The sequence below is a fragment of the Tachyglossus aculeatus genome, chromosome 11 (assembly GCF_015852505.1).
Source record: "Tachyglossus aculeatus isolate mTacAcu1 chromosome 11, mTacAcu1.pri, whole genome shotgun sequence".
Lineage (NCBI taxonomy): Eukaryota > Metazoa > Chordata > Mammalia > Monotremata > Tachyglossidae > Tachyglossus > Tachyglossus aculeatus.
The window spans coordinates 16,835,770-16,978,179 of NC_052076.1; the positions used below are offsets into that span (position 1 = coordinate 16,835,770).

Here is a 142,410-nt window from a genome sequence, read left to right on the forward strand (position 1 = left end):
AAAACTTGTAGACAGGTGTCAAAATAGATAGTATAAATAGAATTATAGCTGTGTGCACACAATAAATATAGTAAATATGTACAAGTAAAATAAGTAGAGTAATAAATCTGTACAAATATATACAAGGGCTGTGGGGAGGGGAAGGAGGTAGGGCAGAGAGGGGAGATGCATCAAAACAGAAACTCCTTACGAACAACTTGTCCCCTCCAACATCACCTCGCAACCCTCCTACTGCAACCTAGCTAGCACACTTTGCTCCTAGCACACTTCGCAAACCTTTTCACTGTACCTCCATCTCATCTATCTCACCACCGACCTCTTGTCCATGTCCTGCCTCTGGCCTGGAACACCCATCCTCTTCACATGTGAGAGAGAATCACTCTCACCCACTGCAAAGTCTTATAAAAGGGACATCTCCAAGAGGCCTTCCCAGACTAAGCCCTCTTTTCCTTTCCTTCCACTCCTTTTTGCACCACACTGATTTGCTCTCTTTACCCAACCCCACAGCACTTATGTACATGTTCATAATTTGATTTATTTATGTTAATATCCGTCTCTCCCTATAGACTGTAAGCTCCTAATGTCCAGGGAACGTGTCTGCTACATTGTTTTACCGTACATGGTAAAATGCACACGGTAAGCATTAAATAAATAAGATCGACTGAATGACTGAAGGACCCCCTGCCCACATCCTGCCTCTGGCCTAAAACTCCCTCCCCTTGGCATCCAAAGGATGATCATCATCATCATCAATCGTATTTATTGAGTGCTTACTATGTGCAGAGCACTGTACTAAGCGCTTGGGAAGTACAAATTTGCAACATATAGAGACAGTCCCTACCCAACAGTAGGCTCACAGGTGGGGCTCACTCTCCCCACCTTCAAACCCATATTAAAACACATCTCCAAGGGACCTTCCCAAACTACACCCTCATTTCCTCTGCTCCAACTCCCTTCTGTATGACTCTTTCACTTGGATTTGCCCCACAGCACTTATGTACATATCCAGATTGTATTTATTTATATTAATGCCTCTCTCCACCCTCTTCATAGAGTCCCCTCTTGTACTACACCTTCCCTCCTTCCTTCTGCTCTGCTCCAGCTAAAGTTTTCAATTAGCAGTTAATCTCACAATCTCAGGCTCATTGTTTGGGCCATTCCAATCAGTCCACCTCTTTAGAAGAGTGTGGAAGAGAACAATACATACAATGGATGTTTGCTCAATTCTGTTACCTAAATTAACTCTTCAGCAGCCAAATAGTGATCCTCTCAGCAGAGTGTCTCTGAGAACTGTAGTGGAGTGAGAGGCATATACAACAGCAGCCAAATGTGGACTGAAATCCTCTGTCCAGTTGATGCAGTCACTGTGGAAGTGACACTTTGAATGTGTCTACCAACTCTGTTATATTGTACTCTCCCAAACACTTGGTACATTGCTCTGCACAAAGTAAGCACTCAATAAACGTGTTTAATGGATTGATTGATTTAGACCCTCTGGGATGCCTGCCTCCTGTCTCACCACACTCCAGTCCTTACTTCACTACGCTGCCCCCATCATTTTTCTAAAAACAATGTGGCCTAGGGGATAGAGCACAAGCCTGGGAGTCAGAAGGGCCTGGGTTCTAATTCTGGCCCTACCACTTGCCTGCTGTGTGACCTTGAACAAGTCACTTCACTTCTCTGCATCTTAGTCCTCTCACCTTTAAAATGTGAGCCTCATGTCGAACATGAACTTTGTCCAACCTGATTACTTTTATCTGCCTCAGCATTTAGTACAATGGCACACACTAAGTACTTAAAATACACTTAAAAAAAAAAAAAAACGAAACTCCTTAGAATTGACTTTCAAGCCCCCATTCAGTTAAATCCCTCTTATCTTTCCTCACAGATTTCCTGCTAGAAGCCAGAGCACACACTTCACTCCTCCAGTGCCAAGTTACTCACTGTATCTCTATTTCATCTATCTCATCAGTGACCCCTTACTCCCATCCTCTCTCTCCCTTCTTCATACCTGACAGGCCATACCTAATTAAAATCCCATCTCCTTCAAAAGGCCCTCCCCGACTGAGCCCTCATTCCCCTACTCCTTCTCCCTTTTGTGTCAGCTATGCACTTATTTATTATACCTGTAATTTATTTATTTATATTAATATCTGTCTCCCCCCATCTCGACTGTAAGCCCATTAGGGGCAGGGAATGTGACTGTTTATTGTAATATTGTACTCTCCCAAGTGCTTAGTACAGTGCTCTAAACACAGTAAGCACTCAATAAATAAATTGATCGACTGACTGACTTTGGGCACTTGATATTTATCACACCTTACCCTGAAAGCACAAAGTACATGTCTGTAATTTATTTTAACGTCGGTCTACCCCTCTAGGCTGTAAGTTCATTAAGGGCAGGAAACATATCTACCAACTCTGTGGCACTGTCCTCTCCCATGTACATAGTACATGCTCTGTATGCAGTAAGCACTCAGTAAATAGCAATGATTGATTGATTGCAAATCATAATGGTTAATGAACTATCAAGAGAGAATTCAGAATTAAGCTACTCCAGAAGCCAATGATTCAAGTTCTACCCTTCCAGCCCCTACTTTAACCTGGCTCTGGGCAAACCAGAAAACGATGGACCAAAGTCAATGACAGTGAGAACTCAGGATCAGGTTTATTAGAAAACAAAGTAGCAACAAGATACAAGACGTCCCATCCAGAGGAGGAACGTGCTGGAATGGAATGAGCCTAGAGAGTCATCCGTAAGGAAGATATTTAGCAGTTTGTGTTTATAAAGTGCACTTCTGGCCGATGCTCTCCCTGACTCGGGATCAGTGAAGGTTCAAGGATGATGAGGTTCTACCCAGGTTGGTCTGAGGTGACCTTGGGTTTGGAGGCCATCAGAGTGGGGAGAAAAGATGATCTGTGGGGGTCCCGAAAAGGTTGGATGAGCTCAGTGAGGGGGTGACGAGACATGTTGAGGAGAACACATTTGGTGAGGAGCTCAAAAATGGAGATGAAGTTCAGCAGCAAGTCATGCGACAGGCAGCCGGCTGGCAGCAGGGGGGCCTGCAGCAGGGGGACTGGACGGAAATGGGCTGGCAGCAAGTGGAGGCCCAGCAGCAAGGCCGGCAGACGACGGCGGTGCAGCTGGAGGGGCAGCAAGAGAGGGGTTGGCAGCAGCCGGGCTGGAGGCAGCAGGGCTCGGGACGGCAGCAGGGCTGGAAGCAAGGGCGGCTGAATCGGGGCACGCAGCTGACCGGCCGGCACACGGTGGTCTGGCACGAGACCGGCGGCAGGCAGGAGCGGCCACAGCAGCCGGACCCGAAGCTCTGGGGCAGGCAGCAGCCTCCCCCGCAGCTCAGGTTGGAGCAGACGGAGCCACAGCAGGAGCTGACCATGATGGCGGTGAGTTCTGGTTTGGTTTGGGATGGAAGGAGGAGTGAGGTCTTCAGGTTTCTATGTCTCCTTCTCTTCCCTGTGTCCTTTATATAGCCCAGAATGTGAAATCATTTCCTCATTCTTGTTTGTATCTGTGGAAATTAGAAGAATGTCTTGGTCAGTCCTTTGGTTAACTCGAAAGGGCGCTCAACCTCGTAAAAAATTATTTTGTTTCCCTGCTAAGATGGAATACAACCTTTTTACTACTAAAATTGTAACTTGATGCTCCATCTTCAAAGATTCTGGGTATCCCAGACTAAATGATCTCTATTGTTTCAGTGGACTTCTGCCATGACACATCATGAAATCCTTCCTGGGAGCTACGTTACTAACTAATCATAAGGTGACCCCTTCTGTGATTAAGGCTGGTTGAAAGCTTCTTTTCCCTTGCAAAGTGCTCAAGAGGAAAAAAAGGGTGAGGAATATCTCCTGGTCATGCCAACCAGCCTAATAAATTACTGCACAATTTATCCACCCTGCATCACCCTCTGGCTATGAGGAAGGAAGGCTTTGTAGGCCTTTGGTCTTTATATCCCTATTGTCCCATTCTGCTGGAATGTATTAAGTCCCAACCCAAAGGGCTTGGATTTGTTTCTCTTCAGAAAGTAGAAGCACCTTTCCTTGGATGTGAATATCTCCTTTAAAAATGTGTTAAGTGCTTACTAAGTGCCAGGCACTGTTCTAAGCCTGGGATAGATACCAGATAAAACAGGTTGGACACAGTCCATGTCCCACATGGGTCTCACAGTTTTAATCCCCATTTTACAGATGAGATAACTGAGACACCGAAAAGTTAAGTATCTCGGTCTAAGGTCACACAGCAGACAAGTGGCAGAGTCAGGATTAGAACCCAGGTCCTCTGAATCCCAGGCCTATGTTCTTTCTATTAGGCCACACTGCTTCTCCTTGGCTGGAAGGGATGGTTCTTGGGATTTGGGGGAGTTTACATGTGAGATCTTTGGAGTTCCAATAGGAAATGGTCTAGAAATAAAAATCTAGTCCTCCAGAAGAAAGTGCCAAAGTTTCTGGTTGGAGAAACCTGAGTACTTCAGTAGATCCTCCAATCAAAGAATTAGGAAAAATGAGAAAGAACATGGTTAGAACAGTAATGACACAGTGTTAGGACTGAAACATCCAAAGTACAAATCCAGGAGTCAGCCATTCATCAATTATTTCTTAGTCCTTTGTAAAATCCTAAATTTATCTGAACAGAACATGAAATTAGAATTTTCATAATGCTTAAAAAATGCAGAGTAATCAACCTTGTATTTTGAGAGGAAGTCGTGATAAGTTGGCAAAAATGTCCTTCAGATATATTGGCTAAAATAACAATTGTGGTATTTGTTAGGACTTATTATGTGCCAATACTGTACTAAGCATTGGGGTGGATACCAGGTAACCAGGTCAGAAATAGTCTCTGTCATACATGGGAATCACAGTCTTAAATTAGAGGGAGCACAGGTCTGCCATTTCCATTTCCATTTTACAAATGAGAAAACTGAGGCACAGATAAGTAAGTGACTATCTCAAGATATTTGGCAGGCAAGTGGCAGAGCAGTGATTTTTTGAATAATAATAATGGCATTTATTAAGCACTTACTATGTGCAAAGAACTGTTCTAAGTGCTGGGGAGGTTACAAGGTGATCAGGTTGTCCTGTGGGGGTGATCACGGTCTTAATCCCCATTTTACAGATTAGGTAATTGAGGCCCAGAGAAGTTAAAGGACTTGCCCAAAGTCACACAGCTGACAGTTGGCGGAGCCTGGATTTGAACCCATGACCTCTGACTCCAAAACCCATGTTCTTTCCACTGACCCACGCTGCTTCTCTAATGGTAGTTGTTAAGCTCTTACTATGTGCCAGGCACTGTATTAAGCACTGGGGTAGATACAAGATGATCAGGTTGGACACAGTCCCTGTCCCATGTGGGGCTCACAGCCTTAATCCTCATTTTATAGATGAGGTAACTGAAGCACAGAGAGGTTAATTGTCTTGTCCAACGTCACACAGCAGACAAGGGGCAGAGCTGGAATTAGAGTCCATGATTCTAAGGCCTATGCTCTTTCCTCGAGGCCATGCTGCTTTTCAAACGGTCCAGTTGCTTATATGTGAGAGTTGGAATGTGCTAGGAATATACTCATTGTTGAATTTTGGTGGCTTTGTGTAGTGGACTCTACTTGAGCCACTCTCAGCAGGACCGGGGTCCTCTAAGAAGAGCATCATGGAAGATGTCTGTGCAGAAAGTAAACAGTGAGGAAGGGAAGCAAAGTCCTGTTTATGTCAATTCACTCTCTCTTCACCCTGAGCTCAAAGTGTATCTGGGAGGAAGCAAAAGCAGCTCTTCCAAGGTTACTAAAATGCTTGCTGAAATGCTAAAGTGAATTTTATGCACGTTTCTGATGTAATAATGATCACCGTGGCTCAGTGGAAAGAGCACTGGCTTGGGAGTCAGAGGTCGTGGGTTCTAATCCTGACCACCACTTGTCAGGTGTGTGACTTTGGGCAAGTCACTTAACTTCTCTGTGCCTCAGTTACCTCATCTGTAAAATGGGGATTAAGACTGTGAGCCCCACATGGGACAACCTGATCACCTTGTATCCCCCCAGCACTTAGAACAGTGCTTCAACGTAGTAAGTGCTTAACAAATACCATTATTATTATTATCATTATTTCATTCATGCATTCAATCATATTTATTGAGCGCTTACTGTGTGCAGAGCACTGTACTAAGTGCTTGGGAAGTACAAGTTGGCAACATATAGAGATGGTCTCTACCCAACAGCAGGCTCACAGTCTAGAAGGGAGAATTCTTAAGAGCTTATTAGGTGTTAAGCACTATTCTAAGCTCTGGGGAAGATACAAGATAATCAGGTTGGACAAAGTCCCTGTCCCACGTGGGGCTCACAGTCTTTCATTCATTCAATCGTATTTATTGAGCGCTTACTGTGTGCAGAGCACTGTAATAAGAGCTTGGAAAGTACAAGTTGGCAACATACAGAGACGGTCCCTACCCAGCAACAGGCTCACAGTCTAGAAGACGGGCTCACATTCTAGGAGGGGCTCACAGTCTAGAAGTCTTAATCCCCATTTTACAGAAGCGATACTGAGGCTCAGAGAAGTCAAGTGACTTGCCCAAAGTCACACAGCAGACAGGTGGTGGAGCTGGGATTAGAACCCAGGTCCTGCTGACTCCCAGTCCACTAGACCAAGCTGTTTCTCACTTCACTTCATCGTCATATCCAGGCTGGAAGGAGCCCCTGCCCTGTGCAAATCCCTATTCTAAGCACTGAGCTGAATACCTTAGAGAAGGGAAAACCTAGGACCTGTCTGAGTGAAGGGGTACAAGCAAACCTTAATAATGCAAATTTACTAATTAGAGTTCATGAGCATAAAGAAATATTATATGAATCTATCAAATAGGGGAAAAAAACTGCATGAGTGCATCTATAGTTGTGCTAGAAGTTGTCACCAAGATAGAAGGTAATAGAGGCAGGTTTCTTATAAGAAAAGGGTCTTTAGTATGTCTTTGAAAGAGAAGGAAAGACAGTAAGCTCGTTGTGGGCAGGGAATGTGGCTACCAACTCTGTTTTATTGTACTCCCCCAAGGGCTTAATGGTGTTTTTTCTCCATTATGCAAAGGTTTTCAAGAGCATCAAGGAGTAACTGGATAAACAGGATAAGAATGAAAAGGTGATAGCCTAAAGGACCATGGAGTTGGCATCAACCCATCACCCAACTTGACTGAATACGTACTGTGTGCAGAATACTGTACTCAGCACTTGGGAGAGCACAATAGAATTATATTCTTGTATTTATAGGGCCAATTTAGAGCTTTGTCCTGGAAATGTTCCTGAAAGAAGGAATTCCATGCCTTAGTGTGAGAAGTTCTTAGCTGGGAATTTGGAGTACATCTTGCGAGCTGCCTCTATCTAAAAACTCATCACCTTCCGTTCTTTTAATCCTTTTCAAAAATTTCTGTGAGATTCCAGGGCAGATTCCTTCCCGTCAAGTGGATCCATGATTGGATTGAGAAAGAATGAACACATTAATTCATTCATTCCTTCAATCAAATTTATTGAGTGCTTACTGTGTGCAGAGCACTGCATTAAGCACTTGGGAGAGTATTAATATAACAATAAATAAACACATTCCCTGCCCACAACAAGCTAACACATGAGATGGAATGAATGAGAAATTCATTTGTTTTGCCAGAAATCCATTTATTATAAAGCAGGCAGTGTATAATTGCATAGCCCATATAAGCTGGGCAATTACTGCAAGAGAAATACAGTCAAAGAGTTTGAGAATCACAAAATCTTTAGAATCAGTTAATCCGGATGAAGCAGAAATCTCCATTCCTTCAGCATCCTAGAGCAGGGACGTTTCCAAGACACTGCTGTCAGACAAGCCTTAGAGAAGAGAGCCATTGTGAAAAATGAGTGAGTTGAGAGAAGACGAGGCATATGCAGAGATGGATGTTCGTCAAGACACCAGTCCTGCCTATTGGCAGGGACTGCTCTGCCATGAAGCCATGCATCACGAATCATTCCATAATGAGAAAAAGAGGATTTAGCCAGTGGCTAATGTTGCGGAGGGTCAGGACATATTGAAAATGCTTCAGCAGCAGGTCATGCGGCAGGCAGCCGGCTGGCAGCAGGGGGGCCTGCAGCAGGGGGACTGGACGGAAATGGGCTGGCAGCAAGTGGAGGCCCAGCAGCAAGGCCGGCAGACGACGGCGGTGCAGCTGGAGGGGCAGCAAGAGAGGGGTTGGCAGCAGCCGGGCTGGAGGCAGCAGGGCTCGGGACGGCAGCAGGGCTGGAAGCAAGGGCGGCTGAATCGGGGCACGCAGCTGACCGGCCGGCACACGGTGGTCTGGCACGAGACCGGCGGCAGGCAGGAGCGGCCACAGCAGCCGGACCCGCAGCTCTGGGGCAGGCAGCAGCCTCCCCCACAGCTCAGGTTGGAGCAGACGGAGCCACAGCAAGAGCTGACCATGATGGAGACGAGTTCGGGTTTGGGTTGAGTTAGAAGGAGAAGTGAAGTCTTCAGGGTTCAATGTCTCCCTCCTCTCCGTGGTCCTTTATATACCCTGGCGAAGGATGGTAGTCTCTCCATTATTCATCCCCACAGGCATAACCACATTGAACCTGCCTGCTCTCAAGTTGCTTGAGAAGCAACTCATTAAATAATTATTTTGTTTCTTTCCTGAATTGTCACATCCAGTCTTTTTTACTTCTGAAACACAAACTTGAATGACCTCAGTGATGATGAAGTATCATCGGAATCCAAGCATTTCTCTTTATTGTTCAAGAGTAAATTGGTCATCTCACAGTAAATCCACATGTCTAGTTTTCCTCTGGGGCTTTTATGTGACTAACAGCAGGGCCAGAATTGACATGAAATGGGGTTTCCCCATTTTTGAATGGTATTTTACCTGAAAGGAGGATTTCCAAGCAATGTTTTCAATAATAATAATTATAACATTGGTTAAGTGCTTTCTATTTGCCAAGCTCTGCGCTAAATGCTGAGGTCGATTTTAAGATCATCAGATTCCATATGGGTCTGTCATTCATTCATTCATTCAATCGTATTTATTGAGCACTTACTGTGTGCAGAGCACTGTACTAAGTGCTTGGGAAGTACAACTTGGCAACATATAGAGACGGTCCCTACCCAACAGTGAGCTCACAGTCTAAATAGGAGGCATTGACTCTTCATTTGGCAGATTCATTCTATCGTTCAGTCGTATTTATTAAGTGCTTACTATGTGCAAAGCTCTAAGGGCTTGGAAAGTACAATTCAGCAAAAATGAGAGAACTGAGGTGCAGAGAAGTTAAGGTCACATGGCAGGCAAGTGGCAGAATCTGGATTACACGTCCTCTCTTGGAAAGCAGAGAGAGGGGACGGACCTGACCGAAGTCCAGTCAGCTCAGGGCTGCTACTGGACCATGAGGAGTGTGTGCTTCTGAAGGCTCAGCTTTGCCCATCACTGGCACCCAGGGGTGCCAAGTTTCTGCAGTTGGCATACATCCCAAACAATATACTATATTAAGCACTTGGAAAGTACACTGTAACAGCAGTGTCATTCCCTGCCCTCAACAAGCAGCATGGCCTACTGGCAAGAACACAGACTTGGGAGTCAGAGGACATGGGTTCTAATTCCAACTCTGTCACTTGTCTTCTGTGTGACCTTGGACAAGTCACTTCACTTCTCTGGGCCTCAGTTATCTCATCTGTAAAATGGGGAGTTAGACTGAGAGCCCCATGTGGGACAACCTGATCACCTTGTAAGTATCCCAGCAACTTAGAACAGGGCTTGGTGTATAGTAAGCATTTAACAAATGCCATTATTATTATTATTATTATTATTATTATTATTATTATTAATATGGATTTGCCTTCAAATCAGAAGTTTTGGTGTCATCTGAGCCCACTCCTGGGAGTAATCTGGATTTTGTGATTTTTTTAAGGATCTGGTCTCCCCTCCCTCTTCCATGAACCTCTACCAAGTTTAGTTTATTTTGCATAATTTTTGTAGGAAAAACAAGCAAGTACATAATATTTTCCTCTTCTGTTCATTCACTTGATTTCAAATTCTGATAAGATCATGTCCTTATCCACTTATTGTTGGACTCCACCTGATCCTCTCCCATGAATCTCTACCAAGTTCAATTTACTTTGGGTAAATTGTAAGACAAATAAGCAAGTGAATAATATTTTTCTCTTTGGGTCATTCACTTGATTGCAAATTCTGAAAAGATCATGTCCTTATCAATCAATCAATCACATTTATCGAGCACTTACTTTGTGCAGAGCGCTGTACTAAGCATTTGAGGGAGTACACTACAACAGTGTTGGTAGACACGTTTAGCTGTTGGAATCACCCTGACTCAGGACCACAGAAATTTCAGGGTGAATGTTTTCTGACACAAGAGAGCTAAAGAATTAACAACTACTGGGAGGAAAAGCTGGACTCCCTGTCTGAGGTAACTGAAGACTCTTATTGAGTTCGCAGAACTTTGGAAGGTGGAGAGCAAAGAGTACTGCCTTCTCCTTCCTCCCCCGGCCATGGTAGTTAGGGCATCACACCCCCATGAAGCTGGCCCTGTCTGGGGGAGACAAGCAGAACCCCTACAGTTTTTGGAAAGTCTTTCTGCCATACCTAAACCGCTCCACCCCTTCGAACCAAAAGGAATCTAAAAAGCAGCCGATAGACAAGCTCCACTCCTTGACCCCTGAGTAAGACCACAGTTCCCCAGCCTGGATCTGGACTCTGTTTTAATAATAACAATGATAATGGTACTTGTTAAGTGCTTACTATGTGCCAACCATTGTTCTACGTGCTGGGGTAGATACAAGGGAATCAGGTTGTCCCACATGGGGCTCACAATCTTAGTCACCATTTTACAGATGAGGTAACTGAGGCATGGAGAAGTTAAGTGGCTTCCCCAAAGTCACACAGCAGAAAAATGGCAGAGCCAGGATTAGAACCCACATCCTTTGACTCCCAAGCCTGTGCTCTTTCCACTAAGCCACACTGCTTCTCTGTTCTCCCTTTCCTTTAGACTATGAGCCCCAAATGGGACAGGGATTGTATTTGACTTGATTATCTTGTATTTACCCCAGTGCTTAGTACAATGCTTGGAACATAGTAGTGCTTAACTGATATTGTTATTATTATTATTACTATCATTATTATTGTTATTTGACTCAGCTTGGCAAAAGCTCTGAGAATAACGTGTAAGTGCACACTCATGGGTTTTATGTTAAGATTTTGAATTGTCTTTGCCATTAATCACCATCATCATCATCATCATAATTTACTAAGATCAATCAGATGCCCTCAGGGTGCAAGACTTGTCTTGTATTGGATGTTTTACTCTAAAGAGAGCCACAGAAAGATAACCATTTTTAGAAAGAATCAAATAGGAAATATCCACTGATTCAGCTAGTTTGTGGGATGGGCTGCCCCAAACTAACTCCTGACTTAATGACCCGAATCGTAACAAGTAAGAGGGAGCACTGAGAGTGGAATTTTATGTCTACTCCTTGTGTAGAACCCTAAATGGTAAGAGTAGACCCTACTACAGGCTAAATCAATTTAAATATCTTCATGAGTAGTGTGACAGGCTGCCTGCTAGGGAACTGCTGAACCTGGAGAGAGGATTAAAGCCCCCTAAAATGAGACTATTTGGGCACAAAATGATGCTTGTGTACATGCATGTTGTGTAAGAACAGGTGAGTTATATGGCAAAAATGATCCTTAGTTTAAGTTTTCACAAGATCACAGCCCTTGCATTATAGGAGAACTGAATGTAATCTTGACTCCTAGAGAAAATTCTGTCAGATCATTCAATGAATTGTGAGATAGTTTAGAGTAAATGTCCTTTCAAGGTTCCCATCCAAGAATTTTGAAGGACTTCATAGAGTTGCAGTCTCTTCATTATAAATCCTATATATAAAATCTCTGTGGAGATCATCCTGGGAGTTAGAGATTGGTAAACAATAATAATAATAATAATAATTGTGGTATTTGTTAAGTGCTTACTGCGTGCCAAGCCCTGTACTAAGTGCTGGGGCAGATACGGCATATTAGGTTGGACACAGTCCCTGTCCCATGTGGGGCTCACAGTTTCAATCCCCATTTTACAGATGAAGTAACTAAGGCCTAGAGAAGTGAGGTTACTTGCCCAAAGTCACACAGAAGACAAATCTCACTTATAAACCTGGCAAATTAGTTCATCAGTGAGCACTTATGAAAACACAACCCCAAAGAGAAAGAAAACATGGTTTCTAATGAGAGGGAATCATGTCTCCCTAATCTGCTGGAGTCTCATAAAGGGGTACAATCATTCAACTAATCAGTAGTATCTATTGAGTTCTTACCGTGTGTGGAGAACTGTACCAAGTGCTTAATAAAGTACAATAGAGCTAGTGGATATAATCCCCATCCTCAAGGAGCTTACAAGTTAATGGGGGAGATGCAAATACTGAAATTATTATTATTATTATTTACAAAATGTAAATTATGCTAGACTGCAAGCTACTGGAGGGCATGGATTATGTCTACCAACTGCATTGTACTCTCCCAAGTGCTTATTACAGTTCTCTACCCAAAGTAAGTGTTCAAAAAATGCCATTGATTGATTTCAGATAGGAAGGAGAATGTATGAGTTGCTGCTTAAGTAAAAGCATGTGGAGAAAGGTAAACTATCAGACCTGAGAGATTTTCAGTGTTAAAAGTCTTCTGCCAAGTTTCCACACCAAATGCTTAAAAGAAGAACAGTCATCATAGAATTGAAGGGAATATTCTGATCAGGATGGACAACTGATTCAAAAATAAAAAACAAGGATAGAAATATCAGCCATATTCCAGGATCAATCATTCCAGGTGGTATTTATTGAGCGCTTACTGTGTGCAGAATACTATGCTAAGTGTTTGGGAGAGTATAGAGAAGTAACGTGGCCAAGTTAGAAAGACATGGACCCCGGAGTCAAAAAGACCAGGATCTTGTCTCGGCCACTTTCCAATCATGTGTTCTTCAAGAAGTCCTTTTCTCTGTGCCTAAAATGGGGATGAAATACCTGCTCTCCATCTTACCTGGACTGGGAGTTTCATCAGGGATCCTGTCCAATCTGGTCATCTTGTATTTATCTCCTGTACTTATTACAGTGCTTGATGACATAGTAAGCACTTAACAAATGCCACAGTTAAGGATCTGGGTTAGGGCCCATTTTCTTTGACATCTTCATGAGTGATCCAGGAAAAGCAGTGCGCACTTAAATAGTGCAATGAAAGCTCACTAAAGCTCTTCTATGGGCTGAAAGATCATGAAAATGGGATAAATTCCAGGAAAACCTCAATGCTGAGTGAGTGGATTGAAAACTGCTATAATGTAGTAAGATTAGGAGCAAGGTAATGTCCCCTGGGAGAACTATCCTAAATGCTAATACATGATGATGAGCTCCTGACTCAGAAAAAAGACCCCAGAATTATCATTGACTGTTCCTTCAGATCACTGGTCCAAGGAGCAACCGCAGCCAGAGGCCAGTCGAATGATGAGCGTCATCAAGAAATATCATCAAACATCATCAATTACCCCACTAGAACCCTGAGAAATCCTAGCTAGAATACCGGGTACATTTTTAGTCTCTGCATTTTAAGAAGGAGACAGTAGAGCTGGAGAAGGGAAACACCAGTCATCGAGATTATCAGAGAATGGAGATGCTTCTTTATGAGAAGAGACTGAAGAGTTAGGACCCTTTAGTGTCAAAAGATAATAGGGAGGTTGGGATAAAAGCACGTTACCCCTGTTTTCATATGGTAGGTGAGGTAAGGGTTGTAAATTGTTGTATGTGGTAGGAGAGACATTGATTTCTAACCCTCCCAAGATGGTTGCCTCTTGGAACATTCAAGATAGCCTCCCTATGCAGCTTTTATCAAGGTGGCCATGGTAATAATAATAATAATGATAATAATAATAATAATAATAATGGTAATGGAATTTATTAAGCACTTACTATGTGTAAAGCACAGTTCTAAGCGCTATTATGCACAGTCCCTGACACCCTTCTTCCCCCGCTACATGTGCGGCAGTTAACTCTAGTTTTTCCAGGAATGATCCACTTCTCACATCCTCCTATCCACTACTCCCTAACGTAGTTGACTCTACTTAAAGAGTTTAACCTTTCAATTATGTTTTTTAAGTGTCTGGAAATCAAGGGGGTGGAGGGGGTTATAAACAGGCTGATTGGGTGAGGTAAGGGAAGCTGTATTCAAATAGCAATGCTCACCCTGTGGCCTAAGAAGCGGTGGGAAATGGGGTGATATCTACGGGGCACTTGGAGCAATTTTCTGTGTTAACCCTTGCCAAAAACCACCCTCCATATCTGAAACCACCAGGAAGGGATGGAGGCCTGAGCCCAGGGCGATATGTCTACCTCTCTCTACCCAAGGCTGACCTGAAAAATGGCCCAAGAGGCAGGTTTAGTTCTCTCCACCCTGGGGAAGGTGATTTGGGGTCCCAAGAACCAGGGAGGGATCTCAGGGTTGGACAAATATGAGCTCTCTGCTCTCTCCCTCGGCACAGAGGCAGCAGAGCAGATGAGCAGCTGAGGAGTGGGGATGGAATGTTAGTGGGTCAAGGTCCAACCGATGGGAGAGGCCAGCTTGGGAGGGGCAGGTAGCTGGTAGTGCCTTGGCAGGAAAACAGGCTCCAGCCATCCCGCGCAGCACTTGCCACGGGCGAAGGAAGTGTCATGGGCAGGGGCAGCCTCCAGAGTCATTACGTTTTCATGGAAAGTGGAAGTGGCTCCATCAGAGTGAGAAAATATCTCAGGGAAAAGACACCAGATTCCCCTGTGTCCCTCCGACCATCAGCCCCGGGCACTCAGGGTCTGCTGGGCACAGCATCAGGCTCCTACTCAGCTACAAATGGTGGGGGTACCTGTGGGGATTGGACCTGAGCTGCCAGTGGCAGATTTCTCCCAGGACCTGAGGTTCCACAGCTCTTCCAGCCTGGCACCCAAAGCTGGGGATGCCCTCCACATCCCCACTCTGGGAAACTGAAGCCCCTGTGACTCTCAGATGAGCAATGTCCGAGGAGATCTGAGTCCAGAGGAGGCCCTACCCTCCCCCATACCTCCCGGGGATCTTGGCAAGGGCATCCTGGGTGTCAATGGCTGCCATTGGCAAACCCGTGTCTGAGCTAGTTGCCAGGGTTGGAGGTCAGCAAGGAGTCCAGGATACTGAAGCTAAGAGAAGGTGGTGCCAGCTGGGGGTGGTAGGCCCTGGCCCATCCCACAGGTCCTTGTAGTGGTAAGGAATTGAGCTTCTACATTGGGGAGCTGAGCCCAGAGGCTGCTGCACATCTTTCCGGATCCCCACTTTGGGTCCTGGCTGGGAGGTGTAGAGAAGGGAAGGACGGGGTCAAGAAAGAGCAGAGCTAGGTGGAGCAGGCAAATAAGACTCTGAACTCAGGAGGAAAAGGGACCTGAAACTGACAGGAGAATATGACAACCATGGAGCCAGTAGGGGAAAGTGTCAGGGCTTCTCTGGAGAAAAGCTCTAGGTCCAGTGGTACAGGCAGGATTTCATGTGACGTGTTCCCCCATATTGATGACATCACACTGAATGGGGCAGAGAGGGGGTAATCCTCCCACTCCCCACTTCCCTGAAGTGGTTAAATGCCTGAAGCCGGCCCCAGGGAGGTGATTCATGTCCATAAAATCAAAAAGAGTATGGCAAGGTCAAACAATGAATTGTTGATCACCTATCCTACACCACCAGAATAAGGGAAACCGCATTGAGACTTGAGGATAGTAGATTCAAAACAAACCCAATTGCTCATAATATGGAATCTGTTACCTCAGAAAGTCAGATGATCCAAAATTATAATTTAAGAAGCTTGGGTAAATGAATGGACAATAGGCCCCCAATGGGTTACTAAGGAGGAGAAGTTAAGAAAGTTAAATGGTGCATCATTGCCACTGGGATAGATGTCTAAGTGAACAACTATCACACTGGTCTTCTCAGAAGCCTTTGGTGACACTATTGTAGACAGAATATTGGCCTGGGTGGACCATCAGCTGAACTACAGAAACAGGAGACAAGGAGCAGATACAAGGTGAATGATTTTTCATTCTGAAGCATCACCTCTTAGGGGAAGGGATTTCTTAAATCCAGGTAGAGTAACTGAAAGAATTTGAAACCCCACCCTCCACTCCGGTTTATCAAATGCTAAAGCACAAAGTGAGAACACATTGAAAAGAATGAGTCAAGACCTAAAGTTTGTCTGCTGGGGCTGAGAAAGGACTTTATTAGAAAAAAGAGATGCAGCGAGGTTTCAGAGACCCTTCATGAAGAGACTAGAACCTCAGCATTACCTCATTGTCGAAAGACTAGCCAAGTGATCATTGAAGGCCCATTCATAATCAGTAAATGCGTTGTTCAATGCACTGTTGCAGCAAGTTGGTCTTTATTCACGGTGCTGGCAGAGAAATCCCTCATAGGCGGGTGGATCAGGAACATGACACGGGAAAGACAGCGTTAGCTCTTGATGAGTAAATCCACCTTTTCTTTCCAATTTAGATGGAGAGTAGCCCCATGGTTCCTCAAAAAGACTGCAGGTTGCCGACGGCACCTAAGTTTGTTTAGAAGCAGGTCATGCGGCAGGCAGCCGGCTGGCAGCAGGGGGGCCTGCAGCAGGGGGACTGGACGGAAATGGGCTGGCAGCAAGTGGAGGCCCAGCAGCAAGGCCGGCAGACGACGGCGGTGCAGCTGGAGGGGCAGCAGGAGAGGGGTTGGCAGCAGCCGGGCTGGAGACAGCAGGGCTCAGGACGGCAGCAGGGCTGGAAGCAAGGGCGGCTGAATCGGGGCACACAGCTGACCGGCCGGCACACGGTGGTCTGACACGAGACCGGCGGCAGGCAGGAGCGGCCACAGCAGCCGGACCCGCAGCTCTGGGGCAGGCAGCAGCCTCCCCCACAGCTCAGGTTGGAGCAGACGGAGCCACAGCAAGAGCTGACCATGATGGAGATGAGTTCGGGTTTGGGTTGAGTTAGAAGGAGGAGTGAAGTCTTCAGGGTTCAATGTCTCCCTCCTCTCTGTGGGTCCTTTATATACCCTGGCCAAGGATGGTTGGCCCCTAAATTGTTGTTTATGATGCCTGGAGACAGAAGTCCCATTAGCCTGTGGTAAGGTTGCTGAGAAGCATTCCCAGCCTCATAAGAAAACTATTTGTTTCCTTCCTGAATTAGAACTGCCCCATTTGACCTCAAAGTCAGAATTCTATGCTTTAACTTCAAAGAGGTCAATAATCACCATGGAAAACTAATTTTCATTACTCATTCTTCATTTTTGCTCTTACGGAATGACAGTCTCACTATCCCTCAGCCTCATATTCCTCTTGCTAATGTCCTCTAGTGACTAATCTTACTAATCTCGTTTCACTCAAGTTGAACTTCCAATGAATGGTCTCCTGAGTAATGCTACCATGAAGCAAAATGATGATGGTGTGCTCTTGAATCGCAGGCAAGCCACTACCCTTATCATCACTAAATCTTCATCATTCATCATCACCATCATCAATGGTATTTCTTGAGTGCTTACTATGTGCAGAGCACTGTACTAAGCACTTGGAAGCAGCGTGGCTCAGTGGAAAAAGCACGGGCTTTGGAGTCAGAGGTCATGGGTTCAAATCCCGTCTCCGCCAGTTGTCAGCTGTGTGACTTTGGGCTAGTCACTTAACTTCTCTGGGCCTCAGTGACCTCATCTGTAAAATGGGGAATAAGACTGTGAGCCCCCCGGTGGGACAACATGATTACTTTGTAACCTCCCCAGCACTTAGAACAGTGCTTTGCACATAGTAAGTGCTTAATAAATGCCATCATTATAATTACTATTGGAAGAGTATAACAGAGTTGGCAGATACATTCCCTGTCTACAATGAGCTTACAGTCTAGATGGAGGGACAGATTTTAATAGAAATAAATAATGTATAGTATATAATTTAAAGATATGTACATAAATGCTGTGGGGTTGATGGTGGGAGAAATATCAAATGTTCAAAAGTTACAGATCCATCTTCCTGCCCTATTGTGATTGAGAATGTGGTTTGGGATATTTCATTCATTCTGTCATATTTATTGAGTACAGTTTCTTTGCCACTTGCCTGCTGGGTGACTTTGGGTAAGTCACTTAACTTCTCTGTGGCTCCATTTCCTAATTTGTAAAATGGACACTGTATTTTCCCAATTTGTAAAATGGACACTATATCCTACTCCCTGCTACTTAGATGTGAGCTCCATTCAGGACAGGGATTGCATCCAACGTGATTATCTTGTATCTATCCCAGCATTGAGTACAATGTTTGGCACATAGTAAGGCACTTCATAAAATGCCATCATTATTTTACAGAACACAATACTATACTGGATGCTTGAAAGAGAGTTATAAAAGTAAAAGACTTGAGTTTTATTTTTGCCTTTTATTCTTATTATCCTCTCAATGCTCCTGCTCCAAAATGTAATTCCTCACTTCATTGCAGGAAATGTAGTTATTTTCCTATCAATAAAATGAAGATTAAGGACCACTGTAAGAAAAGATGTGTTGTCCAGAATGTTTGAGGATAGCACTGTGGCCTCGTGCAAAGATAATGGGCTTGGGATCAGAGGACCTGGGTTCTCATCCTGGCTCTGCCATTTGTCTGCTGTGTGTGTGACTCTGGACAAGTCACTTAACTTCTCAGTGCCTCAGTTTATTCATCTGTAAAATGAGGATTGAATACCTGTCCTCCCCCTTATACTGTGAGGCCCATGAGGGACAGGGACTGTATCTGATCTGGTTATCAATCCCATTTGTGTGTGTGACTCTGGACAAGTCACTTAACTTGTCAGTGCCTCAGTTTATTCATCTGTAAAATGAGGATTGAATACCTGTCCTCCCCCTTATACTGTGAGGCCCATGAGGGACAGCGACTGTATCTGATCTGGTTATCAATCAATCCCATTTGTGTGTGTGACTCTGGACAAATCACTTAACTTCTCAGTGCCTCAGTTTATTCATCTGTAAAATGAGGGTTGAATACCTGTCCTCCCCCTTATACTGTGAGGCCCATGAGGGACAGGGACCGTATCTGATCTGGTTATCAATCAATCCCATTTGTGTGTGTGACTCTGGACAAATCACTTAACTTCTCAGTGCCTCAGTTTATTCATCTGTAAAATGAGGGTTGAATACCTGTCCTCCCCCTTATACTGTGAGGCCCATGAGGGACAGGGACTGTATCTGATCTGATTATCAATCAATCCCATTTAATGAGTGCTTACCATGTGCAGAGCACTGTACCAAACACTTGGGAGAGTTCAGTAAAACAGATTTGGTAGGAATATTCCCAGTCCACTACAATCTTAAACTCTAAAGGATCTTCTATCTAACCCAACCCTTGGTACAATGCCTGACCCATGGTAAGCTCTTAACCAATACCACAATTATGAATTTTTTAAATAGTACTTATTAAATGCTTACACTGTGCCAGGCACTGAATTAGTAGGCTGGTGCAGCTACCAGTTTGAATTCATTTGTATTTATTGAGTGCTTACTGTGTGCAGAGCACTGTACTAAGCACTTGAATAAAGTCCTTGTCCTATATAAGGCTCACACTGTATCTCAAACATATCTGTCTAACTGCAGATCTCTCCCCCAAATCCTGCCACTGGCCTGGACGGCCCTCCCTTTACATATCTGACAGATTATTACTCTCCCTACCTTCAAAGGCTTACTGAAGGCACATCTCTTCCAAGAGGCCTTCCCTGACTAAGCCCCATTTCCTCTTTTACCACTCCCTTCTGTGTCACCCTGACTTGCTCCACCCTTCTCCCCTAGCACTACAGTACTTATTCATTCAATCATATTTATTGAGCACTTACTGTGTGCAGAGCACTGTACTAAGAGCTTGGGAAGTACATATGTACACATTTGTGATTTATTCATTTACATCAATGTCTTTCTCCCCCTCTAGACTGTTAGCTCACTGTGGACATGGAATATATTTGTTATATTGCTGCAAGATAGTCTCTCAAGTGCTTAGTAAAGTGCCCTGCACACAGGAAGCACTCAATAAATACGACTGATAGATTGATTGATTGATTGAGGATTTAATCCTTATTTTACAGATGAGGAACAGAAAAGTTAAGTCACTTGCCCAAGGTCACACAGCAAGCAGGTGGCAGAGCTACAATTAGAACCCAAGTCCTATGACTGCTGTGCGTGTGCTCTTTCCACTAGGCCATACTGCTTCCTTTAATGAGAGATGAGTTCTTCAAAAACCACTCCAGTTTGCTAGTTTTGAGGGCTCCTACTATTGGATTTTGCTGGACCACATTAAGTGCTCAAGTCTTTCAGCAATCCCCTAGGGATAATGATCTTGCCTACGTGAAGAGGTTTGTTTGTAAGTTTTTGAGAAAATTCCTACTGCAGTTGGGAGAGAACTGTTTGATGATGCCAAGCCCTCCAAAACCACCTTTCTAGGGCTTTGGAGAAACTTCTACATGAAAGTCCCCTTAGAAACACTGACAATCTGAGGCACAGATGGGAGCTGAAGTTGTTGGTTAATCAAATTAGCAGAAATTTTGTCCAGAGAAACAGGAAAGATGTGGACATGCTTAGGAAAGCTCCAGAATTGCAAACTCCTTTTTTTAATGGCATCTGTTAAGAATTTACAATGTTCCAGGCACTGTACTAAGCTCTGGAATAGATACAGAATAATCAGGTTGGACACAGTCTATGTCCCACATGAGGATCGCAGACTTAATCCCCATTTTACGGATGAGGTAACTGAAAGTCAGAGAAGTGACTTGGCCAAGGTCACACAACAGACAAGCAAGAAGCAGTGTGGTCAAGAGGAAAAAGCGTAGGTCTGGGATTCAAAGGACTTGGGTTCTAATCCCAGCTCTTCCACTCATCTGCTGTGTGACCTGGAGCAAATCACTTAACTTCTCTGTTCCTCCATTTTCTGTTCCACCAATTCAACCCCACTCCTTCCTACTTAGACTCTGATTCCCATGTGAACAGGGACTATGTCCAATCTGGTTAGCTTGTTTCTACCCCAATGTTTAGTGCAGTGTTTGGCAAACAGTAAGTGCTTAAAATACAATTATTATAATTGAATAATAATAACAACTATAATAATAATAAGTGGTGGAGCTGGGATTAGAACCCAGGTCCTCTGACTCTTCCTCCATGAAAGATTGGGAGGTTGAGATAAGCCCCTGTAGGTGACATTGCTGATACGCCCAAAAGGGTCAGATTATGCTATTTTACTATGTATATGTTTTTTGGTACAACAAATGCCAATCTTTACTTATGCCCTTTTTGGAAAGGTCTGTTGGTCAAATACCATCAATTTCAGCCTATTCTGCACTAATGTATATGCATGTTATCTTCTGTTTTCCCTATGTTCATCTGCTACATGTAGAGCAACTGCTATTTATAGAGTGCTGTACTAAGTGCTTGGGAGAGTACAGTTGAATTATCGGATATGATCCCTGCCCTCAGTTGAGTGGGAGAGACTGCTGATATGGGACTTTGATTATATAAAGTGGAGAAATTAGAGGTTAATTTGTGCAGGCCTCCATAAAATAGGGAAGCATTTTGGCCTATTTTCCCATTTAGGATGCAAAGTCATTCACACTTAAAGCAGTATGTTCTCTTGGAAATTTAACATTGCTATGCCGCAAATAGCACTATCAGATGAATGAAAGTGGAATATTGAGTAAGTGAGTTCTAAATGAAATTTAGTTTAATCTTAGTATGTGAATGCATTCTCAAAAGTCAAAACATTGGCCAAAACACTATGCATGCATTTAAATAATAGTGATAAAAACACAATACATTTAGTCATATATTAATATATAATATAAATATTTAGTACGTAGATAAATATAGTTCCAAGTAGCATGAAAACAGATAACAACAATGAGTGATTTGATGATTTTGGAGCCTGTATTCCTTCAATAGTATGAAGTGGTGAAAGTTAAGAGTCACAATAAAACCAGACTGTAAACTTTCTGTGGGAAGGGAACACGTCTATCAGCTTTGCTGTTCTGCAGTCTTCGAAGCAATTATTACAGTGTTCTGCTCACAGTAGGCATTCAATAAATATGACTGATTGACAAAAGGTAAGGATGCAGGATTAATGGTATGCTAGGGTGAGATAATTCAAAATTTAGAGAGAAAAAGATGAGGGTGAGACATAGATAGTTTGACCATTGATCTGTTCACCTTTTAGTGTTTGATAATTCATATGGGTGATTCAGTGAAGGGTGAATTAGCAAAAGTGTGCTAACTGCAGGTAGTCTTTTTCCTCTACATTTTTGATAATTTGTGTCCCATGAATAAATTTTCTTCAAACTCCCAGGACGCTCTATCCCTTCGTGCTCCTTCTTTTGTATTGACTACCAGGATTAGGAAGGCAGAAATGAATGGGATAGATGAAACCATTTTGGATTTCTACTGCATTCCAATAGATTATATGGAATAAAGTCTAAGAAATAATGATTCACAACGTCATGATTTTCTATCCCAGGAAGGGATGCTTTATTAGAGATCAATCAATCACCAAAGCATAAGAAAAGAAGGGTGAGGAGTGGGATGAGAAGAAAGCTAATTGGGTTAAGAGGATTCAAAAAGCAGGAGCCTAAACTGTGGACCAAAAAAGGCATTTCCCAATCCGGATGGATCACCATGGAATACTTCCTTTTTCCTCCTGGGATCGACAAGTTGTCACCGCACTGGTGAGGGGATGAGGAGACTAAGATGTCTTTGGGGTTTTTGGCTGGAGACTTCAGTGCTAGTTAGAAGCCAGCATTGGCTGAGGAAGGTGGCCTTTGAGTTGGAGGCCGGGCCTTGTTCCATGGCAGGGAGGATTGTGGGTTGCGGGTTGTTGTCAGGCAACTCCACTCATTGCAATCAGAAAGCACAGTCCTTCTCCTGGTGGCTTCAAGTGATCCAAAAATACTGGGTGTCTGGGTGAACAGTCAGGGGATGCAAGAGCCAGGGTCAGGACAGGTGGTTCAGCAGCAAGATGATGCACCGCAAGTAGGGCGGCAGCAAGTGGTTCTACAGCAAGTGGTTTGGCAGCAAGCCGGGCGGCAGCAAGGCTGGCAGCAGGTGGGCACACAGCAGGTTGGGCGGCAGCAAGTCGTCCGGCAGCAAGTGGTTTGGCAGCATGTTGGGCGGCAGCAGGGCTGGCAGCAACTAGTCACACAGCAGGGTCGGGGGCAGCAGGGCCTGGGACAGCAGGGCCTGCAGCAGCTGGACACGCAGCATGGTCGGGGGCAGCAGGGCCTGCAGCAGGTAGACACGCAGCAAGGTTGGGGGCAGCAGGGCCTGTGGCAGCTGGACACACAGCCGACTGGGCGGCAGCAAGTGGGCTGGCAGCAGACCGACTGGCAGCAAGTGGGTCTGCAGCAGGTCGGGCGGCAACAGCTGGACACACCGCATGTTGGGCGGCAGCAGGTGGTTCTGCAGCAAGTGGTTTGGCAGCACGTCGGGGGGCAGCAAGGGCTGCTACAGCAGCTGGGCTCACAGAAGGTCTCTTGGCAGCAGTCTCTTCCACAGCTCAGGTCAGAGCAGACGGATCCACAACAGGAGTTGACCATGGTGTCGGTTGGTTCAGGGTCTGGTGTTGTCTCAGAGGAGGAGGAGGAGGAGGAGATTCCCAAGTTTGAATGGCTCCTGGTGTCCAGAGCCCCTTATATACCCTGAAGGGGTGGTGTGTCGGGGTACAGCGACCGATGATCCAGCATGTGGATCCCTTCCTCACTGTCACTGGAGCCAATCAGAAACAATGAGTAAATTAGCAATTAAAGATTACCTATGGAAAGGAGAATCTTCTTCGCCGTGAACCTCAGTGGCAGCCAATCGTCCTCTTGCTTCTCAAATCATAATTCTGAACTTCCCCCTGTCCTGAGGACCATCTCCTCACTTCACCAATTTTTCTACTGCCATCAACCATGCCTCTGTCAGGTGACTGTGGGATCCAACAGATCAGTGGGAGTCTCTCCTGCGCCTGAGTCACATGGGATGAAGGTCATCATGACGGGGAAGTGTGCAAGATCAAACACCTTCCCAGAGGAAGGAATGATGACTGAGGGAGAGCAGGAAGGTGACACTGCATGGTGGTCAGTAGGGAGTCACTGGGAAATCATGAGGAAGGATACGGCTGAGTGTCAGGATTCTGACAGAGAGAATTTGCCAGCTGGTATCCATTCCAACTGCCTCTGGCCTGGTTACTAGATCACACTATCACATTAATACAATCACTCATCCTAGCCTACTTAGATAACTGCATCAGCCTCCTTGTAGACCTCCCAGCCTCCTGTCTCTCCCCACTCCAGTCCATACTTCACTCCACTGCCCAGATCACCTCTCTACAAAAACTTTCAGGACATGTCACCCCCTCCTCAAAAATCTCCAGTGGTTGCCTATCCACCTCCGTATCAAACAAAAACTCCTCATTATTGTCTTTAAAGCATTCCATCACCTTGCCCCCTCTTACCACACCTTGCTTCTCTCCTTCTATAACCTGGCCCACATACTTTGCTCCTCTATTGCTAACCTTCTCAATGTACCTAGAGCTCACCTGTCTTGCTGCCGACCTCTGGCCCATGTCCTGCCTCTGGCCTGGAACACTCTCCCTCCTCAAATCTGACAGACACTCTCCCACCTTCAAGGCCTTATTGAAAGCACATCTCCTCCAAGAGGCCTTCCCACTTTTTCTCCCTTCTGAGTTGCCCTGACTTGCTCCCTTTGCTCTCCCCCCCTACTTTCAGCCCCACAGCACTAATGTATATATCTTTACTTTTATTCATTTGTATTGTCTGTTTCCCCCCACCTAGACTGTGAGCTCATTTTGGGCAGGGATTGTCACTGTTTATTGTTGCATTGTCCTTTCAAAGCACTTAGTATAGTTCTCTGCATACAGTAAGTGTTTAATAAATACAGTTGAATGAATGAATGAACCTGACAGTGAAACAGCCATGATGGTATAGAGCAAAAGAGCTATTGATTTGCACAGGCTCACTGTGGGAAGGGAATGTGTCCGTTTAATATTATATTGTACTCTCCTAAGTGTTTAGTTCAGTGCTTTGTACACAGTAAGCACTCAATAGATACAATTGAGTGAGTGAATGAATGAATGAATGAATGAAGTTCTGGTATGCAGAGCAGCTCTGGAACTCAAGGCACTCGGGAGGAAAGCACTACAAATGAAAATCTTTCCAGAGACCACAATTTTTTGGTCAATGAGATAGGATAATGATGATGATAATAATGATAATGATGATGATGATGATAAAGTCATCTGCCATGAGGAAAGGTGATGAGCCAAGGTCAGGAGGCTTCAGAAATTAGGGCCTTCACAGAAGAATCAAATATTATGCTAGTGGGATGCGCCTCTCCATTTCCAATTGAGAAGGCACGTGAAGAGTGAGGAGGCAAGCAGAGATGTAGAACATTAACTCTTTCAGTTGTATTTATTAAGCACTTACCATGTGCAGAGCTGTGTGTGTGTCCCTGTCCCCAGTGAGCTCAAAGTCTAGAAGATTGTGTAGGGCCTAGAAAATTGTGTAGAAGATGTGCAGTCTTTGTTCATGCTATGCTAGTCAGTTACAGGATGAACAGGATTGGAGCCAAGTCTTCTAAGTTCCAGAGCAGAACTCTTTCCACTGGACTTAAAGTCAGGCTACCATGAGCTGTTCATGGCATCCATAGGTCCAGTTGCCTGCTTCTAGTTCACCTGGGCACCTGCTGATGACATCTGCTGAATCCAGGGCAAATCTGGGGTGAGATTTGTCAAAGGAGAAGGAGTAGATGATCAATGAGGGTCTGTGCTGAAACTGAAGGTTGTGTCAGGACTGCTGGATGTTTTGGAAAATGGATCTTGGTAACTTTGGGGGCAAGCCAGTTTCAGTCAAGGTGGAGAATTAGGCCAGAATGCTGTCGCTGATGTATTTCATTATTCCTTGCTGAAGGAGGCATCACATTTTGCCCTCTCCATTTTCTGTGCATAGGGTAAATCAATCAATCAATGATATTTATTGAGCACTTACTGTTGCAAAGCACTGCAATTAACTCTTAGGAAAGTACAATAGAATTGGTAGATACTATTCCTGCCCAAAAGAAGCTTACACTCTACAGGGAGAGACAGACATTAAAATAAATTACAGATGAGTGAAATAGTATAGAGTTATGAACATAAGAGCTGTGGGGCTGGGGTGAGTGTCAAGGTGTTTAAGCACATAGTCCACACAGGCAGTAGGGAGGATAGGGAAAATGAGGGCTTAATTACTTTGGGAAGGCCTCTTGGAGAAGATGTGATTTTAGGAGGATTCTGAAGGTGGGAAAAGTGGTGGATTGTTGGATGGGTAGGGGGAGGGAGTTCCAGGTCAGAGGACAGACCTGGGCAAGGGGATGACAGAGAGACAGACAAAACTGAGGTACAGAGAATAGGCTAGATTCAATCAGTCGATCATATTTATCGATTGCTTACTACGTGCAGAGCACTGTAGTAAGCACTTGGGAGAGTACAATACAACAGAATTAGCAGGCATGTTCCCTGCCCATAATGAATCTAGAGAGAAGGAAGGAAGTGGTCTGGGTTGTAGCAGTTCAGTGAGACTTAGGTAAGAGGGAGAAGAGCTGAGTGAGTGCCTTAAAGCTGATGGTAAGAAGTTTCTGTTGGATGAGGGGGTGGATGAGCAAAATCACTGAAAGTTTTTGAGGAATGGGGAAATATGGACTGAATTTTTTTTAGAGAAATGATTCCGGCAGCAGAGTGAAACAGGGAATGGAGAGAGGAGATATGGATGGAGGCAGGGAGATAAGCAAGGAGGCTGATGAAGCAGTCAAAATCAGATGTGGTAAGTGGTTGGATGGATCAGCATGGGATCAGTTTAGATAGAGACAGCAAGGCAGAATCTAGAGATGTTGTGAAGGTAGAACCGGTGGGTTTTTGTGACAGATTAAATATGCAGGTTGAATCAGAGAGATGAGTGAAGGACAATGCCAAGATTATGGATCTGTGAGGAGGGAAGATGGTAGTCTTGTCTATGGTGATGGGAAGCTAGGGGGGGAATAGGTTATGGGTAGGAAAATGAGGAGCTCTGTTTCAAACATGTTAAGTTTGAGGTACTCGTGGTACACCCAAGTAGAGATGTACTGAAGGCAGGAGAGAATGATAGAGGAAGGATAGAAGAAGAGCCTGGAGAGGTAGATTTGGGGATCATCCACTTAGAGTTGGAGGTTGAAGCTATGGGAGCAAAAGAATTCTCTAAGAGAGAGGGTATAGATGAAGAATAGAAGGGGACCCAAAACTGAGCTTTGAAGGACTCCCAGAGGCAGAGGAGAAATGAGCAAAAGTGATTGAGAAAGAGCGGCCAGAGAGGTAGGAGGAGAACCAGGAAATAAAAGTGTTGGTGAAGTCAAGTGTGATAATGTCCTCAGGGAGAAGGGGGAGAACAGTTTCATATTTCATTTTAGTTAAAGGGATATTCATGCCATCTGTGTGCTAACTCTTGAAATCCAAGGAAAAACATGCTTTTGATTCGAGATGGGTGTCAAGACTCTTTTGATTCCTTCTTTAGGGGGCTGCCGTAACCACAGGTTTGCTGGTAAGCAGGCAAAACCACTGAGCCTGTCGTACCTCCAGAGGGAAAAAATCCATTCAACCTCAGGATGGTGGCAATGAATTTACCTAAGTGCTCCAGAGAGCAATACTGGGAGCTATCTGCACTCTCAGTCTGGCTCTGTGCAGGTAATACAGTCCAGGGAGTCTTGTGGTTCCAGAATGACCCCTGGAACAGCCACAAAACCCAGTCCACAAGTACACCAGAATCAAATCCACTGGGAAGCAGTGTGGCTTGGTGGAAAGAGCATGGGCCTAGGAGTTACAGGACCTGGGTTCTAATCCCAAATCCGACTCTCGTCGGCTGTGTGATCTTAGACAAGTGGTTTTTCTGTGTCTCAGTTCCCTCATCTGCAAAACTCGGTTTCGATACCTGTTCTCCCTCCTGCATAGACAGTGAGCCCCATACTGGGACCTGCTTAGCTTGTATCTATCCCAGTGTTTAGTACAGTACTTGGCACATACTAAGTGCTTAATAAATACCATTATAGTTATTATTATTATTAAATCCAGAGCAAAAGCCCCTAGGCACTAGCATTCTCTCAAGGAAGAAACAGCTTTCTTTCTTTCAATGTTCCAAGTCCTATGAATCTGGAGCTATTTCTTCCTGGGATGGTCTCAAGATTCATTTCTGTGAGTCTTCCTCAAGATGTCAAACTAGACCACTGGTCCAGGAGTGGTTTTGGGAGAGTGAGCATCACAGCCACTAGCCAGCTCAAAATGACACATGTTCTGCCCCTTAAGTGGACTCCCTATGTCAGTAGTTGTTTACATTATCATAAACGCCAACATCATCATTATCATCATCATCATCAACCTCCTCTTCATCTTTATTCACTGCTTCTTGGGAGCCAATCAGTGTTGTATGGGTTTCTTGTGGGCAGGGAACATGTAGTGTACAGAATTGTACTATAATTCTGTAGTATTGTACTCACCCAAGTGCTTTATACAGTGGTTTGCACACAGTAAGTCTATAACCAATGTCCCCAGTTTCTCTTTTCCAATTCTCTCCAATCTGGTTTCTGCCCCCTTCACACCGTGGAAATAGCCTTCCCTAAGGTCACCAATGACCTTCTTCTCACCATATTCAAAGACCTCTACTCCATCCTAATCCTCCAAACCTCTTAGCTGCCTTCAACACTGAGAGCCACTCCATTTTCCTTGAAACATTATCCAACCTTAGTTTCCCTGATATTGAACTCTCCTGATCTTCCTCCTAACTCTCTGGCTGCTCCTTCTAATTCTCTTTCACAGGCTCCTCTTCTACCTACCATCCTCTGACAATGGGGTCCCTCAAGGCTGAGTTCTTGATCACATTCTATTCTCCACCTACACAAACTCCCTTGGAGAATTAATTTGCTACCATCTTTATGCAGATGATTCTTAATTTTACCTCTTCAGCCCCAATCTCTCTCTTCTGCAGTCTCATATTTAATGCTGCCTGAAGGACACATCTACTTGGATGTGCCACCAACACCTCAAATTTAACGTGTCCTAGACAAAAACTCCTTATTTTCTTATCCAAACCCTGTCCTCCCTCGACTTGCCCTTCACTGTTGACAATACCACTATCCTCCCTATCTTGGCATTATATCTGAGCCATCTCTCTCAGATAGCCCACAGATTCAATCTGTTGTCAAATCCTGTCAATTCTACCTTAACAAAATCAATAAATTGGACCTTTCATTTCCTTCCAAATAGCTACTATGCTGATCAAAGCACTTAGTACAGTTCCTGGCACATAGTGAGAACTTAACAAATACCATTATTATTATTATTATTATTCTATCCCTCCTTGATTCCTGCATCAGCCTCCTTTCTTACCTTCCTACCTCCTTTTTCTCTCCACTCCAGGGCATACTTCATTTTGCTGCCTGGATCATTTTTCCAAAAATGCATTCTGTCCATATCTTCCCACTCCTCAAGAATCTCCAGTGTTTGCCCATCCATCTTGGAATCAAACAGAAACTCCTTACCACTGACTTTAAAGCACTGTTAGCCCACTTCCTCATGAGAAGCAGCGTGGCTCAGTAGAAAGAGCCCGGGCTTTGGAGTCAGAGGTTAGGGGTTCAAATCCTGGCTGTGTGACTTTGGGCAAGTCACTTAACTTCTCTGTGCCTAAGTGACCTCATCTGTAAAATGGGGATTAAGACTGTGAGCCCCCCGTGGGACAACCTGATTGCCTTGTAACCTCCCCAGTGCTTAGAACAGTGCTTTGCACATAGTAAGTGCTTAATAAATGCCACCATCATCATCATCATCCTTTCTGTAGCCTGGAACTCCCCTCCCCAACCACAAATGCTAGACCACCAGTCTCCCCACCTTCAAGGCCTAATTAATGTTATGTCTCCTCCAGGAGGCCTTACCTGACTAAGCCCTCTTTTCCAGATTTCCTCTCCCTTCTATGTCATCTATACCCTTTGGGCACTTGGTATTCACCCTGCCCTCAGCTCCACAGGATTTATGTACATATCCATAATTTATTTATACTAATGTCTGTCTCCCCCTCTAGACTGAAAGCTCGTAGTGGGCAGGTAACGTCTGCCAATTCTGTTGTATTGTTCTTGCCCATGATTTGGTACAGTGTTCTGCAAACAGAAAGCACTCAACAACTACTGTTGATAAATATGCTCTCAGTAAATAACATTGATTCATTGATTGGTGAACATTCTGAGGAACTGAAAGATGCGACAGTCACAAAGCTTTAGCTCAGGGTGTTGGGACAGAAACTGAAGACAAACAATTAATGAAAAGATAATGGAAAGACAAAGATGTTTTTAACCCAGGATGGGGCCATTTATTAGGAAGCAACGAGGCCGAGAAGCACAAGAAAAAGAGAGTGAGGGCTGCGATGGAAAAAATCACTTCAGGTTCAGAAAATTTGGTTCACAAGAACCTAGGTGGGGGATTTCTTAACCAAAAGGGAAAGGATCAGGTAAAGTTCTCCATTATGTTTTTTCTCGTAAAATGTTAGGTGTGATGAAGAAGAGGTTGAAGATCCTGCATGGGAGGCAGTGAATGATGGAAACCAGAGTTTACAGCAAAGCCCATTCCAGTTTCTAGACTGCAGATTCCCCAGGGGTCTCTGGGAAGGGTAGGTCAGTAACAGGGAGCTACTGAACTGCTATCCGTAATTCCATGACGTTGAGGGAAAGAACTGGTTGCCAGGCAGGTTGCTCAGCAGCAACACGATGGGCCGCAAGTAGGGCGGCAGCAAGGCTGGCAGCAAGGGGTCACACAGCAAGTTGGGCGGCAGCAAGTCGTCCGGCAGCACGTGGTTTGGCAGCATGTTGGGCGGCAGCAAGGCTGGCAGCAGCTGGACACACAGCAGGGTCGGGGGCAGCAGGGCCTGCAGCAGCTAGACACGCAGCAGGTAGGGCGGCAGCAAGGCTGGCAGCAGCTGGACCCGCAGCACGGTGGGGGACAACAGGGCCTGCAGCAAGTAGACACACAGCAAGCTGGGCGGCAGCAGGGCTGGCAGCAGCCGCACAGGGAGAATCTTGGGAAGCCACAGAAGCTTGTGGAGCAGCAATTGCAGGCCATGGTGGTGGTGGTTGTGACGGTTGTTCAGGTGTAAGGAGAAGTTCCTGATGTTTGGTTGCATCCATGCCGCACTGTCTGTCTTTTATACCCCCCTGGGGCTGCTGTGGTGAGGGGGAAGTGGAAACACATCCTTGTAATTGTTTGTATGCTAATTTATCATAATAAATTAAGGGGCAATTAAGTTCTCCGGATGAAATGTCCTGAACTTCCTCAAGGGGACCAATGTGTTTCCCAGGGGCACGAGAATCATCCAATCAGCTCTTGGCTTTCCAAATCACATGCTTCCTCTCCCCTGAGGAACATCACTTACATTCAGCCAGTTTCTTGCCTCTCCATCCCTGGGCTGTGGTCTGTCATGTGACTGTCTGACTCCCGGGCTTGGATAACCCACTCTGACTAACCTAGGGGCCCAATTCCTTCCAGGGGAAAGTTCCACTACTGGGCCATTGCCATGTTGAATGATCTGTTCTCTGGGGTGGAAGACTATCATTGAAAGAAGAGTCCAGAGACTCAGAAACGGATCCTGAGGGATGAAACTGATTTTGTGAGCTGGGAGACAACAGTAAAGACTAGGTCTTTGCTGCCAGTCCCACCCCCAAACAAGATTTTATTGGCCAAAGCCTCCAACTTGGTTTCAATAAAATGAACCTTTAGCAATCTGCAGGATTGCTTCTGTACCTGGTGGACCAGGAAATATAGCAATTAGGAAAGTGTTGGGTTTTTTGAAGCTAAAAAGACCTAAAGAACAATTTCCATGATCTGGCAAAGTGCTAGGACTTTTCATGACAGGCATCCCAAAGTCCTGTAAACCTGGCACATTAATAGTCAGTGACATTGACTATCCCAGAATGGACTGGGTTCATTCATTCATTCAGTCATATTTATTAAGCACTTACTGTGTTCAGAACACTGTACTAAGAGCTTGGGAAAGTACAATACAACAATAAACGGTGGTAGCAGTTTGAATGGAGAGGAAAGAGTGGATTTTAGCGATGTTGTGAAGTTGGGACCGACAATATTTGGTGACAGATTGAATTTGTGGGTTGAATGAGAGAGAAGAGTGAAGGATAATGCCAAGGTTATGGGCTTGTGAGATGGGAAGGATGGTGATGCTGATTTGGCAACTGGAAACCCAACTGTGGGCTGAAGGAAGGGACTTCCAAAACCAGAGCTATCACCAGAGAACACTGCATTGTCCCTCCTCAGATTGAAAGATTCATTCATTCATTCATTCATTCAATGGTATTTATTGAGTGCTTACTGTATGCAGAGCATGTACTAAGCGCTTGGGAAGTACAAGTTGGTAACACATAGAGACGGTCCCTACCCAATAGCAGACTCAGATTGTCACAATGCCAGGCCAAAGGATGAGGACAAGGAGACTTCAGAATTTTAGCACTATTTAGAAGCCAGTGTCCATAATGGCTGAGAAAGGTGGCCATGGACTGGGAGGCCGGACCTGTTTCCATGGTGGTGAGGACTGTGGTCCCAAGGTAGCTGTCACGTAGTTGTGCTGTTTGTGGTCAGAGAGCTTCAAGTGGTTCAGGGAACCTGGACTTCAGCTGCTTGCAAGCAGTTGGCATGGAAGGAGGTTGCTCAACAGCAAGATGATGTCCCACAAACAGGATGGCAGCAGATGGTTCAGCAGCAAAGATGAGCAGCAGCAAGGCTGGCAGCAGCTAAGCACGTGGCGGGGTCTGGGGCAGCAGAGTCTGCAGCAGGTGGACACACAGCAAGGTCAGGTGCAGCAGGGGCAGCAACACCTAGAAATGCAGCATGGTCGAGGACAGCAGGGCCTGCACCAGGTTGGGCGGCAACAGGCGGTTCTGCAGCAAGTGGCTTGGCAACAGGTCAGGGGGCAACAAGGGCTGCTGCAGCAGCTGGGCTCACAGCAGGTCTCTTGGCAGCAGTCTCTTCCACAGCTCAGGGCAGAGCAGATGGATCCACAGCAGGAGTTGACCATGGTGTCGGTTGGTTCGGGAACTGGTATTGTCTCAGTGGTGGAGGAGATTTCCAAGTTTGAATGGCCCCTGGCACCCCGTGCCACTTGTATAACCTGACGGGGTGGCACCTGGAAGAGAAGAGCCTCCTGATCCAGTATACGGAATTCCTTCCTTGCCATCACCGGGGCCAATTGGAAAGCAATGAGTAGATTAGCGTTTAAGGTTCTGCCAAGGAAGTGTGCTCAGACCCATGGGAAGGTTAATCAGCTAATTAGCTGGGTGCTTCCCAGGGCACAGGTTTGAATTTCCCCCTATTCTTCAGCCACTACAAACCATGATTTTGTCAAGTGACTGTGGGTCCTGATGCATTCCTCCCTGTATTCCAGGATGCTATGAGTCACGTAGGGTGAAGGTGCCCATAATTGGGCAGATTTCAGGATCAAACACCTTCCTGGAGACAGGAATGCTGGTTGGGGGAGCGCAGGAAGGGGACACTGCCAGGTGGTTTGTGGGGAGTCACAGGGGAATCATGAGGAAGGAGGTGGATGAGTGAAAAACATCAGTTTGTCAGGATCCTGACAGAGAACTCCACAGCTCATATCCATTCCAGTTATGTGCATATCTCCTTATAGGCTGTAAGCTCCTTGTGGGGAAGGAATGTGTCCACCAACTCTGTTGTAGTGTACTCTCCTAAGCACATAGTACAGTGCTTAATGCACATTAAATGCTCAATAAATACCACTGATGGACATCTACAATTAATTTATTTCTATAGATGTCTGTCTCCACGTCTAGACTGTAAGTCCTTGTGGGCAGGGAATGTGCCCACACATTGTATTGCACTCTCCCAAGCGCATTAGTGCAGTGCTCTGCATACAGTAAGCACTCAATAAATACAACTGATTGACTGATGGATTGCTTCTGGTCTGTTGCCTTGAACATGTCAGGCATTGATTTGGCTGTGACGGCCCGGAGCTAAAGCGATGTTAATATGCACAAATTTTGACATACGAAGTGGACCTGGAGTTTGAGGAGTTGGGGAGGAAAGTGCTTGAAAAAAATAGGATGGGATGTTTAGCCAAAAAGAAAGGATGGGGCATCTGGCCTGATACTGTAGCCTTGGGCCTTGAGGTATGATGATGGGGAAACCATTCACCACAATGAATGACGATGGGTCAGGAAACTTTAGGACTGAGAATTTGTGCAGAGGAACAGAATATCATGCTAGTGGCTTGGGCGGCACCATGTGCACTCATCCATGCATATTCATGCATATGTTGCCAACTTGTACTTCGCAAGCGCTTAGTACAGTGCTCTGCACACAGTAAGCGCTCAATAAATACGATTGATGATGATGATGATGATGATGATTCCCACTTGGGCAGGAATTTAGTTGTGATGAGTTAGAGAATGATGCAGCACATTGTTAAGTGTAAGTGTTGTCTTTTCTCACTTTAGCTAGTTGGAGCATATGAGAATGGAAGGCAACTCTCCTGATTTCCAGAGCGGTGCTCTCTCCACTGAGCAGGAGAATGGGGTGAGGCAGGTATGACCAGTGGCACAAGGGTGAAAGAAGTTCAAAGGCAGAGTGAAAATAATAATAATAATGATGGCATTTATTAAGCACTTACTACATGCAAATCACTGTTCTAAGCACTGGGGAGGTTACAAGGTGATCAGGCTGTCCCACGGGGGGCTCATACTGTTAATCCCCATTTTACAGATGAGGTAATTGAGGCACAGATAAATTAAGTGACTTGCCCAAAATCACACAGCTGACAATTGGTGGAGTTGGGATTTGAACCCATGACCTCTGACTCCAAAGCCCATGCTCTTTCCACTGAGTCATGCTGCAGAGAAGGACCATCAGACCTCAAGAACAACATAAACCCAACATCTCCAGAAAGCATGACAAAACCGACACAAAAGAACATAGGGAGTTCCAGGGATGATTCAGCAGCAATCACAGAGTGAAAAGATGATTTCCCTACCTCTGAGGATGATCCGATAGGATTTTGGGGGATACAGAGGTCATGACATCTAAACTGATGTCCCTACCTCTGGCAAGGACTGATCAGCTTCTAGATCAGTGAACTTCCCCACAGATACATACATGTATACAGATACATTTCTGTATTGCCCCACCACCTTAAACTGACATCAGAGGTGAGGAAACCCACTTCCAGGGCAGACTTGGGAAGGTTCATGATCCATTGGGAGTAGCAAGAGGGGAACTTGGGGAAAGAGTGGTGATCCCTCTCTCTCTCCTTCTTAGCACCTTGGGGTGGTCTCACAATCCCACTGGATCCAGAGGAACCAGGAATGTCAGAATGGGATGGAGGTGCTCCAATACCTCTGCTTTCAGTAAATGCCATTGATGGGGACATCTTGACTTCTTGTCTCATTCTTTGGATAATAATGTTGGGCTTCTGGATCAGGGGAATTGAGATTTTGGGGGAGTTCTTGGCAGAGGTCAGTTGTCAGCAACATGGGCAGGTGGTGGCCTTGAAACAGAAGACTCCCTGTACTTTATTACTTGTCCTGAGCTGGACAGGAACATGCCTGCTGGGACAACCTTCCCAGATTGGACCAGACTTGAAGAAAAGGAGATACTCAGAGTGCCCCACCATTGCTTTGTGCTCCCAGATATTTTTCCCTAGTGCACACCAGAGTTCACAAGAAAATTCACTGCCACGATCTTGCAGATGAATGGATTTTCATGCCCTGGAGACTCTGTGGCCTCAGGGGCTTTACCAGTGAATCAGAAAGCCTGCACTCACAGCAATCACCCTTTTAGACTGTGAGCCCACTGTTGGGTAGGGACTGTCTCTATATGTTGCCAACTTGTATTTCACAAGGGCTTAGTACAGTGCTCTGCACACAGTAAGCGCTCAATAAGTACGATTGATTGATTGATTGATTGATTGGTGAACATTCTGAGGAACTGAAAGATGAGACAGTCACAAAGCTTTAGCTCAGGGTGTTTGGACAGAAACTGAAGACAAACACTTAATGAAAAGATAATGGAAAGACAAAGATGTTTTTAACCCAGGATGGGACCATTTATTGTGAAGCAACCAGGTCGAGAAGCACAAGAAAAAGAGAGTGAGGGCTGTGATGGAAAAAATCACTTCAGGTTCAGAAAATTTGGTTCACAAGAACCTAGGTGGGGGATTTCTTAACCCAAAAGGGAAAGGATCAGGTAAAGTTCTCCATTATGTTTTTTCTCGTAAAATGTTAAGTGTGATGAAGAAGAGGTTGAAGATCCTGCATGGGAGGTGGTGAATGATGGAAACCAGAGTTTACAGCAAAGCCCATTCCAGTTTCTGGACTGCAGATTCCCCAGGGGTCTCTGGGAAGGGTAGGTCAGTAACAGGGAGCTACTGGAATCCGTAATTCCATGACGCTGAGGGAAAGAACTGGTTGCCAGGCAGGTTGCTCAGCAGCAACACGATGGGCCACAAGTAGGGCGGCAGCAAGGCTGGCAGCAAGGGGACACACAGCAAGTTGGGCGGCAGCAAGTCGTCCGGCAGCACGTGGTTTGGCAGCAGGTTGGGCGGCAGCAAGGCTGGCAGCAGCTGGACACACAGCAGGGTCGGGGGCAGCAGGGCCTGCAGCAGCTAGACACGCAGCAGGTAGGGCGGCAGCAAGGCTGGCAGCAGCTGGACCCACAGCACGGCGGGGGACAACAGGGCCTGCAGCAAGTAGACACACAGCAAGCTGGGCGGCAGCAGGGCTGGCAGCAGCCACACAGGGAGAATCTCGGGAAGCCACAGAAGCTTGTGGAACAGCAGTTGCAGGCCATGGTGGCGGTGGTTGTGACGGTTGTTCAGGTGTAAGGAGAAGTTCCTGATGTTTGGTTGCATCCATGCCACACTGCCTGTCTTTTATACACCCCTGGGGCTGCTGTGGTGAGGGGGAAGTGGAAACACATCCTTGTAATTGTTTGTATGCTAATTTATCATAATAAATTAAGGGGCAATTAAGTTTTCTCCAGATGAAATGTCCTGAACTTCCTCAAGGGGACCAATGTGTTTCCCAGGGGCACGAGAATTATCCAATCAGCTCTTGGCTTTCCAAATCACATGCTTCCTCTCCCCTGAGGAACATCACTTACATTCAGCCAGTTTCTTGCTTCCCCATCCCTGGGCCGTGGTCTGTCATGTGACTGTCTGACTCCTGGGCTTGGATAACCCACTCTGAGTAACCTAGGGGCCCAATCCCTTCCAGGGGAAAGTTCCACTACTGGGCCATTGCCGTGTTGAATGATCTGTTCTCTGGGGTGGAAGGCTGTCTGTGAAAGAAGAGGCCAGAGTCTCTGAAAGGGATCCTGAGGGATGAAACTGATTTTGTGAGTTGGGCGACAACAGTGAAGACTAGGTCTTTGCTGCCAGTCCCACCCCTGGACAAGATTTTATTCACCAAACCCTCCAACTTGGTTTCAATAAAATGAACCTTTAGCAATCTGCAGGATTGCTTCTGTACCTGGTGGACCAGGAAATATAGCAATTAGGAAAGTGTTGGGGTTTTTGAAGCCAAAAAGACCTAAAGAACAATTTCCATGACCTGGCAAAGTGCAAGGACTTTTCATGACAGGCATCCCAAAGTCCTGTAATCCTGGCACATTCATAGTCAGTGACACTGAGTATCCCAGAATGGACTGGGTTCATTCATTCATTCAGTCATATTTATCAAGCACTTACTGTGTTCAGAACACTGTACTAAGGGCTTGGGAAAGTACAATACAACAATAAACAGTGGTAGCAGTTTGAATGGAGAGGAAAAAGTGGATTTTAGCGATGTTGTGAAGTTGGGACCGACAATATTTGGTGACAGATTGAATTTGTGGGTTGAATGACAGAGAAGAGTGAAGGATAATGCCAAGGTTATGGGCTTGTGAGATGGGAAAGATGGTGATGCTGATTTGGCAACTGGAAACCCAACTGTGGGCTGAATTAAGGGACTTCCAAAACCAGATATATCACCAGAGAACACTGCATTGTCCCTCCTCAGATTGACAAATTCATTCATTCATTCAATCGTATTTATTGAGTGCTTACTGTATGCAGAGCATGTACTGAGTGCTTGAGAAGTACAAGTTGGTAACACATAGAGACGGTCCCTACCCAATAGCAGACTCAGATTGTCACAATGCCAGGCCAAAGGATGAGGACAAGGAGACTTCAGAATTTTAGCACTATTTAGAAGCCAGTGTCCATAATGGCTGGGAAAGGTGGCCATGGACTGGGAGGCCGGACCTGTTTCCATGGTGGTGAGGACTGTGTTCCCAAGGTAGCTGTCACGTAGTTGTGCTGTTTGTGGTCAGAGAGCTTCAAGTGGTTCAGGGAACCTGGACTTCAGCTGGTTGCAAGCAGTTGGCATGGACGGAGGTTGCTCAACAGCAAGATGATGTCCGACAAACCGGATGGCAGCAGATGGTTCAGCAGCAAGATGGACGGCAGCAAGGCTGGCAGCAGCTAAGCATGTGGCGGGGTCTGGGGCAGCAGAGTCTGCAGCAGGTGGACACACAGCAAGGTCGGGGGCAGCAGGGTCAGCAACAACTGGAAATGTAGCATGGTCAAGGACAGCAGGGCCTGTAGCAGGTCGGGCGGCAACAGGTGGTTTTGCAGCAAGTGGCTTGGCAACAGGTCAGGGGGCAACAAGGGCTGCTGCAGCAGCTGGGCTCACAGCAGGTCTCTTGGCAGCAGTCTCTTCCACAGCTCAGGGCAGAGCAGATGGATCCACAGCAGGAGTTGACCATGGTGTCGGTTGGTTCGGGGACTGGTATTGTCTCAGTGGTGGAGGAGATTTCCAAGTTTGAATGGCCCCTGGCACCCCGTGCCACTTGTATAAGCTGACAAGGTGGCACCTGGAAGAGAAGAGCCTCCTGATCCAGTATACGGAATTCCTTCCTTGCCATCACCGGGGCCAATTGGAAAGCAATGAGTAGATTAGCGTTTAAGGTTCTGCCAAGGAAGTGTGCTCAGACCCATGGGAAGGTTAATCAGCTAATTAGCTGGTTGCTTCCCAGGGCACAGGTTTGAATTTCCCCCTATTCTTCAGCCACTACAAACCATGATTTTGTCAAGTGACTGTGGGTCCTGATGGATTCCTCCCTGTATTCCAGGATGCTATGAGTCACGTAGGGTGAAGGTGCCCATAATTGGGCAGATTTCAGGATCAAACACCTTCCTGGAGGCAGGAATGCTGGTTGGGGGAGAGCAGGAAGGGGACACTGCCAGGTGGTTCGTGGGGAGTCACAGGGGAATCATGAGGAAGGAGGTGGATGAGTGAAAAACATCAGTTTGTCAGGATCCTGACAGAGAACTCCACAGCTCATATCCATTTCAATTTTGTACATATCCCCTTCTAGGCTGTAAGCTCCTTGTGGGGAAGGAATGTGTCCACCAACTCTGTTGTAGTGTACTCTCCTAAGCACATAGTACAGTGCTTAATGCACATTAAATGCTCAATAAATACCACTGATGGACATCTATAATTCATTTATTTCTATAGATGTCTGTCTCCACCTCTAGACTGTAAGTCCTTGTGGGCAGGAAATGTTCCCACACATTGTATTGCACTCTCCCAGGTGCTTTAGTGCAGTGCTCTGCATACAGTAAGCACTCAATAAATACAACTGATTGACTGATGGATTGCTTCTGATCTGTTGCCTTGAACATGTCAGGCATTGATTTGGCTGTGATGGCCCAGAGCTAAAGCGATGTTAATATGCACAAATTTTGACATACGAAGTGGACCTGGAGTTTGAGGAGTTGGGGAGGAAAGTGCTTGAAAAAAATAGGATGGGATGTTTAGCCAAAAAGAAAGGATGGGGCGTCTGGCCTGATACTGTAGCCTTGGCCTTGAGGTATGATGATGAGGAAACCATTCACCACAATGAATGACGATGGGTCAGGAAACTTTAGGACTGAGAATTTGTGCAAAGGAACAGAATATCATGCTAGTGGCTTGGGCGGCACCATGTGCGCTCATCAGTGCATATTCCCACTTGGGCAGGAATTTAGTTGTGATGAGTTAAAGAATGATGCAGCACATTGCTAAGTATAAGTGTTGTCTTTTCTCACTTTAGCCAGTTGGAGCATATGAGAATGGAAGGCAACTCTCCTGATTTCCAGAGCGGTGCTCTCTCCACTGAGCAGGAGAATGGGGTGAGACAGGTATGACCAGTGGCACAAGGGTGAAAGAAGTTCAAAGGCAGAGTGGTAATAATAATAATAATAATGGCATTTATTAAGCACTTACTATGTGCAAAGCACTGTTCTAAGCACTGGGGAGGTTACAAGGTGATCAGGTTGTCCCACGGGGGGCTCATACTCTTAATCCCCATTTTACAGATGAGGTAATTGAGGCACAGAGAAATTAAGTGACTTGCCCAAAATCACACAGCTGACAATTGGTGGAGTTGGGATTTGAACCCATGACCTCTGACTCCAAAGCCCATGCTCTTTCCACTGAGCCACGCTGCAGAGAAGGACCATCAGACCTCAAGAACAACATAAACCCAACATCTCCAGAAAGCATGACAAAACCGATGCAAAAGAGCATAGGGAGTTCCAGGGATGATTCAGCAGCAATCACAGAGTGAAAAGATGATTTCCCTACCTCTGAGGATGATCCGATAGGATTTTGGGGGATACAGAGGTCATGACATCTAAACTGATGTTCCTACCTCTGGCAAGGACTGATCAGCTTCTAGATCAGTGAACTCCCCCAAATATACAGATACATTTCTGTATTGCCCCACCACCTTAATTGACATCAGAGGTGAGGAAACCCACTTCCAGGGCAGACTCGGGAATGTTCATGATCCGTTGGGAGGAGCAAGAGGGGAACTTGGGGAAAGAGTGGTGATCCCTCTGTCTCTCCTTCTTAGCACCTTGGGGTGGTCTCACAATCCCACTGGATCCAGAGGAACCAGGAATGTCAGAATGGGATGGAGGCGCTCCAATGCCTCTGCTTCCAGTAAATGCCATTGATGGGGACATCTTGACTGCTTGTCTCATTCTTTGGGTAACAGTGTTGGGCTTCTGGGTCAGGGGAATTAAGATTTTGGGGGAGTTCTTGACAGAGGTCAGTTGTCAGCAACATGGGCAGGTGGTGGCCTTGAAACAGAAGACTCCCTGTACTTTATTACTTGTCCTGAGCTGGACAGGAACATGCCTGCTGGGACAACCTTCCCAGATTGGACCAGACTTGAAGAAAAGGAGATACTCAGAGTGCCCCATCATCATCAATCGTATTTATTGAGCGCTTACTATGTGCAGAGCACTGTACTAAGCGCTTGGGAAGTAGAAATTGGCAACCTCTAGAGACAGTCCCTACCCAACAGTGGGCTCACAGTCTAAAAGGGGAGGACAGAGAAGAAAACCAAACATACTAACAAAATAAAATCAATAGAATAGATATGTACAAGTAAAATAAATAAATAGAGTAATAAATCTGTACAAACATATATACATATATACAGGTGCTGTGGGGAAGGGAAGGAGGTAAGAAGGGGGGATGGAGAGGGTGACGAGGGGGAGAGGAAGGAAAGGGCTCAGTCTGGGAAGGCCTCCTGGAGGAGGTGAGCTCTCAATAGGGCCTTGAAGGGAGGAAGAGAGCTACCTTGGCGGATGGGCAGAGGGAGGGCATTCCAGGCCCGGGGGATGACGTGGGCCTGTGGTCAATGGCGGGACAGGGGCCCCACCATTGCTTTGTGCTCCCAGATATTATTCGCTAGTGCACACCAGAGTTCACAAGAAAATTCACGGCCACGATCTTGCAGATGAATGGATTTTCATGCCCTGGAGACTCTGTGGCCTCAGGGGCTTTACCAGTGAATCAGAAAGCCTGCAGTCACAGAAATCACCCTTTTAGACTGTGAGCCCACTGTTGGGTAGGGACTGTCTCTATATGTTGCCAACTTGTACTTCGCAAGCGCTTAGTACGGTGCTCTGCACACAGTAAGCGCTCAATAAATACGATTGATTGATTGATTGATTGATTGATTGATTGATTGATTGACTGGTGAACATTCTGAGGAACTGAAAGATGAGACAGTCACAAAGCTTTAGCTCAGGGTGTTTGGACAGAAACTGAAGACAAACACTTAATGAAAAGATAATGGAAAGACGAAGATGTTTTTAACCCAGGATGGGACCATTTATTTGGAAGCAACCAGGCCGAGAAGCACAAGAAAAAGAGAGTGAGGGCTGCGATGGAAAAAATCACTTCAGGTTCAGAAAATTTGGTTCACAAGAACCTAGGTGGGGGATTTCTTAACCCAAAAGGGAAAGGATCAGGTAAAGTTCTCCATTACGTTTTTTCTCATAAAATGTTAGGTGTGATGAAGAAGAGGTTGAAGATCCTGCATGGGAGGCAGTGAATGATGGAAACCAGTTTACAGCAAAGCCCATTCCAGTTTCTGGACTGCAGATTCTCCAGGGATCTCTGGGAAGGGTAGGTCAGTAACAGGGAGCTACTGAACTGCTATCCGTAATGCCATGACGTTGAGGGAAAGAACTGGTTGCCAGACAGGTTGCTCAGCAGCAACACGATGGGCCGCAAGTAGGGCGGCAGCAAGGCTGGCAGCAAGGGGACACACAGCAAGTTGGGCGGCAGCAAGTCGTCCGGCAGCACGTGGTTTGGCAGCAGGTTGGGCGGCAGCAAGGCTGGCAGCAGCTGGACACACAGCAGGGTCGGGGGCAGCAGGGCCTGCAGCAGCTAGACACGCAGCAGGTAGGGCGGCAGCAAGGCTGGCAGCAGCTGGACCCGCAGCACGGTGGAGGACAACAGGGCCTGCAGCAAGTAGACACACAGCAAGCTGGGCGGCAGCAGGGCTGGCAGCAGCCGCACAGGGAGAATCTTGGGAAGCCACAGAAGCTTGTGGAGCAGCAATTGCAGGCCATGGTGGTGGTGGTTGTGACGGTTGTTCAGGTGTAAGGAGAAGTTCCTGATGTTTGGTTGCATCCATGCTGCACTGCCTGTCTTTTATACCCCCCTGGGGCTGCTGTGGTGAGGGGGAAGTGGAAACACATCCTTGTAATTGTTTGTATGCTAATTTACCATAATAAATTAAGGGGCAATTAAGTTTTCTCCGGATGAAATGTCCTGAACTTCCTCAAGGGGTCCAATGTGTTTCCCAGGGGTACGAGAATCATCCAATCAGCTCTTGGCTTTCCAAATCACATGCTTCTTCTCCCCTGAGGAACATCACTTACATTCAGCCAGTTTCTTGCCTCTCCATCCCTGGGCTGTAGTCTGTCATGTGACTGTCTGACTCCTGGGTTTGGATAACCCACTCTGAGTAGCCTAGGGGCCCAATCCCTTCCAGGGGAAAGTTCCACTACTGGGCCATTGCCATGCTGAATGATCTGTTCTCTGGGGTGGAAGGCTGTCAGTGAAAGAAGAGGCCAGAGTCTCTGAAAGGGATCCTGAGGGATGAAACTGATTTTGTGAGTTGGGAGACAACAGTGAAGACTAGGTCTCTGCTGCCAGTCGCCCCCCGAACAAGATTTTATTGGCCAAAGCCTCCAACTTGGTTTCAATAAAATGAACCTTTAGCAATCTGCAGGATTGCTTCTGTACCTGGTGGACCAGGAAATATAGCAATTAGGAAAGTGTTGGGGTTTTTGAAGCCAAAAAGACCTAAAGAACAATTTCCATCATCTGGCAAAGTGCTAGGACTTTTCATGACATGCATCCCAAAGTCCTGTAATCCTGGCACATTCATAGTCAGTGACATTGAGTATCCCAGAGTGGACTGGGTTCATTCATTCATTCAGTCATATTTATTAAGCACTTACTGTGTGCAGAACACTCTACTAAGAGCTTGGGAAACTACAATACAACAATAAACAGTGGTAGCAGTTTGAATGGAGAGGAAAGAGTGGATTTTAGCGATGTTGTGAAGTTGGGACTGACAATATTTGGTGACGGATTGAATTTGTGGGTTGAATGAGAGAGAAGAATGAAGGATAATGTCAAGGGTATGGGCTTGTGAGATGGGAAGGATGGTGATGCTGATTCAGCAACTGGAAACCCAACTGTGGGCTGAAGGAAGGGACTTCCAAAACCAGAGCTATCACCAGAGAACACTGCATTGTCCCTCCTCAGATTGACAGATTCATTCATTCATTCATTCATTCAATCATATTTATTGAGCACTTACTGTGTGCAGAGCACTGTACTAAGCACTTGGGAAGTACAAGTTGGTAACACATAAAGACGGTCCCTACCCAATAGCAGGCTCAGATTGTCCCCTTGCCAGGCCGAAGGATGAAGACAAGGAGATTTTAGAATTTAAGTCGGGCCTTTTAGCACTATTTAGAAGCCAGTGTCCATAATGGCTGAGAAAGGTGGCCATGGACTGGGAGGCTGGACCTGTTTCCATGGTGGTGAGGACTGTGGTCCCAAGGTAGCTGTCAGGCAGTTGTGGTGTTTGTGGTCAGAGAGCATCAAGTGGTTCAGGGAACCTGGACTTCAGCTGCTTGCAAGCAGTTGGCATGGAAGGAGGTTGCTCAACAGCAAGATGATGTCCGACAAACCGGATGGCAGCAGATGGTTCAGCAGCAAGATGGACGGCAGCAAGGCTGGCAGCAGCTAAGCACGTGGCGGGGTCTGGGTCAGCAGAGTCTGCAGCAGGTGGACACACAGCAAGGTCGGGGGCAGCAGGGTCAGCAACAACTGGAAATGCAGCATGGTCAAGGACAGCAGGGCCTGTAGCAGGTCGGGCGGCAACAGGTGGTTCTGCAGCAAGTGGCTTGGCAACAGGTCAGGGGGCAACAAGGGCTGCTGCAGCAGCTGGGCTCACAGCAGGTCTCTTGGCAGCAGTCTCTTCCACAGCTCAGGGCAGAGCAGATGGGTCCACAGCAGGAGTTGACCATGGTGTCGGTTGGTTCAGGGACTGGTATTGTCTCAGTGGTGGAGGAGATTTCCAAGTTTGAATGGCCCCTGGCACCCCATGCCACTTGTATAACCTGACGGGGTGGCACCTGGAAGAGAAGAGCCTCCTGATCCAGTATACGGAATTCCTTCCTTGCCATCACCGGGGCCAATTGGAAAGCAATGAGTAGATTAGCGTTTAAGGTTCTGCCAAGGAAGTGTGCTCAGACCCATGGGAAGGTTAATCAGCTAATTAGCTGGTTGCTTCCCAGGGCACAGGTTTGAATTTCCCCCTATTCTTCAGCCACTACAAACCATGATTTTGTCAAGTGACTGTGGGTCCTGATGGATTCCTCCCTGTATTCCAGGAAGCTATGAGTCACGTAGGGTGAAGGTGCCCATAATTGGCCAGATTTCAGGATCAAACACCTTCCTGGAGGCAGGAATGCTGGTTGGGGGAGAGCAGGAAGGGGACACTTCCAGGTGGTTCATGGGGAGTCACAGGGGAATCATGAGGAAGGAGGTGAATGAGTGAAAAACATCAGTTTGTCAGGATCCTGAAAGAAAACTCCACAGCTCATATCCATTTCAATTATGTACATATCCCCTTCTAGGCTGTAAGCTCCTTGTGGGGAAGGAATGTGTTCACCAACTCTGTTGTAGTGTACGCTCCTAAACACGTAGTACAGTGCTTAATGCACATTAAATGCTCAATAAATACCACTGATGGACATCTATAATTAATTTATTTCTGTAGATGTCTGTCTCCACCTCTAGACTGTAAGTCCTTGTGGGCAGGGAATGTGCCCACACATTGCATTGCACTCTCCCAAGCGCTTTAATGCAGTGCTCTGTATACAGTAAGCACTCAATAAATACAACTGATTGATGGATTGCTTCTGGTCTGTTGCCTTGAACATGTCAGGCATTGATTTGGCTGTGACGGCCCGGAGCTAAAGCGATGTTAATATGCACAAATTTTGACATACGAAGTGGACCTGGAGTTTGAGGAGTTGCGGAGGAAAGTGCTTGAAAAAAATAGGATGGGATGTTTAGCCAAAAAGAAACGATGGGGCGTCTGGCCTGATACTGTAGCCTTGGGCCTTGAGGTATGATGATGAGGAAACCATTCACCACAATGAATGACGATGGGTCAGGAAACTTTAGGACTGAGAATTTGTGCAGAGGAACAGAATATCATGCTAGTGGCTTGGGCGGCACCATGTGCACTCATCCATGCATATTCATGCATATGTTGCCAACTTGTACTTCGCAAGCGCTTAGTACAGTGCTCTGCACACAGTAAGCGCTCAATAAATACGATTGATGATGATGATGATGATGATGATTCCCACTTGGGCAGGAATTTAGTTGTGATGAGTTAGAGAATGATGCAGCACATTGCTAAGTGTAAGTGTTGTCTTTTCTCACTTTAGCTAGTTGGAGCATATGAGAATGGAAGGCAACTCTCCTGATTTCCAGAGCGGTGCTCTCTCCACTGAGCAGGAGAATGGGGTGAGGCAGGTATGACCAGTGGCACAACAGTGAAAGAAGTTCAAAGGCAGAGTGATAATAATAATAATCATGATGGCATTTATTAAGCACTTACTACATGCAAATCACTGTTCTAAGCACTGGGGAGGTTACAAGGTGATCAGGCTGTCCCACGGGGGGCTCATACTGTTAATCCCCATTTTACAGATGAGGTAATTGAGGCACAGATAAATTAAGTGACTGGCCCAAAATCACACAGCTGACAATTGGTGGAGTCAGGAGTTGAACCCATGACCTCTGACTCCAAAGCCCATGCTCTTTCCACTGAGTCACACTGCAGAGAAGGACCATCAGACCTCAAGAACAACATAAACCCAACATCTCCAGAAAGCATGACAAAACCGACACAAAAGAACATAGGGAGTTCCAGGGATGATTCAGCAGCAATCACAGAGTGAAAAGATGATTTCCCTACCTCTGAGGATGATCCGATAGGATTTTGGGGGATACAGAGGTCATGACATCTAAACTGATGTCCCTACCTCTGGCAAGGACTGATCAGCTTCTAGATCAGTGAACTTCCCCACAGATACATACATGTATACAGATACATTTCTGTATTGCCCCACCACCTTAAACTGACATCAGAGGTGAGGAAACCCACTTCCAGGGCAGACTTGGGAAGGTTCATGATCCGTTGGGAGTAGCAAGAGGGGAACTTGGGGAAAGAGTGGTGATCCCTCTCTCTCTCCTTCTTAGCACCTTGGGGTGGTCTCACAATCCCACTGGATCCAGAGGAACCAGGAATGTCAGAATGGGATGGAGGTGCTCCAATACCTCTGCTTTCAGTAAATGCCATTGATGGGGACATCTTGACTTCTTGTCTCATTCTTTGGATAATAATGTTGGGCTTCTGGATCAGGGGAATTGAGATTTTGGGGGAGTTCTTGGCAGAGGTCAGTTGTCAGCAACATGGGCAGGTGGTGGCCTTGAAACAGAAGACTCCCTGTACTTTATTACTTGTCCTGAGCTGGACAGGAACATGCCTGCTGGGACAACCTTCCCAGATTGGACCAGACTTGAAGAAAAGGAGATACTCAGAGTGCCCCACCATTGCTTTGTGCTCCCAGATATTTTTCCCTAGTGCACACCAGAGTTCACAAGAAAATTCACTGCCACGATCTTGCAGATGAATGGATTTTCATGCCCTGGAGACTCTGTGGCCTCAGGGGCTTTACCAGTGAATCAGAAAGCCTGCAGTCACAGCAATCACCCTTTTAGACTGTGAGCCCACTGTTGGGTAGGGACTGTCTCTATATGTTGCCAACTTGTATTTCACAAGGGCTTAGTACAGTGCTCTGCACACAGTAAGCGCTCAATAAGTACGATTGATTGATTGATTGATTGATTGATTGGTGAACATTCTGAGGAACTGAAAGATGAGACAGTCACAAAGCTTTAGCTCAGGGTGTTTGGACAGAAACTGAAGACAAACACTTAATGAAAAGATAATGGAAAGACAAAGATGTTTTTAACCCAGGATGGGGCCATTTATTGGGAAGCAACGAGGCCGAGGAGCACAAGAAAAAGAGAGTGAGGGCTGCGATGGAAAAAATCACTTCAGGTTCAGAAAATTTGGTTCACAAGAACCTAGGTGGGGGATTTCTTAACCAAAAGGGAAAGGATCAGGTAAAGTTCTCCATTATGTTTTTTCTCGTAAAATGTTAGGTGTGATGAAGAAGAGGTTGAAGATCCTGCATGGGAGGCAGTGAATGATGGAAACCAGAGTTTACAGCAAAGCCCATTCCAGTTTCTGGACTGCAGATTCCCTAGGGGTCTCTGGGAAGGGTAGGTCAGTAACAGGGAGCTACTGAACTGCTATCCGTAATTCCATGACGTTGAGGGAAAGAACTGGTTGCCAGGCAGGTTGCTCAGCAGCAACACGATGGGCCGCAAGTAGGGCGGCAGCAAGGCTGGCAGCAAGGGGTCACACAGCAAGTTGGGCGGCAGCAAGTCGTCCGGCAGCACGTGGTTTGGCAGCAGGTTGGGCGGCAGCAAGGCTGGCAGCAGCTGGGCACACAGCAGGGTCGGGGGCAGCAGGGCCTGCAGCAGCTAGACACGCAGCAGGTAGGGCGGCAACAAGGCTGGCAGCAGCTGGACCCGCAGCACGGTGGGGGACAACAGGGCCTGCAGCAAGTAGACACACAGCAAGCTGGGCGGCAGCAGGGCTGGCAGCAGCCGCACAGGGAGAATCTTGGGAAGCCACAGAAGCTTGTGGAGCAGCAATTGCAGGCCATGGTGGTGGTGGTTGTGACGGTTGTTCAGGTGTAAGGAGAAGTTCCTGATGTTTGGTTGCATCCATGCCGCACTGCCTGTCTTTTATACCCCCCTGGGGCTGCTGTGGTGAGGGGGAAGTGGAAACACATCCTTGTAATTGTTTGTATGCTAATTTATCATAATAAATTAAGGGGCAATTAAGTTTTCTCCGGATGAAATGTCCTGAACTTCCTCAAGGGGACCAATGTGTTTCCCAGGGGCACGAGAATTATCCAATCAGCTCTTGGCTTTCCAAATCACATGCTTCCTCTCCCCTGAGGAACATCACTTGCATTCAGCCAGTTTCTTGCCTCTCCATCCCTGGGCTGTGGTCTGTCATGTGACTGTCTGACTCCCGGGCTTGGATAACCCACTCTGAGTAACCTAGGGGCCCAATCCCTTCCAGGGGAAAGTTCCACTACTGGGCCATTGCCATGTTGAATGATCTGTTCTCTGGGGTGGAAGACTATCATTGAAAGAAGAGTCCAGAGACTCAGAAACGGATCCTGAGGGATGAAACTAATTTTGTGAGCTGGGAGACAACAGTAAAGACTAGGTCTTTGCTGCCAGTCCCACCCCCGAACAAGATTTTATTGGCCAAAGCCTCCAACTTGGTTTCAATAAAATGAACCTTTAGCAATCTGCAGGATTGCTTCTGTACCTGGTGGACCAGGAAATATAGCAATTAGGAAAGTGTTGGGTTTTTTGAAGCCAAAAAGACCTAAAGAACAATTTCCATGATCTGGCAAAGTGCTAGGACTTTTCATGACAGGCATCCCAAAGTCCTGTAAACCTGGCACATTAATAGTCAGTGACATTGACTATCCCAGAATGGACTGGGTTCATTCATTCATTCAGTCATATTTATTAAGCACTTACTGTGTTCAGAACACTGTACTAAGAGCTTGGGAAAGTACAATACAACAATAAACAGTGGTAGCAGTTTGAATGGAGAGGAAAGAGTGGATTTTAGCGATGTTGTGAAGTTGGGACCGACAATATTTGGTGACAGATTGAATTTGTGGGTTGAATGAGAGAGAAGAGTGAAGGATAATGCCAAGGTTATGGGCTTGTGAGATGGGAAGGATGGTGATGCTGATTTGGCAACTGGAAACCCAACTGTGGGCTGAAGGAAGGGACTTCCAAAACCAGAGCTATCACGAGAGAACACTGCATTGTCCCTCCTCAGATTGAAAGATTCATTCATTCATTCATTCATTCAATGGTATTTATTGAGTGCTTACTGTATGCAGAGCATGTACTAAGCGCTTGGGAAGTACAAGTTGGTAACACATAGATACGGTCCCTACCCAATAGCAGGCTCAGATTGTCCCCTTGCCAGGCCGAAGGATGAAGACAAGGAGATTTCAGAATTTAAGTCAGGCCCTTTAGCACTATTTAGAAGCCAGTGTCCATAATGGCTGAGAAAGGTGGCCATGGACTGGGAGGCCGGACCTGTTTCCATGGTGGTGAGGACTGTGGTCCCAAGGTAGCTGTCACGTAGTTGTGCTGTTTGTGGTCAGAGAGCTTCAAGTGGTTCAGGGAACCTGGACTTCAGCTGCTTGCAAGCAGTTGGCATGGAAGGAGGTTGCTCAACAGCAAGATGATGTCCCACAAACAGGATGGCAGCAGATGGTTCAGCAGCAAAGATGAGCAGCAGCAAGGCTGGCAGCAGCTAAGCACGTGGCGGGGTCTGGGGCAGCAGAGTCTGCAGCAGGTGGACACACAGCAAGGTCAGGGGCAGCAGGGGCAGCAACACCTAGAAATGCAGCATGGTCGAGGACAGCAGGGCCTGCACCAGGTTGGGCGGCAACAGGCGGTTCTGCAGCAAGTGGCTTGGCAACAGGTCGGGGGGCAACAAGGGCTGCTGCAGCAGCTGGGCTCACAGCAGGTCTCTTGGCAGCAGTCTCTTCCACAGCTCAGGGCAGAGCAGATGGATCCACAGCAGGAGTTGACCATGGTGTCGGTTGGTTCGGGAACTGGTATTGTCTCAGTGGTGGAGGAGATTTCCAAGTTTGAATGGCCCCTGGCACCCCGTGCCACTTGTATAACCTGACGGGGTGGCACCTGGAAGAGAAGAGCCTCCTGATCCAGTATACGGAATTCCTTCCTTGCCATCACCGGGGCCAATTGGAAAGCAATGAGTAGATTAGCGTTTAAGGTTCTGCCAAGGAAGTGTGCTCAGACCCATGGGAAGGTTAATCAGCTAATTAGCTGGGTGCTTCCCAGGGCACAGGTTTGAATTTCCCCCTATTCTTCAGCCACTACAAACCATGATTTTGTCAAGTGACTGTGGGTCCTGATGGATTCCTCCCTGTATTCCAGGATGCTATGAGTCACGTAGGGTGAAGGTGCCCATAATTGGGCAGATTTCAGGATCAAACACCTTCCTGGAGACAGGAATGCTGGTTGGGGGAGCGCAGGAAGGGGACACTTCCAGGTGGTTTGTGGGGAGTCACAGGGGAATCATGAGGAAGGAGGTGGATGAGTGAAAGACATCAGTTTGTCAGGATCCTGACAGAGAACTCCACAGCTCATATCCATTCCAGTTATGTGCATATCTCCTTATAGGCTGTAAGCTCCTTGTGGGGAAGGAATGTGTCCACCAACTCTGTTGTAGTGTACTCTCCTAAGCACATAGTACAGTGCTTAATGCACATTAAATGCTCAATAAATACCACTGATGGACATCTACAATTAATTTATTTCTGTAGATGTCTGTCTCCACCTCTAGACTGTAAGTCCTTGTGGGCAGGGAATGTGCCCACACATTGTATTGCACTCTCCCAAGCGCATTAGTGCAGTGCTCTGCATACAGTAAGCACTCAATAAATACAACTGATTGACTGATGGATTGCTTCTGGTCTGTTGCCTTGAACATGTCAGGCATTGATTTGGCTGTGACGGCCCGGAGCTAAAGCGATGTTAATATGCACAAATTTTGACATACGAAGTGGACCTGGAGTTTGAGGAGTTGGGGAGGAAAGTGCTTGAAAAAAATAGGATGGGATGTTTAGCCAAAAAGAAAGGATGGGGCATCTGGCCTGATACTGTAGCCTTGGGCCTTGAGGTATGATGATGGGGAAACCATTCACCACAATGAATGACGATGGGTCAGGAAACTTTAGGACTGAGAATTTGTGCAGAGGAACAGAATATCATGCTAGTGGCTTGGGCGGCACCATGTGCACTCATCCATGCATATTCATGCATATGTTGCCAACTTGTACTTCGCAAGCGCTTAGTACAGTGCTCTGCACACAGTAAGCGCTCAATAAATACGATTGATGATGATGATGATGATGATGATTCCCACTTGGGCAGGAATTTAGTTGTGATGAGTTAGAGAATGATGCAGCACATTGTTAAGTGTAAGTGTTGTCTTTTCTCACTTTAGCTAGTTGGAGCATATGAGAATGGAAGGCAACTCTCCTGGTTTCCAGAGCCGTGCTCTCTCCACTGAGCAGGAGAATGGGGTGAGGCAGGTATGACCAGTGGCACAACGGTGAAAGAAGTTCAAAGGCAGAGTGATAATAATAATAATCATGATGGCATTTATTAAGCACTTACTACATGCAAATCACTGTTCTAAGCACTGGGGAGGTTACAAGGTGATCAGGCTGTCCCACGGGGGGCTCATACTGTTAATCCCCATTTTACAGATGAGGTAATTGAGGCACAGATAAATTAAGTGACTGGCCCAAAATCACACAGCTGACAATTGGTGGAGTCAGGAGTTGAACCCATGACCTCTGACTCCAAAGCCCATGCTCTTTCCACTGAGTCACACTGCAGAGAAGGACCATCAGACCTCAAGAACAACATAAACCCAACATCTCCAGAAAGCATGACAAAACCGACACAAAAGAACATAGGGAGTTCCAGGGATGATTCAGCAGCAATCACAGAGTGAAAAGATGATTTCCCTACCTCTGAGGATGATCCGATAGGATTTTGGGGGATACAGAGGTCATGACATCTAAACTGATGTCCCTACCTCTGGCAAGGACTGATCAGCTTCTAGATCAGTGAACTTCCCCACAGATACATACATGTATACAGATACATTTCTGTATTGCCCCACCACCTTAAACTGACATCAGAGGTGAGGAAACCCACTTCCAGGGCAGACTTGGGAAGGTTCATGATCCGTTGGGAGTAGCAAGAGGGGAACTTGGGGAAAGAGTGGTGATCCCTCTCTCTCTCCTTCTTAGCACCTTGGGGTGGTCTCACAATCCCACTGGATCCAGAGGAACCAGGAATGTCAGAATGGGATGGAGGTGCTCCAATACCTCTGCTTTCAGTAAATGCCATTGATGGGGACATCTTGACTTCTTGTCTCATTCTTTGGATAATAATGTTGGGCTTCTGGATCAGGGGAATTGAGATTTTGGGGGAGTTCTTGGCAGAGGTCAGTTGTCAGCAACATGGGCAGGTGGTGGCCTTGAAACAGAAGACTCCCTGTACTTTATTACTTGTCCTGAGCTGGACAGGAACATGCCTGCTGGGACAACCTTCCCAGATTGGACCAGACTTGAAGAAAAGGAGATACTCAGAGTGCCCCACCATTGCTTTGTGCTCCCAGATATTTTTCCCTAGTGCACACCAGAGTTCACAAGAAAATTCACTGCCACGATCTTGCAGATGAATGGATTTTCATGCCCTGGAGACTCTGTGGCCTCAGGGGCTTTACCAGTGAATCAGAAAGCCTGCAGTCACAGCAATCACCCTTTTAGACTGTGAGCCCACTATTGGGTAGGGACTGTCTCTATATGTTGCCAACTTGTATTTCACAAGGGCTTAGTACAGTGCTCTGCACACAGTAAGCGCTCAATAAGTACGATTGATTGATTGATTGATTGATTGATTGGTGAACATTCTGAGGAACTGAAAGATGAGACAGTCACAAAGCTTTAGCTCAGGGTGTTTGGACAGAAACTGAAGACAAACACTTAATGAAAAGATAATGGAAAGACAAAGATGTTTTTAACCCAGGATGGGGCCATTTATTGGGAAGCAACGAGGCCGAGGAGCACAAGAAAAAGAGAGTGAGGGCTGCGATGGAAAAAATCACTTCAGGTTCAGAAAATTTGGTTCACAAGAACCTAGGTGGGGGATTTCTTAACCAAAAGGGAAAGGATCAGGTAAAGTTCTCCATTATGTTTTTTCTCGTAAAATGTTAGGTGTGATGAAGAAGAGGTTGAAGATCCTGCATGGGAGGCAGTGAATGATGGAAACCAGAGTTTACAGCAAAGCCCATTCCAGTTTCTGGACTGCAGATTCCCTAGGGGTCTCTGGGAAGGGTAGGTCAGTAACAGGGAGCTACTGAACTGCTATCCGTAATTCCATGACGTTGAGGGAAAGAACTGGTTGCCAGGCAGGTTGCTCAGCAGCAACACGATGGGCCGCAAGTAGGGCGGCAGCAAGGCTGGCAGCAAGGGGTCACACAGCAAGTTGGGCGGCAGCAAGTCGTCCGGCAGCACGTGGTTTGGCAGCAGGTTGGGCGGCAGCAAGGCTGGCAGCAGCTGGGCACACAGCAGGGTCGGGGGCAGCAGGGCCTGCAGCAGCTAGACACGCAGCAGGTAGGGCGGCAACAAGGCTGGCAGCAGCTGGACCCGCAGCACGGTGGGGGACAACAGGGCCTGCAGCAAGTAGACACACAGCAAGCTGGGCGGCAGCAGGGCTGGCAGCAGCCGCACAGGGAGAATCTTGGGAAGCCACAGAAGCTTGTGGAGCAGCAATTGCAGGCCATGGTGGTGGTGGTTGTGACGGTTGTTCAGGTGTAAGGAGAAGTTCCTGATGTTTGGTTGCATCCATGCCGCACTGCCTGTCTTTTATACCCCCCTGGGGCTGCTGTGGTGAGGGGGAAGTGGAAACACATCCTTGTAATTGTTTGTATGCTAATTTATCATAATAAATTAAGGGGCAATTAAGTTTTCTCCGGATGAAATGTCCTGAACTTCCTCAAGGGGACCAATGTGTTTCCCAGGGGCACGAGAATTATCCAATCAGCTCTTGGCTTTCCAAATCACATGCTTCCTCTCCCCTGAGGAACATCACTTGCATTCAGCCAGTTTCTTGCCTCTCCATCCCTGGGCTGTGGTCTGTCATGTGACTGTCTGACTCCCGGGCTTGGATAACCCACTCTGAGTAACCTAGGGGCCCAATCCCTTCCAGGGGAAAGTTCCACTACTGGGCCATTGCCATGTTGAATGATCTGTTCTCTGGGGTGGAAGACTATCATTGAAAGAAGAGTCCAGAGACTCAGAAACGGATCCTGAGGGATGAAACTAATTTTGTGAGCTGGGAGACAACAGTAAAGACTAGGTCTTTGCTGCCAGTCCCACCCCCGAACAAGATTTTATTGGCCAAAGCCTCCAACTTGGTTTCAATAAAATGAACCTTTAGCAATCTGCAGGATTGCTTCTGTACCTGGTGGACCAGGAAATATAGCAATTAGGAAAGTGTTGGGTTTTTTGAAGCCAAAAAGACCTAAAGAACAATTTCCATGATCTGGCAAAGTGCTAGGACTTTTCATGACAGGCATCCCAAAGTCCTGTAAACCTGGCACATTAATAGTCAGTGACATTGACTATCCCAGAATGGACTGGGTTCATTCATTCATTCAGTCATATTTATTAAGCACTTACTGTGTTCAGAACACTGTACTAAGAGCTTGGGAAAGTACAATACAACAATAAACAGTGGTAGCAGTTTGAATGGAGAGGAAAGAGTGGATTTTAGCGATGTTGTGAAGTTGGGACCGACAATATTTGGTGACAGATTGAATTTGTGGGTTGAATGAGAGAGAAGAGTGAAGGATAATGCCAAGGTTATGGGCTTGTGAGATGGGAAGGATGGTGATGCTGATTTGGCAACTGGAAACCCAACTGTGGGCTGAAGGAAGGGACTTCCAAAACCAGAGCTATCACGAGAGAACACTGCATTGTCCCTCCTCAGATTGAAAGATTCATTCATTCATTCATTCATTCAATGGTATTTATTGAGTGCTTACTGTATGCAGAGCATGTACTAAGCGCTTGGGAAGTACAAGTTGGTAACACATAGATACGGTCCCTACCCAATAGCAGGCTCAGATTGTCCCCTTGCCAGGCCGAAGGATGAAGACAAGGAGATTTCAGAATTTAAGTCAGGCCCTTTAGCACTATTTAGAAGCCAGTGTCCATAATGGCTGAGAAAGGTGGCCATGGACTGGGAGGCCGGACCTGTTTCCATGGTGGTGAGGACTGTGGTCCCAAGGTAGCTGTCACGTAGTTGTGCTGTTTGTGGTCAGAGAGCTTCAAGTGGTTCAGGGAACCTGGACTTCAGCTGCTTGCAAGCAGTTGGCATGGAAGGAGGTTGCTCAACAGCAAGATGATGTCCCACAAACAGGATGGCAGCAGATGGTTCAGCAGCAAAGATGAGCAGCAGCAAGGCTGGCAGCAGCTAAGCACGTGGCGGGGTCTGGGGCAGCAGAGTCTGCAGCAGGTGGACACACAGCAAGGTCAGGGGCAGCAGGGGCAGCAACACCTAGAAATGCAGCATGGTCGAGGACAGCAGGGCCTGCACCAGGTTGGGCGGCAACAGGCGGTTCTGCAGCAAGTGGCTTGGCAACAGGTCGGGGGGCAACAAGGGCTGCTGCAGCAGCTGGGCTCACAGCAGGTCTCTTGGCAGCAGTCTCTTCCACAGCTCAGGGCAGAGCAGATGGATCCACAGCAGGAGTTGACCATGGTGTCGGTTGGTTCGGGAACTGGTATTGTCTCAGTGGTGGAGGAGATTTCCAAGTTTGAATGGCCCCTGGCACCCCGTGCCACTTGTATAACCTGACGGGGTGGCACCTGGAAGAGAAGAGCCTCCTGATCCAGTATACGGAATTCCTTCCTTGCCATCACCGGGGCCAATTGGAAAGCAATGAGTAGATTAGCGTTTAAGGTTCTGCCAAGGAAGTGTGCTCAGACCCATGGGAAGGTTAATCAGCTAATTAGCTGGGTGCTTCCCAGGGCACAGGTTTGAATTTCCCCCTATTCTTCAGCCACTACAAACCATGATTTTGTCAAGTGACTGTGGGTCCTGATGGATTCCTCCCTGTATTCCAGGATGCTATGAGTCACGTAGGGTGAAGGTGCCCATAATTGGGCAGATTTCAGGATCAAACACCTTCCTGGAGACAGGAATGCTGGTTGGGGGAGCGCAGGAAGGGGACACTTCCAGGTGGTTTGTGGGGAGTCACAGGGGAATCATGAGGAAGGAGGTGGATGAGTGAAAGACATCAGTTTGTCAGGATCCTGACAGAGAACTCCACAGCTCATATCCATTCCAGTTATGTGCATATCTCCTTATAGGCTGTAAGCTCCTTGTGGGGAAGGAATGTGTCCACCAACTCTGTTGTAGTGTACTCTCCTAAGCACATAGTACAGTGCTTAATGCACATTAAATGCTCAATAAATACCACTGATGGACATCTACAATTAATTTATTTCTGTAGATGTCTGTCTCCACCTCTAGACTGTAAGTCCTTGTGGGCAGGGAATGTGCCCACACATTGTATTGCACTCTCCCAAGCGCATTAGTGCAGTGCTCTGCATACAGTAAGCACTCAATAAATACAACTGATTGACTGATGGATTGCTTCTGGTCTGTTGCCTTGAACATGTCAGGCATTGATTTGGCTGTGACGGCCCGGAGCTAAAGCGATGTTAATATGCACAAATTTTGACATACGAAGTGGACCTGGAGTTTGAGGAGTTGGGGAGGAAAGTGCTTGAAAAAAATAGGATGGGATGTTTAGCCAAAAAGAAAGGATGGGGCATCTGGCCTGATACTGTAGCCTTGGGCCTTGAGGTATGATGATGGGGAAACCATTCACCACAATGAATGACGATGGGTCAGGAAACTTTAGGACTGAGAATTTGTGCAGAGGAACAGAATATCATGCTAGTGGCTTGGGCGGCACCATGTGCACTCATCCATGCATATTCATGCATATGTTGCCAACTTGTACTTCGCAAGCGCTTAGTACAGTGCTCTGCACACAGTAAGCGCTCAATAAATACGATTGATGATGATGATGATGATGATGATTCCCACTTGGGCAGGAATTTAGTTGTGATGAGTTAGAGAATGATGCAGCACATTGTTAAGTGTAAGTGTTGTCTTTTCTCACTTTAGCTAGTTGGAGCATATGAGAATGGAAGGCAACTCTCCTGGTTTCCAGAGCCGTGCTCTCTCCACTGAGCAGGAGAATGGGGTGAGGCAGGTATGACCAGTGGCACAACGGTGAAAGAAGTTCAAAGGCAGAGTGATAATAATAATAATCATGATGGCATTTATTAAGCACTTACTACATGCAAATCACTGTTCTAAGCACTGGGGAGGTTACAAGGTGATCAGGCTGTCCCACGGGGGGCTCATACTGTTAATCCCCATTTTACAGATGAGGTAATTGAGGCACAGATAAATTAAGTGACTGGCCCAAAATCACACAGCTGACAATTGGTGGAGTCAGGAGTTGAACCCATGACCTCTGACTCCAAAGCCCATGCTCTTTCCACTGAGTCACACTGCAGAGAAGGACCATCAGACCTCAAGAACAACATAAACCCAACATCTCCAGAAAGCATGACAAAACCGACACAAAAGAACATAGGGAGTTCCAGGGATGATTCAGCAGCAATCACAGAGTGAAAAGATGATTTCCCTACCTCTGAGGATGATCCGATAGGATTTTGGGGGATACAGAGGTCATGACATCTAAACTGATGTCCCTACCTCTGGCAAGGACTGATCAGCTTCTAGATCAGTGAACTTCCCCACAGATACATACATGTATACAGATACATTTCTGTATTGCCCCACCACCTTAAACTGACATCAGAGGTGAGGAAACCCACTTCCAGGGCAGACTTGGGAAGGTTCATGATCCGTTGGGAGTAGCAAGAGGGGAACTTGGGGAAAGAGTGGTGATCCCTCTCTCTCTCCTTCTTAGCACCTTGGGGTGGTCTCACAATCCCACTGGATCCAGAGGAACCAGGAATGTCAGAATGGGATGGAGGTGCTCCAATACCTCTGCTTTCAGTAAATGCCATTGATGGGGACATCTTGACTTCTTGTCTCATTCTTTGGATAATAATGTTGGGCTTCTGGATCAGGGGAATTGAGATTTTGGGGGAGTTCTTGGCAGAGGTCAGTTGTCAGCAACATGGGCAGGTGGTGGCCTTGAAACAGAAGACTCCCTGTACTTTATTACTTGTCCTGAGCTGGACAGGAACATGCCTGCTGGGACAACCTTCCCAGATTGGACCAGACTTGAAGAAAAGGAGATACTCAGAGTGCCCCACCATTGCTTTGTGCTCCCAGATATTTTTCCCTAGTGCACACCAGAGTTCACAAGAAAATTCACTGCCACGATCTTGCAGATGAATGGATTTTCATGCCCTGGAGACTCTGTGGCCTCAGGGGATTTACCAGTGAATCAGAAAGCCTGCAGTCACAGCAATCACCCTTTTAGACTGTGAGCCCACTATTGGGTAGGGACTGTCTCTATATGTTGCCAACTTGTACTTCGCAAGTGCTTAGTACAGTGCTCTGCACACAGTAAGCGCTCAATAAATACGATTAATTGATTGATTGATTGATTGGTGAACATTCTGAGGAACTGAAAGATGAGACAGTCACAAAGCTTTAGCTCAGGGTGTTTGGACAGAAACTGAAGACAAACACTTAATGAAAAGATAATGGAAAGACAAAGATGTTTTTAACCCAGGATGGGACCATTTATTAGGAAGCAACCAGGCCGAGAAGCACAGGAAAAAGGGAGTGAGGGCTGCGATGGAAAAAATCACTTCACGTTCAGAAAATTTGGTTCACAAGAACCTAGGTGGGGGATTTCTTAACCAAAAGGGAAAGGATCAGATAAAGTTCTCCATTATGTTTATTCTCGTAAAATGTTAGGTGTGATGAAGAAGAGGTTGAAAATCCTGCATGGGAGACGGTGACTGATGGAAACCAGAGTTTACAGAAAATCCCATTCCATTTTCTGGACTGCAGATTCCCCAGGGGTCTCTGGGAAGGGTAGGTCAGTAACAGGGAGCTCCTGGACTGCTATCCGTAATGCCATGACGCTGAGGGAAAGAACTGGTTGCCAGGCAGGTTGCTCAGCAGCAACACGATGGGCTGCAAGGAGGGCGGCAGCAAGGCTGGCAGCAAGGGGACACACAGCAAGTTGGGCGGCAGCAAGTCGTGCGGCAGCACGTGGTTTGGCAGCAGGTTGGGCGGCAGCAAGGCTGGCAGCAGCTGGACACACAGCAGGGTCGGGGGCAGCAGGGTCTGCAGCAGCTAGACACGCAGCAGGTAGGGCGGCAGCAAGGCTGGCAGCAGCTGGACCCGCAGCACGGTGGGGGACAACAGGGCCTGCAGCAAGTAGACACACAGCAAGCTGGGCGGCAGCAGGGCTGGCAGCAGCCGCACAGGGAGAATCTCGGGAAGCCACAGAAGCTTGTGGAGCAGCAATTGCAGGCCATGGTGGTGGTGGTTGTGATGGTTGTTCAGGTGTAAGGAGAAGTTCCTGATGTTTGGTTGCATCCATGCCACACTGCCTGTCTTTTATACCCCCCTGGGGCTGCTGTGGTGAGGGGCAAGTGGAAACACATCCTTGTAATTGTTTGTATGCTAATTTATCATAATAAATTAAGGGGCAATTCAGTTTTCTCCGGATGAAATGTCCTGAACTTCCTCAAGGGGACCAATGTGTTTCCCAGGGGCACGAGAATCATCCAATCAGCTCTTGGCTTTCCAAATCACATGCTTCCTCTCCCCTGAGGAACATCACTTACATTCAGCCAGTTTCTTGCTTCCCCATCCCTGGGCCGTGGTCTGTCATGTGACTGTCTGACTCCTGGGCTTGGATAACCCACTCTGAGTAACCCAGGGGCCCAATCCCTGCCAGGGGAAAATTCCACTACTGGGCCATTGCCATGTTGAATGATCTGTTCTCTGGGGTGGAAGGCTGTCTGTGAAAGAAGAGGCCAGAGTCTCTGAAAGGGATCCTGAGGGATGAAACTGATTTTGTGAGTTGGGCGACAACAGTGAAGACTAGGTCTTTGCTGCCAGTCCCACCCCTGGACAAGATTTTATTCACCAAACCCTCCAGCTTGGTTTCAATAAAATGAACCTTTATATTCTGCAGGATTGCTTCTGTACCTGGTGGACCAGGAAATATAGCAATTAGGAAAGTGTTGGGGTTTTTGAAGCCAAAAAGACCTAAAGAACAATTTCCATGATCTGGCAAAGTGCTAGGACTTTTCACGACAGGCATCCCAAAGTCCTGTAATCCTGGCACATTCATAGTCAGTGACATTGAGTATCCCAGAGTGGACTGGGTTCATTCATTCATTCAATCATATTTATTAAGCACTTACTGTGTGCAGAATACTCTACTAAGAGCTTGGGAAAGTACAATACAACAATAAAACGTGGTAGCAGTTTGAATGGAGAGGAAAGAGTGGATTTTAGCGATGTTGTGAAGTTGGGACCGACAATATTTGGTGACGGATTGAATTTGTGTGTTGAATGAGAGAGAAGAGTGAAGGATAATGTCAAGGTTATGGGCTTGTGAGATGGGAAAGATGGTGATGCTGATTTGGCAACTGGAAACCCAACTGTGGGCTGAATTAAGGGACTTCCAAAACCAGAGATATCACCAGAGAACACTGCATTGTCCCTCCTCAGATTGACAAATTCATTCATTCATTCATTCAATCGTATTTATTGAGTGCTTACTGTATGCAGAGCATGTACTGAGTGCTTGGGAAGTACAAGTTGGTAACACATAGAGACATTCCCTACCCAATAGCAGACTCAGATTGTCACAATGCCCGGCCAAAGGATGAGGACAAGGAGACTTCAGAATTTAAGTCGGGCCCTTTAGCACTATTTAGAAGCCAGTGTCCACAATGGCTGAGAAAGGTGGCCATGGACTGGGAGGCCGGACCTGTTTCCATGTTGGTGAGGACTGTGGTCGCAAGGTAGCTGTCACGTAGTTGTGCTGTTTGTGGTCAGAGAGCTTCAAGTGGTTCAGGGAACCTGGACTTCAGCTGCTTGCAAGCAGTTGGCATGGAGTTTGCTCAACAGCAAGATGATGTCCCACAAACAGGATGGCAGCAGATGGTTCAGCAGCAAGATGGACGGCAGCAAGGCTGGCAGCAGCTAAGCACGTGGCGGGGTCTAGGGCAGCAGAGTCTGCAGCAGGTGGACACACAGCAAGGTTGGGGGCAACAGGGGCAGCAACTACTGGAAATGCAGCATGGTCGACGACAGCAGGGCCTGCAGCAGGTCGGGCGTCAACAGGTGGTTCTGCAGCAAGTGGCTTGGCAACAGGTCGGGGGGCAACAAGGGCTGCTGCAGCAGCTGGGCTCACAGAAGGTCTCTTGGCAGCAGTCTCTTCCACAGCTCAGGGCAGAGCAGATGGATCTGCAGCAGGAGTTGACCATGGTGTCGGTTGGTTCGGGGACTGGTATTGTCTCAGTGGTGGAGGAGATTTCCAAGTTTGAATGGCCCCTGGCACCCCATGCCACTTGTATAACCTGACAGGGTGGCACCTGGAAGAGAAGAGCCTCCTGATCCAGTATACGGAATTCCTTCTTTGCCATGACCGGGGCCAATTGGAAAGCAATGAGTAGATTAGCGTTTAAGGTTCTGCCAAGGAAGTGTGCTCAGACCCATGGGAAGGTTAATCAGCTAATTAGCTGGGTGCTTCCCAGGGAACAGGTTTGAATTTCCCCCTGTTCTTCAGCCATTACAAACCATGATTTTGTCAAGTGACTGTGGGTCCTGATGGATTCCTCCCTGTATTCCAGGATGCTATGAGTCACGTAGGGTGAAGGTGCCCATAATTGGGCAGATTTCAGGATCAAACACCTTCCTGGAGGCAGGAATGCTGGTTGGGGGAGAGCAGGAAGGGGACACTGCCAGGTGGTTCATGGGGAGTCACAGGGGAATCATGAGGAAGGAGGTGGATGAGTGAAAAACATCAGTTTGTCAGGATCCTGAAAGAAAACTCCACAGCTCATATCCATTTCAATTATGTACATATCCCCTTCTAGGCTGTAAGCTCCTTGTGGGGAAGGAATGTGTCCACCAACTCTGTTGTAGTGTACTCTCCTAAGCACATAGTACAGTGCTTAATGCACATTAAATGCTTAATAAATACCACTGATGGACATCTATAATTAATTTATTTCTATAGATGTCTGTCTCCACCTCTAGACTGTAAGTCCTTGTGGGCAGGAAATGTTCCCACACATTGTATTGCACTCTCCCAGGTGCTTTAGTGCAGTGCTCTGCATACAGTAAGCACTCAATAAATACAACTGATAGATTGATTGATTGCTTCTGGTCTGTTGCCTTGAATATGTCAGGCATTGATTTGGCTGTGATGGCCCGGAGCTAAAGCGATGTTAATATGCACAAATTTTGACATACAAAGTGGACCTGGAGTTTGAGGAGTTGGGGAGGAAAGTGCTTGAAAAAAATAGGATGGGATGTTTAGCCAAAAAGAAAGGATGGGGCGTCTGGCCTGATACTGTAGCCTTGGGCCTTGAGGTATGATGATGAGGAAACCATTCACCACAATGAATGATGATGGGTCAGGAAACTTTAGGACTGAGAATTTGTGCAAAGGAACAGAATATCATGCTAGTGGCTTGGGCGGCACCATGTGCGCTCATCCATGCATATTCCCACTTGGGCAGGAATTTAGTTGTGATGACTTAAAGAACGATGCAGCACATTGCTAAGTGTAAGTGTTGTCTTTTCTCACTTTAGCCAGTTGGAGCATATGAGAATGGAAGGCAACTCTCCTGATTTCCAGAGCGGTGTTCTCTCCATTGAGCAGGAGAATGGGGTGAGGCAGGTATGACCAGTGGCACAAGGGTGAAAGAAGTTCAAAGGCAGAGTGATAATAATAATAATAAAAATAATGGCATTTATTAAGCACTTACTATGTGCAAAGCACTGTTCTAAGCACTGGGGAGGTTACAAGGTGATCAGGTTTTCCCACGGGGGGCTCATACTGTTAATCCCCATTTTACAGATGAGGTAATCGAGGCAAAGAGAAATTAAGTGACTTGCCCAAAATCACACAGCTGACAATTGGTGGAGTCGGGATTTGAACCCATGACCTCTGACTCCAAAGCCCTTGCTCTTTCAACTGAGTCACGCTGCAGAGAAGGACCATCAGACCTCAAGAACAACATAAACCCAACATCTCCAGAAAGCGTGACAAAACCGACGCAAAAGAACATAGGGAGTTCCAGGGATGATTCAGCAGCAATCACAGAGTGAAAAGATGATTTCCCTACCTCTGAGGATGATCCGATAGGATTTTGGGGGATACAGAGGTCATGACATCTAAACTGATGTCCCTACCTCTGGCAAGGACTGATCAGCTTCTAGATCAGTGAACTCCCCCACAGATACATACCTGTATACAGATACATTTCTGTATTGCCCCACCACCTTAAACTGACATCAGAGGTGAGGAAACCCACTTCCAGGGCAGACTTGGGAAGGTTCATGATCCGTTGGGAGGAGCAAGAGGGGAACTTGGGGAAAGAGTGGTGATCCCTCTCTCTCTCCTTCTTAGAACCTTGGGGTGGTCTCACAATCCCACTGGATCCAGAGGAACCAGGAATGTCAGAATGGGATGGAGGCGCTCCCATACCTCTGCTTCCAGTAAATGCCATTGATGGGGACATCTTGACTGCTTGTCTCATTCTTTGGGTAACAATGTTGGGCTTCTGGGTCAGGGGAATTGAGATTTTGGGGGAGTTCTTGACAGAGGTCAGTTGTCAGCAACATGGGCAGGTGGTGGCCTTGAAACAGAAGACTCCCTGTACTATATTACTTGTCCTGATCTGGACAGGAACATGCCTGCTGGGACAGCCTTCCCAGATTGGACCAGACTTGAAGAAAAGGAGATATTCAGAGTGCCCCACCATTGCTTTGTGCTCCCAGATATTTTTCCCTAGTGCACACCAGAGTTCACAAGAAAATTCACTGCCACGATCTTGCAGATGAATGGATTTTCATGCCCTGGAGACTCTGTGGCCTCAGGGGCTTTACCAGTGAATCAGGAAGCCTGCAGTCACAGCAATCACCCTTTTAGACTGTGAGCCCGCTGTTGGGTAGGGACTGTCTCTATATGTTGCCAAATTGTGCTTCGCAAGTGCTTAGTACAGTGCTCTGCACACAGTAAGCGCTCAATAAATGCGATTGACTGATTGATTGATTGATTGGTGAACATTCTGAGGAACTGAAAGATGAGACAGTCACAAAGCTTTAGCTCAGGGTGTTTGGACAGAAACTGAAGACAAACACTTAATGAAAAGATAATGGAAAGAGAAAGATGTTTGTAACCCAGGATGGGGCCATTTATTAGGAAGAAACCAGGCCAAGAAGCACAAGAAAAAGAGAGTGAGGACTGCGATGGAAAAAATCACTTCAGGTTCAGAAAATTTGGTTCACAAGAACCTAGGTGGGGAATTTCTTAACCAAAAGGGAAAGGATCAGGTAAAGTTCTCCATTATGTTTTTTCTCGTAAAATGTTAGGTGTGATGAAGAAGAGGTTGAAGATCCTGCATGGGAGGCGGTGAATGATGGAAACCAGAGTTTACAGCAAAGCCCATTCCAGTTTCTGGACTGCAGATTCCCCAGGGGTCTCTGGGAAGGGTAGGTCAGTAACAGGGAGCTACTGGAATCCGTAATTCCATGACGCTGAGGGAAAGAACTGGTTTCCAGGCAGGTTGCTCAGCAGCAACACGATGGGCCGCAAGTAGGGCGGCAGCAAGGCTGGCAGCAAGGGGACACACAGCAAGTTGGGCGGCAGCAGGTCGTCCGGCAGCACGTGGTTTGGCAGCAGGTTGGGCGGCAGCAAGGCTGGCAGCAGCTGGACACACAGCAGGGTCGGGGGCAGCAGGGTCTGCAGCAGCTAGACACGCAGCAGGTAGGGCGGCAGCAAGGCTGGCAGCAGCTGGACCCGCAGCACGGTGGGGGACAACAGGGCCTGCAGCAAGTAGACACACAGCAAGCTGGGCGGCAGCAGGGCTGGCAGCAGCCGCACAGGGAGAATCTTGGGAAGCCACAGAAGCTAGTGGAGCAGCAATTGCAGGCCATGGTGGCGGTGGTTGTGACGGTTGTTCAGGTGGAAGGAGAAGTTCCTGATGTTCGATTGCATCCATGCCGCACTGCCTGTCTTTTATACCCCCCTGGGGCTGCTGTGGTGAGGGGGAAGTGGAAACACATCCTTGTAATTGTTTGTATGCTAATTTATCATAATAAATTAGGGGGCAATTAAGTTTTCTCCGGATGAAATGTCCTGAACTTCCTCAAGGGGACCAATGTGTTTCCCAGGGGCACGAGAATCATCCAATCAGCTCTTGGCTTTCCAAATCACATGCTTCCTCTCCCCTGAGGAACATCACTTACATTCAGCCAGTTTCTTGCTTCCCCATCCCTGGGCCGTGGTCTGTCATGTGACTGTCTGACTCCTGGGCTTGGATAACCCACTCTGAGTAACCTAGGGGCCCAATCCCTTCCAGGGGAAAGTTCCACTACTGGGCCATTGCCATGTTGAATGATCTGTTCTCTGGGGTGGAAGGCTGTCTGTGAAAGAAGAGGCCAGAGTCTCTGAAAGGGATCCTGAGGGATGAAACTGATTTTGTGAGTTGGGAGACAACAGTGAAGACTAGGTCTCTGCTGCCAGTCCCCCCCCGCCCCCGAACAAGATTTTATTGGCCAAAGCCTCCAACTTGGTTTCAATAAAATGAACCTTTATATTCTGCAGGATTGCTTCTGTACCTGGTGGACCAGGAAATATAGCAATTAGGAAAGTGTTGGGTTTTTTGAAGCCAAAAAGACCTAAAGAACAATTTTCATGATCTGGCAAAGTGCTAGGACTTTTCATGACAGGCACCCCAAAGTCCTGTAATCCTGGCACATTCATAGTCAGTGACATTGAGTATCCCAGAGTGGACTGGGTTCATTCATTCATTCAGTCATATTTATTAAGCACTTACTATGTGCAGAACACTCTACTAAGAGCTTGGGAAACTACAATGCAACAATAAAATGTGGTAGCAGTTTGAATGGAGAGGAAAGAGTGGATTTTAGCGATGTGGTGAAGTTGGGACTAACAATATTTGGTGACGGATTGAATTTGTGGGTTGAATGAGAGAGAAGAGTGAAGGATAATGTCAAGGGTATGGGCTTGTGAGATGGGAAGGATGGTGATGCTGATTCAGCAACTGGAAACCCAACTGTGGGCTGAAGGAAGGGACTTCCAAAACCAGACATATCACCAGAGAACACTGCATTGTCCTTCCTCAGATTGACAGATTCATTCATTCATTCATTCATTCAATCATATTTATTGAGCACTTACTGTGTGCAGAGCACTGTACTAAGCACTTGGGAAGTACAAGTTGGTAACACATAGAGACGGTCCCTACCCAATAGCAGGCTCAGATTGTCCCCTTGTCAGGCCGAAGGATGAAGACAAGGAGATTTCAGAATTTAAGTCGGGCCCTTTAGCACTATTTAGAAGCCAGTGTCCCTAATGGCTGAGAAAGGTGGCCATGGACTGGGAGGTTGGACCTGTTTCCATGGTGGTGAGGACTGTGGTCCCAAGGTAGCTGTCAGGCAGTTGTGGTGTTTGTGGTCAGAGAGCATCAAGTGGTTCAGGGAACCTGGACTTCAGCTGCTTGCAAGCAGTTGACATGGAAGGAGGTTGCTCAACAGCAAGATGATGTCCGACAAACCAGATGGCAGCAGATGGTTCAGCAGCAAGATGGACGGCAGCAAGGCTGGCAGCAGCTAAGCACGTGGCGGGGTCTGGGGCAGCAGAGTCTGCAGCAGGTGGACACACAGCAAGGTCGGGGGCAGCAGGGTCAGCAACAACTGGAAATGCAGCATGGTCGAGGACAGCAGGGCCTGCACCAGGTTGGGTGGCAACAGGTGGTTCTGCAGCAAGTGGCTTGGCAACAGGTCGGGGGGTAACAAGGGCTGCTGCAGCAGCTGGGCTCACAGCAGGTCTCTTGGCAGCAGTCTCATCCACAGCTCAGGGCAGAGCAGATGGATCCACAGCAGGAGTTGATCATGGTGTCGGTTGGTTCGGGGACTGGTATTGTCTCAGTGGTGGAGGAGATTTCCAAGTTTGAATGGCCCCTGGCACCCCGTGCCACTTGTATAACCTGACGGGGTGGCACCTGGAAGAGAAGAGCCTCCTGATCCAGTATACGGAATTCCTTCCTTGCCATCACCGGGGCCAATTGGAAAGCAATGAGTAGATTAGCGTTTAAGGTTCTGCCAAGGAAGTGTGCTCAGACCCATGGGAAGGTTAATCAGCTAATTAGCTGGTTGCTTCCCAGGGCACAGGTTTGAATTTCCCCCTATTCTTCAGCCACTACAAACCATGATTTTGTCAAGTGACTGTGGGTCCTGATGGATTCCTCCCTGTATTCCAGGATGCTATGAGTCACGTAGGGTGAAGGTGCCCATAATTGGGCAGATTTCAGGATCAAACACCTTCCTGGAGGCAGGAATGCTGGTTGGGGGAGAGCAGGAAGGGGACACTGCCAGGTGGTTCGTGGGGAGTCATAGGGGAATCATGAGGAAGGAGGTGGATGAGTGAAAAACATCAGTTTGTCAGGATCCTGAAAGAAAACTCCACAGCTCATATCCATTTCAATTATGTACATATCCCCTTCTAGGCTGTAAGCTCCTTGTGGGGAAGGAATGTGTCCACCAACTCTGTTGTAGTGTACTCTCCTAAGCACATAGTACAGTGCTTAATGCACATTAAATGCTCAATAAATACCACTGATGGACATCTATAATTAATTTATTTCTATAGATGTCTGTCTCCACCTCTAGACTGTAAGTCCTTGTGGGCAGGAAATGTTCCCACACATTGTATTGCACTCTCCCAGGTGCTTTAGTGCAGTGCTCTGCATACAGTAAGCACTAAATAAATACAACTGATAGATTGATTGATTGCTTCTGGTCTGTTGCCTTGAACATGTCAGGCATTGATTTGGCTGTGACGGCCCGGAGCTAAAGCGATGTTAATATGCACAAATTTTGACATACGAAGTGGACCTGGAGTTTGAGGAGTTGGGGAGGAAAGTGCTTGAAAAAAATAGGATGGGATGTTTAGCCAAAAAGAAAGGATGGGGTATCTGGCCTGATACTGTAGCCTTGGGCCTTGAGGTATGATGATGAGGAAACCATTCACCACAATGAATGACGATGGGTCAGGAAACATTAGGACTGAGAATTTGTGCAGAGGAACAGAATATCATGCTAGTGGCTTGGGCAGCACCATATGCACTCATCCATGCATATTCATGCATATGTTGTCAACTTGTACTTCCCAAGCGCTTAGTACAGTGCTCTGCACACAGTAAGTGGTCAATAAGTATGATTGATGATGATGATGATGATGATGATTCCCACTTGGGCAGGAATTTAGTTTTGATGAGTTAGAGAATGATGCAGCACATTGCTAAGTGTAAGTGTTGTCTTTTCTCACTTTAGACAGTTGGAGCATATGAGAATGGAAGGCAACTCTCCTGATTTCCAGAGCGGTGCTCTCTCCACTGAACAGGAGAATGGGGTGAGGCAGGTATGACCAGTGGCACAAGGGTGAAAGAAGTTCAAAGGCAGAGTGATAATAATAATAATAATGATGGCATTTATTAAGCACTTACTACATGCAAATCACTGTTCTAAGCACTGGGGAGCTTACAAGGTGATCAGGCTGTCCCACGGGGGGCTCATACTGTTAATCCCCATTTTACAGATGAGGTAATTGAGGCACAGATAAATTAAGTGACTGGCCCAAAATCACACAGCTGACAATTGGTGGAGTCGGGAGTTGAACCCATGACCTCTGACTCCAAAGCCCATGCTCTTTCCACTGAGTCACACTGCAGAGAAGGACCATCAGACCTCAAGAACAACATAAACCCAACATCTCCAGAAAGCGTGACAAAACCGACGAAAAAGAACATAGGGAGTTCCAGGGATGATTCAGCAGCAATCACAGAGTGAAAAGATGATTTCCCTACCGCTGAGGATGATCCGATAGGATTTTGGGGGATACAGAGGTCATGACATCTAAACTGATGTCCCTACCTCTGGCAAGGACTGATCAGCTTCTAGATCAGTGAACTCCCCCACAGGTACATACATGCATACAGATACATTTTTGTATTGCCCCACCACCTTAAACTATCAGAGGTGAGGAAACCTACTTCCAGGGCAGACTCGGGAAGTTCATGATCCGTTGGGAGGAGCAAGAGGGGAAATTGGGGAAAGAGTGGTGATCCCTCTCTCTCTCCTTCTTAGCACCTTGGGGTGGTCTCACAATCCCACTGGATCCAGAGGACCCAGGAATGTCAGAATGGGATAGAGGCGCTCTAATACCTCTGCTTTCAGTAAATGCCATTGATGGGGACATCTTGACTGCTTGTCTCATTCTTTGGGTAACAATGTTGGGCTTCTGGGTCAGGGGAATTGAGATTTTGGGGGAGTTCTTGAGAGAGGTCAGTTGTCAGCAACATGGGCAGGTGGTGGCCTCGAAACAGAAGACTCCCTGTACTATATTACTTGTCCTGAGTTGGACAGGAACATGCCTGCTGGGACAACCTTCCCAGATTGGACCAGACTTGAAGAAAAGGAGATACTCAGAGTGCCCCACCATTGCTTTGTGCTCCCAGATATTTTTCACTAGTGCACACCAGAGTTCACAAGAAAATTCACTGCCAGGATCTTGCAGATGAATGGATTTTCATGCCCTGGAGACTCTGTGGCCTCAGGGGATTTACCAGTGAATCAGAAAGCCTGCAGTCACAGCAATCCCCCTTTTAGACTGTGAGCCCACTATTGGGTAGGGACTGTCTCTATATGTTGCCAACTTGTACTTCGCAAGTGCTTAGTACAGTGCTCTGCACACAGTAAGCGCTCAATAAATACGATTAATTGATTGATTGATTGATTGGTGAACATTCTGAGGAACTGAAAGATGAGACAGTCACAAAGCTTTAGCTCAGGGTGTTTGGACAGAAACTGAAGACAAACACTTAATGAAAAGATAATGGAAAGACGAAGATGTTTTTAACCCAGGATGGGACCATTTATTAGGAAGCAACCAGGCCGAGAAGCACAGGAAAAAGGGAGTGAGGGCTGCGATGGAAAAAATCACTTCACGTTCAGAAAATTTGGTTCACAAGAACCTAGGTGGGGGATTTCTTAACCAAAAGGGAAAGGATCAGATAAAGTTCTCCATTATGTTTATTCTCGTAAAATGTTAGGTGTGATGAAGAAGAGGTTGAAGATCCTGCATGGGAGACGGTGACTGATGGAAACCAGAGTTTACAGAAAATCCCATTCCAGTTTCTGGACTGCAGATTCCCCAGGGGTCTCTGGGAAGGGTAGGTCAGTAACAGGGAGCTCCTGGACTGCTATCCGTAATGCCATGACGCTGAGGGAAAGAACTGGTTGCCAGGCAGGTTGCTCAGCAGCAACACGATGGGCTGCAAGTAGGGCGGCAGCAAGGCTGGCAGCAAGGGGACACACAGCAAGTTGGGCGGCAGCAAGTCGTGCGGCAGCACGTGGTTTGGCAGCAGGTTGGGCGGCAGCAAGGCTGGCAGCAGCTGGACACACAGCAGGGTCGGGGGCAGCAGGGTCTGCAGCAGCTAGACACGCAGCAGGTAGGGCGGCAGCAAGGCTGGCAGCAGCTGGACCCGCAGCACGGTGGGGGACAACAGGGCCTGCAGCAAGTAGACACACAGCAAGCTGGGCGGCAGCAGGGCTGGCAGCAGCCGCACAGGGAGAATCTCGGGAAGCCACAGAAGCTTGTGGAGCAGCAATTGCAGGCCATGGTGGTGGTGGTTGTGACGGTTGTTCAGGTGTAAGGAGAAGTTCCTGATGTTTGGTTGCATCCATGCTGCACTGCCTGTCTTTTATACCCCCCTGGGGCTGCTGTGGTGAGGGGGAAGTGGAAACACATCCTTGTAATTGTTTGTGTGCTAATTTATCATAATAAATTAGGGGGCAATTAAGTTTTCTCCGGATGAAATGTCCTGAACTTCCTCAAGGGGACCAATGTGTTTCCCAGGGGCACGAGAATCATCCAATCAGCTCTTGGCTTTCCAAATCACATGCTTCCTCTCCCCTGAGGAACATCACTTACATTCAGCCAGTTTCTTGCTTCCCCATCCCTGGGCCGTGGTCTGTCATGTGACTGTCTGACTCCTGGGCTTGGATAACCCACTTTGAGTAACCTAGGGGCCCAATCCCTTCCAGGGGAAAGTTCCACTACTGGGCCATTGCCGTGTTGAATGATCTGTTCTCTGGGGTGGAAGGCTGTCAGTGAAAGAAGAGGCCAGAGTCTCTGAAAGGGATCCTGAGGGATGAAACTGATTTTGTGAGTTGGGCGATTTTGTGAGTTGGGCGACAACAGTGAAGACTAGGTCTTTGCTGCCAGTCCCACCCCTGGACAAGATTTTATTCACCAAACCCTCCAACTTGGTTTCAATAAAATGAACCTTTATATTCTGCAGGATTGCTTCTGTACCTGGTGGACCAGGAATTATAGCAATTAGGAAAGTGTTGGGTTTTTTGAAGCCAAAAAGACCTAAAGAACAATTTCCATGATCTGGCAAAGTGCTAGGACTTTTCATGACAGGCATCCCAAAGTCCTGTAATCCTGGCACATTCATAGTCAGTGACATTGAGTATCCCAGAATAGACTGGGTTCATTCATTCAGTCAGTCATATTTATTAAGCACTTACTGTGTTCAGAACACTCTACTAATAGCTTGGGAAAGTACAATACAACAATAAAACATGGTAGCAGTTTGAATGGAGAGGAAAGAGTGGATTTTAGCGATGTTGTGAAGTTGGGACCGACAATATTTGGTGACGGATTGAATTTGTGGGTTGAATGAGAGAGAAGAGTGAAGGATAATGTCAAGGTTATGGGCTTGTGAGACGGGAAGGATGGTGATGCTGATTCAGCAACTGGAAACCCAACTGTGGGCTAAAGGAATGGACTTCCAAAACCAGACATATCACCAGAGAACACTGCATTGTCCTTCCTCAGATTGACAGATTCATTCATTCATTCATTCAATCATATTTATTGAGCACTTACTGTGTGCAGAGCACTGTACTAAGCGCTTGGGAAGTACAAGATGGTAACACATAGATATGGTCCCTACCCAATAGCAGGCTCAGATTGTCCCCTTGCCAGGCCGAAGGATGAAGACAAGGAGATTTCAGAATTTAAGTCGGGCCCTTTAGCACTATTTAGAAGCCAGTGTCCATAATGGCTGAGAAAGGTGGCCATGGACTGGGAGGCTGGACCTGTTTCCATGGTGGTGAGGACTGTGGTCCCAAGGTAGCTGTCAGGCAGTTGTGGTGTTTGTGGTCAGAGAGCATCAGGTGGTTCAGGGAACCTGGACTTCAGCTGCTTGCAAGCAGTTGGCATGGAAGGAGGTTGCTCAACAGCAAGATGATGTCCCACAAACCGGATGGCAGCAGATGGTTCAGCAGCAAGATGGACGGCAGCAAGGCTGGCAGCAGCTAAGCACGTGGCGGGGTCTGGGGCAGCAGAGTCTGCAGCAGGTGGACACACAGCAAGGTCGGGGGCAGCAGGGTCAGCAACAACTGGAAATGCAGCATGGTCAAGGACAGCAGGGCCTGTAGCAGGTCGGGCGGCAACAGGTGGTTCTGCAGCAAGTGGCTTGGCAACAGGTCAGGGGGCACCAAGGGCTGCTGCAGCAGCTGGGCTCACAGCAGGTCTCTTGGCAGCAGTCTCTTCCACAGCTCAGGGCAGAGCAGATGGGTCCACAGCAGGAGTTGACCATGGTGTCGGTTGGTTCAGGGACTGGTATTGTCTCAGTGGTGGAGGAGATTTCCAAGTTTGAATGGCCCCTGGCACCCCATGCCACTTGTATAACCTGACGGGGTGGCACCTGGAAGAGAAGAGCCTCCTGATCCAGTATACGGAATTCCTTCCTTGCCATCACCGGGGCCAATTGGAAAGCAATGAGTAGATTAGCGTTTAAGGTTCTGCCAAGGAAGTGTGCTCAGACCCATGGGAAGGTTAATCAGCTAATTAGCTGGTTGCTTCCCAGGGCACAGGTTTGAATTTCCCCCTATTCTTCAGCCACTACAAACCATGATTTTGTCAAGTGACTGTGGGTCCTGATGGATTCCTCCCTGTATTCCAGGAAGCTATGAGTCACGTAGGGTGAAGGTGCCCATAATTGGGCAGATTTCAGGATCAAACACCTTCCTGGAGGCAGGAATGCTGGTTGGGGGAGAGCAGGAAGGGGACACTGCCAGGTGGTTCATGGGGAGTCACAGGGGAATCATGAGGAAGGAGGTGGATGAGTGAAAAACATCAGTTTGTCAGGATCCTGACAGAGAACTCCACAGCTCATATCCATTTCAATTATGTACATATCCCCTTCTAGGCTGTAAGCTCCTCGTGGGGAAGGAATGTGTCCACCAACTCTGTTGTAGTGTACTCTCCTAAGCACATAGTACAGTGCTTAATGCACATTAAATGCTCAATAAATACCACTGATGGACATCTATAATTAATTTATTTCTATAGATGTCTGTCTCCACCTCTAGACTGTAAGTCCTTGTGGGCAGGAAATGTTCCCACACATTGTATTGCACTCTCCCAGGTGCTTTAGTGCAGTGCTGTGCATACAGTAAGCACTCAATAAATACAACTGATTGACTGATGGATTGCTTCTGATCTGTTGCCTTGAACATGTCAGGCATTGATTTGGCTGTGACGGCCCGGAGCTAAAGTGATGTTAATATGCACAAATTTTGACATACGAAGTGGACCTGGAGTTTGAGGAGTTGGGGAGGAAAGTGCTTGAAAAAAATAGGATGGGATGTTTAGCCAAAAAGAAAGGATGGGGCGTCTGGCCTGATACTGTAGCCTTGGGCCTTGAGGTATGATGATGAGGAAACCATTCACCACAATGAATGACGATGGGTCAGGAAACTTTAGAACTGAGAATTTGTGCAAAGGAACAGAATATCATGCTAGTGGCTTGGGTGGCACCATGTGCGCTCATCAGTGCATATTCCCACTTGGGCAGGAATTTAGTTGTGATGAGTTAAAGAACGATGAAGCACATTGCTAAGTGTAAGTGTTGTCTTTTCTCCCTTTAGCCAGTTGGAGCATATGAGAATGGAAGGCAACTCTCCTGATTTCCAGAGCGGTGTTCTCTTCACTGAACAGGAGAATGGGGTGAGACAGGTATGACCAGTGGCACAAGGGTGAAAGAAGTTCAAAGGCAGAGTGGTAATAATAATAATAATGATGGCATTTATTAAGCACTTACTATGTGCAAAGCACTGTTCTAAGCACTGGGGAGGTTACAAGGTGATCAGGTTTTCCCACGGGGGGCTCATACTCTTAATCCCCATTTTACAGATGAGGTAACTGAGGCACAGAGAAATTAAGTGACTTGCCCAAAATCACACAGCTAACAATTGGTGGAGTCGGGATTTGAACCCATGACCTCTGACTCCAAAGCCCAGGCTCTTTCCACTGAGCCACGCTGCAGAGAAGGACCATCAGACCTCAAGAACAACATAAACCCAACATCTCCAGAAAGCATGACAAAACCGACGCAAAAGAACATAGGGAGTTCCAGGGATGATTCAGCAGCAATCACAGAGTGAAAAGATGATTTCCCTACCGCTGAGGATGATCCGATAGGATTTTGGGGGATACAGAGGTCATGACATCTAAACTGATGTCCCTACCTCTGGCAAGGACTGATCAGCTTCTAGATCAGTGAACTCCCCCACAGATACATACATGTATACAGATACATTTCTGCATTGCCCCACCACCTTAAACTGACATCAGAGGTGAGGAAACCCACTTCCAGGGCAGACTCGGGAAGTTCATGATCCGTTGGGAGGAGCAAGAGGGGAAATTGGGGAAAGAGTGGTGATCCCTCTCTCTCTCCTTCTTAGCACCTTGGGGTGGTCTCACAATCCCACTGGATCCAGAGGACCCAGGAATGTCAGAATGGGATAGAGGCGCTCCAATACCTCTGCTTTCAGTAAATGCCATTGATGGGGACATCTTGACTGCTTGTCTCATTCTTTGGATAACAATGTTGGGCTTCTGGGTCAGGGGAATTGAGATTTTGGGGGAGTTCTTGACAGAGGTCAGTTGTCAGCAACATGGGCAGGTGGTGGCCTTGAAACAGAAGACTCCCTGTACTATATTACTTGTCCTGAGTTGGACAGGAACATGCCTGCTGGGACAACCTTCCCAGATTGGACCAGACTTGAAGAAAAGGAGATACTCAGAGTGCCCCACCATTGCTTTGTGCTCCCAGATATTTTTCCCTAGTGCACACCAGAGTTCACAAGAAAATTCACTGCCACGATCTTGCAGATGAATGGATTTTCATGCCCTGGAGACTCTGTGGCCTCAGGGGCTTTACCAGTGAATCAGAAAGCCTGCAGTCACAGCAATCCCCCTTTTAGACTGTGAGCCCACTGTTGGGTAGGGACTGTCTCTATATGTTGCCAACTTGTACTTCCCAAGCGCTTAGTACAGTGCTCTGCACACAGTAAGCGCTCAATAAATATGATTAATTGATTGATTGATTGATTGGTGAACATTCTGAGGAACTGAAAGATGAGACAGTCACAAAGCTTTAGCTCAGAGTGTTTGGACAGAAACTGAAGACAAACACTTAATGAAAAGATAATGGAAAGACGAAGATGTTTTTAACCCAGGATGGGACCATGTATTGTGAAGCAACCAGGCCGAGAAGCACAGGAAAAAGAGAGTGAGGGCTGCGATGGAAACAATCACTTCAGGTTCAGAAAATTTGGTTCACAAGAACCTCGGTGGGGGATTTCTTAACCAAAAAGGGAAAGGATCAGGTAAAGTTCTCCATTATGTTTTTTCTCGTAAAATGTTAGGTGTGATGAAGAAGAGGTTGAAGATCCTGCATGGGAGACGGTGAATGATGGAAACCAGAGTTTACAGAAAATCCCATTCCAGTTTCTGGACTGCAGATTCTCCAGGGGTCTCTGGGAAGGGTAGGTCAGTAACAGGGAGCTCCTGGACTGCTATCCGTAATGCCATGACGCTGAGGGAAAGAACTGGTTGCCAGGCAGGTTGCTCAGCAGCAACACGATGGGCCGCAAGTAGGGCGGCAGCAAGGCTGGCAGCAAGGGGTCACACAGCAAGTTGGGCGGCAGCAAGTCGTGCGGCAGCACGTGGTTTGGCAGCATGTTGGGCGGCAGCAAGGCTGGCAGCAGCTGGACACACAGCAGGGTCGGGGGCAGCAGGGCCTGCAGCAGCTAGACACGCAGCAGGTAGGGCGGCAACAAGGCTGGCAGCAGCTGGACCCGCAGCACGGTGGGGGACAACAGGGCCTGCAGCAAGTAGACACACAGCAAGCTGGGCGGCAGCAGGGCTGGCAGCAGCCGCACAGGGAGAATCTCGGGAAGCCACAGAAGCTAGTGGAGCAGCAATTGCAGGCCATGGTGGCGGTGGTTGTGACGGTTGTTCAGGTGGAAGGAGAAGTTCCTGATGTTCGATTGCATCCATGCTGCACTGCCTGTCTTTTATACCCCCCTGGGGCTGCTGTGGTGAGGGGGAAGTGGAAACACATCCTTGTAATTGTTTGTATGCTAATTTATCATAATAAATTAGGGGGCAATTAAGTTTTCTCCGGATGAAATGTCCTGAACTTCCTCAAGGGGACCAATGTGTTTCCCAGGGGCACGAGAATCATCCAATCAGCTCTTGGCTTTCCAAATCACATGCTTCCTCTCCCCTGAGGAACATCACTTACATTCAGCCAGTTTCTTGCTTCCCCATCCATGGGCCGTGGTCTGTCATGTGACTGTCTGACTCCTGGGCTTGGATAACCCACTCTGAGTAACCTAGGGGCCCAATCCCTGCCAGGGGAAAGTTCCACTACTGGGCCATTGCCATGTTGAATGATCTGTTCTCTGGGGTGGAAGGCTGTCTGTGAAAGAAGAGGCCAGAGTCTCTGAAAGGGATCCTGAGGGATGAAACTGATTTTGTGAGTTGGGCGACAACAGTGAAGACTAGGTCTTTGCTGCCAGTCCCACCCCTGGACAAGATTTTATTCACCAAACCCTCCAACTTGGTTTCAATAAAATGAACCTTTATATTCTGCAGGATTGCTTCTGTACCTGGTGGACCAGGAAATATAGCAATTAGGAAAGTGTTGGGGTTTTTGAAGCCAAAAAGACCTAAAGAACAATTTCCATGATCTGGCAAAGTGCTAGGACTTTTCATGACAGGCATCCCAAAGTCCTGTAATCCTGGCACATTCATAGTCAGTGACATTGAGTATCCCAGAGTGGACTGGGTTCATTCATTCATTCAGTCATATTTATTTGAGCACTTACTGTGTGCAGAACACTCTACTAAGAGCTTGGGAAAGTACAATACAACAATAAAACGTGGTAGCAGTTTGAATGGAGAGGAAAGAGTGGATTTTAGCGATGTTGTGAAGTTGGGACCGACAATATTTGGTGACGGATTGAATTTGTGTGTTGAATGAGAGAGAAGAGTGAAGGATAATGTCAAGGTTATGGGCTTGTGAGACGGGAAGGATGGTGATGCTGATTCAGCAACTGGAAACCCAACTGTGGGCTAAAGGAGAGACTTCCAAAACCGGAGATATCACCAGAGAACACTGCACTGTCCCTCCTCAGATTGACAGATTCATTCATTCATTCAATCATATTTATTGAGTGCTTACTGTATGCAGAGCACTGTACTAAGCGCTTGGGAAGTACAAGTTGGTAACACATAGATACGGTCCCTACCCAATAGTAGGCTCAGATTGTCCCCTTGCCAGGCAGAAGGATGAAGACAAGGAGATTTCAGAATTTGTAGGGCCCTTTAGCACTATTTAGAAGCCAGTGTCAATAATGGCTGAGAAAGATGGCCATGGACTGGGAGGCTGGACCTGTTTCCATGGTGGTGAGGACTGTGGTCCCAAGGTAGCTGTCAGGCAGTTGTGGTGTTTGTGGTCAGAGAGCATCAAGTGGTTCAGGGAACCTGGACTTCAGCTGCTTGCAAGCAGTTGGCATGGAAGGAGGTTGCTCAACAGCAAGATGATGTCCCACAAACCGGATGGCAGCAGATGGTTCAGCAGCAAGATGGACGGCAGCAAGGCTGGCAGCAGCTAAGCACGTGGCGGGGTCTGGGGCAGCAGAGTCTGCAGCAGGTGGAAACACAGCACGGTCGGGGGCAGCAGGGTCAGCAACAACTGGAAATGCAGCATGGTCAAGGACAGCAGGGCCTGTAGCAGGTCGGGCGGCAACAGGTGGTTCTGCAGCAAGTGGCTTGGCAACAGGTCAGGGGGCACCAAGGGCTGCTGCAGCAGCTGGGCTCACAGCAGGTCTCTTGGCAGCAGTCTCTTCCACAGCTCAGGGCAGAGCAGATGGGTCCACAGCAGGAGTTGACCATGGTGTCGGTTGGTTCAGGGACTGGTATTGTCTCAGTGGTGGAGGAGATTTCCAAGTTTGAATGGCCCCTGGCACCCCATGCCACTTGTATAACCTGACGGGGTGGCACCTGGAAGAGAAGAGCCTCCTGATCCAGTATACGGAATTCCTTCCTTGCCATCACCGGGGCCAATTGGAAAGCAATGAGTAGATTAGCGTTTAAGGTTCTGCCAAGGAAGTGTGCTCAGACCCATGGGAAGGTTAATCAGCTAATTAGCTGGTTGCTTCCCAGGGCACAGGTTTGAATTTCCCCCTATTCTTCAGCCACTACAAACCATGATTTTGTCAAGTGACTGTGGGTCCTGATGGATTCCTCCCTGTATTCCAGGATGCTATGAGTCACATAGGGTGAAGGTGCCCATAATTGGGCAGATTTCAGGATCAAACACCTTCCTGGAGGCAGGAATGCTGGTTGGGGGAGAGCAGGAAGTGGACACTGCCAGGTGGTTCATGGGGAGTCACAGGGGAATCATGAGGAAGGAGGTGAATGAGTGAAAAACATCAGTTTGTCAGGATCCTGAAAGAAAACTCCACAGCTCATATCCACTTCAATTATGTACATATCCCCTTCTAGGCTGTAAGCTCCTTGTGGGGAAGGAATGTGTCCACAAACTCTGTTGTAGTGTACTCTCCTAAGCACATAGTACAGTGCTTAATGCACATTAAATGCTCAATAAATACAACTGATGGACATCTATAATTCATTTATTTCTATAGATGTCTGTCTCCACCTCTAGACTGTAAGTCCTTGTGGACAGGAAATGTTCCCACACATTGTATTGCCCTCTCCCAGGTGCTTTAGTGCAGTGCTCTGCATACAGTAAGCACTCAATAAATACAACTGATAGATTGATTGATTGCTTCTGATCTGTTGCCTTGAACATGTCAGGCATTGATTTGGCTGTGATGGCCCGGCGCTAAAGCGATGTTAATATGCACAAATTTTGACATACGAAGTGGACTGGAGTTTGAGGAGTTGGGGAGGAAAGTGCTTGAAAAAAATAGGATGGGATGTTTAGCCAAAAAGAAAGGATAGGGTGTCTGGCCTGATACTGTAGCCTTGGGCCTTGAGGTATGATGATGAGGAAACCATTCACCACAATGAATGACAATGGGTCAGGAAACTTTAGTACTGAGAATTTGTGCAGAGGAACAGAATATCATGCTAGTGGCTTGGCGGGACGATGTGCACTCATCCATGCATATTCCCACTTGGGCAGGAATTTAGTTGTGATGAGTTAGAGAATGATGCAGCACATTGCTAAGTGTAAGTGTTGTCTTTTCTCCCTTTAGCCAGTTGGAGCATATGAGAATTGAAGGCAACTCTCCTGATTTCCAGAGCAGTGCTCTCTCCACTGAGCAGGAGAATGGGGTGAGGCAGGTATGGCCAGTGGCACAAGGGTGAAAGAAGTTCAAAGGCAGAGTGATAATAATAATAATGGCATTTATTAAGCACTTACTATGTGCAAAGCACTGTTCTAAGCACTGGGGAGGTTACAAGGTGATCAGGTTTTCCCACGGGGGGCTCATACTCTTAATCCCCATTTCACAGATGAGGTAATTGAGGCACAGAGAAATTAAGTGACTTGCCCGAAATCACACAGCTGACAATTGGTGGAGTTGGGATTTGAACCCATGACCTCTGACTCCAAAGCCCATGCTCTTTCCACTGAGCCACGCTGCAGAGAAGGACCATCAGACCTCAAGAACAACATAAACCCAACATCTCCAGAAAGCATGACAAAACCGACGCAAAAGAAGATAGGGAGGTCCAGGGATGATTCAGCAGCAATCACAGAGTGAAAAGATGATTTCCCTACCTCTGAGGATGATCCGATAGGATTTTGGGGGATACAGAGGTCGTGACATCTAAACTGATGTCCCTACCTCTGGCAAGGACTGATCAGCTTCTAGATCAGTGAACTCCCCCAAATATACAGATACATTTCTGTATTTCCCCACCACCTTAAACTGACATCAGAGGTGAGGAAACCCACTTCCAGGGCAGACTCAGGAAGGTTCATGATCCACTGGGAGGAGCAAGAGGGGAACTTGGGGAAAGAGTGGTGATCCCTCTCTCTCTCCTTCTTAGCACCTTGGGGTAGTCTCACAATCCCACTGGATCCAGAGGAACCAGGAATGTCAGAATGGGATGGAGGCGCTCCAATACCTCTGCTTCCAGTAAATGCCATAGATGGGGACAACTTGACTGCTTGTCTCATTCTTTGGGTAATAATTTTGGGCTTCTGGGTCAGGGGAATTGAGGTTTTGGGGGAATTCTTGACAGAGGTCAGTTGTCAGCAACATGGGCAGGTGGTGGCCTCGAAACAGAAGACTCCCTGTACTATATTACTTTTCCTGAGCTGGACAGGAACATGCCTGCTGGGACAACCTTCCCAAATTGGGCCAGACTTGAAGAAAAGGAGACACTCAAAGTGCCCCATCATTGCTTTGTGCTCCCAGATATTTTTCGCTAGTGCACACCAACGTTCACAAGAAAATTCACTGCCATGATCTTGCAAATGAATGGATTTTCATGCCCTGGAGACTCTGTGGCCTATTGGGCTTTACCAGTGAATCAGAAATCCTGCAGTCACAGCAATCACCCTGGAGAACGTATCAAAACACTTTCAACCCCCTCTCCCCATAAATAACATGGTTTTCCCTGGGTTTGGAGAGTTCCTTAACAGATGGCATGGGTTCCCCTCTTTATTAAAGGAAATAAGAGATGTTTAACTACATATACCAAAAATGCAGAAGACAAAATGTGGTGTCTATCTCAGCAAGGTCATTAGCAACAGTCAGGCTACAGGGACTAGAAATAAAATCCAGGTATAACTGCATATTGTCCCTAACCTGGAAGTCCACGATTGCTCCCATAGTAGCAAAATCCAACCATCAATTTGTCCAGGAATCGCCTCTTTTATAATGGCTCAATGTGACCCCAAATGTCACAGCACAATCTGCAGTTTCATTAAGAGCAGTCTCCAAGGTTTTTATCTTTGGGATTTATCTCCTGCTCCCCTCTCAAATCACCCCTGATTTATCTTGGAAATAGCTAATGACATTACCAGACATCCAGTTGAATCAGGCTCTCAAATAAACTCTGCCAGGAATGCAAATGGACATTCAGAGATTAGGAGCAGCTACTGTTAGCCCAGCCACTGGTCCAGTGGAAAGAGCACCGCTCTGGGAATCCAGAGATATGGGTTCCAGTCTTACAACACACAGTAGTAATAATAATTACTGTGGTATTTGTTAAGCATTTACTAAATGCCTAGCACTGAACCAAGCACTGGGCAAGATACAAGATTATAAGGTCCCACATGGGGCTTATAATCTAAGAAGTAGGGAGAACACCTGTTGCATCAGCTATTGAATCCCCGTTTTGCAGACACTAAGTGATTTTCCCAAGATCACACCACAAATAAGTGTTTCCTAGATCTGGGCTCTTTCCACTAGGCCACACTGCTTCCCAGCTTCTGCAACTGGCTGAAGTGAGTAAAGAAAGACCGCATGTGTGTGTTGTGTGTTGCTCCCCTGTCTGCCTCGTCGCTTATTGTACTCCTTTCCAAGTGTGACTATGACTAGCAAGGACAAGTGCACCTGAAGCCAAATAATCCATTTTTCTGAGCAGATTCTCAGTCATGAAATATTCTGACCTATTCATTGTACCTCAGTCTCATCTATCTCACCTCTGACCTCTCGCCCATGTCCTGCCTCTGGCCTGGAAATCCCTCTCTCTTCATATCTGACAAACATTCGCTCTCCCCACCTTCAAAGCCTTATTGAAGGCACAAGACCTCCAAGAAATCTTGCCCGAATAAGCCCTCATTTCCTCTTCTCTCACTCCCTTCTGCGTCACCCTTGTATTACCATTTGCACCCCTTTTTCATGCCTCCTTCAATCTTATAGCACTTATGTACATATTTGTACTTTAATTTATTTACATTATGGTCTGTCACTCCCTCTAGATTGTAAGCTCGCTGTGGGCAGGGAATGTATCTACCAATTCCTTTATAGTGAACTCTCCCGAGCACTTCATACAGTGCTATGCACACAGTAAGCACTCAATAAATATGACTGGTAGATTGATTGACTGATCCTGACTGTAGCTTCTCATCATTGCTCTTGGCTGATGATTTCATCACCATTATAGCTGAGGGCTGAAGACTACAATCTTAGGTTGAACTTTTTCCTATTATAGCTTTGTTAAGTAGTGTCCCAGGGAGAGCTCTTCTGCACTTTCCCAAGATTCTCTAGGTCATTCCCAAGTGCTTTGTACAGTGCTCTGCACACAGTAAGCACTCAATAAATACGATTGAATGAATGAATGAATAGTGCTCATTCTTTAGCATTGACTATCAAGATCAGGAAGGTGGAAATTAATGGGATAAATTAAATCAATCAATCGTATTTATTGAGCACTTACTGTGTGCAGAGTACTGTAAACCATTTTAGATTTCTACTGTGTTCAAGAAGCTGATAGGGAAAAGAGTTCAGTGAATAATCATTCACAATAACAGGATTGTCTTTGCTGGGAAGCAATGTTTTATTAGAAAGCAGTCAATGAACAATGTATATGAAAATAAGAGAGAGGAACAGGATGGGAAGAAAGCATATCAGGCTCAGAGGACTTGGAATCGGAGAATCTGGATGGTGGGGTGAGAAAGGATTTTTTCACACTGCTAGGTGGTTGGATGCACTTCACTGTTCCTCCTCACATGGACAGATGGTCACCCTGGCCAGATGATTATCCATGTGGCTTTTGGCCAATGACTTCAAGGCTGCTTAGATGTCTTTGTCCACCTGGATGAAGATGGTGCCCTTTGGATGGGTGACAGCCCAATTTGACAGTAATGAGGATTGTGGGTCCCACATTTGTACTCAGCTCAATTTCTTGCAGGCCATCCTTCTCCTGGATGGTTTCAGGTTGTACAGGGAACCCAGGAATCTATGAGGATGGTCATTTTTTGCACACAGCTGGTGAGAGGGGAGATTATTCAGCAGCAAGATGATGCTCCACAAGTAGGGCGGCAGCAGGTGGTTCTGCAGCAAGTGGTTTGGCAGCACGTTGGGCGGCAGCAGGGCTGGCAGCAGCTGGGAACACAGCAGGTCGGACGGCAGCAAGTGGTTTGGCAGCACGTTGGGCGGCAGCAGGGCTGACAGCAGCTGGTCACACAGCAGGCTGGGCGACAGCAGGGTTGGCAACAACTAGTCACACAGCAGGGTAGGGGGCAGCAGGGCCTAGGACAGCAGGGCCTGCAGCAGCTGGACACGCAGCATGGTTGAGGGCAGCAGGGCCTGCAACAGGTGGACACACAGCAAGGTTGGGGGCAGCAAGGCCTGCAGCAGCTGGACACGCAGCAGACTGGGCGGCAGCAAGTGGGCTGGCAGCAGACCGACTGGCAGCAAGTGGGCCTGCAGCAGGTTGGGTGGCAACAGCTGGACACACCACACGTTGGGCGGCAGCAAGTGGTTCTGCAGCAAGTGGTTTGGCAGCATGTCGGGGGGCAGCAAGGGCTGCTGCAGCAGCTGGGCTCACAGCAGCCTCTTCCACAGCTCAGGTCGGAGCAGACGGATCCACAACAGGAATTGACCATGGTGTCGGTTGATTCGGGGCCTGGTATTGTCTCAGTGGCGAAGGAGATTCCTGAGTTTGAATGGCCTCTGTCCCCCCATGCTTCTTATATACCCTGATGGGGTGGCACCTGGAGGGCCAGAGACTCGTGATCCAGATTGCAGGATTTCTTCATCACTGGGGCCAATTGGAAAGCAATGAGTATATTAGCAATTAAGGTTCTGCCAAGATGTGCTCGGGCCAGTGGGAAGGAAAAACTTCCCTTCCGAACCAAGCAACAGCCAATCAGCAGCTTGCTTCTCGGGGCACAATTTTGAACTTCCCCCTCTTCTCACTTAACCTATTTCCTGCCACACTGGCCTGTGGCCTTGTCTTGTGACTGTGTGAACTGTCGGATCACTTTCTCTTCTGTGCCTGAAACAGACTCACATGCACCTGGATTACATGGAGTGAAGGGCCCCATGACAGAGCAGTATCCAGAATCAAACACCTTCCTAGAGGAAGGAGAGCTGGTTGCGGGAGAACAGGAAGGGGATGCTCCTGGGAGCTCAGAGGAGAGTCACTAAGGAATCATGGAGAAGGAGATGACTGAATGAGCAATGTCAGCTCGTCAGAATCCCAACAGAGAACTGGGAATCTTCTGTCCATTCTACCTGGTTCCGATCTATGCACTGGAGAATGCCAAGATGTGGTTCAGCCATGATTTTATAGAGGCAAAGAAGCATTGATCTACGCAAGTTTCGCCAGGGGAGTGGCCCTGAAGCTCCATGCATTTGGGAGGAACACAGTCAGAAAGAACCAGTGGAAAATACAACGTGAAACCAGTCTTGGTCTGTGAGGAATGGTGTTGATGAAAGACATCTACCAGAAGGAATGATGATGAGCCATCTTGAGAGACTTATGACTGAGAATCAGTGAAGAAGAATGGATTATTGTGCTACTGGCTTACACAGTGCCACTCTTACTAATCCATGCATATATTCCCACTTGGGCTCTGCACTCAGTAAGTCCTCAATAAATATAATTGAACGATTGATTGATTAAGTACAACAGTCATGAAGACAGTAGGGATGTAGCACATTTCTTAGTGCTTGTGCAGTCTTTTTTCACTTTATCCAGCTCCAGGGTGATCTGGGACTAGTACCCACTGGGTTGAGAGGAATCACTGGCGGGGGTGCCAGTTTGGGATGACTGCTCCAATACCTCTGTTTACAGAAAATGACATTGATCTGGACTCCTTGACCTCTCAGTTCATTTTAGGATAATTATATTGGGATGCCAGGACATGGATTTCATGGTTTCAGGGAGTTCTCTTATAGGAGCCCCAGGATGTTGTTGATGGAGGGCAGTTGTCAGTCACCAAGGCAAAGGATGAGCTTTCTAGACTGTGAGCCCACTGTTGGGTAGGGACTGTCTGTATATGTTGCCAACTTGTACTTCCCAAGTGCTTAGTTCAGTGCTCTGCACACAGTAAGTGCTCAATAAATACAATTGAATGAATGGGCTTCAACCACAAGATTACTTGAACTGTGATACCTTCTATCTGCCCTGATACAGACTGGAACATGGCTGCTGGGTAACCTTCCATGAATGGACTCATCCTGGAGGAAAGGGGGTCACACAGGGGGCCTTGCCTTTCCTTTGTGCCCCCAGATAGCTCCCTGAAGTGCTCTTTTTTATTATATTTATTAAGCACTTACTATGTGCCAGATACTGTACTAAGCTCTGGGTTAGATACAAGTGAATCAGGTTGGATACATTCCCTGTCCCACATTGGGCTCACAGTCTTAATCCTTATTTTATAGATGAGACAACGGAGGAACAGATAAGTTAAGTGATTTGCCCAAGGCCACACAGCAGACAGTTGGCAGAGCTGGGATTAGAACCCAGGTCCTTCTGACTCCCAGGACCACTAGGATCCACTCCTAGGATCCACTAGGCCATGCTGATTCCCCCAGAGATTCACTGCCACCATCGTGTGAAGGAATGGATTTTCACCCCCTGGAGTCATGGTGGGCTCAGGGGTTTTGCCTCCTAACAACCCTGCAGTTGCAGCAGCCATCTGGGAAGTGAATCAAAAAGGCCTAAACTCCTTCTCCCAGTCAAAAACAGGATTTTTTTCTGGATTTGGAGAGATCACACTCCGAAGGTACAGATACCCTCTTTATTAAAAAGAAATATGAAATGATTGACTCTATGTACAGAAAAACTTTAAGACAAAATGTGATATCTACCTCTGCAAGGTAATGGGTCAGCAGCAACAATCAAACAGTAGGGAACTTAAGAAATAAAATCCAAATGTAGCCAAGCTATCCCTAACCTAGCACTGCACCATAACAAAATCTGTGTTGCTCCCAAAGTTAGCTAGATCCATTTATCAAATTGTTCACTGAAAGATGCTGAGTAGATGTGATTACAAAGATCACGGTACAGTCTCCAGTTTCAACAAGGGCAGTTTCAGAGGGAGGCAGAGTCTAGAAGTTATTGACCTATGTCCTGTGGCTCTTATCCCCTGTTTCACTTTGAAAAAATTCACACCTGGACTTGTATGGTTCCAGGTAATGTCATCACCAGATGCCCAGGTGAACTTGCCCCTCAAATAGCATTGATGAAGAATAGGATTAGTGTTGAGATGTCCCTAATGGGGGACTGTTTCTAGGAGAACCAGCTCTCTAAGATTAGACACTCTGCCGGAATGATGGTGAAATTGACCACCTACTAGCTAACTTGTGCCGATGTCTGAAGCAATCAGACCTTCACAGTGGCAAAGATGATGATGCTTAATGTAGCGAGAAACTGATTTGAACAGTCATGCCAAGCATATATAATATTAATTCATTCATTCATTCAATCGTATTTAGTGAGCACTTACTGTGTGCAGAGCACTGTACTAAGCGCTTGGGAACTACAAATCGGCAACATATAGAGACGACGGGCTCACAGTCTAGAAAGGGGAGATGGGCAACAAAACCAAACAGACAGGTGTCAATACCGTCAGAATAAATAGAATTATAGCTATATACACATCATTAATAAAATAAATACAGTAAATATGTGCAAATAAAATAAATAGAGTAATAAATATGTAGAAATCAAACGACAGTGCAGAGTAATCCTGTGCAGAGGATGGTGTGGGTAGAGGTGGAAGTGATTAGCATCATGTAATCCTTTGGGTAGTGCACACATCCACTGCAGGAGATTAAGTGTAAGCCTGAATGGGGGGGCAGGAATTGTTTTGCCCCCATGGCCTTGTTCATATTCTTGCTCCTGGTATCTCTTGTTTTACTCCTCTCTGCCTCTCTTGCATATCCAGGGTCTGGATGCCAGGATCCTGGCTCTCTTGGTCTTTGGGCAGAGAGGGGAATTCTGCTGGGGGTCTTTGGGTGACCCAGGTAATAAATTCAGCTCTATTCACCTAACAGGTGTCACTTGCTTCTAGTGTTGCTTGCAGATGGGGACCAGGAGAAGGAGTCGCCTGGGGTTCTTGGTTACTGAAGGGTATCCGAGAGGCATGCCAATGGACTTCCAGAGGTAAGAAACAGCTCCAGGCAACCCGGCCACTGGTCCAGTGAAAAGAGCACCAATCTGGGAATCTGGAGATACGCGTTCCAGTCTCATTTCATCCTGGAGCTGGGTAAGGTGTGAACTTAGCAGTGTGCTGCATTACTGCCTGCCTCCTTTATTGCTGCATTCCTGCCTCAGCAGGAATATATCTACTGTGGAAGAAAACTTCACAGACTCTGTGTTGCATTTGTAGGGGCATGTCAGAGACTCACTTATTAGTACTAGCACTTATTTTAGCATTAGTAGACTGTAGACTATAAGTTCTAGGCTTTAAGCTCATTGTGGGAAGGGAATGTGTCTCTTTATTGTTATATTGTACTCCCCCAAGCACTTAGTACAGTGTTGTGCATACAGTAAGCACTCAATAAATAAGATTGGCTTACTAACTGACTGTTAGGGAGTGGTGGTTGACTTGCAGAGTTTCCTCTACTAGTCAAGGTCAGGACAACTTCTAGCAATACAGAGTTTCTTTATATACAGTTGGTAAATTATTCTAGCTTCACATGAGATCGAACAGCACAAATCATTGTTTATACCTTAATACAAACATCAGTAAATTCTACTCGGGATAATTATTAGGCCCTGCCTGCTCCTCTCATTAATAAGGATCTTGTGAGAAAACACTAGTGATAAGCAGTTTAGGAATCCTGTCCTGGCTTCTTCCTGTCTCAAGACCTTAACAAACCAAACTTCCTGATAAGACAGATACATGCCCGCTTCAAGGAAATGGTGTCTTGGTCGTACAAAAGGAGTCCAGGTCTAAAGGCTCATCACATTCATCTCTTGATATTCTACCTTTCCCGTGGACACCAGTCACCAGAAATACTCTTGTTCACTTAAACAAGGTGTTTACGAGACAATCAAACAGGCCTTGAAACAAAACATCTCAGGGGGAGTATTTCGATGAGAAGGGACTAATGCAAGGCCCAGACCGCAATGTTTCCAAACTAGCTGAGATGAGCCTGAGTGATTCTGCAAAAGCTACTACCAAAATAATTCATTACTCTGTGCAGATCTTCAGTCCTGAGGTTGCTGGACCATAGCTCACCATACTATTTAATCATAGATGACTCCATTGTTGTCATGATCATCATCAAACCTCAGGCCCAAGACAACAGTGTCAGGCTGGACTTTCCACTGGTTTTTTATGGAACACTTTCCACCCCAATGGCTCCAGCTGAGCAAGAACATGTTCAAATTAACAGCCATTTTGCCCTATACATTCCCAGCAGACTCACAGCCCAAAAGGTTCAGGTAAACAGGCAAAAAGTTTAAGGAATTTACAACAGTAGCTGAATTCTCTGTTGGGATCCTGACCACCGACGTCATTCACTCACCCATTTTCTTCCTCATGATTCCTTAGTGACTCCCCATTGACCACCTGGCATGTCTTAATTCTCCATTCTTCTTCCAGCAAGCATTCCTGCCTCCAGGAAGTTGCTTTGATCCTAAACACTGTGCAGTGATGGGGACCATCACCCCATGTGACCCAAGCACCTGTGTGATTCATAGCATGATCCAGTCACAGGGGAAGGAAAGAGAAAGTGAGTTCCCTGGTAGAGGGCCAGATTGATAATAATCATAATAATAATAATGGCATTTTACTAAGCGCTTACTATGTACAAAGCACTGTTCTAGGCGCTGGGGGGGTACAAGGTAATCAGGTTGTCCCATGGGGGGCTCACAGGGTTCATCCCCATTTTACAGATGAGGGAACTGAGGCCCGGAGAAGTGAAGTGACTTGCCCAAAGTCACACAGCTGACAATTGGAGGTGCTGGGATTTGAACCCATGGCCTCTGACTCCAAAGCTCGGGCTCTATCCACTGAGCCACGCTGCTTCTCAATCAGTGCAGGGGTTCAAAGGGCTTAAGCCCAGTGTCTCATGTTTATACAGTTTTCGACCCCCATCTCAAATAGCACTCCTTCTGGACGTTACCATTATGAAGAAGGTGTGTTTTTTCATAACAGGCTGCAGAAAGTTAGTGACTATGTGTCTGGCTCTTCTGGGGGACACTACCCTTTTAAATCTGGGGAATCATTTTTCTACAGAAATGTTCAGGACACATGTCCCCGCTCCTCAAAACACTCGAGTGGTTGCCCATTCACCTCCGAATCAAACAAAAACTCCTCACCATTGGCTTTAAAATACTCAATCACCTTGCCCCCCCCCCCCCCATTCTTCACCTCGCTACTCTCCCACCCCACACACTTTGCTCCTCTAATGATAACCTTCCCACTGTACCTCGATCTCAATTATCTCACCAATGCCCCCTTGCCCACATGCTGCCTCTGGCCTGGAACATCCACCATTAGCATTTAGGTATATATCAGTGGAGTTACTCTACTTATTTTTTCTATTGCTGCGGATGAAATGTTATAAAAAATGGGAGCTGGGATGAGCAGTTATGGAGGCCTGTTTCATGTGTAACCTGGAGAATTTTGGAATTATGAAAATAACCAAGGGCCAAGAAGTGGAGATATCATTAACACAAGTTGACAAGTTTGGGGCAGTGAAGAGCATGGGTCTAACGACTGAATTGTATGGAGGAAGGAACAGTTGGATTCTCCCACTCCCTTCTGCGTTGCCCTGACTTGCTCCCTTTATTCATCCCCTTTATTCATATACAGCACCTGTATGTATGTTTGTACAGATTTATTACTCTATTTATTTTACTTGTACATATTTACTATTCTATTTTATTTTGTTAGTATATTTTATTTTGTTCTCTGTCTCCCCCTTCTAGACTGTGAGCCCACTGTTGGGTAGGGACCGTCTCCATATGTTACCAACTTGTACTCCCAAGCGCTTAGTACAGTGCTCTGCACACAGTAAGCGCTCAATAAATACGATTGACTGAATGAATGAATGAATGAATGGAACGCCCTTCCTCCTCAAATCTGACAGACAGTGACTCTCCCCAAGTTCAAAGCCTTATTGAAGGTACATCTCCTCCAAGAGGCCTTCCCTGACTAAGTCCCCTTTTCCTCTTCTCCTACTGCCTTCTGCAATGTCCTGACTTGCTGCCTTTGTTCTTCCCCACTCTCAGTCCCACAGCACTTTTGTACATATCTATAACTTATTTACTTATATTAATGTCTGTCTTCCCCCCTCTAGATTGTAAGCTCATTGTGGGTGGGGAATGTAGCTGTTTATTGTTGTATTGTACTCTCCTAAGGGCTTAGTACAGTGCTCTGCACACAGTAAGTGCTCAATAAATACAATTGAATGAATGAATGAATGAGTGAATATGAGGAGAGGCCTACGTGTCCTCAAGAGCTCCAGTAAAAATCTCCCAATTCAACCTCAACCCACCTCAATTAGGGGAGCAGGCTGGTATAGTCATTAAACCATGGGTTTATGGGTGCAAATCACCCATGCTAATCACCTCCCCCCCACACCCCTGAGCTCTCCCTCTAATGGAGGAATCCTTGGGTAGGACAGGTCATTAGAGAAGCAGCATGGCACAGTGGAAAGAGCCCGGGCTTTGGAGTCAGAGGTCATGGGTTCAAATCCCGGCTCCTCCACTTGTCAGCTGTGTGAGTTTGGGCAGATCACTTAACTTCTCTGTGCCTCAGTTCCCTCATCTGTAAAATGGGGATTAAGACTGTGAGCCCCACGTGGGACAACCTGATCACCTTGTAACCTTCCCAGCACTTAGAACAGTGCTTTGTACTTAGTAAGCACTTAACAAATGCCATCATCATCATTATTATTATTAACCTGGGATCCACAATCTCCACCACCATGGAACAAGTCCTGGCCTCCCGTCAACTTCTGTCCTCCTCAGCTAACATGAAGAACAGCTTCCAAAGAGTGAGGAAGCTATCAGCCAAAAGCCCAAAGGCAGCTCAGTCTCCTCATTCTCTTACCTGGCCAACGTGACAACCTGTCCATCTGAGCATAGATAAGGGCTTCTTCTTGAGCCATCCAACTTAGAAATCCCTTTCTCAGCCCACAGTCCAAGTCTCTGGTCCTGAATCCTTTGTGTCTGATATGCATTCTTCCCATCCTGTTTCTCACTCATGCTTTCTTTTACCCTGTTTATCAACTTTCTTTAATAAAATCTTCCTTCCCAACATAGAGAATGCTTGCATTATGAATCATTATTTCTTGAATTCGTCCCCTTACTGGCTAATTTAACACTGAAGAAATTCAAAATTGTTTAATCTATTCCTCTAGGACTGTACAGTTACTGCGGGCAGGGAATGTATCTACCAACTCTGTTATACTGTCCCAAGCACTTACTGCTTGACACATAGTTAGTGCTTAACAAACACCATCATTATTCTGTACACAGTAAGTGCTCAATAAAGCAGCATGGCCTAGAAAAGCAGTGTTTTCTAGTGGAAAGAGCATGGGCCTGGAGGCTAGAAGGACTTGGGTTCTAATCCCGATGCCTCCACATGTCTGCTGTATGACCTCGGGCAAATAATTTTACTTCTCTGTGCCTCAGTTACGTCTTCTGTAAAATGGGGATTAAGACTGTGAGCCCTATATGGAACAAGAACTGTGTCCAACCTGATTATCTTGTGTCTATCCCTGTACTTAGTACAGTGCATGGCACATAGTAAGTGCTTAGCCAATACAATTTAAAAGCATGGATTTACCACTTGCCTGCTATATGATTTTAAGAAAGTGATGACAGCCCAATTTGCCATTAGATAGTGGCATATCTTTTTAATGTAAAGAAATGCAAAGACTGTGAGAAGGAGGGAGAGCAGGGTTGGAAATGTAAATTTCACTATCATCCATATAGCAATGGTAGTTGAAGCTGTGGGAGCAATTGAGTTCTTCAAGGGAGCGGGTGAAAATATAGAATTAAAAGGAGACCCAGAACTGAGCCTTGACAGAGTCCCACAAGTTAGAGGATGAGAAACAGAGGAGGAGCCCATAAAAGAAACTGAGAATGAGTGGCCAGATAAATAAGAGGAGAAGCAGGAGTGGACAGCATCAGTGAAACCAAGGTTGGATCACCTTCCAAGAAAAGGGGTTGGTTGATGGTACTGAAGCCAGCTGAGGTCAAAGAACATTAGGATGGAACTGAGGCAATTGGTAACAATCATAACAATAATTATGGCATTTATTAAGCCATAATAAAGATAGTAGTAAGCACTGGGGTGGATACAAGCAAATCAGGTTGGACACAGTCCCTGTCCCACGTAGGGCTCACAGTCTCAATCCCTATTTTATAGATGAGGTAACTGAAGCACAGAGAAGCGAAGTGACTCACCCAAGGTCACACAGCAGACAACTGGCAGAGCCGGGATTAGTGCTCTATAAACTACATCATGCTGCTTCCCTGATTCACTGGTGACCTGTGAGAGGGCAGTTTCTGTGGAGTGAAGGGGGAGGAAGCCAGGCTGGAGGGGGTCAAGGAGAGAGTTAGAGAGGAAGTGTAGACAACTCACTCAAGGAGTTATACTCTTAATGTTATAGCCAAGAATAAGTTATATTCATGCTATTTGATCATGTAATTATATATTTATATATCCTAAAATTGTAATTCATAGCATATGATATATATGATGGTGATGATATATGATGATTATATTTATTTATATTAATGTTTATCTCTCCCTCTAGACTGTAAGCTCACTGTGGGAAGGGAACGTTTCTACCAACTCTGTTGTATTGTAGTCTCCTATTGTGTAGTTCTGCACACAATAATTGATTGATTGATTGATATAACTGCACTTATTGCATTTTTATCAGTTTTTCAGATATATGTATACTTCCAGTAGAGTGACTTAGTGGAAAGAGCATGGACCTGGAAGTCAGAGGTCACGGGTTCTAATCCTGGCTGTATCACTTGTCAACTGTGTGACTTTGGGCAAGTCACTTAACTTCTCTGTGCCTCAGTTACCTCATCTGTAAATTGGGGATAAATACTGTGAGCCCCACGTGGGACAAGCTGATCACCTTGTATCCGCCCCCGCCCCCCAGCACTTAGAACAGTGCTTGGCACATAGTAAGCGCTTAACAAATGCCATCATTCATTCATTCCATAGACAAAACTCATGAAAACAATGTCAGTCACTCAGCTGACAGCATTACTTAGAACAGGGAGGATTAAGAAAGGGAAGGGGGCAAGAGTCATTAGAGTGACTCCAAGAGCTGCAAAAATGATAACTCTCTATTTCAGATTCCAAATGGCTCATACCAGAGAACGATGTTCCCTCAGCAGAGATGGTTGTTCACCCTCTAGGAAGGACTGTGTGAGCAAGGAGAAATGCAACTGGGGCATCTGCAAATATGGAAAATCAACCGATCAATTGATCCATCAATTGGTGGTATTCATTGAGCCCTTATTGTGTGCAGAGCAATATACTAAGTGCTTGAGAGAGTACAATGCAACAGAGTTGGTGGACACGATCCCTGACTACGAGTTTACAATCGAGATGACATTAATATAAATAATTTATAACATAGAATTTATAGAGATGTGAATAAGTGCTTTGGGGCTGAGGGTGGAAAGAATATCAAATGCTCAAAGTTCACAGATCCAAGTGCATAGACAATGCAGAAGGAAGAAGGAAAAGAGGGCTTAATCCAGGAAGGCTTCTTGAAGGAAGTGTGACCTTAATAATGCTTTGTAGGCTTTGAAATACTCTAACTTCACTGTCCTTGGGTGGAATTCCCACCGGGGGAAAATCACCAGCTAGTAGAAAAAGGCATTAATTCATAACTTTCTTTTAAGAACTGTTGTGAAAGAGCCGACAGTTTTTCATCATTTCTATGTTGAAACCGAAGTGACTCTGCCAGATCCCATTTACACATTTTATTTCAGTTAGACTACTTCACTCAGTATCCTCTTGCTAACCTGAATCTAATTAAAAAACAGTTAAGGTTAAACAGTTAAATGCTAGAACCAGAGGGAGAAAATTGAGTGTGACTCTCAGCTGTCCAGGACAAGTTATTGTCAGGCAAAACAGAGAAATGAGAATCTTCTCAGGGCTCCCAGCATCCAACCATACTGAAGTGGGAATGGCTTAATCTCTGGAGTGGAGACACATGCGAATCTCTAGATATGATTCCTTATCTCAGAAGAAAACACTCTCATCCTCCTGCTCCCAAGACCATCAGGACATTGTAGAAATCAAGAAATCCAAACTGCCTTTTAAGTGGCTTCTCAGTGGTTACTTCTGCAAGCAGAAGGGATGGAAGGTCACCCAAACTGCCACAGTCTGTTCCTAATTTCACCAAAGAGGACACATCAGAAACGGAGAAGCAGCATGGACTAGTGGATACGTCCTTTGGGAGTCAGGAGGACCTGGGCTAAAGTCTCAGCTCCATCACTTGACTACTGTGTGATTTTGGGCAACATCTGTGTGCCTCAGTTAACTCATCTGTAAAATGGGGATTAATACTGTGAGCCCTATGTGAGACATGAGCTATTTCCAACTGGATTACCTTGTATCTATCCCAGGGTTTAGAACAGTACCAGGCACATAGTAAGCGCTTAAAAAATGCCTTAAAAAAACTGCATAAGAATTCCTCACCATCAATTCCTGGCTTCAGCGAAGGAGACTGCGAGCAATGGAACATTCTTCCTAATCCCCAGTGAACCTAGATCTGCACAAGGACTGGGGTTCTAATCCCAGCTCTTCCACTTGTCAATTGTGTGACCTTGGGTAAGTCACTTAACTTCTCTGTGCGTCATTTATCTCATCTGTAAAATGGGGATTAAGACTGTGAGCCTCATGTGGGACAGTGTCTGTGTCCAACCCAATTTGCTTGAATACACCCCCGCACTTAGTACAGTACCTGGCACATAGTAAGTGCTTTACAAATGCCACAGTCATTATTATTATTATCATCATTATTATTTTATGGCGTCCAGAAGTGATCTGCTCCAGGCCCAATCCCCTGGGCAGCTTTATATCTGGCTGGGCGAAAAATGCATGGGTTCCTCTTACTTCTTGGGACATTACCTAGAATGAAAGCTATAATTCCAGGTAGGTTTGGAAAAAAATCGTTTCTCTGCTTGCCCAGGACCGTGGCCATTCATATCCCCCTCTACCTTTCCAGGTGAGAAATATTCATAATGTGCCTGGTTCCCAGACCACAGTGGAATCTCTGTCACCACTATTACCCTAGAAGTCCCCCAGATCGAACCCAGCATTTAACCTGGCAGAGCAGTGACATTTTTACTTCTTTTTATTCAAGCTGACATTTCTATCTACTTCCTCGAATCCACATTATCCCCAGTTGCTCTATTTCCAGGTCCGTTGGGGACAGGAGCAATCCTGCACAATACAAGGCTCCTTTTAGTGGGACTGCGGAAGTACTTTAGATGTTTCAGTCTTGTGTAGGGATTAGGGCAAGACACAGCATTGACCCAGTCTACACTTTTCTCCCCCAGCTCACAAAGTCATTTATTCATTCATTCTTTCACTCATATTTATTGAGCACTTACTGTGTGCAGAGCACTGTACTAAGCACTTAGGACTGTACAATACCACAATTAACAGTCACATTCCCTGCCCTCAATGGACTCAAATTCTAGAAAGTGGGAGAACAATATCAATACAAATAAATAAAATTACACTTATGTACATAAGTGCTGTGGGGCTGGGATGGGTAAAGGGAGCAAGTCAGAGAGATACAGAGGGAGTGGGAAATTAGGAAAAATCAAGTTGATCCTTTCAGAATTGCCTGGCAGAGACTCCAAGTTCCTCTTCCATCAAATTCCTTCCAGCCCACAAGACAGATCATTCATCCTGATGAAGACCCAACATTCCTCACAGTGTGTTACCTGAGCCAGAGTGTTAAACAGTCATGTGACAGACTTCTGGTCTGGGGTTGGGGAGTGAAGAACCTGGCTAAAAGGAAGTGGTGTTCCTTGTGGGAGATGAAACACAAGAATGTGATTTGTAATGCCAAGAGCTGATTGGATGACTCTCAGTGCCCCTGGGAAACACAATGGTCATCCTAAGGAGGCTCAAGACTTTCATGGGACAAAACACCTAATTCCCCTTCTATTAATTATTGTAAATTAGCCTACAATCACAAGGATGCCATCCAACTTCCCCCCCACCAGCAGCCCCCAGGGGAGTATATAAGACAGACAGAGGGGCAGAGAAGAAGCCAAACGTCAGGAACTTCTCTTTGCACTTGAACGACCATCACAACCTCCACCACCATGGCCTGCAACTGCTGCTCCACAAGCTTCTGTGGCTTCCCAAGATTCTCCCTTTGCGGCTGCTGCCAGCCTTGCTGCCGCCCAGCTTGCTGTGTGTCTACCTGTTGCAGGCCCTCTTGTCCCCCACCGTGCTGTGGGTCCAGCTGCTGCCAGCCTTGCTGCCGCCCTACCTGCTGCGTGTCTAGCTGCTGCAGACCCTGCTGCCCCCGACCCTGCTGTGTGTCCAGCTGCTGCCAGCCTTGCTGCCGCCCAACCTGCTGCCAAACCACGTGCTGCCGGACGACTTGCTGCCGCCCAACTTGCTGCGTGTCCCCTTGCTGCCAGCCTTGCTGTCACCCTACTTGCGGCCCGTCATGTGGTTGCTGAGCATCCTGCCTGGCAAGGAGAGGCTTCCAATCCATGACATCCTTGGAGGTTCCCGGCATAGTGGGGAGCAGTCCAGGAGCTCCCTACTGCTGCCCTACCCACTCCCAGAGATCCGTGGGGAATCAACAGTCCTGGAACTGGAATGGTCTTCTCTCGAACTCTGATTTCCTTCATTCAGAGATTCCCACACAAAGTCCTCAACCGCCTCTTCACCTTACCTATCATCTCACAAGGAGAAAGGATGATGGAGGAGAGCTTTATCTGCTCCTATAACCTCTCCTTAAGAAACTTCCCACCCTGGTTCCAGTGAATTGAATCCTTTGAGCCTCCATAGTGACTTCATCCCTTCCCATCCTTCGCTTTTGTTTTTTGTGCTGTGCTGACTGCTCACTAATAAAGTTTCCCAACCATGGGATTAAAACCCCTGACATCTCTGGCAACTGTTTCTGGTGTGTTTGACTTCATTTTCTGGCCAAATTCTCCCACGACTAACGCTCTAAGTCGGTCACATCTTTCAGCTCCTCAACATGGTTGCCAAGCCCCTGGAACAGTGATCAACTTCCAGGAGTCCCTCAGTCAAGACTTTTAATGATGAGGTTGTTATTGGTGATGATGACGATGATAAAGATGGTGATGACTAACACGAGAGCCTGCGTAAGGGCAGGACAATCAGACAAGAGCAGTGACATCCACCCAGAAGGAAATAGCATCAAACTCACAGTTCTTGTGGCACTCAAACTGCAAAAGCTGTTTCATCCAAGGGAGCCTGAGGGTCTGGTGGCCAGTCCTTCACACAACAATGGCAAATCAGTATGGTAGAGGTGGGGGTGATGGACATGAGCAGTTGAGTTCTCTATCAGGATCCTGACAATTTGATGTTGCTCACTCGGCCACCTCCTTCCCCATGATTCCCTGATGACTCCCCACTGACCGCTCGGCAGTCTCCCCTTCCTGCTCTTCCCCAACCTGCATTCCTTCCTACATCATTAATAATACTGCCCTATCATGTGGACCAACAAAGGGAAAATGGCTGGAATGATGAGATGTTCCTCAGGAGATGGGGAAGTTCAAAACTTTTGAGTCTTGGTAAGCAAATGGCTGATTTGCTGCCACTGTGCTCCACAGGGAAGAGGCTTGTCCTTTTCACGAGTCTGAATTCACTTCCAAAAGTCCCTTAATTCCTAATCTAGGTACTGCTTTCCAATTGATTCCAACAATGGCAAGTAAGGTATCCTTTGTGCGGCATCATCAGTATTCATTCATTCATTCAATTGTATTTATTGAGCACTTACTGTGTGCAGAGCACTGTACTAAGCACTTGGGAAGTACAAGTTGGCAACAGAGAGAGACGGTCCCTACCCAACAGCGGGCTCACGGTCTAGAAGGGGGAGACAGACAACAAAACAAAACATGTTAACAAAATAAAATAAATAGAATAAATATGTACAAATAAAATAGAGTAATAAATACATACAAACATATATACATATCTACAGGTGCTGTGGGGAGGGGAAGGAGGTAAGGCGGGGGGGATGGGGAGGAGGGGAAGAGGAAGGAGGGGACTCAGTCTGGGAAGGCCTCCTGGAGGAGGTGAGCTCTCAGTAGGGCTTTGAAGGGAGGAAGAGAGCTTGCTTGGAGGATGTGCGGAGGGAATTAGTATCTGCCCCTTTAGATGTCATCCCATCAAGGCATATAAGGGTCACAGACACAGAAGGGATTTAAACTCAGGAATCTCCTCCTTCTGTGAGCCAACACGAGACCCTGAACCAACTGACACCATGGTCATCTCCTGCTGTGGATCCGTCTGCTCTGACCTGAGCTGCGGAAGGGGCTGCTGCAGGCCCTGCTGCCCCCGACCTTCCTGCATGTCCAGCTACTGTAGGCCCTGCTGCCCCCAACCTTGCTGTGCTTCCAGCTGCTGCCAACCCTGCTGCCGCCCAGCCTCCTGCATGACTAGCTGCTGCCAGCCTTGCTGCCGCCCGACCTGCTGTGTACCCACCTGCTGCAAGGCTTGCTGCCAAACCACTTGGTTCAGGACCACCTCCTGACGCCCTACTTGCTGTGCATCATCTTGCTACTGAACAACCTTCTCTCCCACAAGGCGCTTACCACTGATGACCATCCACACAAATGCCCAGGCTCCCTGGACCACTTGAAACCACCAAGGAGGATTGTGCAGCCTGTCCACAACAATCTGAACCACCTGACAACAACCTGGGACCCACAATCCTCACCACTTTGAAACGAGGTCCATCCAGAGTGGATCCCAGCTTCCAAATAAGACTGAAGCATCACAGAACATCAACGCCTCAGGCTCCACGTCTTCTCACCTGGTAGAGGGGCAATGTGTCCCTCTGAGCAGGGACAATGGAGTGTTCCCTGGTGATCCACCCCTCTTGGGTCATCACTTTCTCAGCCCACAGTCTGACTTCCAGTGTCTCAAATCTTTTGAATATGCTTTCTTTCTACTTTCTCACTTGTTTTCTTATGCCTTGGTGATCACTAATAAAATATTCCTCCCCAGGAAAGAAAATCCTACCATTGTGAATAATCATTTCTTGTATTTTTTTCTCATCACCTACTTGAACGCAGTTAAAAATCCAAAGTGCTTTAATCTATCCCATCAATTTAATTTCCATGTTCTTGATCCTATTAGTCAATGCTAAAGAATGTATACTCATATCTATATCATATATAGATATAGAGCTATATCATCCTGAAATCCTGAAGAAAATCTCTACCAGGGACACTAATAACCAAAAATATACCAGGAAATAGATCAACTGCAGCACACCATTTGTTAATTGACCTTTCCAGGATTATTCCTTCTTATTATCAGTCTCTATCTCATGAATATGTCATTGGTCAAATTTTCCATGTCATCTCCCCCTGATTATCTTAATCCTGTAACACAAGCAGTCCTAATTTGGTCTCTAAATCTAACTGCATTCTTACATGGGATTATGACTCACCTTTTAACACTTCAATCTGTTGAATAAATGTAGCTATCTCAGTTGAATTGTTTGTCTTTAAGCACTCTTGAGAGCTAATCCAATTGCATTTGAAAGTTAGCATTACTTACAGGCTCTTTTATTTTGAATTTACAAGGCAAAGTTTAATTTGCCTAAAGTATCTCCTTCTCCCTTTGAATAACTTTGACATGAAAAGAGTGATTGTAGCTCATTGTACTTTAATATTAGAAAATGGCACATCTTTTAATGTATTAGTACAAGGACTTGTTGCTGAATAGGATCTGAAAGATAGACTTCGAAAATTAAGTACTATGTTTGCAAATGCACTTAAAAACATCTTACTCAAAATTCCTCATTGTTGGCTTATATTTTCCTGCTACTCGATCATATTACTATGTTTCAGTATACTGATATAGATAGATAGATAGATAGATAGATAGATAGATAGATATAGCAGCATATAGAGAAGCAGCATGGCTTATTGGAAAGAGCCCGGGCTTGGGAGTCAGAGGACGTGGGTTCTCATCCCAGCTCCACCACTTGTCGTTGTGTGACCTTGGGCTAGCTGCTTAACTTCTCTGTGCTGCAGTTACTTCATCTGTAAAATGGAGATTAAGACTGTAAGCACCAAGTAGGACAACCTGATTACCTTGCATCTACCCCAGCACTTAGAATAGTACTTGGCACATAGTAAATGCTTAACAAATACCAAAATCATTATTATTAATTATCATTATGTCCAATACTGGAAATGTATTCATGCATTTTACATTATTTCCTATTGGAAACTACATTCCATTTAGTACTCATGTGCTCAACATTTTCAAGAAACTTGAATTAGTTTCTGAATTGTACGGTAATTAGTTTCTGAATTGTACCGTACTGAATTGTACGGTAATGGGAATATAGAGAACACACTCCCTCTAGTCTAGGTAATTTTACAATTTAAATAGGAATTCAGTATAGGCAGACTAAAAGCCTTCCCAGATTATACTTCACATATTAGTTTCTAATCTCCCCATTCTGTTTACTAAAACTACCAAAATGCATCCTTAGGATTTGCAGAGTTCCTTTGTTTTCAGCATAGAAATGAGCCAAAACAGTAGGTTCTTTCACCTTGTCTTGTCTTATACTGTTGTGTTGTCTCCAACCCGTAGTGACTCCATGGACACATGTCTACCAGAACATGCCACCTCCATCTGCAATCGTTCTGGTAGCATATCCATAGAGTTCTCTTGGTAAAAATGCTTGACTCTCCCTCCCATAGCTGAGACTGGCAGAGTACTGGGAACTCTTCAGGTGCAATCCTGAAAAGGGGGTTCTTTCAGCCGCTGTTGTTAAATGGAAGCCATGAATATATGCCTTTCCATATAGCTGGTAATTTTCTCCCAAGGACCACTGCAATGGATAAATTTTCTTACTTTTCAAATGCCCCAGTACCATTTCTTCCTGCTGATCACAGTCCTTCCTGGGGAACACCCAGCCAATTCTGCTGCCGAAGCTCATTCTTTGGACCTGGCCATCTGGACCCAGAAATGGAGAATTATCTTCCATGTGGTTTATTGATCTTCTATGCTAGCCAGCCCCCTTCTCCCTTACCCTCATCTTCCCAGTGATTGGCTTGGTACCAAGTTATGCCTGACTGACAGCTGGTTTGTGAGGTTTGCCTTTGGAAGGGAGTAACAAGAGTGAGTTACTTTAAGTCACGTGTTGTGGACAGGGTGAGCTGCTCTGTCCAATCCCTTCTATCTCACTGAGAGATCTGTACAATCCATACACCCTCAGCCCTCCCACTGTGGCTGAGGAACTCTGCTCTCTGCATGCCAGGCTGGGAATAAAAGTTGTAGCTCTGCCTTCTCAGCCCCTCCTCACCTCCGGAGCTGAACAAAACATTTTGAATTTGCAGCGTTGCGTCCCTGAGCACTTTTGGCCAACACTGAGGGCTGGCACCAGCTCCCCTCTATATCTTTGAGGAGAAACATCTAGTAATTACAACCTCAACTCCCTGCACAATCTCGGCACCCTCTCCACCGTGGCTGAGTGTGCTGCCTTTCCTGCCAGCCAGCCAGGGTGGTGCCAGCTCCCTAAAAAACTCCCATCTTGGTGTGCTTTCCACAGCTCTGGTGAGAATGAGAACAGCACCTGCAGAGGCCTCACAGAATCTCGGGAAATTTAGTGTTGAGCAACCATTGCTGTGGACTCTGAATCATGAGGAGAAATTCAGCTCATTTAGCCACAACTCCCTTCTCACTTTTGTTTTCATTTTGTGTATTGTCCTTTATGTCATTTTCATTTTTCACTTCTCCCACTACATCCATCTCCAGTCCTCCCTCCCACGCCACCTATATTCATAGATGGTTAGTCCCTTGAGAGACATGGTTCTTGTCTAATTCCCATTTGAATATTCTTTCCCAGCACTTAGTACAATGCTCTGCAAGGAGTAAAGACTTAATAAATATTATAATTGCTAATGCTTCTGCTATTATTACTACTACTCCTACAACCTAAAAATGCAAAATTGAGATTGATCATTTTAGGGACAAAATTGAGATTGATGAGCTTAAAGAAGCAGCATGGCCTAGTGGATAGTGCATGGACCTGTGCATCAGAAAGACCTGGGTTCTAGTCCTGGCTCTGGCGTTTCTCTGCTGTGTGACCTTGGGCAAGTCACTTAACTTATCTGTGCCTTATAGGGATTAAGACTGTGAGCCCCAGGTGGGACAGGAACTATATCCAGCCTGATTACCTTGTATCTACCACAGTGCATAAAACAGTGCTTGTCACAGAATAAGTGTTTAACAAATACCATAATAAAAAAGCTGTCTTTCAGAACCAGGTTTTTTATGGGGCCTAGCCAGGAAAAGAGGACAAAATGCTCAAGAAATAAAGGCACATGATATCAGGATTAATTTTTTGCTGGAAAGGGAAATTTTATTAAAGAGGAGTGGAATGACAACAGAGATGCAGAGCTGGACCAGAAGGCAATGTTTCAGGCTTGCAATATTAGAGTCTCCAGAAGATGGGCTATATACTGAGGAAGGGATTTCCCAAGAAGAATGATTGTGGAGGAACACTCCCTTTTCCCTCCCCAGACTGACATGTTCTCCCTGTTTCAGGGGAGAGGACAAGGTGGCTGAAATATCTTTGGGCTTCTGGTGAAGAGCTTCAGCACTGCTTGAAGCACTGTCCCCGTTGGCTGGGGAGAGTGGCCATTGTGTGGGAGGCCAGGTCTTGTTCTATGGTGGTGAAGGCTGTGGGCCCCCATTGTGGTCAGGTGGATCGGCTTGTTGAAGACAGGTAGCACAGTTCTTCTCCCAAACTGCTTGAAGTGGTCCAAGGAAACTAGTATTCTGTGTGGATGGTCAACCGCTGCAAGCAGCTGGCCGGAGGTAAAGTGGTTTAGCAGCAAAATGATGTCCCACAAGTAGGGCGGCAGCAGGTGGTTCGGCAGCAGGTGGTTTGGCAGCAAGCCGGGCGGCAGCAAGGCTGGCAGCAGGTGGGCACACAGCAGGTCGGGCGGCAGCAAGTCGTCCGGCAGCAAGTGGTTTGGCAGCATGTGGGGCGGCAGCAAGGCTGGCAGCAGCTAGTCACACAGCAAGGTTGGGGGCAGCAGGGCCTGCAGCAGGTAGACACGCAGCAAGGTCGGGGGCAGCAGGGCCTGCAGCAGCTGGACACACAGCAGACTGGGCGGCAGCAAGTGGGCTGGCAACAGATCGACTGGCAGCAAGTGGGTCTGCAGCAGGTCGGGCGGCAGCAGGTGGTTCTACAGCAAGTAGTCTGGCAGCATGTGGGGGGACAGCAAGGGCCACTGCAGCAGCTGGGCTCACAACAGGTCTGTTGGCAACAGCCTCTCCCGCAGCTCAGGTTGGAGCAGACGGATCCACAACAGGAATTGACCATGATGTTGGTTGGTTCAGGGTCTGGTGTTGTCTCAAAGGAGGAGGAGATTCCCGTGTTTGAATGGCTCCTGGAAATCTGTGCCCTTTATATACCTTTTGAGGTGGCATCTGGAGGAACAGATAATGACGATCCAGCATGCCAGATACCTTCCTTGCCATTTCTGGGGCAAGGAAGCAATTGGAAAGCAATACAGAAATTAAGGAATTAAGATTCTAACAAGGAAGTGAGCTCAGGCCTGTGGGAAGGATACTTTTCATGTCCGTGAAACTCAGCAGCAGCCAAACAGCTTCTTGCTTCCCAAGACAAATTTTGAACTTCCCCCTCTTTTGAGGAACATCGCCTCACTTTAATCATCTTCTCGCACCTATCAGCCTTTGTTCTCTCAGGTGACTGTGAGAAAGAATAGATCACTTTCCCTCTCTTCCTTGGGTAGAACCCACAATGAATCAGACATATGCCTGGGTCACACGAGGTAAAGGTCACCGTTGCGGGGCAGTGTTTGGGATCAAAGCTCCTTCCTGGGAGAAGGAATGCTTTGTGGGGGAGAACCGGAAAGGGACCCAAATGGGGTAGCGGGGAGTCATTAGGGAAGCATGAGGAAGGAGGTGGCTGAGAGAGCAGCATCAGGCTGACAGGATCCAGACAGAGAACTGGCAGTTGGCATGCATTCCACCCACTTAGGGCTTATTCTCTTGAGGCTACTGGGCAGTGAGTCAGCCATTATGGTAAGTACAGTGCAGAAGGACCATCCCTATGAACCCATTCTACCCCACATACAGTGGCCTTGGTACTAGAGGTGTGTGGGAGGAAAGTGCTTCATAAGAACTGGTGTGATGTCATCTTTCTACACCAAGGTGTAGTAAGCATCTAGACTGTATCGGTCTCCTATCCGATCTCCCATTCTCTTGTCTCTCCCCACTTCAATCCATATTTCACGCCACTGCCCAGATTGTCTTTGTCCAGAAACGCTCTGGGCACATTACTCCCCTCCTCAAAAATCTCCAGTGGCTACCAATCAACCTGCGCATCAGGCAGAAACTCTTCACCCTCGGCTTCAAGGCTGTCCATCACCTCGCCCCCTCCTACCTCACCTCCCTTCTCTCCTTCTCCAGCCCAGCCCGCACCCTCCGCTCCTCTGCCGCTAATCTCCTCACCGTGCCTTGTTCTCACCTGTCCCACCGTCGACCCCCGGCCCACGTCATCCACCTGGCCTGGAATGCCCTCCCTCCCAACATCTGCCAAGCTAGCTCTCTTCCTTCCTTCAAGGCCCTACTGAGAACTCACCTCCTCCATGAGGCCTTCCCAGATTGATCCCCCTTTTTTCTCTTCTCCTCCCCACCCCCCTGCCCTACCTCCTTCCCCTTCCCACAGCACCTGTATATATGTTTGTACAGATTTATTACTCTATTTACTTTACTTAATTTACTATTCTATTTATTTTGTTAATGATGTGCGTTTAGCTTTAATTGTATTTATTCTGACGATTTTGACACCTGTCTACATGTTTTGTTTTGTTGTCTGTCTCCCCCTTCTAGACTGTGAGCCCACTGTTGGGTAGGGACCGGCTCTGTGTGTTGCCAGCTTGTACTTCCCAAGCACTTAGTACAGTGCTCTGCACACAGTAAGCACTGAAAAACTATGATTGAATGAATGATTGTCTCTATTTATTGCTCAATAAATACGATTGAATGAATGAGTGAATCCCCATCTTAGAGATGAAGTAACTGAGGCACAGAGAAGCTAAGTGACTTGTCCCATTGTTCCTGGGTTGCTTCACTTCAAGCCAGGCTTTGATAGTGAGGAACACATGCCCTTTCTGATGTGTCATCTTCAAAGAAATTTGGAATAAAATATGGCAGTGTGAGTGACTTTCCATCTCTTCTGCTTGCTAATGAAACTGCTTGAAAGAGAGTTTGGATTCCTGGCGATCTGCATGGTCCTAATGCCTTCAGGGGGTAGTAGGGGAGAGAATGTTTGACTTGAGTCAAGAGATTATTTCCAAGAAAAATTCACTCTTTTCATTGCTTCCATTAATCCTTGATTTCCAGCTCAGGCTCCAAAGGTCTACGGGACAGTTAGCCCACTTCCAAAGGGCTGGATGGTGGGAGTTCAGAGAAGATTCCGTCTCTCATTTCCCCAGTCTGATTTGTGGTAATGTGTCTTCTGAAAGTCTCTCACATGTTCTGCCCTCCCTCCTTCCCCTCCCCACAGCCTTTGGAATGGTGTCACAATAATCCCTACCTTTGAGTCTCCTGGCATGGACTGGGCTCACTGTCCTGCCCAACTGACCGTGAACAGTCAAGTTTGAAGAGTTTAGGGATCAGGTAACTTTAGAACATACTTTTCAGCACCTGGTTTACCATGGTGCTAGGACAGTAATTGAGGCCAAACACTCAAGAAATGCAAATTCACACTTTCAAGATTATTTGGTGCTGCAAAGGGAAAGTTTATTAGAGAGGAATAGAGTCAAAACAAGGGTGAACATCAGGGCAGGAAAAAAGGGTTTCAGACTCCAAGGATTCAGCCCCCACAGAACCTGGACCAAGGCCAGAGAAAGTGATTTCCAAAGCCAGATGACTCACCAGGGAAAACTCCTTTATCAGTCCTCAGGTGGACACTTTGATAATAATGATGGTATTTTTTAAGTGCTTACTATGTGTGAAGCACTGGGGAGGATACAAGGTCATCAGGTTGTCCCACGTGGGGCTCACAGTCTTAATCCCATTTTACACTCCTACTCCCAGGTGGCTTTATGTGATTCAAAGAATAACAGTATCAAAGCATCAGAATCAAAGCATCAGTATGGATGCATTAGTGCTTTTTTATATAGGAAATTCTCGCTGATAGGGTTGGTGTGCCTTGGGATGTCAGTCAATTAATAGTATTTACTGAGCCTTACTGTGTGCAGAGCACTGTACTGAGCATTTGGAGAGTACATTGCAAAGGAGTTGGTACACATGATCCCCACTCATAGGAGCTTTCCCTGTAAATTTGGCTACAGGCCTAGGAATGGTTGCAGGAGAGTAGATGGTTTAGCTGCTGGCTAGGAAAAAGGTTTGCTTGAACTGCCATTTAAGGAGACTCCTTCATGAGCCATAATCAATGGCATTTATTTATTGAGCACTTACTATGTGCAGAACACTGTATTAAGTGCTTAGGAAAATATAATACATCATAGTTATGCTTAAAATCCCCTTCTACATCACCAGTTGTAGTTGTAATAGTACTAATAATTTATTAAGCACTTACTGTGTACTACTTTCTGGGATGCTATACAGAGGTAGGAATGAGCTACAGTCCTTGACCTTTAAGAGACTTACAATTTGACAATATAAACAGAGCTTAGAACAGTGCTTTGCATATAGTAAGTGCTTAATAAATGCTATTATTATTATTATTATTATTATTATTATTATAAAGAGAGGAGAGGGACAGGCAGGCACACAGGACTGTTGAAACAATAAAATAGCATAAAAGGCCAGGACAAAAATAGTCAAAATATAAGCAAAAATCAATAGGGTGCTGGGATTAGAAGAGATGACTTTCAGGATCCTCATGGGTCAGAGCCCAAGGCACATCTCTAGCAACTGCAACCATCATGACAGCCAATAGTCTTCTCAGAGTTTTGTGGAGGTCTCATGCTGAGAGTGTTTTTCTTTTTTCCGCTGGCTTGGTGGAAGGCAGGATGGGAAGGAGTTTCTTCAGTGGCATGGAGGAGAGCTGGTCAAGTTTCTTGGGGAGAAGGAACTGCTGGTATATGTACTGGGGACCCTAAAGATGCTTAGCTGCAGTTTCAATCCTTGTGCACAAACAGCGTGTTGGGAAATGAAGTTCTTGGTGGTGAGGAGGGAAGGCAGCAGTGTTCCCTGTTCTTTCAATCAATCAATCAATCCCATTTATTTATAATTTACTGTGTGCAGAACACTACACTAAGCACTTGGGAAAGTACCTTATAAAAGGGGTGGTAATAATAATACTGATAATAATAATGATAATACTGATGATAATAATAGCATTTGTGAAGTGTTTACACTGTACTAAGCTCTGGCAAAGATACAAGATAACTGGGTTAGACACAGTCCCTGTCCCACATGGACTTTACTGTTTTAATCCCTATTTTACAGAGAGGCCCAGAGAGGTTAAGCGACTTACCAAAGGTCACACAGCAGACAAGTGGCAGACATGTTTCCTGCATATAAGGAGCTTACAGTCTAGATGGGATCATGTGATTGTGGTGGAGAAAATGCCAACCACATGTCTGTATTGATGGGATGCTGGGAGCTATCACTGTTCTAGGGACATGGAGATCATGCCACGGAAGTAAAAAATGTGTTGGCTTCAGAGGCCTGTACAAAGGAGTGTTCAGCCAAAAACTGAAGACAGACCACAAGAAAAAATTACTGGAGATGCCATAAACGTTTTATCCCACAGATGGGAAATTTTATTAGGGAGCTGCAAGGCAATGAAACACGAGAAAGGTGAGAGGGAGTGATGGAAAGGAAAGAGGTCATTGCAGGCTAAGAGGATTTGGTTCACTGGAAACTGGGTGAGTGATTCCTCAAGGAGAAGCAGGAGCAGATAAAACTGTCCTCCATCATCCTTTTTCCTTAAGAGATGCCAGGTGAGATGAAGTGGTGGCTGAGACCCTCACATGGAAGGCTGTGAATGAGTGAACCCAAAGTTTAGCGTGGAGTCTGTTCCAGTTCTGGGACTTCAGATTCTCCATGGGTCACTGGTAGCATAGCAGGAATCAGGAAGGAGCTCCTGGACTGCTCCCCCAGGTTTCAGGAACCATCAAGGGTGTCATGCATTGGAAGCAGCTGGTTGCCAGGCAGGATGCTCAGAAGCAACACGATGGGCCGCAAGTAGGGCGGCAGCAAGGCTGGCAGCAAGGGGACACACAGCAGGTTGGGCGGCAGCAAGTCGTCCGGCAGCACGTGGTTTGGCAACAGGTTGGCGGGCAGCAAGGCCTGCAGCAGCTAGACACGCAGCATGGTTGGGGACAGCAGGGCTGGCAGCAGCTGGACCCGCAGCACGGTGGAGGACAACAGGGCCTGCAGCAAGTAGACACACAGCAAGCTGGACGGCAGCAGGGCTGGCAGCAGCCGCACAGGGAGAATCTCGGGAAGCCACAGAAGCTTGTGGAACAGCAGTTGCTGGCCATGGTGGTAAGGGTTATGATGGTCGTTCAGATGCAAGGAGAAGTTCCTGATGTTTGGCTGCCTCCATGCTCCACTGCCTCTCTTATATACCCCCTTGGGGGCTGCTGCGGTGGCGGGGAAGCAGGATCATATCCTTGTAATTGTTTGTATGCTAATTTACAATAACTAATTAAGGGGAAATTAGGTTTCCCTCAATGAAATGTCCTGAACTTCCTCAGAAGGACCATTGTGTTTCCCAAGGGCATTGACAGTCATCCAATCAGTTTTTGCATTCCCAAACCTCAGTCTAGTGCTTCCTCTTCCCTGGGGAACATCACCTCCCATCAGTCAGCCTCTTTCTTTCCCTTTTCCTGGGCTGTGGGTCTGTCACATGAACATGTGACACTAGAGCTCTGTGACACACTCTGAGTAAAGTAGGGCACCATTTTTACTGGACAAAGGAACCATTAAGCTTGTTATGGGCAGGAAAAGTGCCTACTAAATGTGTTGTTTTGTACTCTCCCAAGTTTTAAGTACAGTGTTCTGCATACAGTGAGTAATCAGTATATAATCTTGATTGATTGATTGTTTGGGTCATCATTATGTTGAAGGCAATTAATGGAAAGGAAGGCCCAATTCCCTGCTGGGCAAACCTGGAAGGATGAACTCAATTTTGTTCAGGTTCAGGTTTGAGCTGTGGAAGAGTGTTTTTAACAGTGTCTGCCTTAGTCCTACTAAAATGATCCTTTAAACTGTACAGGATCATTCCTTTACCCCAGCAGTTTGGAAGGGATATGGTTTTGTGCAGGCTGGTAGAAATGGCAGCCTTTTTTATATTTGTTATGCATTGACTATGAGCCGCACACTGTAATAAGTGCTGAGGTAGATAGAAGCTAATTAGTTTGGACACAATCCATGTCCCACAAGTGGCTTACAGTCTAATCCTTATTCATTCATTTATTCATTCAATCGTATTTATTGAGTGCTTACTGTGTGCAGAGCACTGTACTAAGCACTTAGAAAGTACAAGTCAGCAACATATAGAGACAGTCTCTACCCAACAGTGGGCTCACAGTCTAGAAGGGGGAGACAGACAACAAAACAAAACATGTAGACAGGTGTCAAAATCGTCAGAACAAATAGAATTATAGCTATATGCACATCATTAACAAAATAAATAGAATAGTAAATATGTACAAGTAAAATAAATAGAGTAATAAATCTGTACAAATACAGATTTACTATACAAGTGCTGTTGGGAGGGGAAGGAGGTAGGATGGAGGGGATGGGGAGGAGAAGAGAAAATAGGGGGGGTCAATATGGGAAGGCCTCCTGGAGGAGGTGAGCTCTCAGTAGGGCTTTGAAGGGAGGAAGAGGGCTAGCTTGGTGGATGTGTGGAGGGTGGGCATTCCAGGCCAGGGGAAGGATGTGGGCCGGGGGTTGACGGCGGGACAGGGGAGAATGAGGCACAGTGAGGTACGGCAGAGGAGCAGAGAGTGCAGTCTGGGCTGTAGAAGGAGAGAAACTTCTACAGTAACCTCATTTTTGCAGATGAGGTAACTGATGCAGAGAGATAAGTATCTTGCCCAAGGTCACACATCAGATACCCAGATCCTTCTGACTCCTAGGCTTGTGCTCTTGAAGCCATAAAAACCTGAAGAATGATGCCACTCATCTGGCAAAGTGGTGGGGTTCCCCAAAACAAAGATTCAAAAGGTCTGTTATCCTGGCTCAACAGGGAAGCAGCGAGGCCCAGAGTAAATAGAATGTGCTTGGGAGTCAGTGCATTCATTTATTCATTCATGTTTATTGAGCTCTTACTGTGTGCAGAGCACTGTACTAAGTGCTTGGGGGAGTACAATTCAACAATAAACAGGGACATTCCCTGGTCACAACGAGCTTACAGTCTGGAAGGCTGCAGACAAGCATCAATGCAAATAAGTAAAATGACAGATGTGTACACGCTTTCTATGGGGCAGGGAGGGGGAACAGCAAAAGAAGCAAGTCTGTGTGACACAGGAGGGAGTGGGAGATGAGGAAAGGTGGGGCTTAGTCTGGAAAGGCCTCTTGGAGGAGATATTCCTTCAAAAGGCTTTGAAGGGAAGAGTGTAATTATCTGTCAAATTTGAGGAAGGAGGGCATTCCAGGCTAGAGGCAGAACTTGGGCTGAGGTCAAAAACAAGACAGGCAAGATCAAGACACAATGAGAAGGTTAGCACTAGAGGAGTGAAGTGTGCGAGCTGGTTAGTAGAAGAAGAGAAGCAAAGTGAGGTAGGAGGGGGCAAGGTGGTGGAGTGCTTTAAAGCCAATGGTGAGGAGTTTTTGTTTGATGTGGAGTTGGATGAGCAACCACTGGAGTATTTTGAAGAGCAGGGTGAGATGTCCTGAAAGATTTCGTAGACAAAATGAACCGGCAACAGAGTAAAGTATGGACTGGAGTGGAGAGAGACAGGAGGCTGAGGTCAGCAAGGAGGCTGATACAGTCTCGCAGACAGGATAGGATGAGTGATTGTATTAATGTGTTAGCAATTTGGATGCAGAGGGAAGGGAAGATTTTAGTAATGTTGTGAAGGGGGGACCGATAGGATTTAGTGATGGATTGAATATGTGGGTTGAATGAAAGAGCGGAGTCAAGGATAACACCAAGCTTACAGGCTTGTGAGGCAGGAAGGATGGTAGTGTCCTCTACGATTGAATGAATGGTGCCATCTACAGTTATAGGAAAGTCAGGGCGAGGACAGAGTTTGGGTGGGAAGTTAAGAAGCTCTGTTTTGAACGTGTTAAGTTTGAGGTGACGGGAAGATATTCGAGCCAACAATAGGCTCTTCCTTGCCATAGTTGAGACCAATTGGAAAGCACTGAGTAGAATGTGGTTCTGCAAATGAAGGACCTGCAGAAGATAGATTTGCAACATGGTGGGGGACAGTAGGGCCTAAAGGAGCTGGACATGCAGCAGATTGGGCAGTGAGGTCAATGAGCCTTAGGGACTAATTGTCTTTAGAACGTATTTTTCAGCACCTGGTTTATTCTGGGGGTAGGACAGTAATCAAGGCTGAACTCTCAGAAATAAAGATGCACAATTTCAGGATTATTTTGTGCTGTAAAGGGAAAGTTTATTAGAGCAAAGTAGGACAAAACATGGATGAACATCAAGATGGGAAGAGAGGGTTTCAGACTCAAAGGATTCAGCACCCACAAAACCTGGACTGTATCCAGATTAAGTGATTTCCAAAGCCAGATAAATCAGTGAGAAAACCTCATTTGTCCTTCCTCAGATGGACACATTGACAACATGCCAGATGAGACGACAAGATGACTGAGATAACCTTTGGTCTTTTGGCTGGTGGTTGTTTGGAAGCCAGCTTCCATGCTGGCTGAGGTGGGTGGTTGTTGACTGGGAGGCTGGGCCTTGTTCCATAGTGGTGAGGATTATGGGTCCCAGTTGTTGTGAGATGACTTGGCTCTATGCGGGCAGGCAGCGCACTCCTACTCCCAGTTGGTTCCATAAGGTACAAGGAAGCCGGGCATCAATATAACTGGTCGTTGGTTGCAGGTAGCTGGCAGGAGGGGAGGTTGTTCAACAGCAAGATGATGGGCCGCAAGTGGGGCGGCAGCAGGTGGTTCTGCAGCAAGTGGTTTGACGGCAAGCTGGGCGGCAGCAAGGCTGGCAGCAGGTGGGCACACAGCAGGTCGGGCGGCAGCAAGTCGTCCGGCAGCAAGTGGTTTGGCAGCATGTGGGGCGGCAGCAAGGCTGGCAGCAGCTAGTCACACAGCAGGGTCGGGGGCAGCAGGGCCTGCAGCAGCTGGACACACAGCAAGGTTGGGGGCAGCAGGGCCTGCAGCAGCTGGACACACAGCAGGTCGGGCGGCAGCAAGTCGTCCGGCAGCAAGTGGTTTGGCAGCATGTGGGGCGGCAGCAAGGCTGGCAGCAGCTAGTCACACAGCAGGGTCGGGGGCAGCAGGGCCTGCAGCAGCTGGACACACAGCAAGGTTGGGGGCAGCAGGGCCTGCAGCAGCTGGACACACAGCAGGGTCGAGGGCAGCAGGGTCTGCAGCAGCTGGACACACAGCAGGCTGGGCGGCAGCAAGTGGGTTGACAGCAGACTGACTGGCAGCAAGTTGGCCTGCAGCAGGTCGGGCGGCAGCAGCTGGTCACACCACATGTTGGGCGGCAGCAGGTGGTTCTGCAGCAAGTGGTCTGGCAGCATGTTGGGGGGCAGCAAGGGCTGCTGCAGCAGCCGGGCTCACAGCAGGTCTCTTGGCAGCAGCCTCTTCCGCAGCTCAGGTCGGAGCAGACGGATCCACAGCAGGAGTTGACCATGGTGTCGGTTGGTTTGGGGTCTGGTGTTGTCTCAGAGGAGGAGGAGATTCCCGTGTTTGAATGTCTTCCTGTGCCTGTGCCCCTTATATACCCTGACTGGTGCAGGCTGGAGTGGCAGTGACTGATGATCCCGCATGCAGGATACCTTCCTTGCTATCTCTGGGGCCAATTGGAAAACAATGAGTAGGTTAGCAATTAAAGTTCTGACAGGAAAGTGAACTCAGGCCTGTGGAAAGGATAATTTTCATCAGTTAAACTCAGCAGCAGCAATCAGTCCCTTGTTTCCCAAGGCACTATTCGAGCTTCAGTTCTCCAGGGAAAAGTCTTTCACTTCCACCATCTTCCCATCTTAGTCAACTCTGATTTTGTCAGGTGACTGTGGTCCTGAACAGATCACTCTCTCCCTTCCTTGTGTGGAACCCCAAGGCAGATGTGTGCCTAGATCACATGGAGTGAAGGTTCCCATGATGTTCAAGATCAAAGCACCTTCCTAGAGGAAAGAATGTTGATTTGGGGAGAGCAGGAAGGGAGCACCTACAGGCAGTCAGCAGGAAATCAGGAGGGAATCATGAGGATGAAGACGCCTGACTCAGGATGTCAGTTAGTCAGGATCCTGGCAGATTTTGACAGTGGATGCCCATTCCAACCACTTCGGCCTTCTAACTCAAGATTGCTGGATTGGCCAGGATGTTATGCAAAGAGGAAAGAGTCATTTATCTCGGCATGCTTTACCCCACATGGAGTGGCCCTGGAGCTAGAGGCATCCAGGAGGAAAGCACTCCATTAGAAGTGGTAGATAGCCTGGCCTGAGACCTTGGTCTACAGGCATGAGGTAAGATGAAGAAGGAGTCATCTGTCATCAGTAAGGATGCTGATGAGCCACAGTTCAGTGATTTCATGACTGAGAATATATGCAGAGAAATAAATCATCATGCCAGTGACTTGCAGAAACTCCTCAGGCAGAAACTCCTCACCCTGGGCTTCAAGGCTCTCCATCACCTCGCCCCCTCCTACCTCACCTCCCTTCTCTCCTTCTACAGCCCAGTCCGCACCCTCCGCTCCTCCACCGCTGATCTCCTCACCGTACCTCACTCTCACCTGTCCCGCCATCGACCCCCAGCCCACGTCATCCCCCGGGCCTGGAATGCCCTCCCTCTGCCCATCCGCCAAGCTAGCTCTCTTCCTCCCTTCAAGGCCCTGCTGAGAGCTCACCTCCTACAGGAGGCCTTCCCAGACTGAGCCCCTTCCTTCCTCTCCCCCTCGTCCCCCTCTCCATCCCCCCATCTTACCTCTCTCCCTTCCCCACAGCACCTGTATGCATGTATATATGTTTGTACATATTTTTTTACTCTATTTATTTATTTATTTAATTTATTTGTACATATCTATTCTATTTATTTTATTTTGTTAGTATGTTTGGTCTCTGTCTCCCCCTTTTAGACTGTGAGCCCACTGTTGGGTAGGGACTGTCTCTATATGATGCCAATTTGTACTTCCCAAGTGCTTAGTACAGTGCTCTGCACATAGTAAGCGCTTAACGCTCAATAAATACGATTGATGATGATGATGATGTGTAGCCATTCTCTCACACTTGTCCCTTCCAGTCATAATCCCGCTAGGATAGGAATGCATTTCAAAAGGATGACAGGGGTGCATTATGACCTGTGCTTGCTTGTTAGCATGCTCTTGGGTGATCCAGGACAGGGACCAAGGTCTCTGGATTCCCATAGCAGAGCCCTTTCCACTGGTCCAGTGAGAGGACTTCCATGAACTTCCATGACTCCCTGTTGTCTCTTTGGTGTTTTTCCAGCCTACTTAGAATGGCCGGTTTACCAGGGTCCCTGGTGATGACATAAGCTTAACCTGGGACAAGTTCAGATTTAAATTTGTCAAAGAGGAAGAGAACAGGGGAAAAAGCAAACGGACATGGGAAGATCATTCTTGGCTGCGTAAGCTCCTCTGACACTGCCTTCGCTGCAACTGAAGGTTTTGCCGTGAACTTGTGGATTCAGAAGCCACTTCCACTGAACAATTTGATGGCAGTTTTGATTATTTTGGGGGCAACCCAAGATAAGTTAAGGTGGAGCACCAGGCTAAAGTCAATCTGCAGTTCCACCAAGATTTGATTTCAAAAGTCTCTACTGCATAACTGCTGCTGCTGACCAGCTTAGTCATTCCTCACTGAGGTAGACATCACACTCTACCTCAGAAGTGGTGTGATCTAGTGGAAAGAGCCTGGGCCTGGTAATAAGAGGCCTGCGTTGTTAACCCAGCTCTGCCACATACCTGCTGTGTCACCTTGAGTGAGTCACTTAACTTCTTTGTGCCTCAGTTCCCTCATCTGCAAAATGGGGATTTAATATCTGTTCTCCCTCCTACCTAGACTGTTTCTGATTATCTGAGTAGTACAGTGCTTGGCATAGAGTAAGTGCTTAACATATACCGACATTTTATTATCCTATCGTACATGTTATCTGCACACAGAGTAAATCATTACAGCTTTTTTTTAGTAAAGAGTTCATGAAAACAGGGAATTGCATTTATGGGAGTGGTTGGCCAGAAATTGGCAGTAAACACTAAGGTAATAGGAAACAGAGATGCCAACATTTGTTTTTTATCCCAGGAATGGGAAACTTTATTAGACAACATACAGACAGAAAAGCACGAGGAGGTGAGAAGGAAGTATAGGAAGGGATGAAGTCATTGCAGTCTCAGAGGATTTGGTATCCTGTGAAATTGGCAGGGGATTTCTTAGTGAGAAGACAGAGGAGTGGATAAAGCTCTGCTTCATCATCCTTTTCCCTCATCTCAGCATAAGTTGAGATGAAGAGGTGGTGGAGGACCTTGTGAGGGAGACTGTGAATGAGAGGAACCAGAGTTCAGGGCAAAATCCATTCTAGTTCCAAGACAGTGGATTCCCCGTGTTTTTCTGTTGACAGGTAGGTCAGTAGCACAGTGCTCCTGGACTGCTCCCTGTATTGCCGGGAAACCATGAGGGCGTAATGGATTGGAAGCAGCTTGTTGCACGGCGGGATGCTCAGCAGCAAGATGATGAACCACAAGTAGGGCGGAAACAAGGGGTCACGCAGCATGTGGGGCAGCAGCAAGCCTGGCAGCAGCTGGGCACACAGCAGGTTGGCGGGCAGCAAGGCCTGCAGCAGCTAGACATGCAGCATGGTTGGGGACAGCAGGGCTGGCAGCAGCTGGACCCACAGCATGGTGGGGGACTACAGGGCCTGCAGCAGGTAGGCACACAGCAAGCTGGGCGGTAGCAGGGCTGGCAGCAGCCGCACAGGGAGAATCTTGGGAAGCCGCAGAAACTTGTGGAGCAGCAGTTGCAGGCCATGGTGGTGGTGGTTGTGATGGTTGCTCAGGTGCAAGGAGAAGTCCCTGGTGTTTGGCAGCCTTCATGCCCCCCTGCTTGTCTGTTATACTCCCCTGGGGGCTGCTGTCACGGCCAGAAAATGGTATCACATCCTTGTAATTGTTTATATGCTAATTTTAAATAATTAATTAAAGGGGAATTTGGTTTTCCCCCCAAGAAATATCCTGAGCTTCCTCAGTAGGACCCACTGTGTTTTCCAGTGTCCCATGAGAGTCATCCAGATCAGGTCTGGGCTTCCCAATACTCATTCTCATATTTCCTCTAACCTGAGAAACATCAATTCTGATCAGCCAGGTTCTTTCCTCTCAGTCCCTTGGTTGTGTATCTGTCACATGACCATCTAATTTTGGGGATCAGATAATAACCCCGAGGAATTTAGGGGCCCAATTTCTGCTATGGGTAAATGCCTTTACTGGGTCATTCAGATAAGGTGAATGATCTGTTCTGTGGGGTGGAAGGCTGTTGTGGAGCAAAAGGTTTTTGCCAGACAATCATGGAGGGATGAATCTGATTTTGTGAGCTGTGCAAGAAGGGTGTGGCTATGGACTGTTCTGCACAGCCTTGTCCACTGGGCACCAATGTACTAGCCAAAATGCCTGCCTCAGGACATCTCAAATGAACTTCTGCATTGTCCAGGATCACTCATGCCCCAGGGCCCTGGAAATTTAGCAATTAGGGAAGCGTTGGTTGAACTGAAGCAGGGAGAAATGACAGCTTCAAGCCAAAAAGACTTAAAGAATGATGTCACTGGTCCAGCAGACAACGCAGGTGGATAGGTCTGACAGGGCTGATGCTCATGATAGAGTTCAAATGGTCTGTGAACCTGGCTCAGCAATAATATTTTTCACTTGCTGTCAGGAGAGGTGGAGATCTGAATGGTGACAGTCCTGGGAAAGTGGGGAAACAATGCTTATCTAGCTCTGCTGGAATTATAGGTTCCATCCAGGTGCTCTCCCAGGGAGCAAGAAAGAGCCATCTGTCCTTCACCTGTCCAGATATAGAGCTACTGGGGGAATGAACCTGGAGAAAATAGTTTCTGGAGGTCATATTCTGCTCTCAGTCTCTGATTCATTTGGGATTTGGATGTGTGTCTCGTACCTGGGTTGCCTCGCTTAAAACCAGGCTTTGATGATGTAGGACACTTATGTGCTTGCTGATGTGTCATCTTCAAATACATTGGGAATAAAGTATAGAAGTTGAGGTGACTTTCCATCTCTCCTGCTTGCTGAAGTAACCCCTGAAACTACTTGAAAGAGAGTTTGGATTCCTGGAGACTGCACGGTCCTAATGCCCTCGCGATGGCAGTAGCCGGGAGGATGTTTGCCTTGAGGCAAGTAATCATTTCCAGGAAATTGCACAACTTTGCCCATAAAAATTCACCCTTTTCATTGCTTCCACCAATCCTTGATATGCAGCTTGGACTCCAGAGGTAGGCAGTCCAGCTAGCCATTTCCACTTCCAGAGGTTGAATGCTGGGTGCTCAGAGAAGATTCTGTCTCTCTTTTGTTTCCCCAGTCTGATTTACAATAATGTATCTTCTGAAAGTCTCTCATGCATTCTGGTCCATCACAGTATTTTGCAGATATTGACAGGTTTATACTTAGTTTCAGACCAAAAAGAGGACATCATTTGAGATCACTTGGTTGCAGTAAAATGTGTAATTTCTATCTGTGAATCGGGTTTGCTTTCAGCATGACCAAAATCCATAGGCTCTTTTAGTATATGTTCTTGAAAGAAAACCATGAACATAAATCTTTTCCTAGCAACTGATGACTTTCCATCAACTGGAACTCCACCCAGGGACCCCTAAGATGAAGAAGGATTCAGATATCCCAGTTCCACTTCTCCCTGCTCATCACAGCCCTTTCTGTAGGATGTCCAACCATCTCTGAAGAGGGAGCCTCTTCCAAGTCCTGGATCCCCAAGTGGAAAGTAATTATCCTAAATTAATCCCATAGCTAGGCTTCTACTCCCTTTGTCATTGCTCCCCAAGTAATGTTCCAAGTAATGCTATCAATGAAGTGACTGATTCCTGTTTCATGAATTTTGCCTTTGGAATGGTGTCACAACAATCCCTGACTTTGAGTCTTCTGGCATGGGCTGGGCTAGCTGTTCTGCCCAACTGACCATGAACAGTCGAGATGGAAGAGTTTAGGGATTAGGTTTAGAACATACGTTTTGGCACCTGGTTTACCATGGTACTAGGACAGTAATTGAGGCCAAACACTCAAGAAATAAAAATTCACAATTTCAAGATTATTTTGTGCTGTAAAAGGAAAGTTTATTAGAGAGGAATAGGGTCAAAACAAGGGTGAACATCAGGACAGGAAAAGAGGTTTTTAGACTCGAAGGATTTAGCATCCACAGAACCTGGACTGAGGCCAGAGGAAGTGATTTCCAAAGCCAGACAGGTCACGGAGGCAAACTCCTTGTCAGTCCTCAGATGGACACTTTGACAACACGCCAGGTGAGAGGACAAGGTGACTGAGTCTTCGTTCGGTCTTTTGGCTGGTAATTGTTTGGAAACAAGTGCACACACTTGTTGAGGTGAATGGCCATTGACTGGGATGCTGGGTCTTGTTCCGTGGTGGTGAGGAATGTGGGTCCCAGGTTGTTGTCAGATGCTTTGCAGACAGGAGCACACTTCCACTCCCAGATGGTTCATGTGATTCAAAGAAAGTAGGCATCAATATGGATGGTCATTGGTAGCAAGCAGCTGGCAGGAGAGGATATGGTTCAGCAACAAGATGCTGTCCCACAAGTAGGGCGGCAGCAGGTGGTTCTGCAGCAAGTGGTTTGGCAGCAAGCTGGGCGGCAGCAAGGCTGGCAGCAGGTGGGCACACAGCAGGTTGGGCGGCAACAAGTCGTCCGGCAGCAAGTGGTTTGGCAGCAAGTGGGGCGGCAGCAAGGCTGGCAGCAGCTAGTCGCACAGCAGGGACTGGGGCAGCAGGGCCTGCAGCAGCTGGACACGCAGCAAGGTTGGGGGCAGCAGGGCCTGCAGCAGGTGGACACACAGCAAGGTTGGGGGCAGCAGGGCCTGCAGCAGCTGGAAACGTTGCAGACTGGACGGCAGCAAGTTGGCCGGCAGCAGCTAGTCTCACAGCAGGGAGGGGGGCAGCAGGGCCTGCAGCAGCTGGACACACAGCAAGGTTGGGGGCAGCAGGGCCTGCAGCAGGTGGACACACAGCAAGGTTGGGGGCAGCAGGGCCTGCAGCAGCTGGAAACGTTGCAGACTGGACGGCAGCAAGTGGGCTGGCAGCAGAACGACTGACAGCAAGTGGGTCTACAGCAGGTTGGGCGGCAGCAGCTGGTCACACCGCACGTTGGGCGGCAGCAGGTGGTTCTGCAGCAAGTGGTTTGGCAGCATGTCGGGGGACAGCAAGGGGTGCTGCAGCAGCTGGGCTCACAGCAGGTCTCTTGGCAGCAGCCCCTTCCGCAGCTCAGGTCAGAGCAGACGGATCCACAGCAGGAGTTGACCATGGTGTCGGTTGGTTCAGGGTCTGGTGTTGTCTCAGAGGAGGAGGAGATTCCTGTGTTTGAATGGCTCCTTGTGCCCTGTGCCCCTTATATACCCTGACTGCTGGAGGATGGAGGAGCAGAGACTGATGATCCAACATGCAGGATATCTTCCCTGCCATGATTGGGCCAAATGAAAAACAATGAGTAGTTTAGCAATTAAGGTTCTGATAAGGAAGCGATCTCAGGCCTGTAGGAAGGAGAATATTTTTTCCTTGTGGGCTTTCTGGGTAGCCAATCAACACCTTGTTTCCAAGGCAAATTGTGACATTTCCCCTCTCTTGTGGAACTCTTCCTCATTCCAGCCATTTTCCCATCTCTACCAACTGTGGATCAGTCCAGTGACCTTGGGATCCAACAAAGTACTCTATCCCTCCATTCCTTGGGTCCCTCTAGGAGCCAGACATGTGACTGGGTCACATGGGGTAAAGGTCCCCATGACTAGGCAGTATTCAAGATCAAACACCTTCCTGAAGGAAAAATTGCTGGTTGGGGGAAAGCAGGAAAGGGACTCTGAATGGTGGTTAGTGAGTAGTCATGAAAGAATCATGAGGAAGGAGGTGGCCGAGTGAGCAGTGTCAAACTATGAGGAGGATCCTGCTAGAAAACTGTGCAGTGAATGTCCATTACACCTGCTTCGGCTCTACTGATACGAGACAGTTTGGCAGTTGGTCAGCCATGATTATAAGTATGGAGCAAAAGGGCAGTTGATTTGGACATATTCATTCATTCAATCATATTTATTGAGCACTTACTGTGTGCAGAGCACTGTACTAAGCACTTGGGAAGTACAAGTCAGCAACATGTAGAGACGGTCCCTACCCAATAACGGGCTCACAGCCCATGTGGAATTAAAGGCATCCAGGAGAAAATTCCTCCAAAGGAAGGGAGCAGCAGTGTTGCTTAGCGAATAGAGCACAGGCCTGAGAGTCAGAAGGACCTGGGTTCTAATCCCTGCTCTGCCACTTGTCTGCTGTGTGACTTTGGGCAACTCAACGTCTGTATGTCTCAGTTCTCATCTGTAAAATGGAGATTAAGACTGTGAACCCCAGGTGGGACATGAGCAGTGTCCAACCTGATTACTTTGTTTCTACCCATGTTTAGATCAGTGCCTGGCTCTTAGTAAGTGCTTAACAAATGCCATTTAAAAAAAAAAGTGGTGGAAAGTTCAGCCTGAGAATGTATTCTTAATCCATGTGGAAGATGATAATGATGGAATCATCTGTTGACAGCATAGACGATAAGCAAAATACAGAGGCTTCAAGACTTTGAATCTACACAGAGGAATGGATTATCGCGCTAGTGCTATGTGCATCACTACTCACGCTTGCCCCTGTCACTCATATTCCCTTTATTCATTTAATCAGCCTGAGACTGTATTCTTGATCCATGTGGAAGATGATAATGATCATCATCATCATCATCAATCGTATTTATTGAGCGCTTACTATGTGCAGAGCACTGTACTAAGCGCTTGGAAAGTACAAATTGGCAACATATAGAGACAGTCCCTACCCAACATTGGGCTCACAGTCTAAAAGGGGGAGACAGAGAACAAAACCAAACATACTAACAAAATAAAATAAATAGATGGAATTATGATGGATGGAATGGATGGATAAATGATGGAATCATCTGTTGGCAGGATAGACGATAAGCACTATACAGAGGCTTCAGGACTAAGAATCTGCATAGAGGAATGGATTATTGTGCTAGTGCTTTGTGCATCACTACTCACGCTTGCCCCTGTCACTCATATTCCCTTTATTCATTTAATTGTATTTATTAAGCCCTTACTGTGTGCAGAGCACTGTACTAAACGCTTTACCCTTTAGGGTAGACGTGCAATGAGAAAGAAAGGAGGCATTGTCCAGTGCACCTGCAGTCTTTGCTCAGCACAAGAACCTAATTCTCTTTCTACTGGACCAGGGTGAGGACTGTCATAACCTGTTCCTCACCTCCAGATGTCCATTTGCATTCTTCTCTTGACCTCTGCCTCTTTCTGAAACTTCCCTTCCCGACACTGAAGGATGCACCACAACATCTGTGGACACAGGACCCATTCTTGAAGAAGATTCGATAAGAAGTTCTCGCTAACTTTAGGGGCAACCCAGGTTAAGTTAAGACGAGGCACCAGGTTAAGCCCATTCCTCAGTTAAATTTGGATTTTCATTCAGAAGTCCCTAGTGAGATGCTGCTGACTTTGTTTAATCAATCCTTGCTGAGGTAGACATCATATTCCACCTTACATATTTTCTGTACACAGTGTAAATCATTTCATATTTATTTTTAAAGAGGGGTGTTCATTCCACCTATGTCCAAATTTCTAAATCCAGGGAAAACCACATTCCAGACTCGGGGAGGAAGCCCAGCCTTTTTTGATTCCTCCTTCAGATAACTGCTTTAACTGTGGGGTTGCTGGTTAGCAGGGAAAACTCCCAAGGCCACTCCATGCCTTCAGGATATGAAAATACATTCAGTCTCAGGATGGTGGCAGGAAATTTTCTTGGGAGTTCTGATGTGCATTACCTGCAGCTATCTGGGAGCCCATTGCAAAGTTGAGGCCATGTAATAATAATAATAATAATTGCCAGGCTCTGTATTAAGCACTGGGGAAGATAAAAGCAAATTGGTTGGACACAGTCCCTGTCCCACGTGGGGCTCCCAGTCTCAATACGCATTTTATAGATGAGGTAACTGAGGCACAGAGAATTGAAGTGACTCGCCCAAGTTCACCCAACAGACAAGTGGAGGAGCTGGCATTAGAACCCATGTCTAATGCTGCTGGTAAGAGAAGCAGCGTGGCTCAGTGGAAAGAGCCCGGGCTTTGGAGTCAGAGGTCATGGGTTCAAATCCCAGCTCCGCCAATTGTCAGCTGTGTGACTTTGGGCAAGTCACTTAACTTCTCTGGGCCTCATTTGCCTCATCTGTAAAATGGGGATGAAGACTGTGAGCCCCCCATGGGACAACCTGATCACCTCGTAACCTCCCCAACGCTTAGAACAGTGCTGTGCACATAGTAAGCGCTTAATAAATGCCATTATTATTATTATTATTATTATTATTATTATGTCCTTCTGACACCCAGGCTTGCACTCTAACCCTTTCTTCCAGGATGTGTCCAATCAGAGGAGTTAGTTTTAACAGTTGTGCTCTGGTCTAGCTGGTCTAGAGAAGCAGCATGGTGTAGTGGATAGAGCACGGGCCTGAAAGTCATCGGTCATGGGTTCTAATCCTGGTTCCACCACTAGTCGATTGTGTGACCTTGGGAAAGTCACTTCACTTCTCTGGGCCCGAATTACCTCATCTGGAAAATGGGGATCAAGATTGTGAGCCCAGTGTGGGACAGGGACTGTGTCCAACCTGATGAACTTTTATCTACCCCAGCACATAGAACAGTGCTTGGCACATAGAAAGCACTTAACAAGTATCATAAGAAAGATATGATGGAGCCCAAGCACTAGGCAAGGGAGTGAAGGTAAACACTCAAGAAACAGTTATTAGAGATGTTAGGCTCTTTTTTATCCCATGGATGGGAAACTTTATTAGGGGGGAACCAGGTAGTAAAGCGCAAAACAGTGAGAGCAAGGGAAAGGAAGGAACAAAGGTATTGCAGGCTTAGGGGATTTGGTTTGCTGGAACCTGGTTGGGTGATTCCTTAAGGAGAAGCAAAAAGAGCAGATAAAGCTCTCCTGCATCATCTTTCTTCCTTGGAAATATCAGGTAAGATGAAGAGGTGGTTGAGGACCTTGTGTGGCAGACTGTGAATGAGGGACAGAGTTTAGCATGAAGCTCATTCCAGTTCTGGGGCTGATGATTCCTCATGGACCTCTGGGGGTGTGTAGGGCAGCAGCAGGGAGCTCCTGGATGACTCCCCTCTATTCCAGAAAACCCCAAGGGTGTCCTGGATCGGAAGACGCTGGTTGCCAGGTAGGACGCTCAGTAACAACACGATGGGCCGCAAGTAGGACGGCAGCAAGGCTGGCAGCAAGGGGACACACAGCAAGTTGGGCGGCAACAAGTCGTCCAGCAGCACGTGGTTTGGCAGCAAGTCGGGCGGCAGCAAGGCTGGCAGCAGCTGGGCACACAGCAGGTTGGTGGGCAGCAAGGCCTGCAGCAGCTAGACACGCAGCATGGTTGGGGACAGCAGGGCTGGCAGCAGCTGGACCCACAGCACGGTGGGGGACAACAGGGCCCGCAGCAGGTAGACACACAGCAAGCTGGGCGGCAGCAAGGCTGGCAGCAGCCACACAGGGAGAATCTTGGGAAGCCACAGAAACTTGTGGAGCAGCAGTTGCAGGCCATGGTGTGATGGGTTGTGATGATCGTTCAAGGGCAAGGAGAAGTTTCTGAGGTTTGGCTTCTCTGCTCCACTGCCCATCTTATATACTCCCCTGGGGGCTGCCTTAGGGAGAAGTGGAGAGCACATCCTTGTGATTGTTTGTAAGCTAATTGACAATAATGAATGAAATGACCTGTGCTTCTTAATGAGGGTTATTGTATGTCCCCAGGGCACATATAGACATCCAATCAGCACTTGTTTTCCCAATCATATTCTTGTGATAATAATAATAATTATGGTGTTTGTTAAACACTTACTATGTGCAAAGCTCTGTTCTGAACACTGGGGTGGATACAAATATTTATGGTATTTGTTAAGCACTTAGGATGTGCAAAGCTCTGTTCTAAACACTGGGGTAGTCACAAGGTAATCTGGTTGGACACAGTCCCTGTCCCACATAGGGCTCACAGTCTTAATCCCCATTTTACTGATGAAGAAACTGAGGTGCAGAAAAGTTAAGTGACTTGCCCAAGGTCAAACAGCGGAGAAGTGGTAGGTTACAACCCACGTCCTCTGACTCCCAATTCATTCAATCACATTTATTGAGCGCTTACTGTGTGCAGAGCACTGCACTAAGCGCTTGGGAAGTATACATTGGCAGCAGATAGAGACGGTCCCTACCCAACAGAGGGCTTACAGTCTAGAAGACGGTGCTCTTGCCTCTAGGCCATGCTGCTTTTTGTGGTTCTTTTCCTGGTTCCTGCAGGAATATCACTTCCCTTGAGCCAGATTCTTCCCTCCCTCTTCTGGAACTGTGAATCTAATACATGATCATTTGACTTTTGGACTCAAGTAACATATTCTGAGTAATGTAGAGGCCCAGTTTCTTCAGCGGGAAGGTCCCACTTCTGGGTATCATCGGAATGAATGATCTGTTCTGCGGGGTGGAAGACTGTTGGTAGAAGAGGAGGCCAGAGTTTCTGCCAGGCAGTCCTTAGGGGATGAGCGCGATTTTAGTCAACAGTGGGAAATAGCATAGACTGGATCCGTGCTTCACATTTCTGAACGTTAGGTAAGAATCTATTGTGCAGAGTGTCAGCTTTGATCCTACAAAAATGAGCCTTTATATTGCATGGGATTGCTTCTGCAACATTGGCTGTGGAATTAGAGCAGTTGGTGATTGAATGTTTTTGAGGTTGCAGGAAGAAATGGTAGTTTGATGTCAAAAAGTACTAAAAAATGTTGTCTGGCAGACAGTGATGGGATCAGTCTGGAAAACTGCGGGGGTCCCTCGAAGCTCAAATCTGGGTTTCCTTCTGTTCTCCATTTACTCCACTCCCTTGAAGAACAGCTTAAATAATCGTGTCTATGAGGATGGCTCCCAAATCTACTACTTCAGTCCAGATCTCTCTCCTTCTCTTCAGTATTTCATTCCTTCCTGCCTTCAGGACATCTCTAATTGACTGTCCCAAGCACGCCTTAAACTTAATGTGTCTAAAACAGAACTCCTCATCTTTCTGCCCAAACCTTTTCCTCCCCAGACCTTTCCCATCATTATAGGCAATGCCACCATCCTCCCTGACTCACAAACCCCTACCCTTGGCATTATCTTTGACTGATCTCTTTCTTTCAAACTGCATATTCAGTCTGTCACCAAATCCTGTCAGTAGCACCACCATATCTTTAGAATCCACCTCTTCCTTTCCATCTAAATTGCTACAACACTGGTAAAAATGCTTGTCGTATCCTGCCTCAACTACTGCATCAGCCACCTCACTACTTGCTTCTACTCTTTCCTCTTCATTCAACACTTCACTCTGCTACCTGAATTACTTTTATAAAAAAATTATTCACCATATTTCTTCCCACTCCCCAAAACCCTCCAATGGTTGCCCATTTTTCTCAGCATCTCACACAGTAACTCCTTACCTTTAAGGCATTCTATCAGCTCTGCCCATTCAACCTAACCTCCCTCATCTCTATCACGCCCCAGTCCATACCCTTTCCTTCTCCAATACCAACCTACTTAGTATAGCTCGATCTTGTCCCTCTCTCTGCCGATCTCTTACTGCCATTCTCCCACTTAACTGAAGCTTGTCCTCTAGACTGCAAGCTTGTTGTGTGCAGGGAATGTATCTGCTCATTGTTTCGTGGTACTCTCCAGAGAACTCATTATAGTGCTCTGTGCTTAGTAAGTGCTCAATAAATACAATTGACTGACTGTCTTCATATCTGTCAGATCACCACTCTTCCCATCTTCAAAACCTTACCAAAATCATATCTTCCTCCAATAAATCTTCCTTTACTAAAAAGATCGGAAGCAGCAGACAATTGGAACTTTCAAACCCTAGCCTGGTACTGCACTTAAACCTAACCTTGGTTGGCCCCAAAAGTTAGCAGAATCCACTTATCAAATTGTCTGGAAGTAGGGTCTTCAAGAATGGCTTGTATGCCTTCAAAGCTCACTGTAAAATCTCCAGTTTCAGCAAGGGTAGTTTCAATGGGAGGTCAAGATGACCATCCTTGTCTTGATTTTTTCTCCTGCTCCCTTCCCATTTAACAAATCTATCGCTGGACTTGTCCCAAGTCTGGTGGACATCATCGTCAGGCACCAAGGTGAAATGGCCATTTTTAAAGTGTCAGGGAAGCATTCAACGGGCCTCCAGAGTTCAGGAACAGTTCACAGTAGCCCTTGAGATGGTCCAGTGGATAGAAGATGGTTCTAAGAACCAGAAGACCTGGGTTCCAGTCACAGAACATCCTGGAACTTGTCAACATGAGTGAAGACTGCATGTGCAGAGTCGCAGTGCCCCATTGCCCCTCTTCTTTCTCATTTTTACTCCTACCCCAGTGGGACAAGTTCAGGAGTGTTCTAGACTATGAGCTCATTGTGGAAAGGGATTGTCACTCTTTACATTGCCCCGTAGTTTCCCAAGCATTTAATACAGTGCTCTGCACAGAGAAAAACTTAATAAATATGATTAAATGAATGACTGAATGAATGAGGCTCTACACGAGCCATTAGCATTATAGTCAACTCCTCTGTGCAAATTCTCAGGCCCAAAGTCTCTGGACTATAGCTCATCTTTGTTCCTGACAAATTACTCCATCACCACTTTACCCCGTAGCCCAAGTCTAGGATCTCAGGCCAGATTTTCCAGTGGTTTTTATGGAACACTTCACCCCCAAGATGTCTCTAGATCCAAGGCCACTACAACATGGGGAAGAAAACGTCCAAATAAATGCTCTTTTGCTCTGTATTTGTCAGCACAGACACCCCACTGCCCAACAGAGTCAAATCAATAGGCCAGAGATACTTGAAATGGGCCCCAGCTTTAGAGTTCTCTGTCAGGATCCTAACAACCTGATATGGGCTCACTCAGCCACCTTCTTCCTCATGATACCCTAGTGATTCCCCACTCACTTTCCTGCATTTCCTCAACCAGCATTCCTTCCCACAAGAAGGTGCTTTGATCCAAGATGGGGACTTTTAGCCCATGTGCCCAAGGGGCATCTTTGACTCACTGCCTATTCCCACAAGGAAGGGAGGGTGACAGTGATACATTGGGGTCTACAGTCAAATGACTAAACCATGGTTGTTAGTGGTGGGAAAACGTAGGAAGTGAGGAAACGTTCCTCAATAGAGGAGAAGGTAGAGAACCTCCTTGCACAGGAAGCAAGATGTTAATTGGCTGCTGCTGAGGTCAACAAGATAGAAAATTAATCTTCCCCTGGGACTGAGAATACTGCCTTGTCAGAGTCTTAATTGCTAATCTACTCTTTGCTTTCCTATTGGTTCCAAGGATGGCAGGGAAGGGATCCAACATACTGGATCATCAGTCTTTGAACTACTACCCACCACCACCACAGGGTATATAAGAGGCATGGAGCACCAGGAGGTATTCAAACTTGGGAATCTCCTCCTACTCTGAGACAATACCAGATCCTGGACCAACCGACACCATGGTCAACTCCTGCTGTGGATCCGTCTGCTCCGACCTGAGCTGCGGAAGAGGCTGCTGCCAACAGACCTGTTGTGAGCCCAGCTGCTGCAGCAGCCCTTGCTGTCCCCCGATGTGCTGCCAGACCACCTGCTGCAGAACCACCTGCTGCCGCCCAACATGCTGTGCAACCAGCTGCTGTCGCCCAACCTGCTGCAGACCTACTTGCTGCCAGTCGGTCTGCTGCCAGCCCACTTGCTGCCGTCCAGTCTGCAGTGTTGCCAGCTGCTGCAGGCCCTGCTGCCCCCAACCTTGCTGTGTGTTTACCTGTTGCAGGCCCTGCTGCCCCCGCCCATGCTGTGTGTCCAGCTGCTGCAGACCCTGCTGCCCCCAACCATGCTGTGTGTCTAGCTGCTGCCAGCCTTGCTGCCTCCCCACATGCTACCAAACCACTTGCTGCTGCCCAACCTGCTGTGTGCCCAGCTGCTGCCAGCCTTGCTGCCGCCCAGCTTGCTGCCAAACCACTTGCTGCAGAACCACCTGCTGCCGCCCTACCTGCTGTTCAGCATCTTGTTGTTGAACAACCTCCCCTCCTGTCAGCTGCTTGCAACCAATGACCAGCCATATTGATGCCCGGGTTCCTTGGATCATATGGAGCCAACTCGAAGTAGGATTGTGCTGCCTGCCCGCATAGAGCCAAGCCACCTGACAACAACCTGGGGCCCACAGTCCTCACCAGCCTCCCAGTCAACAGCCACCCACCTCAGCCAGCATAGACGCTGGCTTCCGAAGAGCCATCAGCCAAAACACCAAAGGACATTTCAGTCATCTCATCCTCTCAACTGCCATGTTCTCAACATGACATCTGAGGAGGGGCAAAGGAATTTTCCTTAGCGATTCATCTGGCTTTGGAAATCACTTCCTCTGGCCCCAGTCCAGGTATTGTGGGGGCTGAATTCTTTAAGTCTAAAACCCTCTCTTCCCTTCCTGATGTTCACCCGTGTTTTGATCCTATTTCGCTCTAATAAACTTTCCCTTTACAGCACAAAATAATCCTGAAGTTGTGAATCTTGATTTCTTGAGAGTTGGTCCTTGATTACTGTCCTAGCCCCATGGTAAACCAGGTACTGAAAAATACGTTCTAAAGTCATCTGATTCCTAAAGCTCATTGATCTCATTGCCCAATCTGCTGCATGTTCAGCTCCTGCAGGCTCTACTGTTCCTCACCATGTTGCAGGTCTACCTGCTGCAGGCCCTTTATTTGCAGAACAGCAATTGTTAATCTACTCAGTGCTTTCCAATTGGACCCAACTATAGCATAGAAAGGGTCTGGCACCTTGGATCATATTTCTTTAGCAATCCACCTACCACCGTATTAGGGCTTATAATGGGCAAAAGGGAGCAAGGAGTCATTGAAAATCAGGAATCTCCTCCTCTGCTAAGCAAAAACTAGACCCTGAACCAACCAACACCATGGTCAACTCCTGCTGTGGATCCATCTGCTCTGACCTGAGCTGTGGAAGAGGCTGCTGCCAAGAGACCTGCTGTCAGCCTGGCTGTTGCTTCTCAGAGTGTCCAGCCTCCAGCACTTCTGGGGTACATCATGAGTTGCTGTAGCAATGAAAAGTGTGAATTTTGGGGAATGGAGTCACACAAGTCCCTGGAAGTGTTTCCTTGCCTCAGAAGGAATAACTCCCTCTCGGTTGTTAATATACTGCAGATCTACGGGAATCTGCAACTCATTTTCAAGTGGTTTCAGAGGTTACCTTGGCAAGCAAAAGGTATGGAAGGTTACCCAGCTGACCCATTTCCATCCCAATTTCCCCAAAGATGACACATCAGCCAGTGCACCTTTTCCTGTAGACTCTAAACTCTTTTGGGGCAGGGATCATTGCGAGCATTATTATCTATTAATCTATTATAGATCGTATCTATTAACTCTGTTGTGCTTAGAACAGTACTTGGCGTGCAGTGTGCTCATTAAAAACCATTGATTGAAACAATTCCTGTCTTCAAGGGAGGCAATCTGTTATAGCCCCCCTCCAATCCCAACTGCATCTCAGCCTCTTAGAGCTGCAAATCACCTCCAGAGGCTAGCATCTCTGGGTAGCTCTACACCTGGAGAGGAGAAGTACAGATGGGTTGTCTCTTCTGCTCTTGGAGATCTCTTTGAATGGATGCTATAATTTTGTTGGGGCTATAAACAAATTTATTCCTACTTTACCAGGGTCCTGGGAATGTGTCTACTAACTCTGTTATATTGTATTCTCCTAAGTGTTTCATACAGTGTTTTGCACACAGCAAGTGCTCATTAAATATGATTGATTAATTGATCCTGACTGTTGTCTTCTAACCTCTCCTGACACCAGGTTAGAAATATTTATAATAGCAAAACTAATTGTGGTATTTGTTAAGTGCTTACTGTGTGCCATGCACTGTACTAATAGCTGGGATAGATACAGTACAATCAAGTGAGTCACAGTCTCTGTCCCACCTGGGACTCACAGTCTAAAGGGGAGGGCAAACAGATATTTCATCTCCATTTTATAGAAAAGGAAACTGAGGCACAGAGAAGTAATTTTCTCAAGGTCATACAGCAGGTAAATGGAGAGCTGGGATTAGGACTCTGGCCATTCAGTCTCAGACTTCTTTGTGGAATCCTCCTCTGCCTCCCACCCCCTAACTGTTGTTGTCCCTCAAGATTCCTTCCTGGATGCCCTTCTATTCTCCATCTACACCTACTCCCTTGGAGAATTCATTCACTCCCATGGCTTCAACTACCACCACTATGCAGTTGATACCCAAATCTAAATCTCCAGCCCTGATATCTCTCCTCTCCAGTCTCACATCCCCACCTGCCTTCAAGACATGTGTACTTGGATGTCCTCCTGTCACCTCAAACTTAACATGTCCAAAACAGAACTCCTCATCTTCCCACCCAAACCCTGTTCTTCCTCTGGTGTTCCCTTCACTGTAGATGGCACCACCATCCTTCTTGTCTTGGTGTCATCCTTGACTCCTCTCTCTCATTCAACCCACATTTTCAATCCACCACTAAATCCTGTTGGTCCCACCTTCACATCATAGCTAAAATCCACCCTTCCCTCTGTATTCAAACTGCTACTACGTTAATCCTATCCAGCCAGAATCACTGCATCAGCCTCCCTGCTGACCTCCAAGGCTCCTGTCTCTCCCCACTCCAGTCTATACTTCGCTCTGCTGCCCAAATCATTATTCTATAAAATCCTTCAGGACATGTCACCCCACTCCTCAAAAATCTCCAGTGGTTGCCTAACCGCCTGCACATCAAACAAAAAATCCTCACCATTAAAGCACTCCACCACCCTGCCCCCTCCTACCTCACCTTACTTCTCTCCTTCTACAGCCCAGGCCACACACTACACTCCTCTAGTGCTAATCTTCTCACTGTGCCTCGATCTCGCCTGTCTTTCCACTGACCCCTAGCCCACATCCTGCCACTGGCCTGGAATGCTCTCCATCTTCAAATACGGCAAACAATTACTCTCTCCCTCTTCCAAGCCTTATTGAAAGCACATCTCCTCCAAGAGGCCTTCCCGGACTTAGCCCCACCTTTCCTCATCTCCAACTTCCTTCAGGGTCCCCCTGCCTTTCTCCCTTTCTTCTTCCCCCATACCAGCCCCACAGCCCTTAAGGACTTATCTGTCATTTTATTTATTTGTACTGATGCCTGCCTCCCTTTTTCTAGACTGTAAGCTTGCTGTGAGCAAAAAATGTGACTGTTTATTGTTATATTGTACTCTCCCAAGTGCTTAGTACAGTGCTCTGAACACAGTAAGCACTCAATAAATACAGTTGAATGAATGACTCCACTGAGGCCCAAGCACTTTCTCTTCCCACTAGGCCTCCCTGCTTCCTTTTTGAGCCAGGATCACAGACCTTCAGAATCTTTGTCATGAGCAATCCCACCACTTTATCTGCCAGACTAGTGAAATCGTCATTCCTTAGGTTGTTTTGGCTTCAAGAGCACAGGACTAGAAGTCAGAAGGACCTAGGGTCTAATCCAGACTCAGCCACTTGCCTGATGTGTGACCTTAGGCAAGTCACATAACATCTCTCTGCCTCAGTTACCTCATCTGTAAAATGAGGATAAAGACTGCGAGTCACTTGTGGGACATGGATTGTGTCTAACCAGGTTGACCTGTATCTACTTCAGCGCTTATTACAGTGCATGGCACATAGTCAATGCTTAATAAATACAAAAAATGTTGCCATTTCTCCCAGCCTCAACAAAACCAACCCCTTCCAAATTGCTGTATTTCCAGGGACATGGGGTGAAGGAATGATTTTATACAATAGAAAAGCTCACTGTAGTGGGAATAAGGCAGACACGGGTAAACACACTCCTCCACAGCTAATACCTGAACCTGAACAAAATTAAGTTCATCCTTTCAAGTTAGCCCAGCAGGGAATCGGGCCTCCCCTTCCATTAACCACCTTCCACCTAATTATGACCCAAACAATCAATCATCAATCAATCAAAGTTATGTATTAGCTACTCACTGTGTGCAGAACACCATACTAAGAACTTGGGAGAGTACAATACAACTTATCTGGTATACACTTTTCCTGTCCACAAACAGCTTAATGGCTCCTTGATCCCAGTAAAAATGCTGCCCTACATTCCTCAGAGTGTGTCAACAGAGCGAGAGCATCACACGTTCATGTGACAGACCTACAGCCCAGGAACAAAGAAGGAAAGAGGTTGACTGATGAGAGGTGATGTTCCTCAGGAAGCACTAGAACGATGCTCGGGAATTCAAAAACTGATTGGGTGATTGTCAGTGCCCTTGGGAAACACAGTGGTCCTGCTGAGGAAGTTCAGGACATTTCATGGAGGAAAACCTAATTGTCCTTTATTTAATTACTGTAAATTAGCATACAAACAATTACAAGGAAATGATCCCCCTTCCCTGCCATCACAGAAGCCCCCAAGGGGGTATATAAGAGAGGCAGTGGGGCAAGGAGGTAGTCAAACATCAGAAACGTCTCCTTGCACCTGAACGACGGTCACAACCACCACCACCATGGTCTGCAACTGCTGCTCCACAAGCTTCTGCGGCTTCCCAAGATTCTCCCTGTGTGGCTGCTGCCAGCCCTGCTGCCGCCCAGCTTGCTGTGTGTCTACCTGCTGCAGGCCCTGTTGTCCCCCGCCATGCTGCGTGTCCACCTGCTGCAGGCCTTGCTGCCCGCCAACCTGCTGTGTGCCCAGCTGCTGCCAGCCTTGCTGCAGCCCAACCTGCTGCCAAACCACGTGCTGCCGGACGACTTGCTGCCGCCCAACCTGCTGTGTGTCCCCTTGCTGCCAGCTTTGTTTCTGCCCTACTTGCGGCCCATCGTGTTGCTGCTGAGCATCCTGCCTGGCAACCAGCTGCTTTCAATCAATGACCGCCTCGATGGTTCTTAAAATTTAGGGGAGATGTCCAGGAATTCCGTGCTGCTGCCTTCCATGCCATCAGAGACCCATGGCGAATCTGCACTCCCAGAACTGGACTAGGCGCCACTCTAAACTCTGGATTCCCTCATTCACAGCCTCCCACATGAGGGTCTCAGCTGCTACTTCATCTCACCTGGCACCTCTTACGGAAAAAGGATGATGGAGGACAGTTTTATCTGCTCCTACTTCTCCTTGAGGAATCACCCACCCATTTTTCAGTGAACCAAATCCCCTTAGCCTACAATGACTTCTTTCCTTTCCATTATTCCCTCTTACTTTTCTGTGTTTCACTGCTTTGCAGCTCCCTAGTAAAATTTCCCATCTGTGGGATAAAAAGTTCATGGTATCTTCTGTAGCTGTTTCTTGCGGTCTGTCTTCAGTTTTTGGCCCAGTACTCTCATAGTCAGGGCTCTGAGAACATCACATTTTTCACTTCCATGGCATTATCTCCTTGTCCCTGGAACAGTGATCAGCTGCCAGCATTCCATCAATACAGACATGTGGTTGGCATTTTCTCCACCACAATCCCATGATCCCATCTAGACTGTAAGCTCCTTATACGCAGGAAACATGTCCACCACTTGTCTGCTTTGTGATTTTGGATAAGTCACTTAACTTCTCTTGGCCTCAATTACCTCATCTGTAACATGCGGATTGAAATTGTTAGCCCCATGTGGGGCAGGGACTGTGTCTAACCTGATTATCTTGTATCTATCCAGAGTTTAGTACAGTGTCTGGCACATAGTAAGTGCTTCCCAAATACTGTTATTATTATCATTATTATCATTATCATTATTATTACCAACGCTGCTATAGGGTACTCTCCCAAGAGCTCAGTGCAGTGTTGTGCACACAGTAAATTCTCAATAAATAGGATTGATTGACTGATCGATTGAAGGAACAGGGAACACTGCTGCCTTCCCTCCTCACCACCAAGTACCTCATTTCCCTGCATGCTGTTTGTGCAGAAGGATTGAAACTGCAGCTAAGCATCTTTGGTGTCCCCAATACATAAAGTCAGCCATGCCCTTTCCCCAAGAAACTTCACCAGCTCTTCTCCATGCCACGGAATAAACTCCTTCCCGTCCTCCCTTCCTCCAAGCCAGTGGAAAAGAGAAAAGCACCCACAGCATGAGATCTCCACAAAACTCTGGGAAGACTAGTGACTGTCATGGCAGTTGCAGTTACTAGAGATATGCCTTGCAGTCCGAGTCACGAGGATCCTGAAAGTCATCTCTTCGAATCCCAGCACTCTATTGATTTGTGCTTATATTTTGTCTATTTGTCTTCACCTTTAATGCTATTTTATTGTTTCATCAGTCCTATGTGTTTGTCACCAGTTCCCACTCCCACTTTATTTTGTCAGATTGTGAGTCTCTTAAAGGCTAGGGACAGTGTCTCATTCCTGCCTCTGTTTAGCTTCCCACCAAGTAGTACATAGTAAGTGCTTAATAAATTATTGCTACTATTAAGACTACAACTACTACTGGAGAAGGAAAAGGGGATTTTGACCATAACTATGATGTATTGTATTTTCCAAAGTATTAGAAGTGTTGCAGTGTTCTGCACATAGTAGGTGCTCAGTTTATAAATATCATTGATTATGGCTGTTGTAGGTACAACGGGATGGGGTCGGATGTGCGGGTGGAGTCACTCATTCTTGCTACACCTTTCCAGTGGGAAAACTCATAATCTGTTGATGGCACTACCATCCTTCCCATCTCACAAGCCCACAAACTTGGTGTCATCCTCAACTCCGCTCTCTCGTTCACCCCTCACATCCAATCCATCACCAAATCCTGCTGGTCTCACCTCCGCAACATCGCCAAGATCCGCCCTTTCCTCTCTAACCAAACCGCTACCCTACTCGTTCAATCTCTTATCCTATCCTGACTGGATTACTGCATCAGCCTCCTCTGCTATCTCCCATCCTCCTGTCTCTCCCCACTTCAATCCATACTTCACACCGCTGCCCGGATCGTCTTTGTGCAGAAACGCTCCGGGCATGTTACTCCCCTTCTCAAAAATCTCCAGTGGCTATCAACCAACCTATGCATCAGGAAAAAACTCCTCACCCTCGGCTTCAAGGCTCTCCATCACCTCGCCCCCTCCTACCTCACCTCCCTTCTCTCCTTCTCCAGCCCAGCCCGCACCCTCCGCTCCTCTGCTGCTAATCTCCTCACTGTGCCTCATTCTCGCCTGTCCTGCCATCGACCCACGGCCCACATCCTCCTTCTGGCCTGGAATGCCCTCCCTCTGCACATCCGCCAACCTAACTCTCTTCCTCCCTTCAAAGCCCTACTGAGAGCTCACCTCCTCCAGGAGGCCTTCCCAGACTGAGCCCCCTCCTTCCTCTCCCCCTACTCCCCCTTCCCATCCCCCCGCCTTACCTCCTTCCCCTCCCCACAGCACCTGTATATATGTATATATATTTGTACATATTTATTACTCTATTCATTTACTTAACTTGTACACATTTATTCTATTTATTTTATTTGGTTTATATGTTTTGTTGTCTGTCTCCCCCTTCTAGACTGTGAGCCCTCTGTTGGGTAGGGACCATCTCTATATGTTGCAAACTTGTACTTCCCAAGCTGTTAGTACAGTGCTCTGCCCACAGTAAGCACTCAATAAATACGAATGAATGAATGAATGAATAATCCAAGTGTCAGTCACTTAGCAGATGGCACTATTTGGAACAAAGACAATCACTGGTAAAAGAGGAGAAAGACTGGCTAGGGGAGAGAAATTTAATTCTCCATTTCTGAGTTCAAAACATCAGGACCAGATTATGAGGCTCCTTCCATTTCCTCTCCTCCAATTCTCGCCTTAACCTCACCCAATGTGGTTTCCATCCTATCCTTCCACAGAAACTGCCCAGCAAAAGTCAGCAATGATCGCCTTCTTTCCAAATCCACTCGCCTTTATTCTAACCTAATCCCCTTTGAACTTTCAGCTTCCTTAGACACTGTCAACCACCCGCTTCTGAAAACATTATCCAATTTTGGCTTCACTGACACTGTCCTCTCCTGGTTCTCCTCTTATCTCTCTGGCCGTTCCTTCTCAGTCTATTTTTCAGGTTCCTACTCTGGGACAGTGGGGGTCCCTTTCTAGTCTCCACCTACATTAACACTCTTGGAGAACTCATTTGCTTCCATGTCTTCAATTATCATCTCTATGCAGATGATTCCCAAATCCACATCTCCAGCTCCACCCTCACTCTTACTCAGAAGTCATGCATTTCCTTTTGTTTTCAGGATATTTCTACCTGGATGTCCCATTAACACCTCAGACTAAATTCCCACCCAAGCCATGTCCTCCCCCCGACTTTCCCAACACTGTAGGCTGTACCACTATTTTCCCTATCACACAATCCTGTAATCTTGGTATTATCCTCATCTCTCTCATCCAACCCACATATTTAAACCATCTCCAAGTTCTGTCAGTTCTACTGTCCCAATATTGATAAATTCCACCTTTTCCTCTCCATCCAAACTGTCACCAAGCATTTATCCTAACATATCTTGATTACTACTTCAGCCTCATTGCTGACCTCTCTGCCTCCTGTCTCTCCCCACTTCAATCCATACTTCACTAAACTGCCTGGTTCATTTTTAAAGAAAATGTTAGGTCCACATCTTCCCACTCCTCAAAACTCCTCTGGTTCACATCAAGCAGAAATGTCTTGTCATTGGCTTTAAAGCAGTCAATCACCTTTCCCCCTCCTACCTTCCCTCACTGATTTCCTTCTACGGCTTAGCCCAAACTCTTGGCTCCTCTAGCACCAGCTTGCTCATTGTAGTATGAAATCAGTGAGGTAACATAAGAATGGGCGAGCTGATTGAGTGCCAACCCCTTTCCCACATCCCCACCTCCCTCCCTGCCTGGAAATCCCTCCCTTTTCACATAAGACATGGTTCATGATCCCATGAAGGGTTAATTAGCAAGTACTTTGCTATCTGCAGATGGTCTTATTCCTGATATATTTTGTTAACTGGTGGTCCTAGTAGAGATTTCATTTATGATGTCAAGATACTCTCGCTCATAGTACTCTTTCTTTAACATTGACTATTATGACTAAAAAGATGGAAATCAAGATTAAATCATTTTGGATTTCTACTGCATTCAAGTAGTTTTCAAGAAAAAAGTACAAGAAATAATGATGTCAGGATTTTCCATGCTGGGAAGGGATATTTTATTAGAAAACAGTCAATCACCAAGACATAATAAAACAAGAGTGAGAAGCAGGACATAAAGAAAGGATATCAAACTAAGAGGATTTGGGATCTGGGAGCCTGGACAGTGGTCTGAGAAAGGGTTTTCCCAAGCTGGTTGGATACCTGGGGAATGATCCATTTTCCTTCTTTAGATTGGCACATTGCCTCCTTGCAATGAGGACTTTGAGCTGTTCATTTGTTTTTTGGTCAGTGGCTTCTACGTTGGATGAGGAGTGTGCAACATACAGACAGCAAAGCACTAGGAAGTGAGAAGGAAGTATAGGAAGGGATGAAGTCATTGCAGTCTCAGAGGATTTGGTTTCCTGTGAAATTGGCAGGGGATTTCTTAGTGAGAAGACAGAGGAGTGGATAAAGCTCTGCTTCATCATCCTTTTCCCTCATCTCAGCATAAGTTGAGATAAAGAGGTGGTGGAGGACCTTGTGAGGGAGACTGTGAATGAGAGGAACCAGAGTTGAGGGCAAAATCCATTCTTTCCTGTCGGGGCATACTACACACATGCCTGGCCTTCGCCCCCAGCCCCCCAGTGCCATTTGCACATGGCTTTCCCACTTGTGTGGCCTCATTTATGTCTGTCTCCATCCTTTCCCCTCTTCCCTGGGATGGGGGCCCCTGCTGGGTCAGGTCACCGGCAGCAGGCAGGAGGTACCCATTCCCTCCTGTGGCAGATAATACTTCCTCTCTGCTGGGTGGGACAGTGGAGGCCGCTGAATGGGGGTCATGAATGGCCTGTAGAACCCTGAGCACCCTCCAGTCTGGCCCGCTCCCACTCTGCTGCCCTCACCTCCCCGCAGGGAGGGCAGCGAGAGGATTTTATTTTTTTATAGACTCCCCTCACTCCATTAAAGTTGGTCGGCCACACTCACTCTGGCTCAATCCTCTGTCTTCTGCGAGGCCTGGGGTGCCCCTGGGGGGGATGGGGGGGTGGGGGTCTCTGTGGGGACGCCAAGGGTCACGGCATGAGGGTGGAAGATGGGCTTAGGGGGTCCTGGTTCCGAGACGGAGGGGGTCATGGGGCGGGGGGGTCCCCCTGGGGTCCCCTAGGCCTGGAATGCCCTCTTTCCACACATCCGCCAAGCTACTTCTCTTCTTCCCTTCAGGGCCCTACTGAGAGCTCACCTCCTCCAGGAGGCCTTCCCACACTGAGCCCACTCCTTCCTCTCCCCCTCCTCACAGCACCTGTGTATATGTATATATGTTTGTACATATTTATTTATTTATTTTATTTGTACATATTTATTCTAATTATTTTATTTTGTTAGTATGTTTTGTTTTGTTCTCTGTCTACCCCTTCTAGACTGTGAGCCCACTGTTGGGTAGGGACCATCCCTCTATGTTGCCAACTTGTACTTCCCAAGCGCTTAATACAGTGCTCTACACACAGTAAGCGCTCAATAAATACGATTGAATGAATGAATGAATGACAGTGGATTCCCCATGTCTTTCTGTTGACAGGTAGGTCAATAGCAAGGTGCTCCTGGACAGCTCCCCGTACTGCCGGGAAACCATGGATTGGAAACATGGATCATGGATTGGAAGCAGCTTGTTGTGCGGCAGGATGCTCAGCAGCAAGACGATGAACCACAAGTAGGGCGGAAACAAGGGGTCATGCAGCATGTGGGGCGGCAGCAAGCCTGGCAGCAGCTGGGCACACAGCAGGATGGCAGGAAGCAAGGCCTGCAGCAGCTAGACACGCAGCATGGTTGGGGACAGCAGGGCTGGCAGCAGCTGGACCCACAGCACGGTGGGGGACAACAGGGCCTGCAGCAGGTAGACACACAGCAAGCTGGGCGGCAGCAAGGCTGGCAGCAGCCGCACAGGGAGAATCTTGGGAAGCCACAGAAGCTTGTGGAGCAGCAGTTGCAGGCCATGGTGGTGGTGGTTGTGATGGTTGCTCAGGTGCAAGGAGAAGTTCCTGATGTTTGGCAGCCTCCATGCCCCCGTTTGTCTTTTATACTCCGCTGGGGGCTGCTGTCACAGCCAGAAAATGGTATCACATCCTTGTAATTGTTTGTATGCTAATTTTAAATAATTAATTAAAGGGGAATTTGGTTTTCCCCCCAAGAAATATCCTGAGCTTCCTCAGTAGGACCCACTGTGTTTTCCAGTGTCCCATGAGAGTCATCCAGATCAGGTCTGAGCTGCCAATACTCATTCTCATATTTCCTCTACCCTGAGAAACATCAATTCTAATCAGCCAGGTTCTTTTCTCGCAGTCCCTGGGCTGTGTATCTGTCACATGACCATCTAATTTTGGGGATCAGATAATAACCCCGAGGAATTTAGGGGCCCAATTTCTGCTATGGGTAAATGCCTTTACTGGGTCATTCAGATAAGGTGAATGATCTGTTCTGTGGGGTGGAAGGCTGTTGTGGAGCAAAAGGTTTTTGCCAGACAATCATGGAGGGATGAATCTGATTTTGTGAGCTGTGCAAGAAGGGTGTGGCTATGGACTGTTCTGCACAGCCTTGTCCACTGGGCACCAATGTACTAGCCAAAATGCCTGCCTCAGGACATCTCAAATGAACTTCTGCATTGTCCAGGATCACTCATGCCCCAGGGCCCTGGAAATTTAGCAATTAGGGAAGTGTTGGTTTAACTGAAGCAGGGAGAAATGACAGCTTCAAGCCAAAAAGACTTAAAGAACGATGTCACTGGTCCAGCAGACAACGTAGGTGGATAGGTCTGACAGGGCTGATGCTCATGATAGAGTTCAAATGGTCTGTGAACCTGGCTCAGCAATAATATTTTTCACTTGCTGTCAGGAGAGGTGGAGATCTGAATGGTAACAGTCCTGGGCAAGTGGGGAAACAATGCTTATCTAGCTCTGCTGGAATTATAGGTTCCATCCAGGTGCTCTCCCAGGGAGCAAGAAAGAGCCATCTGTCCTTTACCTGTCCAGATATAGAGCTACTGGGGGAATGAACCTGGAGCAAATAGTTTCTGGAGGTCATATTCTGCTCTCAGTCTCTGATTCATTTGGGATTTGGATGTGTGTCTCGTACCTGGGTTGCCTCGCTTAAAACCAGGCTTTGATGATGTAGGACACTTATGTGCTTGCTGATGTGTCATCTTCAAATACATTGGGAATAAAGTATAGAAGTTGAGGTGACTTTCCATCTCTCCTGCTTGCTGAAGTAACCCCTGAAACTACTTGAAAGAGAG

The 142,410-nt window shown here is 46.8% G+C and overlaps 9 protein-coding genes and 8 pseudogenes across 10 annotated transcripts; 1 reads left to right on the forward strand and 16 right to left on the reverse strand.

Moving 5' to 3' along the window:
- Positions 1–3,017: 3,017 nt before the first annotated feature.
- Positions 3,018–3,395, reverse strand: LOC119934681 (keratin-associated protein 2-3-like). The gene has a single exon (XM_038754245.1). It carries the CDS (start codon positions 3,393–3,395, stop codon positions 3,018–3,020), a length of 378 nt encoding a protein of 125 aa, XP_038610173.1.
- A 4,657-nt stretch (positions 3,396–8,052) lies between these two features.
- LOC119934682 (keratin-associated protein 2-3-like) lies at positions 8,053–8,430 on the reverse strand. Its single transcript, XM_038754246.1, has one exon. The coding sequence runs from the start codon at positions 8,428–8,430 to the stop codon at positions 8,053–8,055; it is 378 nt and encodes a 125-aa protein (XP_038610174.1).
- Positions 8,431–16,587: 8,157 nt separating this feature from the next.
- Positions 16,588–16,965, reverse strand: LOC119934684 (keratin-associated protein 2-3-like). The gene has a single exon (XM_038754247.1). The coding sequence runs from the start codon at positions 16,963–16,965 to the stop codon at positions 16,588–16,590; it is 378 nt and encodes a 125-aa protein (XP_038610175.1).
- Positions 16,966–23,007: 6,042 nt separating this feature from the next.
- LOC119934421 (keratin-associated protein 4-4-like) lies at positions 23,008–23,693 on the reverse strand. The gene has a single exon (XM_038753914.1). It carries the CDS (start codon positions 23,593–23,595, stop codon positions 23,008–23,010), a length of 588 nt encoding a protein of 195 aa, XP_038609842.1. The 5' UTR covers positions 23,596–23,693.
- A 7,104-nt stretch (positions 23,694–30,797) lies between these two features.
- Positions 30,798–33,126, reverse strand: LOC119934685 (annotated as a pseudogene).
- Positions 33,127–38,501: 5,375 nt separating this feature from the next.
- On the reverse strand, positions 38,502–44,997 carry LOC119934084 (annotated as a pseudogene).
- Positions 44,998–48,420: 3,423 nt separating this feature from the next.
- LOC119934686 lies at positions 48,421–50,764 on the reverse strand (annotated as a pseudogene).
- Positions 50,765–54,191: 3,427 nt separating this feature from the next.
- LOC119934687 lies at positions 54,192–56,535 on the reverse strand (annotated as a pseudogene).
- A 3,423-nt stretch (positions 56,536–59,958) lies between these two features.
- LOC119934688 lies at positions 59,959–62,349 on the reverse strand (annotated as a pseudogene).
- A 3,259-nt stretch (positions 62,350–65,608) lies between these two features.
- On the reverse strand, positions 65,609–67,956 carry LOC119934689 (annotated as a pseudogene).
- A 3,341-nt stretch (positions 67,957–71,297) lies between these two features.
- LOC119934691 lies at positions 71,298–73,731 on the reverse strand (annotated as a pseudogene).
- Positions 73,732–77,049: 3,318 nt separating this feature from the next.
- LOC119934692 lies at positions 77,050–79,382 on the reverse strand (annotated as a pseudogene).
- A 5,041-nt stretch (positions 79,383–84,423) lies between these two features.
- On the reverse strand, positions 84,424–85,080 carry LOC119934085 (keratin-associated protein 4-4-like). The gene has a single exon (XM_038753469.1). The coding sequence runs from the start codon at positions 85,021–85,023 to the stop codon at positions 84,424–84,426; it is 600 nt and encodes a 199-aa protein (XP_038609397.1). The 5' UTR covers positions 85,024–85,080.
- A 19,366-nt stretch (positions 85,081–104,446) lies between these two features.
- Positions 104,447–105,004, reverse strand: LOC119934095 (keratin-associated protein 4-2-like). The gene has a single exon (XM_038753485.1). The coding sequence runs from the start codon at positions 104,945–104,947 to the stop codon at positions 104,447–104,449; it is 501 nt and encodes a 166-aa protein (XP_038609413.1). The 5' UTR covers positions 104,948–105,004.
- Positions 105,005–113,665: 8,661 nt separating this feature from the next.
- LOC119934693 (keratin-associated protein 4-7-like) lies at positions 113,666–114,409 on the reverse strand. The gene is made up of 2 exons (XM_038754248.1): positions 114,096–114,409; positions 113,666–113,882 (listed from the first exon to the last, which is right to left on the reverse strand). The coding sequence occupies exons 1-2, from the start codon at positions 114,407–114,409 to the stop codon at positions 113,666–113,668; spliced, it is 531 nt and encodes a 176-aa protein (XP_038610176.1).
- A 6,121-nt stretch (positions 114,410–120,530) lies between these two features.
- Positions 120,531–121,274, reverse strand: LOC119934092 (keratin-associated protein 4-3-like). Of its 2 annotated transcripts, XM_038753483.1 has the most exons (4): positions 121,060–121,274; positions 120,805–120,918; positions 120,634–120,714; positions 120,531–120,576 (listed from the first exon to the last, which is right to left on the reverse strand). In XM_038753483.1, the coding sequence occupies exons 1-4, from the start codon at positions 121,272–121,274 to the stop codon at positions 120,531–120,533; spliced, it is 456 nt and encodes a 151-aa protein (XP_038609411.1). The 2 variants fall into 2 exon arrangements, with proteins under 2 accessions (XP_038609411.1, XP_038609410.1); XM_038753482.1 differs by having other exon boundaries at positions 120,531–121,274.
- Positions 121,275–129,483: 8,209 nt separating this feature from the next.
- On the forward strand, positions 129,484–130,113 carry LOC119934094 (keratin-associated protein 4-2-like). Its single transcript, XM_038753484.1, has one exon. It carries the CDS (start codon positions 129,556–129,558, stop codon positions 130,111–130,113), a length of 558 nt encoding a protein of 185 aa, XP_038609412.1. The 5' UTR covers positions 129,484–129,555.
- The last annotated feature ends 12,297 nt before the right edge of the window (positions 130,114–142,410 follow it).

Coding starts and splice junctions, on each gene's coding strand:
- LOC119934693 (XM_038754248.1), bottom strand. CDS start 114,409: ATGGTCAACTCCTGCTGTGGATCCGTCTGCTCCGACCTGAGCTGCGGA. Junction 113,883..114,095: donor TGTGTGTCCAGCTGCTGCAG/GCCCTGCTGCCC, acceptor CAGCTGCTGCAG/GCCCTGCTGCCCCCGACCCT.
- LOC119934421 (XM_038753914.1), bottom strand. CDS start 23,595: ATGGTCAACTCCTGTTGTGGATCCGTCTGCTCTGACCTGAGCTGTGGA.
- LOC119934085 (XM_038753469.1), bottom strand. CDS start 85,023: ATGGTCAATTCCTGTTGTGGATCCGTCTGCTCCGACCTGAGCTGTGGA.
- LOC119934094 (XM_038753484.1), top strand. CDS start 129,556: ATGGTCAACTCCTGCTGTGGATCCGTCTGCTCCGACCTGAGCTGCGGA.
- LOC119934095 (XM_038753485.1), bottom strand. CDS start 104,947: ATGGTCAATTCCTGTTGTGGATCCGTCTGCTCCAACCTGAGCTGCGGG.
- LOC119934682 (XM_038754246.1), bottom strand. CDS start 8,430: ATGGTCAGCTCTTGCTGTGGCTCCGTCTGCTCCAACCTGAGCTGTGGG.
- LOC119934681 (XM_038754245.1), bottom strand. CDS start 3,395: ATGGTCAGCTCCTGCTGTGGCTCCGTCTGCTCCAACCTGAGCTGCGGG.
- LOC119934092 (XM_038753482.1), bottom strand. CDS start 121,274: ATGGTCAACTCCTGCTGTGGATCCGTCTGCTCTGACCTGAGCTGCGGA.
- LOC119934684 (XM_038754247.1), bottom strand. CDS start 16,965: ATGGTCAGCTCTTGCTGTGGCTCCGTCTGCTCCAACCTGAGCTGTGGG.